At 41.5% G+C, this 144,179-nt stretch overlaps 1 protein-coding gene across 13 annotated transcripts; it reads right to left on the bottom strand.

Moving 5' to 3' along the window:
* Window positions 1-47,251: 47,251 nt before the first annotated feature.
* fli1 (Fli-1 proto-oncogene, ETS transcription factor) lies at window positions 47,252-118,447 on the bottom strand. Of its 13 annotated transcripts, none has more exons than XM_073029656.1 (11): window positions 117,696-118,099; window positions 117,130-117,168; window positions 116,576-116,659; window positions 110,374-110,579; window positions 108,477-108,631; window positions 107,832-108,035; window positions 96,652-96,720; window positions 66,170-66,232; window positions 62,807-62,866; window positions 61,416-61,463; window positions 47,252-49,212 (listed from the first exon to the last, which is right to left on the bottom strand). In XM_073029656.1, exons 3-11 carry the CDS (start codon window positions 116,612-116,614, stop codon window positions 48,683-48,685), a joined length of 1,374 nt encoding a protein of 457 aa, XP_072885757.1. In that variant the 5' UTR covers window positions 116,615-116,659; window positions 117,130-117,168; window positions 117,696-118,099; the 3' UTR covers window positions 47,252-48,682. The 13 variants fall into 13 exon arrangements, with proteins under 13 accessions (XP_072885757.1, XP_072885756.1, XP_072885759.1 ...); XM_073029655.1 differs by lacking the exon at window positions 117,696-118,099 and adding an exon at window positions 117,341-117,688; XM_073029658.1 differs by lacking the exon at window positions 117,130-117,168.
* Window positions 118,448-144,179: the final 25,732 nt, after the last annotated feature.

Raw genomic sequence — 144,179 nt, 5'->3', positions numbered from 1 at the left:
TATGATGGCCCACCATCCATCCACGTACCCCGGTAGGCACATTCCACCTCATCTGCGGAAAAGCTAAAGCTTCCCAGATTGGCTCATCAGTTACCCCAGAACCCACGGAACATGAGTGGAAGAAATTCCTCATTCCAGAGGTGAATCTAAGGAGAAGAATTTATAAGCCTTCCCCATCCTCTCCAAGCCAGCATTGTTACCAGCTGTGCATCTTCCAGTTTCTGTTGATCCTCAACCTCTCAGTTACAACTTTGTTCTCTCCATTTCCTCTCCTGTCTGGAATTTAAAAAGTACTTAATTTCCAACTTCTGTCAGTTTTCTGAGAAGGTCATTGGCCTGAAGCTCTAACTCTGGGTTTCTCTCCACCAACAGTGAGTACTTTCAACATTTTCTGATTTCATTTTAAATTTCTGGTGTCTACTGTACAGTATTTTTTTGCTTTTTAATCACTCAACCAACATCACTGAAACAGATTATCTGCTGATCACAATTCATTGCATATATGGTTCTCTGTCATACACCACAATGAAACAGTGGCCACACTTCTAAAGCACTTCGAAAGTAGCTGGAAAACATTTTCTTTAAGAAGCCCTGAAATTTTGTGAACTGTTTATTCCCTCAACTCCCTGAGAAAACACTTGAAACTCTAGCCTGAAGTCTCACCACTTCACAGGTTCAGTGAGACCACATGAATTCTGATATCCCTGATCTCACTTTCTCTAACTCCTCGAATTCTGGAGAGATTCTGTCTGATGATAAGACTCAAAACTAAGAGCTGCAGTCAAAGTATCATACATCAAGCTGAAAACCAAGCTGAAACAAAGTGGGGCAATGTTTATAAAATAATAGATTCAGTGTCTGGGATAAAAAAGGCTACATCGTGAGAAAACCAACTGAGTACAAACATTTCAAAATTACTTCCTGGGGTCTGAACTTAATGGAGAATTGTTTTATATATATAACAAGTTCTAAGCTTGCTTCAATAGCCAGTCACATTATCTAGAAGGTCATCAGTTTAAGAAACTCTTTACACCTAACCCATGTTCTGCATTTGTTCACCATTGAAAGTAAGCTTTCACTCAATTCAATATTTACTCAATCAGGTCACATAAATACATTTACCTTTTTATTTGTCATTTCCTTTCACTGCCTCTCTGAATTTCCTGGATCTGTAGCCTCATCTCCATTTGAGTGTTGGTACCTCTGCTCTATTGCTTTTATTTATTCGGGGATATGGGTATCATAGGCTGTGCCAATATTTAATTACCCAGCCCTATTGCCTTTGAAAATATGGTCATGATTATCTGTCTTCTTGAAGTGCACCAGGTATACCCATAGGGCTGTTAGGGAAGGACTCCAAGGAATTTGACCCAGGATGGGCAATGTGCACCCAAGGCAGAGTGGTACGTGGCTAGGAGGACAGCTTCCTGGTGGTGGTTTTCCCCATCCATTTGCAGTCCTTGCCCTTCCAGCTGGTGGAGTTGGTGGGTTTGGAAAGTGCTGCCTAAGAAGTCTTGGTGAGCTGCTGCCGTGTGTCATGTAGATGGTACAAACTGCTGCTACTGTGCAGTGAGTGAATGGTTGTTGATGGCATCAAGCAGGATGTTATGTCGTGTATAGTGTCAAGCTTCTTGAGTGTTGTTGAAGCTGGATTCATCCAGGCAGGTGGAGTGTATTCCATCACACTCTTGACTTGAGCCTTATAGATGGTGGACACACTTCTCCTTGTTCAACTCCTCAGCTCCCCCACCTCAATTTGAAAGTGAAATTGGAATTTGTTTATTATTGTCACATGTACCGAGGTTTTGTGTGTCATTCATACAGATCATTAATTACAACAGTGCATTGTGGCAGTACAAGGGAAAATAGTTACTTCTTTGCTCTCCAGATCTCACCTCAAGCTTCTAGTCCCAAACTTTACCTTCTCAAGTATCAAGGAATGAAGATCAATGTTCAAAATCTATCTATGAAGTCATTGGTAATGAAATACAACAGAAAATGGCTTAACATACACCCTCTCAAGCCCCCTTAGGATCTTATATGTTTCAATAATGTCACTCTTCATTCTTCTAAACTCCAAGAAGTACAGATCAAGACTGCCTGGCCTCATTTGATAGGGAAACTCTCGTGTCTGAGGTATTGACCTGGTGAATCACCTTTGGACTGCATCCGGTTCTACTGAATCCTTTTTAAGAAAGGGGCCTCAAGCTGTTATATTAAAAGTATATCGCTCATGGAATGCCTTGCTGCCTGTCAACCATGTGTCTTGTCCTGCCTTGGAGATTCTGCTGAATGTGTTTGCTGTGAGTTCAGAATCAGTGCTGGGATTCTGCCAGAGTGCTGAGTGAGGCCAGTAACAACATTGCAAAGTGATCTCAACCAGCCTAGAAGCCTGAAACATAGATTGCTTCATCTCACAACTCTGAGCCTGCCCGACCGATAAGTGCGAGGAAACTAGTGAAGTGGAAGGATTGTATGAACCAAGATCTTTCTGAGTGAGAAAGGAAGGGAGAAAGAGGTGATAAAAGATCAAAAACTTTGTTGATTTCTTCCTCCCAAAAATCCATCAAACTGGATTCTATTCTCATGTCATCAATGAGATTATGAATGTTCCATAAATCTGGGTAGAACTCTTTATTGAAAGAATGGGGCTGTTTAATTGGAAATGCAAGCCAAATTGGATATGTGACACTGAAACAGGAATGAAGCTCATGCATTCACAGTCCCCAGTAGAGTATTTCTTCAAACTACATTGAGAAAAGACAAGTATCAAATAAAAGGCCATGAATGATTGTGGCCAAGTAACTGGAATGTAGTAAAAGCCCAATCTATTTGCTGATGCTGTCCGTGGAAGGTTAGGCTTGATTGCTGTTAACTTTTAATTGCACAGTGCAATTATTTTAACCAGAAATGCTAGTGCCTCAGATTTACTTGATAACAGAATACAAACTTACGGGCTATTGCAAGGATAATTCATGAAATAAAATAAAAACAAATTATAGAGAAAACTCATTAGTCAACAGCTATAAATTTACTGAATCCCAGAATCAATATATATCACCAACATTCCGATGGGTTTACCAATATCATTTGCCAATTCTCTATTAGCAATCTGTTCAATGTGATTAATCACTTTTTGTTTGCTTTATCCAGAGTTGTAATATTGAATTTCAACTTCCCCGTATTGATTAGTCACAAAGGTGTTTTGGTCCTCTAATTTTTGCAGACAGTTTTCCATTTACAGAGAAATCTAGATCAATATACAATGAAAAATAGTCGTCCTCATTTGTTAGTGTGGTTTTCTGACATTTCAACAATGATTACACTTCAAATACTTGAAAGGCTTGGTGAAATCTTGAAGGTTAGGAAGATGCTGTATCAAAGAGTGGGAACAAGGGCAATAGGACCAATATGGATTGTTCCTTCAAAGAGGGACCTTACACCAAATGACCATGATCTGCTCTGAAAGGCCCTATCAATGGTGACCATGTCATTTTCAGCTTGTGTAATTTTACCCAACAAATGCTGGACACTTTTTCATTAGGATCGTGCTCCAAATCTTCAAACGCAACAGATGTTTGTATTCCTATCCTAATCAATATCAGATTTTCCCCAGCAAATTGAATAGCTCTCTTGTAAAGTGAGCCCAAACAGCCAGCGTAATCAAATACCTCACCCATCCTGGACATTCGTTTCTTTCCCCTTCTCATCAGGCCTGAAAGCATGAACCACCAAGCTCAAGGATAGCTTCTATACAGCTGATATAAGATTATTGAATGGTTTCCTCACAAGATATAATTGACCCTTGACCTCACTATCAACCTCATTATGATCTTGCCCTGTAATGTCTACCTGCACAGCACTTTCTCCACAGCTATCATTCTGTTAATGATTTACCTTGCACTACCTCAATACACTGCATAATGATTTGATACGTATGAACAGCATGCAAGACAGGTTTTCACTGGATCTCGGTACACGTGACAATAATAAACCAATTCCAGTTCCAATAACTGTATTTCCGGAATACTCTCACTTAGAATTCCTTCTTCAGCTTCGGCAACAGCTTGGCAAGTGGTGAGCACATTTCACTGTTAGTCTCTTGGCTGCCCACAGCACAGAACGAGGCAGCAGAGCCACTGGGCTTCAGGCTGGGAATAGAACAAACAATGTCAGAAATAAGACGTACATTTCACCTGCATATTTTAGACCCTTATGATAAATCACAGCTTAAGAAGCAGATCTGAAGTGTTGCCACTGTTCTAAAGCAGAAAACAGGAAAATTGTGAACAGCATGCACCAAGAAAACAGAATGAGATTAATGACAATGCCCCCTGCTTTAGGCCATAGTTAAATTAAGAATATAAACTATACAAATTCAAACCTGCTCCTCTTTTTAATAAGATTATGACTGACTTGATCTTTGCCCTCCGTTCCACATTCTTGTCTGACCACCTTAATTCCACTGCAGTACACAAATCGTTCTCCGTTACCATTGACAACATCAATCCTGTGATGCTACTTCAGAGTCTTGTGTTTTTAAAACAAATCAGCTCTTGCTGTTCCAAACTCCTAAGAGTGCAGGCTGAATCTATTTAACCTTTCCTTAAATGACAAACTTTTTTCTCAACAGTTAGTTGAATGAACTATTTCTGTGCTGCCTCCCAGGCAAGTTTATCCTTTTTTAAATCTGGAAAACAATACTGTATTCGATATTGCAGCAAAGCCATGTACAGTTGTGGGAGGATTCTCCATTTTCTCCTCCAACTCTCTTGTGATAGAAGCCAACATTCTCACCCTCTGTGTTACTGAGCAATAACAGCCTGATCTCTCCTAAATGCAGTTGTTCATCTTGCAGTGTTTAAATATTGATTTGTTTTCTTGTTCTTCTGATCAAAGTGAATAACCTGAAATTTCCCCACACTTTGTAGCTCTATACAGTTCTTGCATCCTACTCATAACTTACTTTTCTGTCTATTTTTGAACTGACAGCACACATGAATGCCGTGCACACAATCGTTTCTTTCCCTTTAATCTATTCTCTCACACATTCCCACTAACACCATCCTGATTCTCCCCGCTGCCGCCTACCTTAGGACAATTTGCAGCAAGCATTTAACCTGCTAACCCTCACATCTTCCGGGATGTGGAAAGAAGCCAGATCCCCAGAAGAAACCCGTACTATCACAGAGGAAACACGCAAACCCCACACTTGTGCCAGCTGGCCCTGATGAGTTCACCCCTCTTCTTGAGTCTAACTGGGATGGGTCATAGGTTTTTACGCCGTTGAACCATCTCCTGATCATTCACATCATGTACCCTGAACTTCCTTGCTGGAGAAGTTCAAGAAGTGGCATTCAAGACTGTTGCTCGCGGGATTTTCCGCGAAGATTCTGACGTTTCATGTCCTAAACTCCATATCGTGGAGCTGAAATTGCCTGAGTGTAGTTTCTTTTAAAGTTGTGTAGCTGCAACACACGAGTTATCACTTAGGCTTCACAGAGCAGTGCCTGCAGAGCAGGTTCTGCTGCATGACCATTAAATTTCACACACTGGTGAGAAGATGCACGAGTATCAGCCAAGACACTGAGAGAATTTTCCTTCTCCTCCATCCCTCCTGTTTTAACGACTCTCAATGGCTGTAATTTCTAGTAGTCAGTTAACCAACCAGCAGAGAAGAAGATTGGACCAACGTGACCAATAGCAGAAAATTCTGCTGTTTCTCATGGATATGTGGAGCCAAAATAAGTCATTGCCTTTATTATAAAATAATCAAAAGTGGGTGTAAATTTGTTTGCCAAGTGAGTGAAGGCCTTGTGATACCCCATCAGATAGCCAGCTCAGGAATCAGGGGCTCCCAGGGGTGTCACACAAGTACCAGATGATCCACTCTAGTTGCCTATTTTTTATGCCATTATCTCAATATCACTCTTAATACAGTGGGGATACTTGGACAACCTGATGCACATCACAGTTAGGAGGTGGTATTCATCGTGATGCTTTGCTGCGGTGTTCCTAGCCCTTGAGGAACATAATGTTCAAAGTTTAAAGTTCAAAATAAATGTGTTCTCAAAGTACGGGAGCAAAGGATGTTGGGAATAGCAAGGGTAGAGTGCCGTAGGAGGAATGTGGGACAAGTGGCAGAGAAGGAGTGCCAGGGGCAGTGGTTGGCGTGGGTGCAGACCCACACAGCCCTGAGACACCAGGCAAGGTCATTTGATACCAAACAAATGGTTTATTAATCATTACAGTACGTCTGTCTGGTGCTTCCTGCTCCCACCACTCTCCCTTCCATTTTTTCCAACCCTGATTCCCTCTCCCTGCCCCATTCCCACTGTCAGTCCACAATAGAGACCCATATCATAATCAAGTTTATCATCACTCACGTATGTCATGAAATTTGTTCTTTTTTTTGCAACAGCAGTACGGTGCAATGCATGAAACTACTACAGTACTGTGCACCCTAGCTATTTACACTGCATATGCCTCAGACAATTGCAAGGTACTGTATATGTCACCATAGACAACCCTGAGATTCATTTACAGTGGGCATTCATAGTAACTATAAAGAAACACATTAAAATCAATGAATGACCACACACATGGTAGACAAACAACCATTATGCAAAAGACAACAAACTGTGCAAATACAAAAAGAAAAATAACCATAATAATAAATAAATAAGCAATAATTATTGAGAAGGTGAAGAGTCCTTGAAAGTAATCCCATAGGTTATGGGAACAGTTCAGTGTTTGGGCAAGTGAAGTTGAATGAAGTTATCCCACTGGTTCAAGTGCCTGATGGTTGAGGGGGAAGAACTGTTCCTGAACATGGTGATGTGGGTCCTGAGGCTCCTGTTCCTCCTTCCTAAAGGAAACAGCAAGAAGAGAGTGTGGCCTGTATGGTGGATGTCCTGATGATGGGTATCTGTTTTCCTGCAACAGCGCTCCATGTAGATGTGCTTAACGCTGGGGAAGGCTTTACGCATGATGGACTAGACTGTAGCAGCCACAGAAATGAAAACCAAACCATCAAATCTAGACATCTGAGGCAAAAACCAACAATGCTGGAAACACTCAGAACATCAGTCAGCATCTATGAAAAGAGATTAGGTTTCCTGTCTATGACCCTTTGACAGAACTTTGTCAAAACCATTGCATTGGTTTATCTAAAGGAAATGAAAGCTCAGAAACCTATTAGTGAGCCATGAGGAGTGTTGTACAGACAGACCAATGGATATAAGTACATAGTCCCTTGATAGTGGTGACACAGGTAGATGAAGTAGTGAAGAAGGTGTATGGCATTCTTACATTCGTTGGATGGGGCATTGAATGCAAAAGTGGGGACATTATGTTACAATTGTGCAAGATGTTGGTGAGACCACACCTGGAATACTGTGTGCAGTTCTGATCATAATAGTACTAGAAGGATGTGATTTAGTTAGAGATTATGCAGAAAAGATTCAAATGATTCTAGCAGGACTGCAGGGCTTAAGTTATAAGAAGAGACTGAATAGGCTCAGAGCATTTTCCCTGAAATGCAGGAGGTCTAAGGGTGATTGTCACAGTCTTTTTCTAAGGGTAATGAAGACTAGAATTAGAGGACATATGTTTAATATGAGGGAGGAAAGATTTAAATGGGTTCTGAGAGGCAAATATTTCACACAGGGAATGGTGGTATATGGAACAAGATGCCAGAGGGACTGGCAGAGCCAGTTTAAAACATACTTGGACAGTACTTGAATAGACAATGTTCAGAACAGGGGTTCCCAACGTTCTTTTATGCCATGGACCAATGGCATCAAGCAAAGAGTCCGTGAACCTCAAGATGGGGATTTCCTAAGGGCCAAATGAGATTGGCTTAGCAAATCACCTTGATCAGCATGGATGAGTTGAGCCAAAGCATGCTTTATCCATGCTACATAACTCTACAGCTCACATATTCAAAATTTATATACCCTCACCAAGAATTTTATAAATGAGGTTAAAATAAGTGTATCAAAATGCCGACAGCAAGTATTTTCCCCTCTTATGTTCACTATTCTCATCAGAATTAGATTAATATCACCAGCATATATCATGAAACTTGTGGCAGCAGTACAATGCAATACATAATAATAGAAAAGAAACTGAATTACAGTATATATATATATATTAAATAGTTCAATTAAATAAGTAGTACAAAAATATAAAAGTAGTGAGGTAGTGTTCATGGGATCAATACCCATTCAGAAATCTGATGGCAGAGGGGAAGAAGCTGTTCCTGAATCATTGAGTGTGTGCCTTCCGGCTTCTGAGCCTCCTTCCTGATAGTGGCAATGAGAACAAGGCATGACCTGGACGGTGGGTGTCCTGAATGATGGATGCCACCTTTTTGAGGCATTGCTCCTCGAAGCTGTCCTGGATACTGTGGAACCTAGTGTCCATGATGGAGCTGACCAGGTTTGCAACTCTCTGCAGTTATTTTGATCCTACGCAGTAGCCCACCACACCCATACCAACTGATGATGCAGCCAGTTAGAATCCTACAACTGTAGAAGTTTGAGTGTCTTTGGTGACGTACCAAATCTCTTCAAACTTCTAACTAAACGTAGCCACTGTCGTGCTTTCTTTGTAGCTGCATCGATATGTTGGGTCCAGGATAGATGCTCAGAGATATTGAGACCCAGAACTTGAAATTGTTCATTCTTTCCACTTCTGATCCAATCTAGTATCTTTCCTGTAATACCAAGGGTCTTTATCTTGTTTAGCAGTCTCATGTGTGGCACCTTATCCAAGGCCTTCTGAAAATCCAAGTAAGCAACATCCTCTGACTCTCCTTTATCTATCCTGTCTGTTATTTCCTCAAAGAGTTCCCATAGATTTGTCAGGCAAGATTTCCCCTTAAGGAAACCATGCTGACTTCAACCTATGTTATCATGTGCCCTCAAGTGCCCCTTAATAATGAATTCAAGAATCTTCCCAACTACTGAAGTCAGGCTAACTGGTCTATAATTAACTGTCTTTTGCTTCCCTCACTTCTGAAAGAGTGAAGTGACATTGGCAATTTTTCAGTCCTCCAGAACCATTCTAGAATCTTTAAAAATCACTGCTAATGCCTCCACAATCTCTTCGGCTACCTCTTTTAGAACATTAGGGTGTAGACCATCTGGTCCAGGAGACTTAGCTACGTTCAGACCTTTCAGTTTCCCAAGCACCTTCACAAACAAGAGAAAATCTGCAGATGTTGGAAATCAAAGCAACACATACAAAATGCTGGAGGAACTCAACAGGCCAGGCAGCATCTATGCAAAAGAGTACAGTTGACATTTCAGGCCGAGACCCTTCACCAGGACTGGAGAAAAAAAGATGAGGAGTCGGAGTTAGAAGGTGGGGGGAGGGGGGGTAGGTAACAGGGTAAAATGAAGAAATACCCTAATGGCAAAATAGTACAACCATGGCTGACAGGGAAGTCAAAGCTAATGTAAAAACAAAAGAGAGGGCATACAACAAAGCAAAATTTAGTGGAAAGATAGAGGATTGGGAAGTTTTCAAAAACCTACAGAGAGCAACTAAAGGAATTAATAGAAGGGAAAAAATGAAATATGAAAGCAAGCTAGCAAATAATATCAAAGTGGATAGTAAAAGCTAGAAAATGAGGCTGGAGAAATAATAACGGGGACAAGGAGATGGCAGATGAACTAAATGAGTATTTTGCATCGGTCTTCACTGTGGAGGACACTAGCAGTGTGTCAGATTGAAGGGTGTGAGGGAAGAGAAGTGGGTGCAGTTATTATTACAAGGGAGAAGGGGCTCAAAAAGCTGACAGACCTAAGGGTAGATAAGTCACCTGGATCAGATGAACTGCACCCTAGGGTTCTGAAAGAGGTAGCATTAGAGATTGTGGTGGCATTAGCAATGATCTTTCAAAAGTCATTAGAGTCTGGCATGGTGCCAGAGGACTGGAAAATTGCAAATGCCACTCCACTCTTTAAGAAAGGAGGAAGGCAGCAGAAAGGAAACTATAGACCAGTTAGCCTGACCTCAGTAGTTGGGAAGATGTTAGAGTCAATTGGTAAGGATGAGGTGATGGAATATCTGTTGACACAGGTGGAGGAGGGGAGGAACAAACACAAGATGATAGGTGAAACTGGGAGGGGAAAGGGTGATGTTGATTGGTCAAAGAGGTACAGGTTTGGAGAAGGGGGAATCTGATAGTAGAAGACAGAAGGCAATGGAAGAAAGAAAAAGGGGGAGGAGCACTAGAGAGAGGCAATGGGCAGGCAAAGAGATAAGGTGAGAGAGGGAAAAGGCGATGGGGAATAGAGAAGAGAAGGGCATTACTGGAAGTTTGAGAAATCAATGTTCATGCCATCAGGTTGGAGCCTACCCAGGTGGAATATAAATTGTTGCCCCTCCAACTTGAGTGTGGCCTCATTGAGACAGTACAGGAGGCCATGGATGGACATGTCAGAATGAGAATAGGAAGCGGAATTAAAATGAGTGGCCACTGGGAGATCCCAATTTTTCTGGTGGGAGCTTCTCCTTAGTGATATCAACCACATTCATTTTTCCCCCAACACCCTCAAATTTCTGGCATATTGCTGGTGTCTTCCACAGTGAAGACCAACACAGTGTCAACTTCAAGTGGTCCAATATCCACTTTTGTCTCTCTTTTACACTTTACAGATCTGAAAAAACTTTTGGTGTCCTCTTTTATATTATTGGTAGTTTACCTTCATGCTTTATATTTTCTCACCTTATTGCATTTTAGTTGCCTTTTGTTGCTTTTTTAAAACTTTGCACTCCTCTACTTTTCCATTACAGTTTATTATATTATATGCCCTCTCATTTGCTTTTATGCTGTCTTTGGCTTCCCTTGTTGCTGCACTCTCCCTTTAGAATACTTCTTTGGGATGAACTTATCCTGCGCCTTCTGAATTCCTCCTAGAAACTCCAGCAAGAATTCTACATCTTCCAATCCTATGTCACCTCTTCCTAAGCATTTGATTTCATTTTTACCAAATCAGCCACCCCACCCCCTCTGCCTACCTGCCTGTCTTTTTGATACAAGGTGTGTCCTTAGATATTAAGCTCCCAGCTACGATGTTCTTTCAGTACTCAGACCATGCAATATTTGCTCTATTTTGAAAATTAAAGCTGATCTCTGTCTCTACCAGTGAAACTCCAAACAGAAATGAGATAAAATATTAAATCAGCAAAGAGGAGCATTCACTGCAAATGCAATTGGCCCAATCAAGAACTGTGGTTAGTAAAGTTGATACAGGATAGAGTATGGTGGATGTTGGGGAAAGATGAACCTGCCAGGAATGTTTTTGCCCATGGGAGTGGTTTTGTGAGTCACAGGTCTTCATCCTATTAGTTACATTACTTGCCACCATCGATCTGGCTACTGTGTCTCCCCACAGATTCATTCATTCTTTTAATCTTGATGAGTTACAAGAGACAGTAAGGGCTCAAATCTGGAGCAAAGAACAATTAACTGAGCAGTATTGGGTATGCGGGTTGAGCAGTATCTGTGGGGGAGAAAGATTTGTTCACGGTTCAAGTCAAAACCCTGCATCAGGACTGAAATCTACATTTCTCCAGGAGATTGTTTGTTGCCTTGAATGCTGATGTTGTTAGGAAGCTAAACTGTATTCCCCCAACAGAAAACATAGATCAAATCACACCCTTGGAAGTCTAACTGCCTGGCATCTAAAAACGTGTGCTTTTTATTACTCATTGCTTTCAGGCAGTAGCCACCTGTGAATTGCAATTTATTACCCAATTCACATCTAATTCCACTGTAACTTTATCCAACTTTAAAGGGGCCATTTTATTGTTTTCTGTTCCGCAGAAAGAAATTTCTCGTGGAAGCCCGTGGGATTAACAGGATTTCATCACCATCAGGAAATCTGATTATTCACTACTGAATTCTTAATGTACTTCTGTAGTGAGAAAATTGGAGAAAGCAAATTCATGCAGGGGTTCTCATAGTGAGATACAGCAAGGAAACAGCACTTTCTATGCCGACTATCAAGCACACTTCAAGTTCCATTTAATGAACACAGAGATATTCACTGCCTATTACTTTGCAGAAGATCATGTTTGCATATGGGGCCAAAATCAGGGGCCATAATCAGTATGACTGCTACCCTCCCCACCATGGTGCAGTATGTGATTGGGATTCTCAGCAATGACAACTGATATCATGGTGTAGATCTTCCAGTCTAACTGAACCACATCATGTTATCTTCAAAATCTAAACATTCTCAATAGACTATCTTCCCCTCTACTCCAAAGAAAACAAGACCAATGAGCATTCCTCATCAGTTTGAAAATGTTATATTCATTGAAGTTAGAGGCTATTATTATTATGTAATTATTGAGCAACATCTGATTCGGGGCAAGAGAAGCTCAGCGTGTAACCCTATGACATCATTACATGGAAAGCAAATAAAACCCCAGATGCTGAAATCTCAAGCAATATGGAAAGTTAACTTTTCAGGTCAACGACTCTTCCGTACTGAGATGCAATGAAAAAAACAACTGGGCCATCCAGTTGCAAAATCCTGGGTTTAGGAGTTTGGAGTTGAGTTTGCTTGGAAAGTTTGAAATGAATTGATTGGACTTTATTTCTTACATCCTTCACATACATGAGGAGTAAAGCTTCTCCTGGATGGTAGAAGCTGGAATGGATTGTGATTGGAGTGACTTTGGCCCCCAATGATTCTTTGGGCCCTTTTTACACACCTGTCTTTCTAAATGTCCTGAATCACGGGAAGTTCACAACTACAGATGCACTGAGCTGTCCGCACCACTCTCTGCAGAGTCCTGCGATTGAGGGAAGTACAGTTTCCATACCAGGCAGTGATGCAGCCAGTCAGGATGCTCTCAATTGTGCCCCTGTAGAAAGTTCTCAGGATTTGGGGGCCCATACCAAACTTCCTCAACCATCAGAGGTGAAAGAGGTGCTGTTGTGCCTTTTTCACCACACAGCTGATGTGTACAGACCACGTGAGGTCCTCAGTGATGTGGATGTCGAGAAACTTGAAGCTGTTTACCCTCTCATCCCCAGATCCATTGACGTCAATAGGGGTTAGCCCATCTCCATTCCTCCTGTAATCCACAACCAGCTCCTTTGTTTTTGTGACATTGAGGGAGAGGTTGTTTCCTTGACACCACTGTGACAGAGAGATGACTTCTTCCCTGTAGGCCACCTTGTTATTGTTTGAGATAAGGCCAATCAATGTAGTGCTGTTGGCAAATTTTATTAGCAGATTAGAGCTGTGGGTGGCGATACAGTCCTGGGTATACAGGGAATAAAGGAGGGGACTCAGTACACAGCCCTGAGGGGCTCCTCTATTGAGAGTCAGAGGGTTGGAGGTGAGGGAGCCCACTCTTACAACCTGCTGGCAATCTGACAGGAAGTCCAGGATCCAGCTGCACAAGGCAGGGTCAAGGCCGAGGTCTCTGAGCTTCTTGTCGAGCCTGGATGGAACTATGGTGTTGAATGCTGAACTGTAGTCCAAGAATAGCATTCTCACATAAGTGGAGCTATAGTCAATGTATAGGAGTCTGGTTATCCAGTGTTTTTGTTTTCAAGGGGATCTAGAGATTATTATAGGGCCAGGGAGATGATATTCACAGTGGACCTGTTCTGGTGGTAGGTGAATTGCAGTGAGTCGAGATTGTCTGGAAAGCTGGAGTTGATGAGTGTCATGACCACCTTCTTGAAGCACTTCATGATAGTGGATGTCAGAGCCATTGGGTAGTGGTCATTGAGGCACGTTACCATATTTTTCTTCGGTTCTGGGATGGCAGTGGTCTTTGTAAAGGAGGCTCTAGGTTACTCTGCCAGTGAGAATAATTTCTCTTTGGTTCAGAATCAGAATTCAATCAGAGTTATTACGATGAATTTTGTCATTTTTTGGCTGCAACACAGTGCAAACACATAAAAATTATTATTAATTATGAAACATATCAACAGTGCTAAAACAGGAATATTAGAGTAATGTGCTTGGGTTCATGGGCCATTCAGAAATCTGATGGTGGAAGGGAAGAAGCGGTTCCTAAATCCTAAAATGTGGATCTTCAAGCTCCTGTATTTCCTCCCCGGAGAACCTAAAGCATAGCAAGGATCCTTGGTGATGTGTGCTGCCTTCTTGAGGCACTGCCTCTCAAAGATGTTCTTGATAGTGGGGAGGGCTGTGCTCATGAAGAAGCTAGCTGAGCCTGTAACACTCTGGAGATTTTTGCAATCCTGTGCATTAGAGCTTCCGTATCAGGATGTGAAGCAATCGATCAGAATGTTCTCCAATATATATCTATAAAAAATTGCAAACAGCTTCGTGACATACCAAATCTCTTCAAACTTTTAACAAAGTAGATCTGCTGGCTTGCTTTCTTCATGTTAGGCCCAAAGCAAAACGTCCAAGATGAAATCCACAAGCAGATCCTTGGTCTTGCTAACACTGCGTACAAGGTTGTTATTACGATACCATGCAACCAGCCAATCTCTCTCTCTCATGTATGCTTCATCACCATCTGAGATTTTACCAAGAACAGTGATATCTCCTGCAAATTTGCAGATAGCAATTGAGCTGTGCTGTGCTGCACAACTGTGAATGCAGAGGGATTGCAGCAGTGGGCTAAACTGGCATTCTTGCGGTGTGCCTACTTTGATTGTTAGCGAGAAGGAAATGTCATTGTTGATCCACATTGACTGTGCTCTCCCAATAAGGAATTCAAATGTCCAGTTGCAGAGGGTGAAACAGAAGCCCATGTTTTGAAGCTGGTTAATTCATACTGAGGAGATGGAGGTTACACATTCAATTCCCTTAATCGCCATATTTGAAATAAAATATTTCTTTATCTGCTTTCAAGAAAATAGTGAATTTATATTGTTTATCCTTGTTATTTAAGCTTTTACATTGTATCATCTTAATTAACCTGCATTTTACCCTCCACTTGCAATGCATCCTTTTTGAAAACTGACATCCAGGAGTGAAAGCTGTGCACAAAATAGGGTCTAATGAATGCTTTACGCAATAAGAAATAACTTCTATTTCATCTCTTGTCCAGAAAGAGAAAGAGGATATCATTCATTACCAATTTCAAATGTATTTAGTAACCTTTCATTGGCTGCTTATACTCCTCTATGGGGGTCCATAAACCGCCTTACTTCTTCACAGTTCCTAGCTTCTGACTATTTAGAGAAAGGTCTGATCTCCCTTCCTTGGATTTAAAAAAAATCACATTTTATTCACACTGAATGCCATCCAATGCAAACATGTCTATTCCCCAAATCTAAATCTATCAATCTCTCTGTGGATCATATAAATCCCATCTGCAGAATTTATTCTGCCAACTAACTCATAGATATAAATATTAGACAAATAGTCTCCAGTTTCTTTTTAGAGTTATGTTATAGAAAGTAGCCATTAGTTTACTAAATCCAGGCTGTCTCTGTAAAACAATGCAACCAGTCCCATTCTGCTCCTTTGAAGCCATGGGATCCAAGTCATTAGGTCCTGGGGAGTTATTGGCCTTCACTTCCATTCATTTCTCCTGTCTTCTAATGAATTTCTTACCCTTTCATAAGTCATATCTATTTCCAAGAGCTCTTAATCTTGTTGGCAATTGTTCATGTGGAACATTTTTATCTGCAAGTCCATATAAATGTCATCCATAAATATTGACATAGCTACCATATTAGTTATCTCCTCAAACTTACAACTAAATTCATTGGACATCACTTGCCCTTTATTAATAGCTCTCTTACAAGAGTTGAATATAGTCCAAGAACTCAGTCAGTTTGTCCACTTAACAGATTCTAATATGTGTCCCTACTGATCTGGGTCGAACAAGGCAAGGTCATGTACTATGAATTGTAGGGCCCTAGAGAGTATTAAGCAACAAAGGTACCTTGTATCATAAAATACCTGATGTTTGCAGCACACATGGATGGGGTGTTGGATAATGGCTCCATTAGCCAGGACGGATCGTATAAGAACATGAAGGTCTTGTTACAACTTGATACAACAGTGGTTGGTCCACAGGTGATTTAATTTCTGCACTTCTAGTCATCATACTACAGAAAGAGAGAGATTGCAAGTTGCAGAGGATGTTGCCTGTGACGGATTGTTTCACATTAGACAAGCCGGTTTTGTTTTCCACGAAGCAGAAAACAGTGAGGGCATCCTGTTAGAGTCTTGCAAAATTAGAAAAGGCAGAGATGGGGTAGATAATAAGAAACACATGCATGTTAGAGGTGCTGAAAGCCAGAGAGAATAGATTTAAGGTAAGGAAGGAGAGGGTTGAGAAGACCTGAGCAACAATTTTTTCACCCACAGGGTGTTTTCAATCTGGAATGCACTGAGAAGATGCTGGAGGCAGGTTCTCTCACTTCTAGCTAAGAACTTGAATTGAAATGCCACGGGGAAAAGGCTGCAAATCACAAACCAGTAAATGGGATTATTATAGATTAGGACTTGATGGAACTATGGTTTTACCCATTGATGCTAACCTACTATGTCCATATTATGTTTCATCCATCCAAAATTAGTCTCAGCTGAATTTAAAGCCAGGATTTTTGACTTCTCCTAATCTTCTCAAAAAATACTATCAAATTCAGTTGTGTTATGGTCTTTCTGAGCAGACCCTACTTCCATTAGATTATTGACTTATGTATCTATCACTGAATCTAAAGGAGGATAAAGATTGCTGTACATTTTACTCAACAAAATAAGGGTCATATATTATACTTATACAGTTAAAGTTTGCTTAGCAAGAGTATGTTGTAAAATGCAATATCTATTTCAATACAGTGTAGAAATCTCACGCCAAAGACTATTCCAACTAGAATGTGCTGAACGCTGTATTGCTTCCTATTGGGATTTTTTATGTGCAACATATGATAAGTGTTAAGCACTGCAGCTCTATGTATCTGTGAGGCTTGTGCCGGTAGGAGTATAGAGTTCTGAGGGCAATTCAATGCTTCCTCTGATGTCATGTGACCTGGCTCTGCCCTCAGATCTCACAGAATATGTGCCAGCTGTGGAGACGTAGAGGTGTCTACCATCAGGATCTGATTAATCTACAAATAAAACAACCTCAGGGAAAAAGAATGCTGAAATATGAAGAGAGACTCAGTCAGGATAACTAAAAGAGCTATGCTCCGCATTCTTAAATTAACAGAAAACTAAACTTAAAATTAATACACAATGCACTCACAGGAGTGGCAGCTTTCACTGAGGGAGGTGGCGGTGGATGGGGAGGGGTAAAGAGGCATCTGTGAAAAGTGAGGGTGGAAGAAACCATTTACAGGGAATGGCAACTGGAGCTTAAGAAACAATGGTGCCTAACGGCAACTCCTTTGCTTGCATCTCTGGAAACAGCTCTATTTCTATATATAGTATATTATATATATTATATTATATTATATATTATATATATTATATTATATAATATATTATATATATTATATTTTATATATATATTATATAATAATATCTCTATTTTCCCCTTTCAGGGTTCTTTTGAAGACCCTGGCCTGGAGTTACATGCTGACTTCGGTTCTTTGCGGGAATGGGACTCGCTCTCGGGGTCTCACAACTGGCCGTTACTCAGTGTACTAAGGATGCAGCCTAGAAGATCAGTGCACCTTTGGAGTTTCGGGATTTCGTGGCTCTGGAAGTGGGCAGACTGGAGGTCGGTGCCTCTGTAGGAAACTGGTGTGTCATGGGAGATGGAAGATCAAAAGCAGCAAGCTGGCTGCTGGCTGTATGCCCAAAGACCCAAGTTCTTTGGGCACAGAGCTCAGAAAAAGCGACGCAACGGACTTTTAACATCGTAAATCAGAGAGTTGTTAGTTATGTCTCCCTTCTCACTGTGAAACGGAGACACCTCTTGTTCTCTCATTCGGGAGAGAGAGAGCCCATGGTATGTCAAATACCGGGTGAACGAGTAGTCTTTGGGGTACCACAAGTCTGTGTCCTTATTGATGCTTTGCTGCATGCTTGAGAGCTCGGTGGGATTGCCGGTGCTTTTTTTGCTGGTTGGGGAGGGGGATCATTGCTTTCCTGCTACTTATGCGCGGGAGGGGGGAGTTGAGGGAGGCTTTGGAGTTCTAACATTTAACTGTCATTCATTCTTTGGGGCACTCCTCTGTTTTTGTGGCAGTTTGCAAAGAAAAAGAGTTTCAGGATGTATATTGTACACATTTCTCTGACACTAAATGTACCTTTGAAGCCTTTGAACTGACTTTGTGGTGAAGAGGAGTTCCAGAATGGTCCAATTATCTTGTATGTTTGCGCCGAGTTTGTGTGCATGCATCAGTGTTGTAAATGTCTCTTATGTTCATTTATGAATGTGTGTGTGTATGTGTGTGTGTGTGTGTGTGTGTGTGTGTGTGTGTGTGTGTGTGTGTGTGTGTGTGGTACATTTGTGCATGTATTGGTCTATGCATAAAAATCCATGGATGTACTCTGTGTGCCTATATCTTTGTATGTCTATCTATGTCAATAGGTGTAGGAAATTGCTCTCACCATGGTATGCACCAAAATATTTTTATTGATGTATTTTCTTGTGGTATCTTTGTATATAGGTCTTTTTGAGAATGTTTGTGTGTGTTTGTGCCTGGGTGCATGAACTTGTGAAATCACGTATGCATCTTTGTGAAGTAAATGGAGTTGAGGAAAGAGGCATGAAAGTGGCTGGAGGCAGGCAGTTTCTGAGGGAGGAGATGCTTCCTGACTTAACAAGGATCTCCAGCATTTCCTGTCTTTATCTCAGATATTCAAGATCATCAATTTCCGATTTTCAATATGCATCTTTCCATGTTTGTATACCTGTGTGTTCCTTTTGTGTTTGTTTGTGCGTGTGTTATCACTGTGTGTATAAACAAGGTCACCTGGCTGAATTTGTTCCTGTGTTGGACGACTTCTTCAACCTCACTCACTTCCCAAATCAAAAGATGCAGCTATGGCCCAAAGCTACACTTGTCGCTTTGTTAGATACAAGGATGTTTCAGCCCTGTACAGGCCTCTTTCCTCCACTCTTTTTCATCATATTGAGGACTGCATTGATGCTGTTTCCTGCACTCATTTAGAACTCAAAAATTTTAGTACCTTTGCTGCCATTTTCCACTCTGCTTCAGCTGGTCCACATATGATTCACTCCTTCCTCTTCTTAACATCTTTATTTCCTCTTCAGTAGACAGGTTGCCCATAAGCCTATGACTTCCTTCAGCTATCTACCCTACACCTCTACTCCCTCTCCTCCCTATCAGAATTCTGTTCCATTCCCCAAGTTTGTCTACCTTCATTGTATCTGCCATTTTCTAGTTCAGTGTCTTTAATGTCTCTTTATATTTTTCTGAACAGTGGTGTTCCCACTTCCCTAGGTGACAGGCTTCTCAGCTGAAACTCCGCTATTTCCTACTCTTTTGCTCTTACTCCTCTCTTCACAGGCAGAAGGCTTCAGCTGCCACCCCATTCTCTGGACTACCACCACGTCCCCACCTCCACCAACAGACATACCTTGTCCTTAAAAAGGGACAGTTCTCCCTGTGACTCCCTGCTCAACTCTTCCATCACCAACAAACTCTCTCCCTCTTTAGGTATTTTTCTTTGAACTACATCATTTGCATGAAAAGTGCTCTATGAATAAATTATTATCATTAAATTATTATATGATTAACACTTGTCCTGTTACCCCTTTCTTACCCACCATCCAGGGACACTAGACACACTTTTCCAGATGAAGCAGTAATTCACTTGCATTCTTTTCAACTTCAGTGCTCATAGTGTGACCTTGTGTGCATTGGAGAAGCCAAGTATAGATTGGGTGGCAATGTTACACAGAAACTTTATTCAGTCCTCAGTGCCGCTCGTGAGATTCCTGTCATCCCTCATTTTAATTCTCCTTTCTGCTTCCACCCTCATTTCTCATAAGACCAGAAGACAAAGGAGTAGAGTTAGGCCATTTGCTCCAACATGTCTGCTCTGTAATAAGATCATGGTTGATTTATTTTTCCTCTCAACCCCATTCTCTTGTTGTCTCCATGTGACCTTTGATGCCCTTACTAATCAAGAAACTATTAACCTGCACTTTAAATATACCCACTGACTTGGCCTCCTCAGCTGTCTGTGGCAATAATTTCCCCAGATTCACCACACTCTTGCCCAAAAGGCTCCTCCTCATCACCCTTCCAAAGGGACGTCCTTCTATTTTGAGGCGTGCCCTCTGGTCCAGGACTCCCCCACTAGTGAAAACTTCCTCTCCATGTCCATCCTATCTGAGCCTTTCAATATTCAATAGGTTTCAATGAGATCCCTCCTCATTCTTCTAAATTCCTGTGAGTACAGTTCAGAGCCATAAAACACTCCGTTTTTTGGTCTCCAAAATAACTGAAGGAACAGCACATTGTCTTCTGTCTGGGTACATTTCAGCTCTTGAGACTTAATATTGATTTTAATCATTTCAAGTAACTACTCTTTTAATTCTCTCCACAAATGTGTCTGTACCTTTCTGTTTCAATTTATCTCTTTGCCTTTCCTGTCCCTAGCTGGCAGCTTTAAAGTAATTGCGACCATGGCAATTTTTGTCTGTACCCTGTCACAAACCTTCCTTCTGTTGTCTTCAACCTTTCCATTCTCAGCAATTTAACACATTTGTTTCCTCACTTTTCCACGTCAGCTTTGTGATCTTGGCATTGTCGACAATTCTTACCTTCAATTTATTACCTTCATTAAGTACCCTTGAAAAGAAGGTGATGAACCACCTATTTCAGTTACCCTAGTCCTTCTAATGAAGGTGCTCTCACAGGCCAAGAAATAATGAAGGGAATAATGAAAATTGCCAAAGCTGGATGATGTGCAAATTGGAGCAGAATCTGCAGGTGGTGATGTTCAAATGCATTTGCTGCCCTTGTCCTTCTTGGTGCAAGAGGACATGGCTTCGGAGGTGCTGTGCGAGGAACTGCAGTGTGTTATGTAGATGTCCCACGCTGCAGCCACTCTGTCCCTATGGTGGAGGGTATGAACATTAAAGCTGAATGACCGGGTACCAATCAAACAAGTTGCTTTGCCCTGGATTATGTCAATTTTGAGAGTTCTTGGAGCTGCACTCATCCACTCATCCATCACATTCCTGATTTGTACCTTGTAGATAGTAGAAAGTCCATTTTTGTGTAGGTCTCTGACCTGGTGTCATAGCTGTGATAATTATATGGTTAGCCCTGTTGAGTTTCTAGCCAAAGGTCAACCGCCCCGCCACCCCTCCAGAATGTCAGTGGCGGGGCATTTGGTGATAATAATGCCAGACATTGTCAAACGGAAGTGGACAGATAGTTTTTGGAGGTAGCATTTCAGTAGTGCAAAGGTTATTTGAAAATGATCAGCCAAATCAGGAAAATTCTCCATGTCTTGCTGTATGCAAACATGGCTTACTTCAACAACTGAAAAGTTGCAAATGGAATTGAATTTCCCCTTATAATGGACGGAAGATTATGAATGAAGACACAAGATAGTTGGGCCCAGACCACTGGTCAGTGGAACTCCAGCAGTGATGTCATGGAGCGGGTGTTGTGGATCTCAGATACCCATTACCATCTTCCTTTGTGCAAGGTAGTACTTCAGCAGATGGAGTCTTTTCTGATCGATCAAAGTCAAAATGGAGTTTATTGTCATATACATAAATACATCTATGCACAGGTGTAATGAAAATCTTGCAGCAGCACCAGTTGAGCATCAGAGATAAAAAGTTTGCAAGAAAAAACATAAAATTAAGTGTAAGTTATACAAAATAATGAAAGAAAGAACACATTTAGAACAACAAATAGCAAAGTCCATTGTCTTGCAAAGTGGTCAAACTGAGGTTGTGATTAGGGTCATGCAGGTTGGTTCAAGAACCAAATGGCTCCAGAATGTGTGTGTTGCTCAAAATTTCCAGCATCTGCAGGAGCTCTTGTGCCAATGAGCTGAAATAGTTTGATACTCCGTGATTTCAGTTTGAGTACTGTCACACTCAGTCAAATGCTGCCTTTGTGCGAAAGACAGTCACTCTCACCTCATCGGAAGTTTGCAGTGCAGCTCCTTGGTCCGATGCTGTCATAAGCTCTGGAGCTCAGAGTTCCTGGTCTTTGCTCCTGGGCATCAGTGCTCTGATGACTGTCAGCAATCTCTGTCAACAATAACTTCTACCTCTTTGCTGATGATAGGTATTGGTCTGATTGGGGGATAGTCAGCCAGATGCCTCACAGGTGCAACATCTCAGATGCAACACTGCTGTCTATATGGAGTTTGCATGATCTCCCTGTGACACAATACATGTCCCCTGGGCTCTCTGATTACCTCCCACATCCTAAAGATGTACAGATTTATTGGTAACTTGACCATTATAAATGCCCCTCATCTGTAGTGATAGAATCTAATGTGTGAGGGGAGGGGGGAGATGTTAATGGGAACATGGGGAGAATAAAATGGGATCAGTTTGGCAGTTGATTTGGAGGTGGTGGGCCAAAGGACCAGCCTCTGTGCAGTTTGACGTTATGACTATTGTCAGATAGTCACCAGTGTCGCAAGTCTATGGGAACACCTTGGCAAGGTCTGGAATTATACTATAAGGATGTTGACGCCATGTTGCATGTTCTGCACCCAATGCCCCTGGTTGTTCAGTTTATGTGGAGTGAAATGAGTTGGCTGGGGAATGGCTTCTGCAGGGATGTCAGAAAGAAACCAGATCATCCATTCGGGACATCTGACCGAACACATTGGAAATGCTTCTCCTTCTTCTTCAGCACTCATGTGTTGGGCCACACCAGCACTGAGAATGGGGATACCCTCAGTACCTCCCCTTCTGTTAGCTGTTTAATTCTGCACCACCGCCCACTGCTAGAGATGGTGGAACTGCCAAGTATTTCTGCATTTTTTTTTATCAACTGCATTCTGAGCACTTCTGACATTTTCAGTTTTTGCCACAGGATGGCAATGTGGGTCTTTGTTAAACTCCTTTACCGAAGTTTCAGATCAAGAAACTACGACACCAAGGAATATCATTCAGTCTGACATACTTGTGCCAGTGTGGGGTTTCTTTACTGAAAACATTTACTCCAGTTAACTTAATGCTATTTTTCTTTCGATTTGTAGCATCGTTTATCTTATTCTTTTTTTCCAATACAAATCTAATACCTTTCCAAACGGTGCTATAGCTGTCCTTGATCTCAGATCTCCCGATGTAAAAGCTTTCCCTTCACCAACCTGCAGTGAGTTGGATTATTCCTGCTGCATTTCTTCAATAAAGGAACAATATTAGCCCTCTTGGCATTTCACCTGTAGCTAGCAAAGATGCAACTGCATCCGATAAGGCCCCGGGTGTCTCTTTATTTGCTTCCCGTTGCAGCTGGGATAGATCCATAAGACTGTAAGATATATGTAGGAGCAGAATTAGGCTATTGGCCCATCGAGGCTGCTCTGCTATTTCATCACGGCTGATCCATTATTCCTCTCAGCCCCAATCACCTGCATTCCCACCCCCGTATTCTTTCACGTCTTCACCAATCTAGAATCTATCAACCTCTGCCTTAAACATTTGTAAAGACATGGCCTCCACAGCTGCCTGTGGCAACAAATTCCACAGATTCACCACTCTCTGGCTGAAGAAATTCCTCCTCATCTCCATTCTAAAAGGTCACCTCTCTGTTCTGAGGCTGTGTACTTTGGTCCTAGACACTCTCATCATATGAAACATCCACTCCACATCCACTCCATCAAGACTCTTCACCACTCGATAGGTTTCAATGAGGTCACCCCTCATTCTTATGATTTTTACTGAATACAGGCCCAGTCCCATCAAGAGCTCTTCATAATACAAGCCATTCAATCCTGGAATCATTTTTGATGTTTCCCTCTCCAGTTTCAACACATCTTTTCTAAGATAAAGGGCACAAAACTGCTCACAATACTCCAAGTGAGGCCTCACCAGTGCTTTATAAAGTCTCAACATTACATCCTTGCTTTTATATTCTGGCCCTCTTGAAATGAATGCTAACATTGCATTTGCCTTTCTCACCACGGACTCAACCTGCAAATTAACCTTTAGGAAATCCAGAACAAGGACTCCCAAGTCCCATTGCATCTCAGATTCTTGAATTTTCTCTCCATTTAGTAAACAGTCTACCTTTTTAGTCCTTCTACAAAGTGCATGACCATACACTCCCTGACACTGTATTCTATCTGCCACTTCTTTGCCCATTCTCTGAATCTGTCTAAGTCCTTCTGTAGTCTCTTTACTTCCTCAAAACTACTTGCCCCTCCACCTATCTTTGTATCATCCACAAACTTTACAACAAAGCCAAAAATTCCATCATCCAAGTCCTTGACATATAATGTAAAAGAAACTGGTCCCAACAAAGAGCCCTGTGGAACACCACTAGTCACCAGCAGCCAACCAGAAAAGGTTCTCTTTATTCCCACTCTTTGCATCCTGTCAATCACCCACTACTTTATCCGTGCTAGAATCTTTCCAGTAATGCTATGGGCTCTTAACTTGTTAAGCAGCCTCATGTGTGGCACCTTGTCAAATGCCTTTTGAAAATCCAAGTACACAGCATCCACTGATTCTCCTTTGTCTATCCTGCTTGTTATTTCTTCAGAGAATTCCAAAAGATTTGTCATGCAAAATTTTCCCTTGAGGAAACCATGCTAATTATGGCCTATTTTATCAGATGCCTCTGAATATCCCAAAACCATATCCTTAAAAATTGATTCCAACATCTTCCCAACCACTGAGGTCAGACCAAATGGCCTATAATTTCCTTTCTTCTGCCTCTCTCCCTTCTGGAAGAGTGAAGTGACATTTGCAATTTTCCATTCTTCCAGAACCGTTTCAGAATCTAGTGATTTTTGAAAGGTCATTACTAATGTCTCCACAATCTCTTCAGCTGCCTCTTTCAGAACCCTGGGGTGTACATCATCTGACCCTGGTGACTTATCTACCTTCAGTCCTTTCAGATTCTCAAGAACTTTCTCCTTAGTAATGGCAACTTGACATACTTCTGACCAATGACACTCTGGAACTTCCACCATACTGCTAGTGTCTTCCACAGTGAAGATTAATGCAAAGTACTTATTCAACTTAACCACCATTTCATTGTCCCCCATAACTACCTCTCCAGCATTGTTTTCCAACAGTCTGATATCGACTCTCATCTCTTTTTCACATTTTATGTATCTGAAGAAACTTTTGGTATCCTCTTTAATATTGCTGGCTAGCTTACTTTCATATTCCATCTTTTTCTCCTTAATAACTTTTTAGTTGCCTTCTGTTGACTTTTAGAAGTTTCCTAATCATCTAACTTCCCACCAATTTTTGCTCTATTATATGCCCTTTCCTTAGCTTTTATGTTGGCTTTGACTTCTCTTGTTAGCCATGGCTGTATCATTCTGCCTTTAAAATACTTCTTCCTTTTAGGGATGCATATATCCGGTGCTTTGCAAATTGCTTCCCGAAATTCCAGCCATTGCTGCTCTGCCGTCATCCCTGCCAGTGTTCTTTTCCAATCAATTTTGGCCAATTCCTCTCTCATGCCTCTGTAATTCCCTTTACTCCACTGTAATACTGATACATCTGACTTTAGCTTCTCCTTCTCAAATTTTAGGGTGAATTTGATCATATCCTGATCACTTCCCCTAAGGGTACTTTTACCTTAAGTTCTCTAATCAATTGCACAAAACTCAGTCCAAAAAAGCTGGTCCCAAGTGGGCTTAACTGTGAGCTTCTCTAAAAAGCCACCTTTTAGGCATTCTAGAAATTCCCCCTCGTGGGATCCAGCACCAACCTGATTTTCCCAATCCACCTGCATATTGAAATCCCCCATGACTATTGTGACGTTGTCTTTTTGGCATGGATGTTATTTCTCCCATTGTAATTTGTAGACCACATCCTTACTACTGTTTGAAGGTCTGTGTACAACTCCCATGGCGGTCTTTTTACCCATGCACTTCCTTGGCTGTATCCACAACGATTCAACAGCATGTCACCGCTTTCTAATGATTTGATTTCATTTTTTAACAACAGAGCCATGCCACTCCCTCTGCCTACCTGCCTGTCTTTTTGATACAACGTGAATCCTTGAATGTTAAGCTCACAACTATAATCTTCTTTCAGCCATGATTCGGTGATGCCAATCTGTAACTGTGCTACAAGATCATCTACCTCACTTCGTATACAGTGTGCATTCAAATATAACACCTTCAATCCCATATTCACCCTTTTCAATTTTGTCTGCCTTTTATGTTGTAACTCATCCTGTTGACTGCAATTTTGCCCTCTCGTCTCCTTGCTCAGAGTGACATTACAGATTGCCTTTGCTTGTAAACCAACCACCTCATTCTCAGCCCTATCACTCTGGTTCCCATCCCCCTGCCAAATGAACTTAAATCCTCCCAAACAGCACTAGCAAAGCTGCTCGCAAGGATATTGGACCCCCTCAGGTTTAGGCGCCACCCGTCCCTTTTATACAAGTCATACCTTCCCCAGAAGTGATTCCAATGATCCATAAATCTAAACCCCTGCCCGCAACACCAGTTCCTCAGCCATGCATTCATCTGCCAAATCATCCTATTCTTACCCTCACTGGCACACGGCTCAGGCAGCAACCCAAAGGTTACTATCCTGGAGGTCCTGTTTTTCAGCTTTCTCCCTAGATCGCTAAAATCTTTCTTCAGGACCTCCTCACCTTGTCTACATATGTCATTGGTGCCAACATGCACCAAGACTTCTGGCTGCTCACCCTCATCCTTGAGAACGCCATGGACCTGATCTGAGACATCCCTGACCCTGGCACCAGGGAGGCAACATACCATCTGGGTGTTTCTGTCGCACTCACAGAACCTCGTCTCTGTTCCTCTGACTATGGAATCGCCTCTCACCATTACAGTCCTCTTCACCTCTCTGCTCTTCTGAACCACGGCACCAGACTCAGTGCCAGAGACCCGGTCGCTGTGGCTCCCCTCTTGTAGGTCACCCTCCCCCCTAACAGTACCTAAAGTTGTATGCTTTTATTGAAGGGAATTGCCACAGGTGTACTCCGGACTACTTGTGCATTTCACTCCTTCTCCTGACCGTCACCCAGTTACCTGTCTCCTGCAATCTTGGGGTTACTCCCTCCCTGTAGCTCCTGTCTATCACCTCCTCATTTGCCCGTAAGAGTCAAAAGTCATAAAGCTGCAGCTCCAGTTCCTTAATATGTTCTCTCAGTGCACCTGGTGCAGATGTGTTTATTTTCAGGACACTGGATACCTCCCATACTGCCCGCATTCCACACAGAGTGCAAAACACTGCCCCTGGAGCCATTCTCACTGCACTGCTAATTTGTTTAAAGTTTGCTGGTTGGTGTGAGCAGGGATATTGGTCCTCTTGCAATTTAGGTACAACTTGGCTTCAGGTACAGATCCCATCTACTCCTGAAGCAATCCCAATGTTCCAAGTATCTAAAGCCCTCCTTCCTGCACCAGTATTTTAGCCACACATTCATCCTTTCTATCCCCCAGTTTATACCTTCACTGGCATGTAGCATAGTGAATAATGATGAGTTATGCCAATTCTTCTCATTATATTGATTGTCCTAGTTAAAATTCCAAAGACGCAAGTTAGTTACTATTGATGGTAATTACTAGCTTTTAAGCTAACATTCCAATTATTAGTGTATATGCCGCTAAGCTTGATTATCACTGGGTAACACCATGAATGAAGCTACATATTTAAGTTAAATGAAAAACATAAATGTAGTGGAATGGGTGTGATAAAAGAAGAGAAAAAGTAACCTTGTGTGCTTACTGGAACATTTTTGTTTCATGAAAGTTGGTTCAATTGATCGAGCGGCAGACAATTTCTTTATGATCAGAAAGTTTGTGCAAAACTTGGGACTCGGTCAATAGCAGGAAAGAGCTTGGTCATTGAGTGGAATGTTCTCTCAGAGCTGCTGTACTCAGTGCAGTGGCCCGTTCCCCCCTCCTCTGCCTCAGTAACCACCCTTCACATCTTTAAGTTTATCTCGGGATGCAAAATATGTGTGTCCGATGGGTCACTCTGTACAAGCCCTCAGAGAATGGGGCCAAAAGTGTAGCTACTGATGTCCTGATCTCCACCTTCATATGCGTCTGCATCAGGCTGTGATTGGAAACAAAGTATGTGGGCACCAATATGCTGACGTTCTACTTGTCCCTGGTGTTGCAAAGAATACACCTGATCCCGTTGCCATGCAACTTCCCTGTCCTTTGTGAAAAGCTTCTACCAAGCAAACACCTTTGAGCACAAGTCCATCAGGCAGTGGTCAACACAGAATGGCCTGCAGACACTGTGGGACCTATGGATAAGATGGGATGTTGTCCTCAGCGGACTGTCCAACCCATCTGGAAGACTGCCTCATCACCAGAGCTCACCACAATCGCTTGGCTGGTGGTGAGACGGGACTTTCCTGTGCAGATGACATATCATCCCAATGCTGCGCTCAGGGCGTCTGAGTTGGAGAGAGATGGTCACCCATCTCTTTGCAGACTGTGCATTTGTAAGAGCATGTGGCGAAGGATGCAAGGGTCCTTGGCTCAGTTCATCTCCAGCAGCTGCCAAACAGAGGACTCTGATCTATGGGTACACACATCATGTCAGACATCAAGCGCTGCTGGAAGATCATCAACTAAGGTTGAAAATTGGATTAGACATTGGCTCCGCAGGAGAAGCCAGAGAGTGGCAGTAGATGGTGTCTCTCTGACTGGAGGCCTGTGACAGGTGGGAGCCGCAGGAATCGGTGCTGGGTCCAATGTTGTTTGTCATCTATATCAATGATGTGGTGATAATGTGGTTAACTGTTCAGCAAATTTATGGATGACATCAAGGTAGGGGGTGCAGTGGACAATGAGAAAGAGTATCAAAACTTGCAGTGGGATCTGAACCAGCTGGAAAATGGGCGGGAAAATGGCAGATGGAATTTAATGCAGACAAGTGTGAGGTTTTGCACTTTAGGAAGACCAACCAGGATGGGTCTTACACAGTGAACGGTAGGGCACTGAAGCGTGTGGTAGAACAAAGGGATCTGGGAATGCGGGTCTATAAGTCTTTGAAAGTGGTGTCAAAGGTAGATAGGGTTATAAAGAGAGCTTTTAGCACATTGGCCTTCATAAATCAAAGTACTGAGTCTGGGAGGCGGGATGTTATGTTGAAGTTGTATAAGATGTTGATGAGGCCTAATTTGGAGTATTGTGTGCAGTTTTGGTCACCTACCTACAGGAAAAATGTAAGCAAGGTTGAAAGAGTACAGAGAAAATTCGCATGGATATTGCCGGGTCTGGAGGACCTGAGTTATAAGGAAAGATTGAATAGGTTAGGACGTTATTCCCAGAACATAGAAGATTGAGGGGAGATTTGATAGAGGTATTCAAAATTATGAGGGGTATAAAAAGTGTAAGTGCAAGCAGGCTTTTTCCACTGAGGTTGGGTTGGACTACAGCTAGAGGTCATGGGTTAAGGGTGAAAAGTGAAATGTTTAAGGGGATCATGAGGGGAAACTTCTTCCCTCAGTGGGTGGTGAAAATGTGGAACGAGCTGCCAGCACGAGTGGTGGATGTGGGGTCGATTTCAATGTTGAAGAGAAGCTTTGGATAGGTACAGGAAGGGAGTGGTGTGGAGGGCTATGATCCAAATACAGGTTGATGGGAGTAGACAATTTAAATGGTTCAGCATGGACTAGATGGGTCAAAGGGCCTGTTTCTACGCTGCAGTTTTCTATGGCTCTATAATTCAGTGAACGGCTCCCTTTTGGTCTGTCTGAAACCTATTGACCAGTTGGTCTTCTGGCCCAGCAAGATGTCCATAAGGGGACACTGCTGAATGGCACACTCCAGGCCTCAGGAGTACCTGCTGAGGGATGCATTGACGCTCAGAGCAGCCAGTGCCAAGGATCTATGCTGTAGGACCACAGTCTGGTCTCGTGCTGTTACTACACATGGAAGGGCTGAGCTGGGTGGGAAGGCCACTCAAACAATGAAAGTTTGCACCACCCCAGGGGGCCACATGACTGGCAACTGTGCTATGGATTTAAAACATACTGTAATTAACACTACTGAATGTATTGACCATGAATGTATAAGCTTTGTGCTGTTACTTCTTTTGTACAGTATATATTGTCTCTATGAACAATGATAAGAATGGTTTGTTGGACCGCTATTGCAGCGTGAACTATACAGTGATCAACTGCAGTGCATTCTGCTGAACAGATCTCATGCTCCACATCCATAGAAGTGATGTGCCAGAAAAGGGAATGAGGTCTTGCAGGAATTAGGAAAGCGATTAGAAAGGAAGATATTAAAGGAGATAACATTCGGATTATACCAGCCCCATGTGCCCGAGGTAAGAGGATGGTTAAAGGTAATGTGTAGGTGAAGTGCTGGTATAGTTGGGAGGTTGTTAGATTCTGAAACTGGCTCTGAGAGAGGTGAGACTAGATGGACCTCACCTCGCCAGGGCCGGGGACACGCCTGATGTGATGGTTCACTGGTGGCAGGAGATTCCAGCAGATTTGGCAAGGGGACGGGTGTGAGAAGACAACAGTGAAAAGAAAAGAAGGTGAGAAAACTGAGAGGTAAGTATAACCACTACAAGGTATGGAACATTTTTAGACCAGGTTGAACTGAGAGAGAATGGAAGAAGCTCTAGGATATGTTTACAGTAGACTTACATAAATTCAGGAAGCCTATTGAACAGGGGTGGTAATTGCAAATGCAAGAAATTACTGTAAGTGTGATTACTATGTTATGGGATTTGGGTAAAACAAACAGTAGGATAGATTCTGAATATTCTTGGGAATCAGAAAAAAATTGAGAGGGTAAAAATTGAGAGTGGCAAAAGAGAATAAGAAGATTATTGAAGCTGTGGATCAGATGGGAGACCAAGAAAAAGCAATTGTTAAGAGTTAAGAAACAACAGGGAAGTGATTCCACTACCAGGACTGGTCTATTGGTCACTAACTAATGGGAAGGATATTGAGGAGCAGGTTTACAGGGAAATCATTAAGAAGTGACTTCAGGCAGCCAAATACAGAGCGGGATAACATGAGGACAAAGGGCTGTAATCACATATTTAATGCAGCCTTTACTAAACTGAAAAGAAGTGTAAGCGCTCCCTTGAAACTCATTCCCCCTTTGTGCTGATGTGTGCTTTCCACTGAAGAACTTGGAAACACATTCTTATACCAGGGCCAAACAACCTGGAGAACCAAATAACTGTAATTCATAGATGAACGGCAAAGCCTCACTGACTAGCAGATTCAACAATAGTCCCTCTAATACGTCCCTTATATATTCCATCCACAGAGAAACAGTGTTACCATCCCCAATGGACCTCAATTCACATGAAAATACAGCCTCCAGCACCCCACAACTGTCTCTTGATGGAGTTCAGTGCCACCACCCAGATCCCTAGGAAACAGGACAGTCCCAGGTTTATTGGTTATTGGGATTGGCTTATTATTGTCACATGTACTGTGGTCGTGAAAAGTTTGTCTACCTTACTGTTCACACAGATCAATTCAGTGCTCAGGTAAAATAAGAACAGAGTGCAAAATAAAAAGCAACAGCTACAGAGAAAGTGTACAATAAGGAGCAAGATCATTACAGTGTTGATTGTGAGGTCAAGTTCAGTTCAAGTTTAAGTGTCATTCAACTATACATGAATTTTATACCCATGAATACAGTCAAACAAAAGAGTGTTACTTCAGGGCCAAGATGCAAAATACAGTACCAACAGTCATACACAGCATAAGACGCATTTAACACATATAAGATAGCAAGCACATATAAGATAACATGCACATATAAGATGTCAGTAAAATACAGCTACATAAAAATATAGTCCATGACCCTGAGTCCATGAATGATGCAGCATGCAACATGGCTAACACAAAACGGCTTATCATCTGCCGAGTGACCACTGGGGGGCAGCACTGACTTCAGCTTGGATGCCCCACCACACTGCTCACTGCACTCCAGTGGAGCACACCTGCTCCAGCGCCTCTCTCCTGGGCCACTGTAAACGGGCGACACTCTGGCTTGAGGCCTAGTCCTTGCTACGATGGAGGTCCCGCAGCTCTCCTGACATCCGCCAATAAATCAGTGAATTGGACTTACAGCATTTCAAATTGCCAACGTCCAACAGGGTCTTGCGATCACAAGAAAAGCGACTAAGGTGATCACTCGCTGTCATACTAGACTGCGCACCGCCTTCACACACCGACTCCTCCGGCGCCTCTCTGACGCAGTCAGCAGCACGATCTGCTCCTTCAGCTTCTCTGTCAACAAGCAACCCGCTGATGGAGTAGACCTGCAGTACTTTAAGTTGTTAATGTAGGGTCTTGTGATTGTAAAAAAAAATTTTAAAAAGACAGTAACACCTTTGGTTAGCCCCATAGAAGCCACTGCGAACAAACGTGCTGCCATCTTATGGAAGTTCTTTACTCTTTATAACCAGTATAGTACTTAAAGTTCATGCCAGTATGGTCAAGTGTCCATTTTATTGTATTAGGGAACCATTCAAATGTTTTATTACTGCAGGGATAGAAGCAAGCTCTCCTTGAGCCTAGTGGTCGGTGCTTTCAGGCTTTTGTATCTTCTGCCCAATGGAGAAGGGGAGAAAAGAGAATGTCTAGGATGAGTGGGTCTTTGATTAAACTGGGTGCTTTACCGAGGCAGCGAGAAGTACAGACCTCCACAGAGGGTAGCCTGGTTTCCGTGATATGTTGAGCTGCATCCACAACTCTCTGCAGCTTCTTGCGGCCAAGGGCAGAGCAGTTGCCATACCTAACAGGCTGTTATACGCCCTCAGCCAGTGGATTATAAATGGGCCCCGTGTTTGCAAATTAAGGCAAATGTAGTTGACTGCAATAGTTGTGAAGTAGACTCTACTAGAGTGTATGGGTGTGGGGTGTGTCAACTGTTAATACAGAGATGCAAACACGAGGAAATCTGCAGATGCTGGAAATTCAAACAACAACACACGCAAAATGCTGGTGGAACGCAGCAGGCCTGGCAGCATCTATAAGGAGAAGCACTGTCGACGTTTTGAGCCGAGACCCTTCGTCAGGACTAACTGAAAAAAGAGATAGTAAGAGATTTGAAAGTGGGAGGGGGAGGGTGAGATCCGAAATGATAGGAGAAGACAGGAGGGGGAGGGATGAAGCTAAGAGCTGGGAAGGTGATTGGCAAAAGGGATACAAGGCTGGAGAAGGGGGAGTATCATAGGACGGAAGGCCTTGGAAGAAAGAAAGGGGGAGGGGAGCACCAGAGGAAGATGGAGAACAGGCAAGGAGTGATTGTGAGAGGGAGAGAGAGAAAAAAAAATTAAAAATTAGGGATGGTGTAAGAAAGGGAGGGGGAATTAATGGAAGTTAGAGAAATCAATGTTCATGCCATCAGGTTGGAGGCTACCCACATGCCATGCAACTCCCTTGTCCATTCATTCCCCCCCCCCCCCATCCCTTCCCACCGATCTCCCTCCTGGCACTTATCCTTGTAAACGGAACAAGTCTACACCTGCCCTTACACTTCCTCCCTCACCACCATTCAGGGCCCCAGACAGTCCTTCCAGGTGAGGCGACACTTCACCTGTGAGTCGGCTGGTGTGGTATACTGCGTCCGGTGCTCCTGGTGTGGCCTTTTATATATTGGTGAGACCCGACGCAGACTGGGAGCCCATTTCGCTGAACACCTACGCTCGGTCTGCCAGAGAAAGCAGGATCTCCCAGTGGCCACACATTTTAATTCCACGTCCCATTCCCATTCTGATATGTCTATCCATGGCCTCCTCTACCGTCAAAATGAATCCAAACTCAGGTTGGAGGAACAACACCTTATATTCCATCTGGGTAGCCTCCAACCTGACGACATGAATATTGATTTCTCTAACTTCTGTTAATACCCCTCTTCCCCTTCTTACCCCATCGCTAATTTTTAATTTTTTTCTCCCTCTTTCCCTCTCACAATCACTCCTTGCCTGTTCTCCAGCTTCCTCTGGTGCTCCCCTCCCCCTTTCTCTCTTCCAAGGCCTTCCGTCCTATGATACTCCCCCTTCTCCAGCCTTGTATCCCTTTCGCCAATCACCTTCCCAGCTCTTAGCTTCACCCCTCCCCCTCCTGTCTTCTCCTATCATTTCGGGTCTCTTACTATCTCTTTTCTCCGTTAGTCCTGACGAAGGGTCTCAACCCAAAACGTCGACTGTGCTTCTTCCTATAGTTGCTGCCTGGCCTGCTGCGTTCCACCAGCATTTTGTGTGTGTTGTTAATACAGAGATAACGGTTTCTTAGACAGACATGGTTTAAGAAACAGATAAGAGTACTTTAAATTTCACAGCAGTATGGTTGGGTCACTAATACTGCAGATTTAGTTTATTTGCTCTTACTGATTCAGAAACATTCTCGCTGGTGGGTTATACTGGCTTACATTCATCTCCACTTGATCAAAATCTTGGAGTTACAAGTCAATGTAAGCATTTGTTGTCTGAAAAACCATTCAGCACAAACATCGGAATGAGCATGTTTTACCATTTTCCTACATTTTCAAAGACCTCAAAAAGTCTTCAGTATCTTTCACCCTCAGGAACTTAAGTATCAAAGACAAACACTTCATTGCTCATCCTTTATTCACCTTCAAAAGCTGATGACAGGTTGCCTTCTCAGCCTTTGCTGTGTTATCCCCCCCCCCCCCCCCCCCCGCACCATAAGTAGGAGTTCTAGGATATTGAGTCAGTAATTCTGAAAGATTTTAGTCAGGAGGATGTATGTGCTTTTTGTGGCTCTGTGGTTGTTATTCCTCTCAGTAGCAGGTTACAGATTTGGGAATCACTGCTGGAGAAGCCTTGGTCAATTGCTATAGTTCACCTTGTAGATCCTGACTAGACAGTGCCACTCTTTGAAGTGTAGATGGGCTGCCAAACAAGCGGATTGTGTTTTCCTGTGGACTGCCGATAGGCGTTATAGTCTTACATTCACTCATCAATGAAATCAAACAGCTCACCAGTACAGATTTCAATTTTACTTTAACCATGTACTTCACAGCTCCACGTCAAAAAGGTGTGGGAAGTATATGTAAGAATGCCAGTGAAATAACAATACTGAGATCAGATTACGTCAACCTAATGCTGTAGCATAGATTGCGGATAACACTGGCATTTAGTATACTTGAAAGGAAGGCCAATTGAGAGCTGTGACCAAGATAAAACCCAAGGTAAGCCGATGTGACCTCTATGGCATGCATTCACACAGGTAATGTACTTTGTAACGCTTTGCCCGAATAATGAACTAGGTGCCATTTTGAGAGGAAAAAAGTAGCAAAAATAGGAAAAGTGCTGGCAAGAGTAAAACGTTTATACTCTCAGACTCAAGTGTTAAGTATGATTCTGGGGTGCCCTAGAAAATATTCCTCTTTTCTCAATGGCTGTGTTATGTACAGTAACAAAGTAATATGGTGTCATATGTTTCTATGGAAAATAAGCATTGAAAAATATTTAATTAACAACTAGAACTTGTAAAGACATTGTAATGGTCCTGTTCAGCTCAGAACCAAAGAACTCAGCCCTTTCTCTTTGATGTATTTATTCAGGCACCATCACAGTCCTGTCCCTTGGATATGATTTTATCAAAAAGTCTTTATTTACAAACTTGCAGTAGGCTTTTTACCATACCAACCAGCCCCAAACCAAGCTTTATTCCTAGTTTTCACTGTAATGCTCTGTTGCCAGAAAGTGAAGAACTTTATGGAGAGAGGTGTTAGAACATTAAAACGTTGATATGGGGATTAAGTGCGGCAAGAGACCTTTGCAGTTTTTTTGAGATGGAATTGTATCAATATTTAAAATAGAATTCAAACTTTGGGAAAAATTGGGGCATTTTGATTAATTGTGGATTGCTTTTACACAGGACCCCATTGGTGAGAAGGGATGGACAATCCCCTTCTGTAAACATTAGCCAGACTTTGTGCATGAGGTAAGATAGTGAGATAAGATAGCAAGCCATTTTATTTAACACTTTATGGAGGAGGGATAAAGATCAAGATAAGCTTTATCATATTACTGTAACACTCACGCAGTCGGCTGGTGTATGTCTAGGGGAAAATTCGTCCTCCCATCAAACCACGCCTCCCGTATACCTGGATGCTGTGAAATGCACACTAGTACAAACTCGTACACACAATATCAAACCGCACACCATGTACGTTTACAGAATACACTTTATAAATCTTTCTAGAACTAAGTGATTAATAGCAATACAATATATATGAAAAAGAAAGGAAAGAAAAGACGCCAGAACTTATCAGGGTTCAGTCAATTAGTGCACAATCGTTGGAGCTCAACCATTGAAGTCTTCGGTCCACTATTCGATCTTCTCCGACCTCCACGACCCACGCGCCTGGGACCACCCTCAGTGATCAACCAGAGCGCCTCCAGCACCGTCCACCTTCCTCGCAATCTCCTCCCCAACTCCCCAAAAACCTGCGAAACCACAGCTCACAGGCTCACAAGAAAGAATAACATCTATCCCAATTGGTTAACAAATGAATACAGTTCTCATTATCAGTAATCATAACCCAAACAAGCTGTGAGAGAAAGCAGTCTCTCACCAGTTACCATAACAAAGAAGCATCCCTACTTTTACTTAACAAAGAAGCCATTTTCATTAACATACGCAGTAACATTAGAAACCCTTTACATTACATTGAAGCATGCGAACATACAGTAAAATGTGTTGTTTGTGCCAAAGGCTAATACAGTCCAAGATGTATTGGGGGCAGCCTATGAGTGTTGCTACACTTCTGGCGCTAACATAGCATGTCCACAACTCACTAATCCTAACTCGTACGTTTTTGGAATGTGGAAGGAAACTGGAACACCTGGGAGAAACCTATCCAGTCAAGGGGAGAAATTACAAACTCCTTCCAGACAGCAATGGGAATTGAATCCCGATCTTACAGCTGGCACTGTAAAAGATTACTCTAAGCACTACACTACCTTGCGACCCGTCAACCATAACTCATACATCTTTCTTTCTTTTTGCAATATTTTTATTAAATTTCATATACACAAATACAGAATTCATAAGGATACTTATTATAAATCAAAATAAGATAGCACAAAATGCACTATATATAAATCACACTGATACAATCACAGTATCCTATATTCGTGATCAATCAAGTAAAATAAATTGAATTATGAAATACAATAATATGGTTAATTATATTATTAAAAAATCTACACCCACTACCAAGACAAAGGTGGTTAGTAAAAAAAAACAAGAGAAAAAAAGAGTACTTTACCATATAGTGTTTCATAATAGCCCAGATCAATATTTTAATAACAATAACAATTCAAAGATTTTTAAAGTAGTTCAGAAAGGGTCCCCATAACGTTTGAAAATCTTGGTTAGAATCAGAAATTGAACAACGAATCTCTAAATTTAAACATGACATAACATCACATAACCATTGTGCATGTGTGGGGGAGGGGGCAACCTCCTTCCACTTAAGCAAGATCACCCTTCTAGCCATTAGAAAAATAAAAGCCAGTACCCGCAAATGAGAAGGCTCCAAAATTATAACTCTTTCCTCAACAATACTAAATAAGGCAGTCAAAGTATTGGGCTTAAAACTAACTTTAAAAAGTACAGAAAACATTTGGAATACATCTTTCCAATATTTTTCAAGGCTCGGACACGACCAAAACATAAATTAATGAAGCCTCTCCATTATTACATCTGTCACAGTAGGGAGGTATATCTGCAAAAAAACGAGCGAGCTTGGCTTTAGACATATGAGCCCTATGTACCACTTTAAATTGTAGGAGGGAATGACGAGCACACAATGATGAAGAATTAACCATTTTGAAAAATAACCCTCCAGCTCTCATCAGATAATGAAGTCTGTAAATCCTTTTCCCAATCTTTTTAAATTTTATTTAAAGGAGCCATTCTCAATCCCGACAAAAGACCATAAATATGAGATATTGAGCCATTATCAAAAGGTTTCAAATTAAAAATTACATCTATTATGTTCTTACCCGGGACGGTAGGAAATATATGTAGTTTAGATCTTAAAGACTCTCTAATCTGTAGATATTGAAAAAAGTGGGTATTTGATAGGTTATATTTCACTGAAAGCTGCTCAAAAGATGAAAGAGTCCCTCCAACAAACAGATCCTCAAATCGTTTAATGCCTAATCTATCCCATTCTCTAAAAAACAAATCGGTCGTAGATGGTTTTTAAAAAATTACGAAAAATAGGACTGTAATGAGAAAATCTCAATAAACCGAAATGTTTTCTAAACTGTAGCTAGATCCTCAAAGTGTGTTCAACCACCAAACTGTCAGTTAATTTATTTAAAGATAAAGGAAGAGAGGATCCAAGAAGAGAAATAATAGAAAATTTTGTAACAGAATTGGCTTCCAAAAAGACCCATATTGGACAATCCTCACGATTAATATAATATAGCCAGAACGTAAGATTTCGTATGTTAATTGCCCAATAATATAACCTAAAATTGGGTAAAGCAAGGCCACCATTCTTTTTGCTTTTTTGAAGGTGGGCTTTATTTAATCGGGGTTTTCTGTTCTTCCATATGTAGGAAGAAAGAATTGAATCTAAAGAATCAAAAAAAAGACTTAGGAATAAAAACAGGTACAACTTGAAAAAGATATATAAATTTAGGTAAAATATTCATTTTAATAGAACTGATTCAACCAATCAATGATAAAGAGAGAAGCGACCAATTAGAAAGTGTCTTTTTCACATAATTCATTAAGGTTAGAAAATGTTCTTTGAATAGATCGTTATAATTCTTAGTGATTGTTACAGCCAAATATGTAAATTGTTTACTTACAATTTTTAAAGTAAGGTTAATATCGGTTGGTATCAAGTTATTTAAAGGAAACAATTCATTCTTATGCAAGTTCAGTTTATATCCTGATAACTGACTAAAATTGACAGAGGTATTTAAAATCAAAAGAGGCATAGACAGAGTAGAGAACCAGTCCCCTTTGCCCAGGACAGCAATGGATTAAACCAAAGGACTCATTTTAATGAGAGTGGAGCAACATTTGGAGATGCCAGATGTGCTTTTTTTTATAAACACACATCGTGGCGAGTGCAAGGAACGGTGGTAGAGGTAGTTACATTAGGGACAATTAAGAGACTCTTAGATAGGCACGTGGAAGACAGAATTGGAGGGTTATGTAGGAGGGAAAGGTTAGATTGATTGTGGAGTAGGTTAAAAGGGTGGCATGATATCATGGGTAGAAGGGCCTGTACTGTGTTGTAATATTCTATGTGCATATAGATATACAATATTTACTTATAAGAGAAAATCTGCAGATGCTGGAAATACAAGCAACACACACAAAATGCTAGAGGAACTCAGCAGGCCAGGCAGCACCTTTGAAAAAGAGTACAGCAGACGTTTCAGGACGAGACCCTTCAGCAGGACTGCCCAAAACATCAACCATGCTCTTTTCCATAGATACTACCTGGCCTGCTGAGTTCCTCCAGCATTTTGTGTGTGTTGCTTGCAGATTTATCTTCCTTAGCATTTATTTAGTCAGAGGTCAATAGCAAGGAAAATGATCCACAAAGCAAGGCCCCTCTCACCACCCTCGCCATCCTCCTCCACCTAAAGTTAAAATTACTCCCTGGGAATGGGAGCTCCTGTTATTTTTCTTTCCATGATCCAGAGTAGTAAGGCAAACAGCAACACCCAGCTGTTGATTCAGTTGAAATCAATCAACTCAACTCAACGCGAGGGAGCATTCAACAGATTTGTTTTAAAATCGTTCCTTGAAATGCATCTGCTTTGTGCGCACATTGCAAGAATGTCTGACTCTACTCAGGGGACAAGATGACTGCAGGCTGGTGCATGAAGCTGCTTGTTATTTCCACTGTGAGATGCCTGCTGGGGATTGGCGCTGGCTGCTGCTCTGAGGAAAGGCTGCCTTTAATCCGTAGTCCACACTGAGCAGTACTGTTACCATTGAAATGAAAACAGACAGGAGAAGCCATAAGTAGCATGGCTGCCCTGAAACAACTATACTCCCACTTTGAACGTAATTGCAGAAACATCAAAGGTTCCTTTTCTAAAAGGGTCTAGTCATTCAAAGGTTGTCTCTTAAACTGTTCACTATTTCACCTTGATTTTTCAAAATATGCTTACCATATTTTTGCAACCTGGATTTTTGCTTTGTTCAACCTTAAAGTGATTTTTCTCGCTAGTTGGATAGATTTTGCTTTCATTTGCCTCCAAGTAATGGGCATTTTCAGTCATTTGTCTGAAAGACATCCAGAGCTGTCATCTGCTGTAAAGGTCTCTGAGCTGTCTGCAAAATCTAGGAATGTAACATTAATCCTTACCCTGGCTTCAAAGGAAGGTGTAAATAGTCAATAGCCTAGACTCAGATGTTACTGCTGAACCCATGCGGATTACCAACACAAGGCTCTGGTTAGGTTCAAATCATTTGTTCAGTTTGGATAATCCTGGTAAATGGTTTACAATAGTAAAACGGTCCAGAGCAAGTGAGTTCAAATCCCACCAAGGGAGTTGTAAAATTTGGATGATAAAATCCACGTCTTTGATTACTTACTCCAGGTGAAATCCATTATCCTTACGTGATTTGCTCTGGGCTATACGTAACTCTAAATTACTCTCTGACAAGGTCTGACAAGTTACTCAGTGGACAATGAACTTCACATTACTAACAAAGTCCATATTCTCTGAATAGATAAAAACAGGATTAATACACTAATGTCATTTGATTGTAGGTCACTTAGTTGTAGCTCTCAAATGTCAGAAGGCCTAAGAACAATAGTGATCATAACATGACTGAATTCACCATGGTATTTGAAAGGAAGAAATACAAAATAGCTACCAGACTTCAAGTTCTGAAGTAAGTTGACTTCCAAATGAGATTATTCTCAGGAAATCTGCTTATGGATTAAAAAAAAAGAATGCAATGCGGTAGTTTGTAGCCCTAAGTGGCAAGACTGCTCCTTGCCATAAGTAACAGTCTGGATGACTAAAATGGTAAGGGTCAAATAAAGCTTAATCACAAATACAAAAGTGAAAACCAGCATGGATCCTGTCAACTGGGAGAAATACAAAGGACCACAAAATCAACACAGAAATAATTTACAAATAGTCAGTGTTCAGGGTGAATGTTGTGGTTAGAGATCAGATTCAGCATCTAGCACTCAAGCAGATGTCTTGCCCGCCCGGGGACAGTACCAGTTGCTCTGTGAGTCACATCCTGACAGCCCTATCTCAAGATGACAGTCATCAAAAAAAGTGCAAAGCTGTCGTCAATAAATTATTTGACGCCTTTGTACTTGATTAGGTACAAAAATATCTTTGGCGTGACAAATGACAATTAGTGCAGAAGCGAGCCATGAGATGGTCAGTAACAGAGGGCTGGAACCACAAAAGTTGGGATGTTTATTCATCAGCACTCATTAAGAAATGCGAGCTTTGCAAAGTTGAGATAGTTGACTCCTTCATGGAGAGTGCAAGGTGTCTATCATGCTCTTGTAACCAGAGAAATTAAGCAACTGATGTCAGAGAATTTTCTGGGTCAATAACGATTCCCAGTATTCTCAGCAATACGCACAACACGCTGGAGGAACTCAGCAGGTCGGGCAGCATCCGTGGAAACAAACAGTCAATGTTTTGGGCCGAGACCCTTCGTCAGGACCCAGTATTCTCAGGATGTTTAGGGAAATGGGCAATGATAACAGGGTAAAGGTAAGATCTCTGGCTGCTGCAGACAGTGATTACCAGGCATTAGTGCAGCAGAAAAGTAATTTTCCATATCATTCCAGTTGTAGATGGTGGCAAAATCTTGATGCATTCTCATGGAGTGTGGATCCCAGGTAGTTGAAATTAGACTCTGATGACAGGGCAATGATAAAGCATGAGATCTGGCCTGCAAAGCACTATCAAAATAGTGGTAATTCTTTACCAGGCTCCTGGTAACACCATCGGTGAGATTATAATAGTACTTTGCATCTGAAGCAAGAGACCAGAACCAGATGAGAAATTGTATGATGCATGAACCATCTGTCTGTCTGAGATGGTACACAAAGCAGTGCTAAGAATGAACATATTATCCAAGCTTTTTGGATGTTTGATTTCTTTTAACAGGACAGGGAGCTGCAGTTAAATTATTGGACTGGTAATCCAGAAATCTGGATTAATTTTCTGGAGAGATTGGATGAAATCCCACCACAGCAGCTGTGCAATTTAAATTCTGTTATGAAACTGGATTTTGGAAATAAACAATTTATCTTAGTCATATTAATCACAAATCCCATCAAACTGTCAGAAAAACATATCTGATTCATGAATGTTCTTCAGAGGAAGAAATATGGTCTATATGTGACTCCAGACTCACACCCATGAGCATCTGTACCGTTGACATTATGTTCAAATGGAATAACACTGGATAGATATTAACCTCAGCAATATGTTTGAGCTCCCTGCAAGGTTGACCATGCAAAAACCTCCTCATTAACATCGTGGACCGGGGTTCAAATCAGGAAAGTTATTGCACAATCTGGTCCGGACAATCATATTCACAGAATCGGACGTCAAAGGCAACATGACAAGGTCACTCATTACAATCCCCAGGTACATTCTGACCACCACTATAGCAGAAAGGGAAAGCCTGAGAGCCCTGATCATGCAAAAAGGAGCCTTCCCCTGATTACCACCTACCTTCCTTCCTCAGCTGATGAATCGGTGCTACTCAATGATGAGCAATACTTGGAAGAAGTAGCAAAGGCACAGACATATTTTATAGAGCGATTTGTTATCCATCAGCAAATGTACCTTGCTAGCTTCAACAGTGGCAAATCTGGCCGAGTCCTGAGGCACATACCCGACAGGTGGGTCTGTGGCACATAGTGAGTGAACCAACACAAGGGAGAATCCTATTTGACTTAGACCTCCAATCTACTTGTGCAAGGTACATCTGTCCATGATGGCTTTGATAGAAGTGGCTACAGCACAATCTGTCCATGTAAAGACAAAGCTCTCTCTTCTCACCAAAACACCCTCTAACAATGCTGAATGAAACAGTCTCTAATACCTCTAGACTGGGTATGCATGAGGCCTTCAGGATATCAACAGCAGCAGAAATGTACACCACTGCATCCTCATTGCTTTGCATATCCCTCATTCCACCAATACTATTGAACCAAAGCATCACCCTGGTCAAAAAGATATATTGGGAGGTGCACTAAGTACAAGTAAAATTACATTACAAACTCCAGTAAAGGACTACATACTAAATAGCATGAAGCTCCGCTGTCCTAGCACATCTAGTCATGAATGGTGGCAGACAATTAAAGCCCTAACAGGAAGGAGAAAGCTTCAAGAACCCCTTCTCTCTTCAGTGATTTTGGATCCTAACAGGCAACTGCTAACAACAAGGCTGAAACACTTGCAACGATGATGATCAAATGTGTCAGATAATTCATTTTGGCTTCCCTCTGACATTCCTCCTATCACTGAAGCTATTCTTTGACTGATTCAATTCAGTCTACGTGACACCATTAAACATTAGAGCATTTGAGTATTTCTTCATTTTACCCCATTACCTCCCTCCCCTCACCTCTGCATCAGTCTTCACTGTGGAAGGCACTAGCAGTGTTGTAGTGTGTGATGGAAGAGAAGTGAGTGCAGTTACTATTACAAGGGAGAAGGTGCTCAGAAAGCTGAAAGACTCTGAAGGTACATAAGTCACCCAGACCAGATGAACTGCACTTTAGGGTTCTGAAAAAAACAGCGGCATGAACCATGATCTTTCAAAAATCATTGGACTCTGGCACGGTGCCAGGGGATTGGAAAATTTCAAATGTCACTCCACTCTTTAAGAAAGAAGGAAGGCAATTATAGACCAGATAGACTGACCTCAGTGGTTAGGAAGATGTTCGAGTCAATTGGTAAGGATGAGATGAAGGAATACTTGGTGACACAGGACAAGATAGGACAAAGTCAGCATGGTTTCCTTGATGGAAAATCCTGCCTGATGAACCTGTTGGAATTCTTTGAGGAGATTACAAGTAGGATAGATAAAGGGGATGCAGTGGATGTTGTATATTTGGACTTTCAGAAGACCTTTGACAAGGTGCTGCACGTGACACTGCATGCCAAGTTAAGAGCCCATGCTATTGCAGGAAAGTTACTAACATGGTTAGAGCATTGACAGATTGGTAGGAGGCAGTGAGTGGGAATAAAAGGATACTTTACTGGTTGGCTGCCAGTGACTAGTGGTGTTCCGCAGGGGTTGGTGTTTGGACCACTTCTTTTTATGCTGTGTATCAATGATTTAGATGATGGAATAGTTGGCTTTGTTGCCAAGTTTGCAGATGATACGAAGATTGGTAGAGGGGTAGGTAGTGTTGAGGAAACAGGTAGGATGCAGAAGGACTTAGACAGATTAGGAGAATGGGCAAGAAAGTGGCAAATAAAATATAATGTTGGAAAATGCATGGTCATGCTCTTTGGTAGTAGAAATAAATGTGCAGACTATTTTCTAAATGGGGAGAAAATCCAAAAATCTGAGATGTAAAGGGACTTGGGAGTCCTTGTGTAGAACATCCTAAAGATTAACTTGCAGGTTGAGTTGGTGGTGAGGAAGGCAAATGCCATGTTAGCATTCATCTCAAGAGGTCTAGAATACAAGAGCAGGGATTAGGCTTTATAAGGCAATGGTGAGGCCTCATCTTGAGTATTGTGAAGAGTTTTGGGCTCCTCATCTTAGAAGAGATATGCTGGCATTGGAGAGGGTCCAGAGGAGGTCCACAAGGATGATTCCAGGAATGAAAGAGTTCTCATACGAGGAATGTTTGATAGCTCTGGGTCTGTACTCGCTGCAATTTAGAAGGATGAGGGGGGATCTCATTGAAACCTTTTGAATGTTGAAAGGCCTAGACAGAGTAGATGTGGAAAGGATGTTTCCCTTAGTGGGAGAGTCAAGGACAAGAGGGCACAGCCTCAGGATAGAGGGGCATGCATTCAAAACACAGATGCAGAAAATTTCTTTAGCCAGAATTTGTGGAAGTTATTACCACAGGCAGCTGTGGAGGCCAGGTTGTTGGGTGTATTTAAGGCAGAGATTGATAGGTTCTTGATTGGATACGGCATCAAAGGTTACAGCTAGAAGGCCAGGAAATGGGTTTGAGGAGAAGGAAAGAAGAAGGATCAGCCATGATGAAATGGTGGAACAGACTTGATGGGCCAAATGGCCTGATTCTGCTCCTATGTCTTATGGTCTTATGGAAACTTGAGGGGGGAGGGATGAAGTAAAGAGCTGGAAAGTTGATTGGTGGAAGAGATACAGGGCTGGAGAAGGAGGAGTCTGATAGGAGAGGACAAAAGGCCATGGAAGAAAGAAAAGGAGGAGGAGCCCCTGAGGGAGGCAATGGTGAGAGAGGGAAAAGGGGACAGCGAATGGTGAAGGGGGAGGTGGGCATTACCAGAAGTACAAGAAATTGGTGATCATGCTATCAGGTTGGAGGCTACTCAGAAGGAATATAAGGTGTTGTTCCTCCAGCCTGAGTGTGGCCTCATCTGGAGGAGGCCACGGATAGACATATCGGAATGGCAATTCCCTAACAATCTCCCTTTGAAAATCAATGGCATTACCATCACCAAAATGCCCTCCATCACTTGAACGTCATTAGAGAATCAATTGGACCAGCCACATAAACACAACAGCAACAAGAGCAGGTCAAAATTTGTCAACTCTGTGGTGGATGATACATCTCCTGGTGTCCCAAGGTGTTTCAATTACCCATAAGGCATGTGAGGTGTGCGATGGACACAAGTCCCAAGTTATCACAACTGATATTCTGGACCATGGCACGAAGCAATCTTGTTCACAGTGTTAGCCCAAACCCTTAGGAAGAATTGCTGCTGCAATGTAAAATGGCTTCCTCACAACAAACCTGCAAGCAATTGATCATCCCTCACCCAGTACAGCTTCACTGCTCACCCCTGACCTAGTTTCCTGTGTGTGGTATTCACAAGATGATGATCACAGGGAATTCACCGATGCAGTGTTTCACATGGATTGGTGTCATGTCTCTGCAAGGTCTTCTACTGGATGGATGCCTGTTGCATTACTCTGCACGTTTGCTGGAAATTCGTAAGCATTTTGCAGTTAAGTTTGTATACATGTGTTATGCAATTGAAATCCTGGGGCTACCAATGTAATACAAGAAACAAATCACCAAAATGACTGCACCTTCTCATCTGTGCACAGTAATTACAACCTATGCTATGTCTCAGCAATTGAAAGATTTATAAAAACAGTGAAGAATTTAAGTCTACTGATCATTCCTTTTTAATGCAAATAATTGACATAACTTTCCCAGCTTTTGTAGCAAGGGAGCGATGCTTTCAAATACACTCAGTGGCCACTCTGTTATGTACAGGAGTGTACCTAATAAAGTGCCCACAGGAGTTGAACCCGGTGTGGTCTTCTGCTCCTCTAGCCCATCCACTTCAAGTTTTGACATGTTGTATGTTCAGAGTTGCTCCTCTGCACCTACTGTTGTAACACGTGGTTATTTGAGTTACTGTTGCCTTCCTATCAGCTTGAACATCTGGCCATTTTCCTCTGACCTCTCTCATTAACTAGGTGATTTTGCCCACAGAACTGCCACTCACTGGATTTTTTTTTTGGTTTGTTTTTGCACCATTCTCTGTAAACTCTAGAGACTGTTGTGCGTGAAAATCCCAGGAGATCAGCAGTTTCTGAGATACTCAAACCACCCCATCTGACACCAATAATCATTCCACAGTCAAAGTCACTTACATCACATTTCTTCCCTATTCTGATGTTAGGTCTGAACAACAACTGAACCTCTTGACCATGTCTGCATGCTTTTATACATTGAGTTCCTGCCACATGATTGGGTGATTAGATATTTGCATTAACGAGCAAGTGTACAGGTGTACCTAGTAAAGTGTTCTTGCTCTGATCTCCACTGACGTTGACTGTACCATTTATCACTACCAAGATAACAGTAGGCTAGGTATGGGAACAGTGCCTAAAAATGAAAAAAGAGGTAGAAGATAGAAAAGCAACTGAAGGAAAATGTCCCATTTCATCCATGTAACAGGGATAATCATCACGTTTAACAGAGATTTTCTAAAAAAGTTACATCAGTAACACATGCTGTACGTGATAGGGATTTGTTAAGGCACTCCCTGATGCCATTGTTTATTGAATAATTTGCATAGTGTATGAAACTGTCATACATGCTGCTGCATCAATAGTACACAGTTCTCTTCACATTGAAATACATGTGTGTAATAACAACCATCTGTCTAAGGCAATGGTTCGTGGCACTTGATCTTACATCAAAACTTGCTGTTGTGTAAGTGTTTGGCTTAATACAATATGCTGCAAAGGATTATTTGCAAAGGTATATAATTAAGAACTAATTGCATATATAATAGGCGATGCCCCATTTTAATGGGAAGATAGTGTCAGTGATTATTTAAAATGCTACATAAAGAGTTCAACAGCACTAAGAACTAAGGAATATATTGCTTCCAGCTATTCACAAGTTATAGAAAATAGCTATATCAGTGCTTCTGTCATTAGCAACACCTTATAAGAATAAACTTCTTTCAACAATTTCTATCCTATGTGTCCCTTTACTCAGTAAAAAGGCAGAGCCCATATGTACAGATATAAAAATCTACTGGCTACAAAACGATTACATTTCATCAAAATGAACTTGATAGTAAAACTGCATCTGTGACCGAGGTCAACTCGTGTAATACTGTAACATAAAGGAATTGTCATCATCTGCATAATTTATACAGTAATTTGCTTTATATGAGGATGCATGGTTGATCCAATATTGAATTCTTACAAACGCACAGCGTTTGTGTATCCTGTGTAATCTAATTTGCTTTCATATTCCTAAGGACAAAACAGAACTCTCTGTAGCAATATTCTTCCCTTGTTGGAATTGTCCTGCATGTCTGAGGTCCCCACAAATGCATCACTTACTATTCATTCCACTGAAAAAGTGTCTCCATTCAACAGAAGTCGTTACTAGAACAAAGCTTCATCAGTGAAATGAAGAGCTGTGGAATATCCAGATCCAACAGTCCCTGCAACTGGCAAGTATATAAGCTGATCATCCAACAAGGAATATGTTGGCAGATCCTTGGTTATTAAAGACTGCGGTTTCATTCTAGGACTGGTAAATAATCCAGCGTTGTTAATTGATTGAAGAAACATCTCTGACTTGTCAACTGTTGGCTAGAAACTTTTATTTGGTGCAAATGTCCAAGGTTGTTCTTGTATCTTGCAGGATGATTTATTGTTGACCAGAATGGTTTAATGCTCACAAACATGTAAAAGTTTCACAAGTTTCAATGTCCACTTTCAGACAACATATTAATAATTGGAGACTTTTTGAGATAGCAACAAGCCCTTCACTAGACAATGATGCAGGAATAGATGGAAATCCAGTTTAGCAACAGGCCTGGCATCCATTAATGTTCCACAGCCGTAAAGTTCCTGAGTCCCTAAAGTTCCAAATTTGGACATGGATCTACGTAGGTTGCAAAGCAGAAAAACCAGGGGCCGTTGTTAGTAATAGCTGCCCAAATGAGAGGGAACATGCGTGTTAGGATGACGGGGTACGTTTGGATTTGGGTAAATGCCTGCTGTAGGAGAACTCCAGTATGGTGAGGTTGGTCCAAAAAAGCTAGAGGATGTGACTGGCATAGAGGTTGGGTGAGGAGATACAAAGTTCATCTTCTGCTGATGCGCGTGATAAGAAGGCATGTAGGTAAGATCAGAGGGATACTTATACATAGAGGACTCCGTTGGATGTGGCTGGAGAGCTTGTGCAATGCCATGAAAGTCAAATTTGTATGCATAGCGTTTTCCATGAACCTTGGTCATGATGTTTTTGTCATAATAGTAACGCAGAGCTCTGCTCAGCTTGTCGTAGTTCATGTTGGGTTTGCTTTTCCGCTCTCCCCACCGTCGAGCCACTTCATCCGGATCTGTCATTTTAAACTCACCATTGGTTCCTTCCCAGGTGATGCAGCTGGCATTAGAGCTGTCAGACAGCAGCTCCAGGAGAAACTGCCAAAGCTGGATTTGCCCACTTCCTAGAAAAAAATCAGACAAAAAATGTGCAGTAAATACACAACTGCAATCATACACAAGAAGCCATAGAACTACAAATCAGTTCTATTCTGAATAAACAACTATAATGCAAAGGGAAATTAAAACTTTCCAATGACTTTCTCAGTAGCAACACTGTTCAGAGTGAATTTAAGTTTGCTATTTCTCTGTTGTGAAAGCCCAAGGAACAATTTCAGAGATCTGCTTTGATAGCTTCTGCTCTCAGCAATCCCATAGCCACATTTTTTGCCATGGCAAAAGACCATAAGACAAAGGAGCAGAAGTCGGCCATTCGGCCCATCGAGTCTGCTCCGCCATTTCATCATGAGCTGATCCAATCTCCCCTTTAGTCCCATTCCCCCGCCTTCTCACCATAACCTTTGATGCCCTGACTACTCAGATACCTATCAACCTCTGCCTTAAATACACCCAATGATTTGGCCTCCACTGCCGCTCGTGGCAACAAATTCCATAGATTCACCACCCTCTGGCTAAAAAATTTTTTTCGCATCTCTGTTCTGAATGGGCGCCCTGCAATCCTCAAGTCATGTCCTCTCGTACTAGACTCCCCCACCATGGGAAACAACTTTGCCACATCCACTCTGTCCATGCCTTTCAACATTCGAATTGTTTCTATGAAGTCCCCCCTCATTCTTCTAAACTCCAAGGAGTACAGTCCAAGAACGGTCAAAAGTTCCCCATATGTTAACCCTCTCATTCCTGGAATTATTCCAGTGAATCTTCTCTGAACCCTTTCCAATGTCAGCACATCCTTTCTTAAATAAGGAGCCCAAAACTGCACACAGTATTCCAAGTGAGGTCTTACCAGTGCCTTATAGAGCCTCAACATCACATCCCTGCTCCTATACTTTATTCCTCTAGAAATGAATACCAACATTGCATTCGCCTTCTTCATCTGATTTATTTTGTACTAGCATTCTGTTTATCAAACATTTATTAAAAATAGATGGAATTTTTAATGAATTCTCACATTTTCTGGAAGAACTGTAGTGTTACAAAGGGAAGGTGACAAGTTGGATAACAATTGGTCAGCAAAAGAAAACAATGTGCACTGTGAATTTCTATGAGTGGAGAGGTGTATGTAATCAGGCTTAACAGGGGTCTTGCTTTTTCATCAACATTAATATTTCAAACCAGGAGATCTGCTTAATAAATCTGTGCACAAATAAAAATTGGAAGCTTAGTAGATAATGCAGGAAAGTTTGGGCTATAAGAAGATATCAATGACATAAAAACAGAAAATGATGGAACTTTTCAGCAGGTCAAGCAGCATATGAGGAGAAAGAAGCAGTAAAGTTTTTTCAGCTCAATAATGTTCCATCAGAAGATAATCAGTGGAATTATCAAGTGGGCATAAATGTGGCAAATGCATTTCTGTCCAGAAACACACAACATATTACATTTATGGAGGGAAAATGAGACAAGGAAATACTTGAAAAATGGAGGAATAATAATAAGAGAGACCAAGGGTTCCTTTGAGTGCATGTGCACAAATCTCTGCAGGACTTGTTGGAATCATGGAAGAGGTCAGAATATGAATGGGCTAGAGAATGAATGTGATAGGCAACTGGAAACTCCAGGTCACACTTATAAATTGAATTGAAAGAGTGTGCAGTCTGACAATCTTCATCTGCTTTGCAGTTGCCTGTCACTTTAATTCTCCATCACCCTCAACTGTGGCCTGGCCTGTCTGTCTTTTTTCTGCACTTCCACATTTCCAACAAATCCAAATATAAACTCAAGGAACAGCATGTAATCTTATGACTGAGCACAGGAAATAGCAAATACTTCAACAGTTTTGGAGAGCAACTGTTTCCATAAGACCATAAGACGTAATTAAGTCATTCGGCCCATCGGATCTGCTCTGCCACGTCATTGTGGCTGATTTAGTTTCTCTTTCATTCCCATTCTGCAGCCTTCTCCCCATAACCTCTGACACCCTACTAATCAAGAACCCATCAACTGCCGCTTTAAATATACCCAATGACTTGGCCTCCACAGCCGTCTATAACAATGAATTTCACAGATTCGCCACCCTCTAGCTAAAGAAGTTCCTCCTCATATTTATTCTCCTATTCTGAGGCTGTGTCTTCTGGTCCTAGACTTTCCCACTATGGGAAACGTCCTCCCCATGTCCACTCTATCTAGGCCTTTCAATAGGGCTCAATGAGATTCCACTTCCTCCCCCATTCTTCTAAACTCCAATGAGAACATGCCCAGGGCCATCCAATGCTCCTCATACATTAACCTTTTATTTCTGGGATCATTTTCATGAACCTTCTCTGGATCCCCTCTAATGTCAGCACATCCTTTCTTAGATAAGGAGCCCAAAAGTTGCTTACAATAGTCCAAGCACAGTCTGGCCAGTGCTTTATATAGCCTCAGCTTACATCCTTGCTTTTATATTCCACTCTTCTCAAAATAAATGCTAACTTGCTTTTGTCTTCCTTACCACTGACTTAACCTGCAGGTTAACTTCAGGGAGTCCTGCACGAGGACTCCCAATTCCATTTGCACTTTTAATTTCTGAATTTGTTTCAGATCTTTTTACATAAGAACTGACTACTCTTGGTAAACAGGTAACATTAAATCTGTTTATCTGTCCTTGCATATTCTGCCTTATCTACTGAGTATTTCTGGCATTTTGTAAGTTATTTCAAACTTCCAACATCTGCAGTGTGTTACATCTACAGTTCCTGCAATGTTTATTTTCTCTTATTCCTCCATTCCCATCACTCCCATTCTTCTATTTACAACTCTTTCAAGTATGATTTGGTAATTATTTATCTATGATTATTACTATGGTTTTTTTTGGATTTGTACAATTTGTTGTCTTTTGCAAATTAGTTGGTTGCCCATCAATGTGTGTAGTTGTTCATTGATTCTACTGTGTTTCTTTCTATTTATTGTGAATGCCCACAAGAAAATGGATCTCAGGGTTGTATATGGTGACATATGTGTACTTTGATAATAAATTTACTTTGAACTTTGATCTTTGATCTTTTGAAGCTTGGAACTGATCAGCTGTGATTTACAAGCCTTCACCATCGTCATTCAGCCGACACCACAGTCACTGACATCGTTTAGTCTCTCTTGATCTCCACCGTATTACAGGAGACACTCCCTCTGATCTCTCACTATGACCCCCTACCTGCAACAAAAACGGCTTCTCACCTCCCCCCACACACACAGTTATGTTTAACGATTATTGACCCCAAACATTGATTGCATTTCTTCCTCTCCGTATTGCTATCTAAGAGGGTGTTCCAGGTTTTAGAAGCAATAGTGATTAAAGAACAGCAATACATATCCATGTTAAAGGGGATCTACAGATAATGGTGTTCCCATATGTCCGTATACCTTGTGTTTGGTGGTACAGCTCATGGATTTTGATCTGTCATCATCTTTGAGCTTCCTGGCTGCTTTTGGAGATGTACTCATCAGTCAAGTGGGGAATATTCCTGTGCACTCCTTTGCTGCCATGCAAATCGTAGAAGGGTTTTGGGGTAAGCTACAGTAGCAATGTGGATGATCTAATTCAATTTGTCTATGGTGTCACCTGGGATACTGGTAACTGCTGGGGTTCAACAATGTTCAAATTTCAAAGTAAGTTTATTATCAAAGTACAAATACATCACTATATGCTACCCTGAGATTCATTTTTTGTGAGCATACTCCTTAATAGAATAATAATCACAATAGAATCAATGAAAGACCGCACCAACTTGGGATTTCAACCAGTGTGCAAAAGAAAACAAACTGTGCAAATACAAAAAAGCAAGAAATAAATAGATAGATAGAGAGATAGATAAATAAATAAATAAATAAATAGGCAATAAATATCAAGAATGTGAGATGAAGAGTCCTTGAAAGTGAGTTCATAGGTTGTGGGAACATTTCAATGATGGGACAAGTGAAATAGAGTGAAGTTATCACCTTTGGTTCAAGAGCCTGCTGGTAATGCTATTTAATGTAAGAGATATTTGATTACACTCTCAGCTTTCTCTTGAAGGAGATTATTCCTCTTGGCACTTCGATAGTACATATTTTACTTGCTCTTATCAGCCCATGCCTGAATGTTATCCAAGTCTTGTTGCATTAAACATGGGCTGACACATTCGATAAGTAGTTGCAAATGGGACATTGTGCAATCTTGCATGTGCATCCCCACTTCTGACAAAGCAGTTGTAGATAAATGGGCCAAAGAATCGGCCTTGTGGAATCTCTGCATTGATTCCCCGAGGCTGGGATTTTTGGTATACTTGAGCTACCTCACACATTGTTCAGTAAGTCCTGACGAACTTGGCTAGAGTAATAAACTGCACATTTCTCAAGACCACAATTTCTGTGGATTGGTAATAGTATCTCCACCTCACTGATGATCAACACTAGTGCACCTCAGGGGTGTGTGCTTAGCCCACTGCTCTACTCTCCCTATACCCATGACTGTGTGGCTAAGCATGGCTCAAATGCCATCTAAAAATTTGCTGATGATACAACCATCATTGGTAAAATCTCAGATGGTGATGAGAGGGCATACAGGAGCGAGATATATCAGCTAGCTGGGTGGTGTCGCAGCAACAATCTTGCACTCAACATCAGTGAGACCAAAGTACTGATTGTGGACTTCAGAAAGGGTAAGATGAGGGAACACAAACTAATTCTCATAGAGGGATCAAAAATGGAGAGAGTGAGCAATTTCAAGTTCCTGGGTGTCAGTATCTCTGAGGATCTAACCTGGTCCCAACATATCGATGCAGCTATAAAGAAGGCAAGACTGCGGCTATATTTTATCAGGAGTTTGAGGAGATTGGGTTTGTCACCTAAAATACTCAAAAACTTCTATAGATGTACCATGGAGAGCATTCTGACTAAAATGTTCTTCTACACTATTATAGTTGCTGGTATGCCTTCTTTGTGATTGCATCAACCTGGTGATTCGAACCCAACAAGTGCCACAGCATGTTCACAGTGTCCCTCCAGCATCTCCAAAGGGATCCTTGGGTTCTCCATCAGGAAACACCAGAAATGACCTGATGAGGCTAACCAGGAAATCTAGGAGCTAATTAACCGCAAGCACCTGGCATTCTTCGATTGTAAAATCCACCATGCATCAAGAGAAATGTACCTGAGGCCAAGAGCTAAAGAACAGCGGTAGAAAAAAAAAGACCAGAGGAGGTTCAACAACTTGGTGCTAACCGTGACGTGGACAGATCCTTCATATTGTATTTACCAGCTAAACATGCACACTCTGGGGCTGAGGAGGGGGAAAAAGGATCAGACTCACTGGGCAAAATAGCTCAGTTCTGCTTCTTGTCTTATGGTCTTATGATCTCCTCAGAGTAAACAGTATATTAACACATTGTACATCATCATGACACACTTCATACCAGAATATGACACCACACAATAACAAGAAGCTATACAGTAATAGTTTTCACCACACTGTAATCCCAATGCAGGGTCTTGACCCAAAGCATCAACAATTCCTTTCCCTCCAAAGATGCTGCTCGACTCACTGAGTTCTTACAGTAGACTTTTTTTTGCTCCAGATTCCCATATCGGCAGCCTCTTGTGTACCACATTAAAAGGAATCAGATATAAACAGATGTGATCACATTAAAATACTATGTCCAAACTGTGATCAACAAAAATTACTGAAATTTCAAACCACTCCCTAAAACTTGCACCACAAAATACTCTACCACAAAATAACAACATAAAATTGAATACAATAAACTTCTGTTGCACAATAATCAAGAGGATTACAGTAAAATATTCTACTACATGAGTGATAAATGACATCATTCTAATAAATTGTAGCACATAAAATAATCTGCACTAATGAATCATAGAAAATTTATGACAGAGACAGAGGGAATTTGTCTCCTAGTGCTGGAGAAACTCTTCACCTTTGAGCACTAGATAGACCAAGTAAGTACTTTAACTGTTACACTACATCATTCAACAATATTGTAGCACGTTAATAAACCATGCTACACTGTAATAAGAGTATCTACTGGGAAACTCTCAAGTTAAGAACCATGTTGACGTCCCGCATTTCACTGAAGTATTGTCATGGTCTGAGTTTAATTGTACAGTGATAATCTACAGACCAAAATATTGCATTACTGTGAGATATCTGTTCCACATAATTATACCACCTACTCACTAAAAGATGAGTTCATATGGTGCAGCATTAAAATTCTAAGATTGTGATCAGTTTCAGCCAAGTTTGAGACTATCATAGTGTAATAGACTGAACAATTAACTTTGACAGTAAAGCTGTGCCACAACGTGACAAACTGACACCAAAGCACCACATCAGAGAGTAATAAACTGCACTGCTTTGCATCATGATCCTTTTCCACAGGACAATAACCTGAATCATACCAAAATACTGCAGGGCCTGTGGGAGCCTATACAATGAATATCTGACCACAGAGTTATGACCTACACTACACTACAATGTCGCCACACCATAATAAACTGAGTGGAGACATCGCTTAATTTGCTGGTGGCCATTTTTTTTGTCTGCTACAAGAATTAGAGAAACCCAAAATGTTTTCTGCTGTGTCAGGACCCTGTTGAAGATGACATGTTCATCATGTGCTTCACACTAAGATTTTGTCTAACCCGGGAAAAGCCAAAAAATAAATAAACAGCTTCCCAAGCTGAAAACACAGTAAATCCTTGTGACACGTTGTGATCAATCGAACTGCACCACCCTGGAATGAAGTGAACATTAAAATAAAACTCTGCACTCTTCAGTGCTACTACTGGACCACAGTAAATCATTGCCAATGCTGTAATGAACTGCACAGTCAAATAATGTACCACCCAGTGAAAAATTCTGTGCCACCCAATCATAAACTAAACCCCAACAAAATAATGTCCAACACTTTGTTAAATTGCCACACATTAAAATGTTGAAAGCAAACCCATAACTGAACCAATAAAAATATGCACCACCACGTGGTTAATGTGATTAAAAAAGAACCACTGTGCAATAAACTGACCTGGACTAAAATGTTCTTCTGTACTATTATAAACATCATAGTAAAATTATTTTCCATAATGCAATAAACTTTAGCTATCTAAAATACTCTGAACCATCATAATCATAAAAACACAAAAATTCCCCACCCTGCTGTGATAAACTAAACCATACCAATATGTTCTGCCACACTGTAATAAACTTCACTGGGCTAAAAAGCTGTACTATGCTATATAAAACAAAAGAAAACACCACATCACTGTGTTATGCTGTATTACACTGACTCAGTAAAATACTACACCACACTATAGTAAAATCAGGAACCTTGGTACAGATAGAGCAGCAGGTCTAAAGAATGTCCACCTGAGGGTCCTCATTGAAATGAGACAGGTGCTGCGTGAGCCCTTTGCTCGTATCTTTAACAGCTCCCTGGAGACTGGAAAGGTTCTCTTCAACAGCAAGGGGGCTAATGCCATCACAATCTTCGAAAAAGGAGAAAACACAGAAATATAGAAACATAGGAAACCTACAGCACAATACAGGCCCTTTGGCCCACAAAGTTGTGCGGAAAATGTCCCAACCTTAGAAATTACCTAGGGTTACCCATAGCCCTCTATTTTTCAAAGCTCCATGTACCTGTCCAAAGTCTCTTAAGAGACCCTATTGTATCCGCCTCCACCACCGTTGCCGGCAGCCCATTCCACACACTCACCACTCTCTGAGTAAAAAACTTACCCCTGACATCTCCTCTGTACCTACTCCCCAGCACCTTAAACCTGTGTCCTCTTGTGGCAACCATTTAAGACCTGGGAAAAAGCCTCTGACTATCCACACGATCAATGCCTCTCATCATCTTATACACCTTTATCAGGTCATCCCTCAGCCTCCGTTGCTCCAAGGAGAAAAGGCCAAGTTCACTCAAACTAATCTCATAAAACATGCTCCTCATTCCAGGCAACATCCTTGTAAATCTCCTCTGCACCCTTTCTATGGCTTCCACATCCTTCCGGTAGTGAGGCGACCAAAATTGAGCACAGTATTCCAAGTGGGGTCTGCCCAGGGTCCTATATAGCTGCAACATTTCCTCTCGGCTCCTAAATTCAATTCCACGATTGATGAAGGCTAATACACCGTACGCCTTCTTAACCACAGAGACAACCTGCGCAGCTGCTTTGAGCATCCTATGGACTTGGACCCCAAGATCCCTCTGATCCTCCACACTGCCAAGAGTCTTACCATTAATACTATATTCTGCCATCATATTTGACCTACCAAAATGAACCACTTCACACTTACAGTATCTGGGTTGAACTCCATCTGCCACTTCTCAGCCCAGTTTTGCATCCTATCAATGTCCCACTGTAACCTCCGACAGCCGTCTACACTTTCCACAACACCTCCAACCTTTGTGTCATCAACAAATTTACTAACCCATCCCTCCACTTCCTCATCCAGGTCATTTATAAAAATCGTGAGGAGTAAGGGTCCCAGAACAGATCCCTGAGGCACTCCACTGGTCACTGCCCTCCATGCAGAATATGACCCATCTACAACCACTCTTTGCTTTCTGTGGGCAAGACAGTTCTGGATCCACAAAGCAATGTCTCCTTGGATCCCATGTCACCTTACTTTCTCAATAAGCCTTGCATGGGGTACCTTATCAAATGCCTTGATGAAATCCATATACATTACATTTGCAGCTCTACCTTCATCAACATCCTTAAAAAATTCAATCAGGATCCGGGTAACTATTGGTCCATTAATAGGGAAGCTGCTTATGGGAATCATCTGGGATCCAAGATATCACTGGTAAGACTAATAAGAACATATATGGACACTCAATATGACTTCATGAAAGGAGGTCCTGCCTTAAAAATGCGTCAATGGCTTTTGAACGAATCCCCAAGAGACTGGATGAGGGAATATGTCAACCCATGGACTTTCAAAGTTACTTCGCCAGAGTATTACCAAAGAGAAAAAAAAACTAACAATTTTCTCTGTTGGATAAAGCACTCTTTTAAAGCGTATTGATAGAAAATGAGAAATAAAATTGTAATTGTCATTAAGAGGCCAGTTTCCTGCATTGTTGGGCCATTGTTTATTAGTAATTTCAATACTGATCTTAATATGTGCACAGGCAGCATGATCGAACAATAAGATGGATTGTCGACTTCGCAATCTACTAAGTCATGGCCTTACACCTCACTGTTTGCCTGCAATGTTTTTTCTCTGTAACTGCAACACTTCATTCTGCATTCTGTTATTGCTATTTGCTTGTGAGACTCAATGTGATGAAATGATACAGATAGGTGGCATGCACAATAAAACTTTTCATTGTACCTTGGTACAAGTGACAATAACAAACTAAGTTTAACAAATTTAATCATTGTGAACATTAAGATCGTGGGCAGTGCTCTACTGTTTTAATCGGATCTTTATACTTAGAGACCAAGAATGACAAAATATGCTTAAAGGCAGCATCATGAACAAGAACAGGTTCAATGTTGAGTGTGTCCTTCGGTGAAAAGTACTAAACCGGGTGGAATAAGAAAGAGGTCGATCAGCCTTACTGTGCCGAGCCATTATTCTGTTTTACCAGAATTTGAAAGAAAAGAATGTCTATGATAATGTTCTGCCATGGTTTGAAAACTACCTCCAGCTTTGGTTACTCTACAGTGAGGCTTTGAAAGGGGTACTGAGGAGGACTTAAAGGGTTTCAACCATCTCAATCACAGACTCAAAATGTTAAGATTCAACTTTTTACATCAGCAGCAAGTTAATTACATTGTGACAGAGATCCATGAATTGCTTGTTTGAATGGGTGGTAATCATGTTGAGAACATTTTATAATCCAATGGGTAAGCTCGCAACAGGGAGTTACAATCTAAGTTTCCAAATAGCTCAGAGCGAGATTAGGTTTTGGATTGATAGAACAATCCTTCATGCAAATACTGAGCCTGCTTCTGGGTGGGAAGTTGGTTATCTTATCCTAAGGGAAAGTACTGTAGGATTTGCAGGATCAGAGTGGAATTTTCTATGTTTTAACCCTCTAATTGACATATTTGCTTTTCAGGGTTTTTTTTACTTCTTCTGGAAGATCTCATGAATCTATTTCAATGACGGAGTATACCTATTGTAAATCCCAAGGAACTGCAAGGAACAGGTTGGATGGAATAGAATTATTAGCTGTCCAAAGTTGTATAAATGTTTTTGCATGTACAACTGCAATGCATTAAAATGGACAAAGTAAAACCAAAATACTGCACTACTGTGATAAATTGCAAAAAAAACTACTGCACTAACAGTGATTATCTGTATCGCCCTGAGTGTTGAGCAAAAAAATGCAACATACTATTATAAACTGCGTCCATTAACATACACTTAAATACTGTACACATTTTTACAAATTAATTCACAATAAGTATAGCAAATTGCAAGTAACAATGACCAGCAATATGCTAAAATATCCTATTGCATTATAATTAACTGCAGCATATAAATATGCACCACACTAATATAAGATATACCATACCCTGATAAATTGTACCACATTAAAACACTGAGTCATAATGCAATCAATTGCAGTACATGCGATGACTACCACATTGCAATAAATCTCATAATATTTTCATGTCACACTATAATAACCCACACTCACACTAAAACACAGTTTCATACTATGTTAATCTGAACTTTTTCCAAATAAGTGTATCAATGTACATTTCACTGACACACAATATTACTTGACAGCACAGAGAATACCAAACCACCGTGTAATTAATCTGCATTAAAATACTGCAAGATGCTATAAAACTAGGATTCTAAAATACTGCACTACACTTATCAATCTGTACCATGCATAAACAGTCATGTATCTTTACATACTGCATTTATTATCAACAAAAACATTCTACGATTTTGCACATGTAATAATTAGCAAACAAAACCTGACCCCAGAAATTTGGTCACAGAAGATATCCTTAACAAGAGAAAAAAAGAAGTAGAGATGTAGCAATTTTTGAGTTAGGCCTGCTGAACACAATCAGAGCAGAGAAGTTCAGAAAAGCAGTTTTAATTTATGGAAAGGTTAAAATATTTGGAACAGTGGGGTTAAGGATGGATTTAATGAAGGAGTTTAAAATTACAAAGGTTTTTGATTAAGCTGTTGGGAACAAAAAAAGTTAGGAAAAAAAGAGGACACCATCAAGATAATCAGCAAAAGAACCAAGTGGAGGAATTCAGTTTTTCAGCCAGCGAGCTGCTTTAACCTAGAAAGTAGGCTCTGAGGCATGAAGGGGTAAGATCTACCGGTAGTTGTAATGTTCAAAAGAAAATAGTTTATATATTCAAAAAGGTAAAAAAAATTGAAGAGTTAAAGGAAGGAACATAGTAGTGGAACAAATTAAGTACTTCTTTCAAAAATCCGACATGGACATTGTGAGCCATACTGTCTCTCCTGTTCTACAGCATTCTACTTCAGACTCTACACAGTAAAGTACAGTATATACATCATCACAATAACATGTACAACACATATATTGCACTGAAGAAAACTGCTATATTCTGCTCTGTGCCACATTACAAAGCTGCAAGGACTGGACAGATTCTGACACAATCACGGGAGCACATATACGGTCAGTTTTCAAAGCAGTTTTCAATCTAATGTTATTAAAAGTTGATGAAATATTCCATAAATATTCCCTATACAGAGGAACGGGAAAAGACTGGTAATCATTATTCCTTTGTCTCTTTCCATTGTGATTGAGATTTTTGCTGACTATTTTGACATAAATAGCAAATAGCCAATGTATGTATTGAAAAACAAGAACATTCTTCTAGTAACACACATAAAATGCTGGTGGAACGCAGCAGGCCAGGTAGCATCTATAGGAAGAAACACTGTCGACGTTTCGGGCCGAGACCCTTCGTCGAAACGTCGACAGTGTTTCTCCCTGTAGATGCTGCCTAGCCTGCTGTGTTCCACCAGCATTTTGTGTGTGTTGCTTGAATTTCCAGCATCTGCAGATTTCCTCATGTTAACATTCTTCTAGTACTGAAATTACAATGTGATTTTATTACACATCCATTATTGACCTCAGTGCAAGCAGTAAGTATAGCTTACATTCATACAGTGTTCTGTGCATTTCAATAGTTAATTCACCATCTTACCTGGATTGGCTAACCGGCTGCTGGTGGGTCCTAGAATTTGATAAGGATCTGAAATACAGAAGCACTCTCCTCAGTATTCACCAGAATGGAAAACTAAATAAAAATGGATTTAAATTAAAAGAAAGTTCACTTCAAGTGCTGGAATTCTATAATAAGCAATCACCTAAGTAGAAAGATGTTACAACTTTCAAAATTGTCTACTTCAGACCTGCCTGCAATTATTCCTGTCTTCTGCTGCTTCCCTTTCAGGCACTGCCTCAGAAGGTCCCTGGTATTTGTTCATTACTGACCCCAGTTGGGGAAAGGTTGCACAATATTCCGGCACCAATGGAACTGACTGGAATACTGGCAGATCCTCTCTATGTCATCCTCATTATGTCAGGTAACTTGTGACCAGTCAAATGTTAATTAAGTCTTTTGGCTGGATAAAAGCACAGCTTTTGTTATTGATCAGTAACTTTTTTTTAAAACTTACAACATTATGTTTTCATTGAGGTAATTAATCATACTTCTTTAAAAATAAGCGAAATGTGAAATATGACCATTTGAGAGAGAAGTTATAAATGACTAAGGTCGCCACTTAAATGCAGTCCTCGGCAACCAATTTCACAGCTTCATCAGCTCTGCCACAGTCTCAGGTCTAACTGGGGTTGCTACTAATCCTTAGAATCACAGTGACACTGCAGTCATGGGCGCAAGGAAACTATTGCCGTAAGTAATCAGGAAAATCCGAGATACTGTATTAATCAATCTCTCCACAGTCAGGAAGCTGCAGCACCATTAGTAAGACTGCAATCAGAATCAGATTTAATATCACTGATACATGTTGTGAAATTCACACAAAATGCTGGTGGAACACAGCAGGCCAGGCAGCATCTATAGGGAGAAGCACTGTTGACGTTTCGGTCCTGACGAAGGATCTCGGCCCGAAACGTTGACAGTTCTCCTCCCTATAGATGCTGCCTCTCCTGCTGTGTTCCACCAGCATTTTGTGTGTGTTGATTGAATTTTAGCATCTGCAGATTTCCTCATGTCGTGAAATTTGTTGTTTTGCAACAGCAGTACAGTACACTTATTTGATCATTAAAGATGCCTATTGCAGAGGTTAAATCAGCTCGTGTTCCTGGGACTGACTGCTACCAGTAACTGTGCTTTGAAAAATCACTGGTCAGAATATAGATTAGCTACTGCATCTGCCCATTATTTCAACCACTTGGGCAGGATACCCTTCAAAATGAACCAAGAGAAAGTTGTTAAGAGAATAATAATAATTGAAAAAACAAAACGAATCATTTTCATTCTCCTGCATCTCATTTGCCTATCTTCCATTGCCAGATCTATACCATTATCTATAAAGGCATGACATTCGCTCTTTTCCTCTGTACTGTTACCTGGTTGGGGTCGTGGCTGTTCTGTACTTTTATTCACACTCTGCGTTGCTCCAGGGGAAGCTGAAAAAATAGATTCATAAACTTTATACCACTGTAAAGACAGGACTGGGATAACATCCTTGTGATAATTGGGTCACTGATGGCCCTACACATGTTTAGAGACACAGAACAAACCTGCAGTCATACTCACTCACTCACTCAGAGAGTGAATCAAATGCTGCAAGATTGATTGAATTAGAAGGAGACAGGATTCCCTCAAAAATCAGCCTGGTTCTATAATAGGAAAGCCAATGACTTGACTTTCTGTGACTAACTCTGTCGTCCAACCAATATCTGAATAAAGACAGAGTATAGTGAAAATACTCAGCATGATAGGATATATCTATGGAAAGAGAACTAATTTAGGCTAATGTCCATTTGTTAGAACTTTCTGATGTGCCCGAAACATTTACTCTGTCTCTCTTCCCACAGATGGCGATTGATCTGCTGAGTGTTTACACCATCTGCACATTTTGCCCTTCAGCCTCTGACTGTACTTCCTGTGTGCAGATCTATTTCACTTTGTAATCTGCTTGAACCACCATTTTTGGAACTGGGTTGGAGTCTTGATGACTTAGCAACTACCGTATCACACAAAGGGGATGCACTGACTCAGCTGACAGCAGCAGGAACACTTTCATTGGCCCTTTGCATGCATGAAGCTGAACTCATCAAGTGTGGATTGGATCCTGTCTTATTATAACACCTCCATAATTGCCAAATGTTTTTAAAACTTTCTCATTTATCATTCATTGTATGAAAATGGCAATGGTGAACAAACAGCACTACAAAATACTATCACTTAAATTATGAGGATTACAAACACATTTTTTTAATTTTTAAAATGCACTAGTAATTTATGATTCTATGAGTATGATTTTGGAATGCCGATTTTCAGCAATATCATTTTAACATAATGTGTCAGAGTATTTAAAATATAATAGGGTCTTACAGCACAGACGTAGACCCTTCTGCCCACTGAGCCACACTAACCATAAGACCATAAAAGACCATAAGATATAGGAGCAGAAGTAGGCCATTTGGCCCATCGAGTCTGCTCCGCCATTCAATCATGGCTCATCCAATTCTTCCAGTCATCCCCACTCCCCTGCCTTCTCCCCATTGAAGCCCTGGCTAATCAAGAACCTATCTATCTTTGCCTTATATACACACAATGACTTGGCCTCCACAGATTTGCCACCCTCTGACTAATGTAATTTCTTCGCATCTCTGTTCTAAATGGACATCCTTCAATCCTGAAGTCGTGCCCTCTTGTCCTAGAATCCCCTACCATGGGAAATCACTTTGCCATATCTAATCTGTTCAGGCTTTTTAACATTTGGGATGTTTCTATGAGATCCCCCCCCTCATTCTCCTGAACTCCAGGGAATACAGCCCAAGAGCTGCCAGACGTTCCTCATACAGTAACCCTTTCATTCCTGGAATCATTCTCGTAAATCTTCTCTGAACCCTCTCCAATGTCAGTATCTCCTTTCTAAAATAAGGAGCCCAAAACTGCACACAATACTCCAAGTCTGGTCTCACGAGTGCCTTATAGAACCTCAACATCACATCCCTGCTCTTATATTCTATACCTCTAGAAATGAATGCCAACATTGCACAACCGACTCAACCTGGAGGTTAACCTTTAGGGTATCTTGCACAAGGACTCCCAAGTCCCTTTGCATCTCTACATTTTGAATTCTCTCCCCATCTAAATAATAGTCTGCCCGTTCATTTCTTCCACCAAAGTGCATGACCATACACTTTCCAACATTGTATTTTATTTGCCACTTCTTTGCCCATTCCCCTAAACTATCTAAGTCTCTCTGCAGGCTCCCTGTTCCCTCAACACTACCCGCTCCTCCACCTATCTTTGTACCATCGACAAATTTAGCCACAAATCCATTAATCCCATCATCCAAATCATTGACATACATCATAAAAAGTAACGGTCCCAACACCGACTCCTGTGGAACTCCACTGGTAACCAGTAGTCAGCCAGAATAGGATCCCTTTATTTCCACTCTCTGCTTTCTGCCAATCAGCCAATGCTCCACCCATGCTAGTAACTTCTCTGTAATTCCATGGGCTCTTATCTTGCTAAGCAGCCACCTGTGCGGCACCTTGTCAAAGGCCTTCTGAAAGTGCAAGTACACCACGTCCACTGCATCTCCTTTGTCTACCCTGCTTGTAATTTCCTCAAAAAATTGAAGTAGGTTAGTCAGGCAAGATTTTCCTTACAGGAAACCATGCTGGCCTATACTGTCATGTGCCTCCAGGTACTCTGTAATCTCATCCCTAACAATCAATTCCAACAACTTTCCAACCACTAGAGTGATCCACCCTCATACTCAGGTTAGTTGGATGGGCATTGGAATTCCTCTGACCTGTCTTCTCCCCTCTGAACCGTCCACTCCAACCAGCACAGTGCCAATGCATCGATCTTGCAGCGTACCAGCAGGGCACACCTGTCAAGTTTGCTTTGCCTTCGCTCACTTCTTCTTTGTCTGCAGTGATAGTCCACCCCAATTTACTCCAAAAACAGTGTTATTAATAATGGTTTTAGTCAAATTCCTATGTTTTTGAACTACCAGTAATCTGTTGCACGTCTTCAGTGGTGCCATCTTAAAGATTGAGTTGGGAGAAGTTTGGATAAGTACATGGATGGTTGGGGTTTGGAGACCTATGGTCCAGGTGCAGATCAAGTAGACTAGGCAGGTTAACAGTTTGGCACAGACTAGATGGGTCAGAATGCTCTATGACTCTGTAATCATACTCCCATCCATGTCTAGTTTTCTCAACAAACTTCCTCTTGGTGTACATCATTATGAGATGTTGACCGGGGAGAAACTTCTTTGAATCTTCACTGCGGGATCAGCCAAGTACAGTAACTGCCACAGGTATGAATTGCCACCTACGCAATGTCCCAACAATCATGTTGCCAGGTAACACAGTGCAGAAAATGTTCTATTTTGATCTTATATCCTAACTGTGCTAACATCAATGCACTACAGCATCTACCAGTACAAGCTGTTCTTGCACAGGATCTCAGATCCAACACTCTGTCTTCCTGAAGTCTTCTTTTAGACTGTAAAACTCCAGATTGCATCACCTTACCAATCCTCACTGAGAACCATGTTTGAGCCTTCTTACCTGACACACAGTCTGAGTACACATTGCTAATGATCATATCTCTGTTCCAAAAACATGCATTCAGAAAGTCACTCATCAGCTCTGTTCCATTTTGCTAATGGTTTGTTCTTTATCACATCTCCTTTATTGATTTTCATACGGTTTTGAAAGATGTTTGAAGGTACCTACCTTTTGTCACATTGTTCATATTATTACCCCAACCGGATCTCCTGACAGTATCATACAATGGATCTAAAAGAAGTAAGAGACTGAGTTGAACATGTGAACCAGCAAGTTATGAAACCAGAATAAAGTCTGTTCTTAGTGTACCTAATATTTGAAGTTTTCAGCCTCAGCAATACCGAACAGGCCTTGCTGTCGGAGGCAGGACAAACAACAGCAGCAGGCCAGCTTCACAATCTGGTGAGCCACAAGATCATTAAAATGTTTCCTGTGATCCTGGGCCATTTTAGGATTGTGGGACCTTGCTCTATATAGGGTTGGCGAAATTTCTCCCCTACAACTTCATAGAACATAGCACAGGAATAGGCCCTTCGGCCCACAATATCGGGGCCGATCATGCCGCCAAACAAAACGAAAACACACTGTGACATTTTCAGCATGAATCAGAATCATAATTAGAGTTATTATCACTGACCTATGCCACCAAGTGTGTTGTTTTGCAGTGGCAGTACAGTGCAAAACTTAAAATACACTATAAATTACAATAAAAAATGTGTAAACCATTTAATACAAAGATAGGTGGAGGGGCCAGTAGTGCAGAGGAAACAGAGAGTCTGCAGAGAGACTTGGAGAATGGGCAAAGAAGTGGCAAATGAAATACAATGCTGGAAAGTGGATGGTCATGCACTTTGGTAGAAGAAATAAACGGGCAGACTATTATTTAATTGGGGGGAGAATTCAAAGTTCTGAGATGCAACAGGACTTGGGAGTCCTCCTGCAGGATACCCTTAAGGTTAACCTCCAGGTTGAGTCGGTGGTGAAGAAGGTGACTGCAATGTTGGCATTCATTTCTAGAGGAATAGAGTATAGGAGCAGGGATGTGATGTTGAGGGTCTATAAGGCACTGGTAAGACCTCACTTGGGATACTGTGTGCAGTTTTGGGCTCCTTATTTAAGAAAGGATGTGCTGACATTGGAGAGGGTTCAGAGAAGGTTCACTAGAATGATTCTGGGAATGAGAGGGTTAATATATGAGGAATATTTGACCGCTCTTGGACTGTACTCCTTGGAGTTTAGAAGAATGAGGGGGGACCTCATAGAAACATTTTGAATGTTGAAAGGCATGGACAGAGTTGATGCGGCGAAGTTGTTTCCCATGGTGGGGGAGTCTAGTATGAGAGGGCATGACTTAAGGATTGAGGGGCGCCCATTCAGAACTGAGATGCAAAGAAATTTTTTTAGCCAGAGGGTGGTGAATCTGTGGAATTTGTTGCCATGGGCGGCAGTGGAGGTCAAGTCATTGGGTGTATTTAAGGCAGAGATTGATAGATATCTGAGTAGTCAGGGCATCAAAGGTTATGGTGAGAAGGCGGGGGAATGGGACTAAATGGGAGAATGGATCAGCTCATGATGAAATGGCGAAGCAGTCTCGATGGGCCGAATGGCTGCCTTCTGCTCCTTTGTCTTATGGTCTTAATATATAGTGCAAAAAAAAGCAACAATAGGGAGGTAGTGTTCATGGGTTCATTGTCCATTCAGAAACCTAATGGTGGAGGGGAAGAAGCCATTCCCGAATTGTTGAGTGCATCTCTTCAGGCTCTTGCACCTCCTCCTTGATGGTAGTAATGAGAAGAGGGCATCTCATGGATAGTGAAGTCCCTTAAGGTTGGATAATGCCTTTTTGAGGCATTCCCTTTTGAAAATGTCCTCAGTGATGGGGAAGCTAGTGCCCATGATGGAGCTGGCTGAGTTTACAATTCTGTGTTTGATTGATTAGATTAATACAACCTTTGTTTTTAATTGTGCCATTCACTAGGGAAACTACAGCAGCAACACCGGGGATCCTTCCTCACTAATACACTGACAGTTTTTTCCTGGCATCAGTGCAACAGGCTGGTGTGAGTCAGACTTGCGTAGATGTTAATGGAATGGCTTTGTTCGTTTATCTGTGAGCAATTAATCTGGTATAACAACAGCTTGCATGAATCTGAGCAGTAATCAATCTGGTGCAATACCATGATATATGTAAATGTTTGGCTTAAGCATAATCAAATAGATTAGCCTGACACTGGGTGGGATAAAAGCAGGCAGTATGATTTAACACAGTTATATTATATTACACAATGGTCTCATTTCACACTGTTTTATTAACACGAGAAAGTAATGAGCAGAAGCAGGAGTGGGCCATATTGATCTCAGACTGGCTGTCCATCTCTGACCTCTGCCCTCAAGCTGAATGTTCTGCCTGGTCTGAATACCCCTTAATTCCAAAAAAAAATCATCATTTTCAGCCTTGAATGATCTCTGTGACTGAATAACCTCAGACCTCTCAGGTAGATATTGACGCCCTTCTCATAAATTTTGCCACATTTCAGTGCCAAGTGGTCAATTGCTTGTAGAATTAATCCAGTGTCTACAGTGCAAAAGAAAAAGGTTATGCAAAAAAGTATCATGCCGTCAACAATGCCACATTAAATTTTGTAAGTGTTTCATTTCTATTTCTTCACATCTTCACTGTAAACAATAAAACATTGTTATTGTCCCTTTTAACTCGATCAGTTTTGTTAACAATCAGCAATTTTCAGCATTAACACTGTCTTTGCTGCTTAAATTTGTATCTCAATGAAAAGGTAATAGAAACTAATTAGTAAATATTACTAATAATGTTCAATGCTAAGGGATTGCCATGCAGTGCACGTTATTTTAGATGTAAAATTTAACATTTAACCTAATTATTTACCTCTCTCAATTTCTCAGCTAATCCAATGCCTTAACTCTTTTCTGAATTAAAATCAAGTTTATTTGACATATGTCATGAAATTCATTGTTTTGTGGCAGCAGTACAGCGTAAATCATAAAAAAATTACTATAAATTCCAATCCAATGTGATTTCCATTATTCCCTGTTTTTCAATCCCAATGGCTACAGAACTGCCCTGTTGGTCCCATCACTCACTGACCTCCTACTTACTTGCCCTGTTGGCTCAAGTCCTGCATTTTCAGTTGGCCTAAACTCAGTTGTGAGGTTGCATTCAAAGGATCCATTCAGTAATTAATGGCGACTTTGCAGGAAAGCGGTCCAATACTCAGACACTCTTGACACAAGTTTTCTCCACAACCACATTAATCTTGCACAAATGCTTAAATCCAGTTTTCCAAAGCCACCTCGTTCTAAGGCCAGGCTGAGGAACAATGAGACTTCAGTGACAGCTCCACATAGCACTCTCTGGTTGCGCAGACAGAAGGTAAGGCTTGGGGTGCAGTCTCACCTCCTGGAAATTTCTGCAGTACTCTTAAGAGTTTTTAAATGCCATTGATTAAAATCATTACTCAATGATTTAAAAATTTTTAAATGCAAATACAAAAACAATTATGTAACATAAGTTGAAAAATAGATATCTGAATTTACCTTGTTTCTCCTCATCTTCAGGTGAGAAGCCTCACTCAAATGAGTGGGCACCAAGACCACAACTAGCCTGAATGCACGTGGAATCTGATAGAGGAGCAGATTGACAGATGGACTACTATCAGTCCATCGGATCCTCCTGGACTTGGAGCAGAGCTGTGCAAGCCTGCTACTTAACTGTGAGTGGCTGGATACTTGACAATTCAAGTCAAGTCAAGTCAAGTGACTTTTATTGTCATTTCGACCATAACTGCTGGTACAGTGCATAGTAAAAATGAGACAACGTTTTCCAGGACCATGGTTTACATGACACAATACAAAAACTAGACTGAACTACGTAAAAAAACAACACAGAGAAAGCTATACTAGACTACAGACCTACACAGGACTGCATAAAGTGCACAAAAACAGTGCCGGCATTACAATAAATAATAAACAGGACAGTAGGGCAAGGTGTCAGTCCAGGCTTCGGGTATTGAGGAGTCTGATAGCTTGGGGGAAGAAACTGATACATAGTCTGGTCGTGAGAGCCCGAATGCTTCGGAGCCTTTTCCCAGATGGCAGGAGAGAGAAGAGTTTGTATGAAGGGTGCATGGGGTCCTTCATAATGCTGTTTGCTTTGCAGATGCAGCGTGTAGTGTAAATGTCCGTGATGGTGGGAAGAGAGACCCCGATGATCTTCTCAGCTGACCTCACTATTCGCTGCAGGGTCTTGCGATCCGAGATGGTGCAATTTCCGAACCAGGCAGTGATGCAGCTGCTCAGGATGCTCTCAATACAACCCCTGTAGAATGTGATGAGGATGGGGGTGGAAGATGGACTTTCCTCAGCCTTCGCAGAAAGTAGAGATGCTGCTGGGCTTTCTTTGCTATGGAGCTGGTGTTAAGGGACCAGGTGAGATTCTCCACCAGGTGAACACCAAGAAATTTGGTGCTCTTAACAATCTCTACCAAGGAGCCGTCGATGTTCAATGGGGAGTGGTTGCTCCGTGCCCTCCTGAAGTCAACAACCATCTCTTTTGTTTTGTTCACATTAAGAGACAGGTTGTTGGCTCTACACCAGTTCGTTAGCTGCTGCACCTCCTCTCTGTAAGCTGACTCGTTGTTCTTGCTGAGACCCACCACGGTCGTGTCATCGGTGAACTTGATGATGTGGTTCGAGCTGTGTGTTGCAGCACAGTCGTGGGTCAGCAGAATGAACAGCAGTGGACTGAGCACACAACCCTGGGGAGCCCCCGTGCTCAGTGTGATGGTGTTGGAGATGCTGCTCCTGATCCGGACTGACTGAGATCTCCCAGTCAGGAAGTCTAGGATCCAGTTGCAGAGGGAGGTGTTCAGGCCCAGTAGGCTCAGCTTTCCAATCAGTTTCTGAGGGAACTGATAGTCCAATATCAACAGTGGGTGATGTGTCTTTTCCCAAGGGAGAAGTACATGGAAAGGCATTGAGTTCAGTTCCTATATAGCAACTAGAACTGTTGTCTGCTCAGGAGAAATCGCAACCTTTGGCAAAAGATATGTGCATGCAACAAAATGTAGTCCTTGTTAATTTTATTATTTGAACATTAAGAACATAAGAAAGAAACTGGACGTGGAATAGGCCATTCAGTCATTTGAGCTTGCTCTGCCATTCAACAAGATGGTAGCTGCTCTTCCACTTGTATACATTAATTCTCTTAATGTCCCAAAATCTAACCATCTGTGTTCTGAATGAATACATTTTCCACAACCTTCTGGGATAGGGAAAGGTTCACGAAGTCTCTGAAGAGATTTCTCCTGAGCTCGGACATGAACAGCCTACCGCTCATAATGAAACTATGTCCCCAGTCCTAGACACCACATTCAGATGACACATTGTCCCTGCAATCAGCTTCTCAAAGCCTTTCAACTTTTGTAACTGTCAAGAGGTATTCTTTCTTTGCTTTAACTCTAACAAGTACCATTGCAATCTACACAACTCTCATATAGAATTAGTCCAGTAAACCTTTGCTGCACTCCCACAATATCAACTCCATCCTTGCTCAGGTAAGGAGAGTAAACCTGTGCACAATACTGCAGGCACAGTCGCATCAGAGCCCACCGCAAGTGCAATAAGGCTTCTTTACTTCGTAATCAAATCCAAATGTTATGAAGGCGAACATGCCATCTGACGTCCTAAAAACTTGCTGCACCTGCGCATTGGCCTTCAGTAACCTGTGCAAGCACACCTTCAACATTGAACTTCAACACCAACCTCTGTCACTGAGCAAATACACTACTTTTCTGTTCTGGTTACTGAGGTGAATGACCTCACCCTTTCTCTGTCGCGTTCTCATCCAACTTGTCCACAAGGGACTGAAGCTGCTTTAAATCTTTCTCTGTACTCACTATACCTCTTAATTTCCTCATAGATTTATAGAGTATTACAGCAGAGAAAAAGGCCCTTTGGCTCATCTAGTCTATGCCCACCTGATCTTCTGCCTAGTCTCATCTACCTTCAGCTAGACCAGATTACTCCAAACCTCTCCTATCGATGTTATACCTAAACTGCTCTGAAATAATACAATTGAATCAGCATCTACCATTTCTGCTGGCACCACCCTCTAGTGAAGAAGTTTCCCTTGGTTTTGTAATCAAACTTGGACATATGTGAAAAGTTCCCAGCTTCTCACATCATCCCACTTTCCCCACCCACACACCTTCCCACACACCTTCCCGCTCACCTGGTCTCACTTATCATCTGCCAGCTTGTACTTATTTCTCTCTCTCCCACCTTACTTATTCTGGCTTCTGCCCCCTTCCTTTCCAGTCCTGATGAAGGATCTTGGCCCGAAACGTCAACTGTTTATTTCCTGCCAGAGATGTTGCCTGACCTGTTGACTTCCTCCAGCATTTTGTGTCTGGTGGTCAGTGGCTACTGTTTTGATGTACACAAATTAGAAATAGCAGAAGCCTGGTGCTTAGTCATGCAATGGTTAAATGACTAGGTTGGGAATCAAGTTTCAGGATCATGTATTCAGAAAATTGAATCTTAACACGCCACAACAGTTGGGGGATTTAAATTCAAGTAGCAAATGCAATCTGAACTTCAAGAAAAATAAGTCACAGTGAGGACAGCATCATTTTAAAATTCCAACTTTTTCTCCAACCTCCTTCATAGAATCCGCTTTACTTACTAAGTCAGGCTTGTATTTGCCCCTAGACTCCAGATCTATGCTACATTTTGCCAGATTGACTATTAAGTTAATTCAGGGCTGATTCTGGTGACCTGCAATATGCGTTGCTGATCTTTAGATTGTCAGCAAAGTACAGAAGACTGGCTGCTGACAGCTGACATTCAGATGCTATTGCTGTTCCTCCGCCTTGTGTAAGTTAAACTGTTATCTTAGTTGCCCAGATTTCCCAAAAGACATTGGCCAACAATATCTACTGACAGAAAGTAGCCCTGATCTGTTGAATGAAAAGTAACATAAAAGCTTATAAACACTTAAAGTAGAATGTGATGGTGCTGAAGTGTCTATTTGTTGCGATCTGGAATACATTTCCTGAGGAAGAAAGTGGAAGCAGATTCAGGAGTCACTTTGAAAGGGAATCAGGATTGTAACAGGAAAGGGAAACTTTGCAAGGTTTTGCAGAAAGACAAGGGGAGTTTGGTTAGTTAGATAACTCTTTTAAGAGCTGGCATGGTTACAATAGACCAAATGGCCTCTTCTGCATTGTATGAGTCCTGGAACTTGGCACCGAACCACCAGCCAGTAAGGTAATATGACACATTACTCTACCTTCACTTTTTGCACACACTGCACTTATTGTTCGGCCAGCATTTGAAATGACTGCAGAACTATTCGCAAATGTTGTAGCATTTTTCCAAAAATAAAAGTTTAAGGGTATCTGTACAACTGAAAGTCTGGAATGCATTGTAGCTCTCCAAAGCAAACTGTGGCATTTCAAAATATGATTTAAATGTGGAAAACTAAAATTGAGTAGAGAAAGAGTGATATTTAAACTTGATGGTTTAAAGTTGTCTGAGAATTTTAGATGCTGGCCAAGAAAAGGTAAGATCATGAGTTTAAGCAATTACTTAGTAGCCAGACTGCAAGAAATAATACACAAACAGGACTTAGGAATTGGGCCAGGAGTTAATCGTTTCACTGTAAACATGCTGAGAGTGTACAGTGTTACGATTTCACAATTACTGGATTTGAAAACAAACCATCAACTGGCTGGAGAAACATTTTAAAAACTCCTTTGCACATTTCTCCCCAAAGTTAGGTTGTGTTCTGCTTACTTTTGTCTAAAGAGAATTAGATAATTTATTATAAATAAAAAGGGATTATTTGGAAATCCAGGTGCTGCCAGATTAATACACTTCCCCAAGCTCCACTGCACAAGAGCTTAAATATATGTATTTTAATATAAAGAGACAATTTCCAATAAATGATTTAACGCTACTCAGCAAGATTCAACAATTGAAAACAGTTATCTAAGCTATTTCATTCAACCACATGTTTCCACTATCAAGTAGATCTAGGATGGAAAAAGGAAAGTAATAAATCATTAATATACTATGACTTGTTTTATTAGTTACCAACATTAAAATGAATGGAATGTCATGAGATATTTAACAGAATATTCTTCATTCAGACTGTAATCATTTTGGGAAGTGCTCTGGGGAAGTCATCTGTCCCAGTCCCCCAAACTGGGCTGATTCGCCATCTCCTGTGGTTTCTGGGATCCCCAAAGAGTTGTGTTTCCTGAGCCGTAGTCTCCTGCACAGTGCTCCCTTTGTTTCACTCTCTCTCCCCACCTCCCCCAACCCCCATCGCAGTTTTCACATGGTGCAGGTTTGTTGATGTGTGTTCAAACCAACAAAACATGAAATAGGCAGAGCTATCTGGAGCTCCCACTGCACTTCATCTTAGCACCCATGGAGCAGGCACTTCTGTTACACCCACCTTTCAGGCATTAAACTAAATTACAGTGTCTTTGTAAAAGAAATTAATTCAGTTTGTAGATGCAAGGCTGTAGAAAATGAAAAAGTGAAACTTACTCTAGTTATGTGTCAGGTCATTACAGATCTCAATTTCATAATCATAAGACATAGGAGCCAAATCAAACCATTCAGTCTGCTCTGCCATTCAATCATGGCTAATTTATTATTGTATGACAATGTAATTGGTGGAAACATACATAATTCACAGCCACCGGCATTGAGTTGGGCTTCACTTTAAGAGGCTGGTCTGATGCGAAGACATAGTTACATAAAGTACTTTTACCGTGTTTTGTGTTCTGTGTTTGGACCACAATAAATGAGTTGCTATGGTTTTTCTTAAACATAACACCATTTCTATTTGTGAAAACCTACATTATCACTGCCAACCCTATTCTCCTGTCTTCTCCCAATAACCTTTGAAAACCTTGCTAAATAAGAAACTATCAACCTCTACTTTAAATATACTCAATGACTTGGCCTCCATAGCTGTCAGTGGAAATGAATTCCACAGATTCACCACCCTTGTGTATGATCAGCCATGATCACAGTGAATGGCGGTGCTGGCTAGAAGGGCCGAATGGCCTACTCCTGCACCTACTGTCTATTGTCTATTGACATCCTTCTATTTTGAAGATGTGCCCTCTGGTCCTAGACCCTCTCACTATAGCAAATATCCTCTCTGCTCCATTTAGGCCTTGCAATATTCGATAGGTTTCACTGAGATGGCCCCTCTTTCTTCTAAACTCCAGCAACTACAGGACCAGACCCATCAAATGCTTCTCATATGTAAACCCTTTCATTCCCATATTGACAGACAAGGGTTTGAATAGTTAAATGAGTATGCTATGACACGAATGAAGCAGGTATGGATTAATAACATTATTAATTCAAATCATGATAAATTGAAAATTTGAAATTAGTTTAAGAAACTGAATATAAATAACATTCATCAGTAAAAGTGATGCTTGAAACCTTGGGTTTGACATGAAAATTTAAATAATTCACTAATGGCTTTGTAAAAAGAAATTTATTATTTTTTAAGGTCCCATCTATATGTGACTTCAATCTAACACCAACTTGGTGAACTTTTTTCATTGTCCCATGAAGTGATCTTACAGCCCTCTCATTTCAAGATAAAAGCCGCAAGAATAGTTGCTGACACCCAAAAACTGCCAACCCTTCTGGTAATGCCCACATCCACAGTAAAATAAAAGTGGCGCATCAAAGACGCAGACTTCAAGCCAATGGTCTCCTTCATTTCAGCCACCCTTACTGGGAAGTGAAAGTCAAGATATTATTGTCAAGCATTTGATACTATTCAAGTTCAGTCAGTATCTTTGACTAAAAAATATTAAAATGAGACTGATAGGTCTGGTATCAGCTACAACTTGAAATTCCCAGTAATTCTGTACTCTGTGTAGCAGTTACTGTTCTGAAAAAGGTTAAAGTTTTACTCCAGGGATTTATTTTAAACATATTAATGCAGAAGGAAGTATCCAGTGTCTCAGGACTTTAAAAACACTCTGTTAAATCAGAAGACCATGCAAACATTTCTTTTTAAATCCAGCTGTGCTTCCAACATAAATTATGCTCCGTGTATTTTTAGCTCCTATGGTGTAATATTCCTGCACTCAGAAGCCAAGGCTTGATGTTTCATAATCATCTCTTATGTAAAGACTGTCAGAAATCGACCTTAGAATCCCCAAGTTGCATTGCCGTATTTTGTAATAGTTTGTCCCTGGAGCCTGTTGCTAACAACAAAATTCGGGAATGTACCTGTGGCTGTGATGATTTGGTTGTCAGCATTTGAGCAGCATACTAGCATAATAGACAACAGAGGGTGAGACAATTGCATAATAATTAGCATAGGGTTTTACAGCGCCAGTGATCTGGGTTCAATTCCCACTGTTGGCTGTAAGGAGTTTATACGTTCTCCCTGTGACTGGGTGTATTTCCTCTGGATGCTCCTGTTCCCTCCCACAGTCCAAAGATATATTGGTAAGTTGTGGGCATGCTATGTTGGTGCCAGAAGCATGGCGATGCTTGCGGGCTGCCCTCAGCACATCCGCAGACTGTGCTGATTGTAGAAGCAAATGGCACAATTCACTGCATGTTTCGATGTTCCAACGTACGCGTGACAAAAAATGCTAATCTTTGTACTGGGGTTGGTGGAATTCCCATTTAGCCTGAAGCAACCCCAGATTCACTAAGTCTACTTGCAGGTTTAAACTCAAACCTTGCATTGGATGACTAGTCATATGCTGTTACAGAAAAATGGTGGTGGGGGCTGAGGTGAAGGAAGCAGAGATCGAGATTGTTGTATTCCAAGCTCTCCAATTCATGTTACAGAAAAATGCAATATATGGAATTGTACTTTTAACAAAAGGAAATACAAAAGAAACAAATAATCTGCTGGAAGAATTCTGTGGGGCAAGTTGGATCATTGGGGCATGCATCTCCCCAACAGATGCTGCTCCACCAATGAGTTTCTCCAGAAGATCATTTGCACTCCAGGTTTCAGCACCTGCAGTCTCTTGATTCTCTGGAGAAAAAATATATTCAAATTGAATTGAGTCTCCAGTCTGCGAACCTGACACTGGAGAAGGTATTGAGCCCAGGAATGGGTAGAGATTCAATGAGAGGATGGCGGGAGCAATAAGCTTCAGTTGTGAGAAAGACCAGAGCAGAGACTAGATCAAAGGTGACGAAGGGGATATTTGATATGAAGTCCGAAATTTGGGAAAGTGAATTATGGAAAACCTTTGGTGATGCTTCCCAATAACTTACACATCAGAAAGACCAAGGAATGTGACAAATATTGAAGGAAGCAAAATGTACTGAAAAAAAAGAGAACAATAACAGTCTGTTTGGAGAATATAAAGTGATAGTTATAAGGTGTGAGGTGCCAGCTGCACTTGGGTAACAGCTCTCAGATCTCTCCATTGAGTATTTCTCCACATCAATAACATAGAATCCAGAAGTTGTGAGTTTAAATCCTACTTGAGGAACTTCAATCAAAGCCAGTGGTCAAAATGGCAAATTTCATTTGGGATATTAAAACAGGATCTGCTCTCCTTCGGAAGGATAAATGGTTTCTCCTTTTGCAGATGCTGCTTGAGTTCTTCCAGCACTTACTGTTTTTATTTCAGATTTCAGCACCTTATGTTTTACTAGTTTGCAAACCAGGGTAGGACAGGGTAGGCCACTGTGAAGTGCAGTAGAACAGAGGGATCTGGGAATACAGATCCATAATTCCTTGCAAGTGATGTCACAGGTAGATAGGGTCGTAAAGAGAGCTTTTGGTGCATTGGCCTTCGTAAATCAAAATACTGAATACAGGAGTTGGGATGTTATGTTGAAGTTGTATAAGACATTGCTGAGGACTAACTTGGAGTATGGTGAGAGTTTCTGGTCACCAAACCTACAGGAAATATATCAATAAGATTGAAAGGGTACAAAGAAAAATTACAAGAATGCTGCCAGGACTTTAGGACCTGAGTTATAGAGTAAAGTTGAATAGGTTAGGTTTATTCCCAAGGTTGGTTCCTCAGGTTGTTATAGCCAGGGTTGGTAATGTGGACAAGCTCCCATGACTGATTAAATGCTCCAATGACATGCACCTCAAATAGCCTCTGACAACCAAGTCCAGCTTCTGGCCTTCACGTGCAACTTAGCTACTAAGCCCGGCGGAACCATTTCTACTGACAGGAGCCTTAAAACCAGTTGTTTCGGGCAGATGGGGCTCGTCAGCTGTGGTTGGCAGCTCATCGAGGAGAAGGACAACTCCAATCACAAACCTCCCACGCATGGGGAAATCTTGGAGAGTAAACCCCAAGGGAAGAATCCAGAGCTGGAGTCCCTAAGGCAGTCCTATGTTGAGTCAACATTGACTGGTAACTCCCGCGACACTGTTGGTGCCAAACTATCGGTCTCCGCTGTTCCTTTGGATTCATCAGATGCATGGAGAGGGAGAGCCTGCTACATTGGCAACATCTCGTACTGCCCAGGCCTGCATATCCAGACAACTAGGCTGCAATATCCATGGTGACCCTGACTGGCAGAGGCCTCATATTCCCTGGAGCACAGGAGAATGAGGGGAGATTTGATCGAGGTATACAAAATGATGAGAGGTATAGATTGGGTAAATGCACCCACCTTTTTCCCCACTGAGGTTGGGTGAGACTACAACCAGAGGTCATGGGTTAAGGGTGAAAGGTGAAATGCTTAAGGGGAACATGAGGGGAAACCTCTTCACTCAGAGGGTGGTGAGAGTGTGGAACGAGCTGCCAGTGGAAGCGATGGAAGTGGGTTCAATTCCAACACTGAAGAGATATTTGGATAGGTGCATGGATGGGAGGGGTATGAGGGCTAATGTCCAGGTGCAGGTTGATGACAGTAGGCAGATTAATGGTTCAGCACGGACTCGGTAGGCCAAAGGCCCAGTTTCTGTGCTGTGATGTTCTTTGACTCTACAAATCCTTACTCTTTTATTCTTGAAAGCACATCATCCTGGTTGGTTTGTCCTAAATACTCACAATGGAATTGAAGAGTTGGGCTAGAGAACCACACCAGGGGCTTTAACATTGTATGTTTGACTGAAGTAACTGGAGGGAGGGTCAGAGATCGATGGGGTATGAACGCCGAGTGTATCATTACAACTACTTTAGGCAGCTTCAGAGTATGTAGAGCCCCAGACAGGTTGAACTTTCTCCCACACCCTGATGCTACTGTTAACCCCCATCTGCCAGCCCGCCCCTTTAACTCAATACATATCAAGTCTACAGCAAACAGGGCACTTGATACAGCCCAGAAGAGATGTTTCCACACTTTTCTGTACTAATCTAACAAAATCAGTAGCTGTTGCCAACCCTTCCTGTCTATTTAAGACTGGGTGGGCATTACCAGAACAAGAGGAGAGGATAATCGCTACTGTTTGTTAGGAGTGCAATCATTAAAGAGTGGCGTGTGGACCGCTGGCCACGGACCCATTGTTACTCAGCTCTCGCTACTCTGGGACTTACAGAGCAGGGAGCTGCAAGCACACACTCCTGTTAATTAAGGAGACAATGGGGATTTTACCCCACTTTGTCAATAATGAGTCAAGCAGATTGGTCTGCTTTTACATGACACACCACCTGTCCCACAGCCAGCCTCTTACTGGAGCCTGATGAGCTATTTGTTCAGCCTTCTCTTAAACAAATAGTACACCATGGGTTTAAAGAAAATCCAGTCAAGCATCAAACGGCGGGCTTTGTCTGGGTAATGCATCTTTTATTTTAAGATTCAGGTAGAGGCGAAGAGCTGCTGAATAGCAGCGAGTGGAGTGTGTATTGTGGCACAGACACAATAAACGCACCTGCGGAGAGCGGAGGGCCCATCGCGCCGGGAGGGGGGGAGGAGAGGTGGCGGGGCATTCATTCCGCGATGCTGCCTGCTTCCCCTTTGCACTTCCCTCGCGCCGAGAAGGAAGTCCCGATTCAGACTGGTTTATTGTCATAGACGCTCATGTCCAATTAAATTCCTTGCCTTCCTGAAGGTCTATTCAGTCCATCGAGTCCCTGCCAGCTCGCAAACATTCTCATTGCGCTAGAAATGTATATTTTCCCACGTGCTACCCCTACCCCCTCCATTCTCCTTCCTACACCAGGGTAAAATGTGGCAACGATAAACCTACTGACCAGCAGATCTTTCGGATGTGGGGCAAAACAGGAGTACCAGGAGGAAACCACAAGGTGGCAGGAAGAATGCAGAAGCACTAACAGGATGGTTAGAACTGAACCCAGGTACTGGAGCTGAGGCAATATCTCAACCTGCGGCACAAGTTGTTCCACCAATTACCACACACAGCTCACAGGGTGAAACTATTATTGTCGGCCCTTCAAATCCAGGTATGGGTTATTTGCATTTCTAGCAGAAATCCCAGCCTACATCTTTACTCGCTCTGCTCCCTTCAATATCAAATGATCACTGAGCGCTACAAATAAACCTTCTCATCAATAATTCACCCTGATGTCCAGTCCCTCTGTTTGTGGGTTCCTGGTGCTGTGTTACCTACAACTTTCCTTTTTGAAAGCTATTATCTAATGTTTTTACCATTTTCATGTTACATTACAAATCAAATTAAATGATTTAAAATCCTTCTCCCTCGTCCTTCCTTACAGCTACACTCAGTGCCCACTTCATTAGGTACACCTGCTCATTAATGCAAAGATCTAGTCAGCCAATCACGTGGCAGCAACTCAATGCATAAAAGCACGCAGACATGGTCAAGAGGCTCAGTTGTTGTTCAAACCAATCATAATGGGGAAGAAATGTGATCTAAGTGACTTTGACCGTTGGTGCCAGACAGGGTGGTTTGAGTATCTCAGAAACTGCTGATCTCCTGGGATTTTCATGCACAACAGTCTCTAGAGTTTACAGAGAATGGTGAGAAAAACAAAACAAAACAACATCCAATAAGCGGCAGCTCTATGGGCGAAGTCACCTTGTTAATGAGAGAGGTCAAAGGAGAATAGCCAGACTGGTTCAAGCTGACAGTAAGGCAACTGTAGTTCAAAAAATCACATGTTACAACAGTTGTGTGCAGAAGAGCATCTATGAATGGCCAGCAGGTTGAACGTTGAAGTGATGGGCTACAGCAGCAGAAGACTACTCACCTAAACTCAGTGGCCATTTTATTAGCTACAGGATGAGTGGCCATTTTAGTAGGTACAGAATGCCACTGAGTGAAATTTCTCTGGTTACTATCTGTACTCCAACTGCAAACAGTTGATTTTTTTTTAATCAAAACCCTTAATGACTTTGGAAATCATTATTGTATCTACTCTTAACCAGTTTTCTAATTGGACCAAATTATATTTATGCAGTCTTTTCACAGAACTGTAGCCCTTTATCTTTGGATAGTTTATCTACTAAATCTCTCCCAAATCCTTCCAAAGATCTTGATATTCCTTCTAAAGTGTGGTGGTCAAAGCTGGACTGTACCTACATGAAGGTATTGTTATCTTTGGCTCTGCTGGGACTCAACACTTTCCTTTTGCAACTGGATCTTTGACCTCCTGACCAACAGTAGCATAGCAGTTAGCACAACGCTATTAAAGCACAAGGTGTTCTGGAGTTCAGCATTCAATCCTGTAAGGAGTCTCTGTACGTCCTCCCCATGGAATGCATGGGTTTTCCTTTCACAGAAAGGTGCACCAGGTCGCTTCATTGGTCTTTGCAAATTGTCCCATGATTAGGGGTAACCAGGTTTGTTGGGGGTTTCTAGGCTGGAAGAGCCTACTCCGTGCTGTAACACTACATACCTGTAAATAAATTTTTATAATTAAAAAAATTACAATTTATTTAAAATTAAAATTTAAATAAACACACTACAATCAATAAGGCCAGGCAGCAACACCTCTTCCACGTTTATCTTCAATACTGGTGCTCCACAGGACTGTGTGCATCCTCAGTTCTTACTCTACTCCTCTTACACTCACAACTGGCATGACCAGATTCTGCTCCAATTCCATTTACTAGTTTGCAGATGACACCACCACAGTGGGCTGAATTGCAAATATTGATGAGTCAAAGTACAGGAAGGAGATGGAACGCCTGGGGTCATAACAATAACGTTTCACTCAATATCAGCAAGACAAAAGAACTGCTCATCTACCTCAGGAAGGGGGTCCTGTTTACATCAATGGCATTGAAGCAAGGAGGGCTCAGAGCTTCACGTTCCTCGGTTGGAACATCACCAATAGCTTGCCCTGGTGCAGTCACATTGATGTTATGGCCAAGAAAACTTACCAGTTCCTCTACTTCCTCAAAAGGCCGCAGAAATTGGGCATGTTCCCTTTGACCATCGCCGATGTTCAGAGATACACCATAGAAAGCATCCTATCCAGATAAATCATGGCTTGGTATGGCAACTGTTCTGCATGAGACTCCAAGAAACCGCAGAGTTATGGGCACAGCTCAGCACATCACAGAAACTAGCCTCTCTTCCATGAGCTGTCCACACTCTTCACTGACCTTGCAAAAGCAACCAACATAATCAAAGGCCTCACCTCAGATATTCTCTCTTTTACACCTTCACATTGAGCAAAAGACACAAAAGCCTGAAAGCACATACACACGGCTCAAGGGAAGCTTCTAGCCTGTTGCTATAAGATTATTGAATGACCCCCTCGTATGTTAATGGACCCTTGACCTCAAAATCTACCTTGTTTGGTCTTGCACTTCATTGTCCGCCTGCACAGCACTTTCTCTGTAACTGTAACAAGTTATTCTGTTGCTTATTGTTGTTTTTGCTTGTATTACCTCATTGGAATGCTGTAATCAAATGATTTATATGGATAGCATTCAAAACAAGGTTTTACACTATACCTCAGTACATGAAGGCTGAGGAAAGTCCATCTCCCACCTCCCCATCCTCATCACATTCTGCAGGGGTTGTATTGAGAGCATCCTGAGCAGCTGCATCACTGCCTGGTTCGGGAATTGCACCATCTCGGATCGCAAGACCCTGCAGCGGATAGTGAGGTCAGCTGAGAAGATCATCGGGGTCTCTCTTCCCGCCATTACGGACATTTACACTACACGCTGCATCCGCAAAGCAAACAGCATTATGAAGGACCCCATGCACCCCTCATACAAACTCTTCTCCCTCCTGCCATCTGGGAAAAGGCTCTGAAGCATTCGGGCTCTCACGACTAGACTATGTAACAGTTTCTTCCCCCAAGCTATCAGACTCCTCAATACCCAAAGCCTGGACTGACACCTTGCCCTACTGTCCTGTTTATTATTTATTGTAATGCCAGCACTGTTTTTGTGCACTTTATGCAGTCCTGGGTAGGTCTGTAGTCTAGTATAGCTTTCTCTGTGTTTTTTTAATTACGTAGTTCAGTCAAGTTTTTTGTACTGTGTCATGTAACACCATGGTCCTGAAAAACGTTGTCTCATTTTTACTATGCACTGTACCAGCGGTTATGGTCGAAATGACAATAAAAGTTGACTTGACTTGACTTGACGAGGCAATAATCAACCAATTTACCAATTTATCAAGTTATTATTCCAGGAACTGCATTTTTGGCATTTTCAAATATCTGTGTATGTTCACTTATTAATTGTTCTACTGCTCAGTTTTTCATTATATTAAAATTAAAGGGAAAATAGGTGAGTGTTTTCTTTCATACAAGTGAGACCATCTTGTAATCCATTTGACTGTTCTCTCATGACCAGGACTGGACAATGCTACAAATTTACCTCTATTATGTGAGGCTCTGATAAAGTATGTGAGAATATATTCCAATATGGATAAGGTATTGCTTCTAACTCAGGTGGAATACAGAACTCCTGTAAAGCAGCCACAGTGTTTGTCTTCCACCACAGATATTTATCTTTCCACACTTATGCCTTAGTGCTATTTATTTTGGGATAAAAGCCATACAATAAGGCCTAATCCATGATCCCATCCCCACAGCCTTGCAAGTCATTTATTAATCCATAAGGACTTTCCCAATCCCCAATAGCCATCCTATGACTCTTGGAAATATACGTGGTGATCTGCTCATTTCTGTTGCTGCAGCAAGCAACACAAGCTGCATTTGACAGATGAGCACGATGATGCATGAATGCCTTGTTCCTTTAACTGTGCAAGGCTTCGGTGGCAGCATCTCACAGTAAATCAGAGGACTTGCTGTTTGATGTGGAACAGAAATTCCAATTCTGTAATATCTTAGCATGGAGATCCTGCATTTTTTCAGGATCGTTATTTTACAAATAGAAGAGGATAAAAATACTTCTGTTAAATGTTATCTGAGAATGAGACATTCAGGAAAGTAAGGAGAACTACAGAGAAGATAATACATTTGTTATTATGAAGTTGCCTTCCTGAATGGATGGAATGATTGTGGAACAGGGGACAGCACAGTAATGTAGTGTGGCACTACATTACTGGCACATCGCTTTACAGTAGCCAGGGGTTCAAATCCTGCTGCTGTCTATAAGGAGTTTGTACATTCTCCCCATGACTATAGGTTTCCTCTGGGTGCTCCAGTGTCCTCCCACATTCCAAAGACATATGGTTAGGGTTAATGAGTTGCCAGCATTCCATGTTGACACTAGAAGCATGGCAACACTTGGAGACTGTCCCCAGCACAATCTTTGCTGATTTGATTTGACGTGAAATCATACATTTCACTGTGTGTTTCCAAGTATCTGTGACAAATGAGATGGATCTCTTTACCTTCTCTGAGCAACAGTTAGGAGAGAAGCTGGGGATCATAAATAAGATGTGTGGATCAGTGGAGCACAATATTATTCTGGGCAAAGTATTAATTCCTGATGTTAATAAATCAAAACATATTATAGTGCTTGATGTGGCACGGGTTAAAAACACTCAGACATTTGCTCCTGTTTATCAAATACAGGCCCTCCCCTAGCAACAAACAGTTTTACAGATTCATAAGTCAGAATCTACAGAACAATCTCTCATTATGGTAACCATACCTCTGTAGTACTGTATAGATACAAGGGATTGCATATACAAAAATCCAGAGCAACAAATATTAATGAATGATATCAACAGCATGGAAGACTGATTTGAAAGAACAAGTGCTAAATGTAGAGGGAGGGCTGAAAGTTGTTCTGCCATTCGTAGCAATGATATCGGTGCTTATGCCAGATTTTTGAATTTAATAATTTTATGGGATTTGTTTATATGTAATGTGTGCCCATAAATCAGGCTTTCTTAGCCCAGAGATGGTCATAAAACACTGTGAGTATTAGTCAGGATGGGACACTTGACTGGGTGGTGGGAACTGAGAATTCAGCAAAGCACTTTGAAGAGAGCAAATGTTATTTTAGTTTCAAAATTCATGTGTTAAGCATAAAATGGCCAATGAGCTTGGCAGCAAGGGAGCGTTTTTTTTTACAAAAATCAACAATTGCTGCAACTGGGTCATGTAATGAGGGAGTTACTGTGGCCTGAAAAAAAGAGGAAGAATAGGACAGTGAGATAACAGCTCCAAAAAAAAGAGAGTTAGCCAAGAGGCCCCAGTTCTGCTGTTAGTCTTTTATTAGAATTAGCAAGTCACCAGAAGATAGACAAATTTGCCTACACTGAAATAAATTTAGCTATGAATAAATAGGAGCATGACAGAACAGTGTAATGCTATTATATTTCACCCAGTAGCCCAGTAGGTAATATCCTTAATACATCCATTTATCCTTTAATTGTATTTGTTTACCATATGTTAATATAATGCATGAGTGTTTACATGTATACCTTAATTAGTGTATCAGCATAGATATTAACTATGCATTGATTCTGTCACCAAAGCCCAAATTCAATTTTAAATCTAAAATATTCTACAAGGTGAAAAATAATGGAATGGATAGTTAGAAGTCCCTGTGGTGATAGAGAGCACCACAATTTTAGTCAGGGGCACATCAAGGATTTCATTTTGCCTTCGTCTGAAGCATTAAGAGATAATCATGTGACAAAGTGGCATGGAAGCAAGCCTTTCAGGCCACTGAGTCCATGCTGACTTTCTGTGTGAACAGTTCCATTCCCCGTTCTTTTCTCATCAACCAATTTCTTTTCCCTTTCACATGCCTTTCCAGCTCATATTTGAATGGTACAATTAGACCTGTCTCTACTACGACCACCGGAAATGCAATTCAGGGCATTAAAATATATTCCTCAGGCCACTTTTGGTCCTTTTGCCAATCACCTTCATTCTACATTTCTCACTCTCAACTCTTCCACTGATGGAAATAGTCTCTATCCATCTACTCTTCATAAATAGCTCTACCAAATCTGCTTGCAAATCTTTCTGCTTGAATGCGAACATCCCCACATTCTCCAATCTATCTACACAACAGAAGCCCTTCAGCCCTGGAATTATTTTGTTAAGTTTGTAATGGCCCCTCTCTAAAGCCCTTCTGTCTTTTCTGAAGCTTGGTATCCTGATCTGAACTTAATACTCCAGGTGTGGTTGGCATGTGTTATAAATGTGTGTCTCAGTTTTTGCTTTCAAATCAGTTATTCTCTTTATAAAGCTCAAAATCCCATTGGTTCTTAACTGCCCTCTTAACTTCTCCTGCTATTTTCAATTAATTATACACATACAGCACCCAAATCTTTCTGTTCGTATACCACATTTAGAATTGTGTGTTCTTGTTTACATGGCCTCATTCTTCACATCAAAATGTGATGTTATATATTTCTCAACATTAAATTTCATGTAACATCTCTCAGCCCCTTCCACTAACCTTTCTATATCCACTTGAAGTCCATTCAAATCCTCACAGTTTACTACTCCCACAAGTTTTGTGTCATCTGCAAGTTTGGAAATTGTGACCTGTACACCCAAATCCAAATTATCAGTATATATTAGGAAAAAGCAGTAATCCCATTGCTGATGCCTGGAAGCTTCACTCTAATCTGAAGAACAATCTTTCTCCACTGCACGTTTTCCTTTTACTCAGGTTATTTTTTAAACATACTGCTCTTATTCCATGGGTTTCAACTTTGATAATAAGAATATTATGTCGTCACTTATCAAAAATCTTTTCAAATTCCATGTATACCACATCAACTACATTTCCCTCATCAACCTTCTCTGTTATTTCTTTATTAAACTGTTTCCTATCAAATACAATTTGGTTAAAGAGAATGCTGGAATACTCAGCAGATCAGGTAGCATCTATGGAGAGAGAAAAACTGAGTTCATGGTATAAGTTGATGATGTTACATTACAATTGACCAATTCTAACACAGAGAGAAAAAAAGGCTGATAATCTGAAATGGTTGAATACACTATTGAATCTAAAGGGTGCAATCTACTGCTACTTTGCCTCATTTATCTTGCTCATTTTCAATGGTTTCTATTTCCTTTGTTTGTGATAAGATGCTGACCAAAACTTGCTTCAGGAAGCACATTTCTTTACTCAGTGAATGCCTCTAATTTTATCCATATGGATTCCAACTGAAATTCCATCATTCAGGCAACACACACGAAGTGCTGGAGCAACTCAGCAGGTTCCTCCAGCATTTTGTGTGAGTTGCTGGGAGTTCCAGCATCTGCAGATTTTCTCTTGTTTGTGATTCCATCCTTCAGGATTTGAATACACCTGATGTAACAGGCATGTTCAAACTCCCTAGCATTTTCATCCTCCTTCTAGCTGTGACAATAATCTCTATCAAGGTCACAGCTCAGGATTAGTTGTTTTATAGAACATAGAAGAACATAGAACATAGAATAGTACAGCACAGTACAGGCCCTTCAGCCACCAATGTTGTGCCGACCCTTAAACCCTGCCCCCCCATATAACCCCCCACCTTACATTCCTCCATGTACCTGCCTAGTAGTCTCTTAAACTTCACTAGTGTATCTGCCTCCACCACTGACTCAGGCAGTGCATTCCACACACCAACCACTCTCTGAGTGAAAAACCTGCCTCTAATATCCCCCTTGAACTTCCCTCCCCTTACCTTAAAGCCATGTCCTCTTGTACTGAGCAGTGGTGCCCTGGGGAAGAGGCACTGGCTGTCCACTCTGTCTATTCCTCTTAATGTCTTGTACACCTCTATCATGTCTCCTCTCATCCTCCTTCTCTCCAGAGAGCAAAGCCCTAGCTCCCTTATTGTTTTTTTAGATTCTGTTTTGGGAACAGAAAGGGGAATTAGGGGTCAGGTTAGGGTTTAGGGACAGGGCTGTGGAAGACTTAGAAGACAGGCTGGAGTCTAAGCCTTCACTCCGCATTCGAAGCCCAACGGCTTGGATGTCAGGACGGAAGACCAGTGACGACGAGCGCCAATAGCCTCACTCAGGGCAGTGAATCATCGGCAGGTTCTAAGATCAGAGTTCCACATGGGAAGGAGGCATGTGCGACAGTGACCTGATGGCTGGAGCCCGGGGTCTCTGTGAGTTCACTGGGGAAGTTGAAGGCCTGATGTCTGCATATCCATGAGTCTACCGGAGGCTGGAGAGAGCCTGTTCCTGCGGTGCACGGGTGGGAGGAAGGAACAGGGCTTGCTTTGCTGTTGCTGCTCTGCCGTGTGGTATGTTCTGCTTCGTTGTGTTCACTGTTGTCTTACCGAGCAAGGTGGGCATGTTATGTTGGTGCCACATTATGTGGCAACACTTGTGGGCTGACCCCAGCACACCTGGGTGTGTCAGTTAACTCAAACGACGCTTTTCGCAGTATGTTTCAATGTACATATGATAAATAAATCTGAATCTGAACCTCAATCTTAGAAGTGGTTCTGTTTCAGTATCAAATTAACATTACCTGGGGCAGAGAGAGCAACAACCTCTGTCACTGGAAATTCTCAATCCTTCTGCTGCACATGTGAAAATAGTCACAGGGAGATATGCTGGGAACTGACATTGTGTATAGGATGTCCTATTCCAGTGATATTGGGAAATTCTGCTCCAATTAACTTTTGAACCGGGAGTAAGATTCACATACAATCGTCCGTCTATTGGCAATCTTCACATGTGATCTCATAGGAGGGAATTTTCTAGCTTTGATAAAAACATGCTGTCTCGATCTACCACCAGAACAATGATATGTTTCAATGGGAAGCTGATTTCAAAAAGGAAGATTGTGGCCAGAAATGTATTTTTATTCAGTTCTCTTCAATGTGTTTTTAGTCAGTGCTGCCATTTTTCAATTCCACTTTGGCTTCATTCAGCTGCACTTTGAATCATTTCATTTATACGAAGCTTTTAACAGCCTCAGAGCACCTCAAAGTATTTTATATACAATAAGTAGTTTTTACAGCCAGCTGGTGTTGCACTGTAGCAAAAGGAGAAGCCTATTCACATATGTATAATAAGATTCCACAAACAGGAATGTGATCAACTGTTTCAGTCTCTACAGGACATCCTCCTTTTCATTCAAACCATTCCCTGGGATCCTTTTTACTAACTGTGTGGATATAATTTTAATATCTCTTCCAAAGACAGCATTTACAACTTTGCAGCCCTCGATCCATATTACAATTAAGTCGGTTAGAGGTAAAACATGCACTAAATGCTAGCGGAACTCAACAGTTCAGGCAGCATCTATAAAAGGGAATAAAAAATTGATGAAGGGTCTTGGCCCATAATGTCAAATGCTAATTCACCTCCACAGATGCTGCCTAACCTCCTTCAGCACTTTGTGTGCATTGCTCAAGGTTCCAGAATCTTGAGAATCTCTTGTGCCTTGTGTCTAGGTGAGTTACATGGATGGTAACTTACAATCTTCTGAAATAATGATAGAGATACTACCACTGAGACACAGCTGATATATCTAATGCAAAACCCCAAGATTACAAGCAACTCATAACCCAAGTGCGGAAGAGAATTTTCCCTCATTTTGTTATGCAAAAAATCACTATTGCACAGTGCATCTGTAGCTCAATAGATTGACTAACATTAATTTTGATTCCATATGTAGAAAAAACTCACATTAAACTATTTAATGAACCAAGTTATTTACCATTACATGAGCAAACTTCTATCCATTAACTTTTTTCAAACATTCTTGAAATAGCTCCCACCATTCACTTTAAGCTATTCTGCTGCCCCTAAAGTCACAGAGAAGTACAACTCAGAAATGGGCCCCTTGGCCCATCTAGTCCATGCTGAAACCATTTAACCTGTCTCCTCCCATCGTCCTGCACCAGAACCATAGCCCTCCATATCCTTACTATCCATGTACCTATCCAAACTTTGCTTAAACATTGAAACCGAGCTCACGTTCAACACTTGCACTGGCAGCTCATTTCACACCCTCAGGACCCTCTGAGTGAAAAAATTTTCCCTCATGTTCCCCTTAAAGTTCTCACCTTTTACCCTTAACCCACGACCTCTAGTTGTAGTCTCAGTGGAAAAGCCTGCTTGTACTTACCCTATCTATATCCCTCATAATTTTGTATACCTCTATCAAATCTCCTCTCAATCTTCCTCATTCTAAAGAATACAATCCTACTCTACTCAATCTTTCCTTAGAACTCAAGTCCTCCAGAGTCAGCAAAATCCTTGTAAATTTTCTCATGTATTCTTTCAACCTTGTTTACATCTTTCCTGTAGGTAGGTGACCAAACCTGTACACAATACTCCAAATTAGGCCCCACCAATGTCTTATACAACTTCAACATGACATCCCATCTTCTAAACGCAATACATTGATTTATGAAGGCCAATGTGCCAAAAGCTCTTTTTATAACCCTCTCTACCTGTGATGCCACTTACAATGAATTATGGACCTATATTCCCAGATCCCTTTGTTCTACTGCACTTCTCAGTGCCCTACCATTCACTGCATAACATGTTCAATGTTGCAACTCTTTACCAAGTTCGATTCGCTTAAGCAATTCTTTGATTCACTTCTTAGCCTTCACATTCCATCATGGCTTTATACTTCTTTTCTCCAGATCTGCTGCCTGACAGCAGTCTAAACTTCTCTCGATCTGTTTTTTTTCTCACCACACCATTGGAGGCTGTGCCTTCATCTGCCATAACCCAGCTTCTGGAGTTCTCGATCCAGTCTTCTCCCCCCTCTACTTCAATGAAGTCAATGGAACCAAACTAACTCTTTCTGACATGGGAATCCACGGGCCAAAGTTACTGCTATTATTTAGAATCATTATTAAAAGTGACCTGAGTATAGGGGTCGTGTTTACTTTATGCCACATGAATTATCTCACTCCTCTCATCTCTCACTTCTGAATCAATCAGTGTCCAACATGCGACTTATATTTAAGTTAGAGATTAAGGGTTGTTTGCCTATTCTACCAAACAGCTTTGTTGAATGCTACCAGCTGCTGAGGTTCTAAACATCTATATTCAGCCCTTTCTTCTGCATACTCCACATCTATCCCATCGAATTCTGCTATTATTTTTTTTAAAACTCCTTCAGGAGTTGCTCTAGCAAGAAGCATAGCTTGAGAGTAATCAGAAGTGAGCAATATAAATTGTATGAGGGGTGATTGATATGCTCATGGCCCAAGGTAGAAGGAGTCAATTTTAGAAAACCTAGCACATTTATTTTTCAACATAGTCCCTTCTTACATTTACACACTTAGTCCAGCGATCGTGGAGCATACGGATCTTGGACCTCCAGAAAGTGTCCACAGCAGGGGTGATTGATAAGATTGCGGCCTAAGGTAGAAGGAGATGAGTTATACAGCTCTCATTACATGCACATGCAGGTCAACTCTTTGAGTGATTATGCAGAAAGTTTGAAGTTAATAACTCATCTCTTTCTACCTTAGGCCACAAACTTATCAATCACCCGAGGAGTTATTAACTTCAAATGGAGCGGGATTCGGAAGAGAATGTGGATGAAGCTGCTCTTAGTGCTGGTGGAAATACTGTTAGTGATGTAAGCCAGCAGCCTGAGGAAGGACCCCGTCGGCCAGCATTGACAAAATACCCTTCGCAACAGTTTGGCAACCAGCAAAGGAGTTTTATTCGTGGCTGGTTTGACCTGTACTCCTGGCTGGAGTATTCTATCACGAAAGATACTACATTATGCTTCGCGTGCAGGCATTTCCTGTGTGGAGGACACGGGTTCCATTCTGAGTCTACCTTCACTGTCACTGGTTACTGCAACTGGCAGAAAACTACAATAGCTTTCAAAACCCACCATGTAAGTGCAGCTCATAAGTTTGCTATGGAGGCATGGGCCAAATTCAGATTGAGAAAACAAGACAGTTCAAGATTGGGAAATATAGTTGATAAAGGACATGCAAAGATTGTCCAAGAAAATCGTGAATACATGAGAGCAGTGGTTGAGTCTCTACGCTATACTGTGTGCCAAGGCATTGCCCAGCGAGGACGCTGGGAGGATGATGGATTTGGCAATAGGGGAAACTTTGTTGAGTTGCTCAGTGTAATTGGGCAGTTTGATAAGACTGTAGCTAAAAAAAATAAAGGACAATCCTGGAAATGCAAAAAACACCCATCACAATATCCAAAATGAAATTATGGGTATTATGGCAGATGTGGTCAGACATCTAGTAAGTGCAGAAATCAAGGAGGCTGGACATTTTGCCATCATAGTGGATGAAAGTAAAGACTTGAGTAAAAAGGTGCAAATATCAATGATGCTGTGGTACAGGGGTCCCCCGTTTATCGAACGTTCGCTTTACGACACCTTGCTGTTACGAAAGACCTACATTAGTTACCTGTTTTCGTAAACATAAGGTGTTTTCACTGTTACAGAAAAAGGCAGCGCACGCCCCGAGCAGCCAAGCTCCTCCCCCGGAACTGCATTCTAGCCGGCATTGCTTAAACACGTGCCTGTGAGCATCTGTGCTTTATGTCGATTTATTTTGTGCATCCGTTAGCAAGATGAGTTCTAAGGCATCGGAAAAGCCTAAACGAGCGTGTAAGGATGTTACACTTGGTGTAAAACTAGACATAATTAAGCATTTCGATCGTGGTGAACAAAGTAAAGACATAGTGAGTTTGGCTAAGGAGGCTGGGTTTGTGGAAGTTGACAAAGATGATATTGAAGAGGTCCCATAACCAAGAACTGAGAGATGAAGAGCTGATGAAGAGGAAAGGATAACAATTGAAGCCGAACACAATAGTGAACGGCCCGAAAGTGAAGTTGTCCAGGAACTGAACGTGATGCAATTGCATGAGATTTTTGCTGCGATTGACAACGCTGCAATGATTGCAGAAAAGTACGATTTTAATTTTGAAAGGGTACGTAGGTTTAGGGCATATTTGCAGGATGGTTTGAGTGCTCACAAAGAACTGTATGACAGAAAAATGCACGAGGCTAAGCAGTCAAGCATACTGTCATTTTTCAAGCCTTCCACAGCAGCCACAGCAGACGATGAACCTCGACCTTCGACATTGAGGCAGGCAGACATAGAAGAAGGTGACCTGCCTGCCCTGATGGAAACAAACGATAATGAGATGACACCCCAGTCTCCCAGCACACTAGCCTTTGACGACTCAGCCTAACACACCATCAGTGTGCTTGATGTCTTCCTGATTCTGGTAAGTGAAACTACACTGTACATACATTATTTCCACTTTATATAAGCTGTGTATTGGTATGTGTTACTTGGTTTGATTTGGCAGCTTCATAGCTTAAAGGTTACTGGAGAGAGTGCTTCTGCCAAGAGCGCTTGCGCCGAGTGCTTTTGCCGCGAGTGCTGCCGGGAGCGCTTGTGCCGAGTGTTTCAGCCGCCAGTGCTGCCGGGAGTGCACGCGTGAGATTTTCGCTGCGGTGGACGGTGCTGCAATAATTGCAGAAAAGTATTCCTACTTTATAAAGGCTGTGTAGTTATCATATCATTCCTGCTTTTATTATATGTTCTGTTATTTTAGGTTTTATGTGTTATTTGGCATGATTTGGTAGGTTATTTTTTGGGTCTGCGAACGCTCACAAATTTTTCCCATATAAATAAATGGTAACTGCTTCTTCACCTTACGACATTCCGGTTTACGAACCGTTTCATAGGAACACTCTACCTTTGGATAGCGGGGGAAACCTGTATTTGAATAATGAAACAGTGCTTGAAGAACTCTTGCACTTCACTCCAGCAGAAGCGTTGGACGCAGAGTCGCTTCTTAAAAGCATTGAACAGACACTCGCCCAGTGTGTTATTGATAATAATGCGTGTATAGGTCAGTGTTATGATGGGGCGGCAGTGAAGTCTGGGTACAAGAGAGGTTCAGGAAAGAGGTCCCGCAGGCATTATATATACACTGCCATGCTCACAGACTTAACCTTGTTTTAGTGGATGTTGTGAGCAATGTACAATAAGCGGGTGAGTTTTTTGAAACTGTGCAGCTGCTTTACAACTTCTTTTCAAACTCTGTTGCCCACGATCTTTTCATGAAGGAACAGAGAGAACTGGAATCAACTGCACACCCCGTGGAGTTGAAGAAATTGTCAGGTACACGCTAGGCATGGCAGTATACAGCTTTGTGGGCTATAAGGGAATTACTCCCTGCCATTCTAGTTACACTACAGGATATTATGGGTCAACCAATGCACGGAGGAAAACAGAGGCTGGAGCTGTAAATGGACCGATTGACAAGCAGTTTGCTTTACTTCTCACTCTGTTTGAGGAGTCACCAAGTTCATGTCAGCCCAGCTACTCTCTCCCAGTTTGGAGCTTTCATCCACTGTGGATTTGGCTCGATCTGTTATTGATGCATTCTCAGCAAAACGGGGAAAGGAATCATGGAGTGAAATTCAGGCAAGAGCGAGGGACCTGTGCGTCAAGGCCGGTATACAGAGCAGACCACGCGAAAGGAGACAGGCCCAGCCACCCCGCCGCCTACATGAATTTGTTGTTGAGGCCCAAACCGAATGCACACCTGTCACATCCTCTGATGACCTTCGCAAGCACTGTTTCTATCCAGTTATAGACAGATTTCTGACTAAAATGTAAAGACGGTTCTCAATTGAGACTGGGGGTGTTCTGACTGGAATCTCAGCATTGAGTCCCGAACACGAGCTCTTCCTGGACAAGAATTGTCTTTGGCCAATGGCCCAATACTATGGAATGACTGAAGTGAACCTGACTACAGAGCTACATCAGATTCGGCATCTGCTGGAAACAAAACAAAAGCAAGGACAGACAGTGAATGGCACAGTGGAATTTCCAGCTCTAATGAGACCCTACCGCGGTGCATTTATAGATTTATACAAACTAATCTGCATATCACTGACTCTGCCTGTGACACCTGCCTCATGCGAACGGAGGCCTCAGACGCCTCAAAAGCTACCTAAGGAATAGCAGCGGCGATGCTCAGAACTTCAACTTGGGCCTCTTGGCCATAAACAGCCAGAGGACCAAGGCACTCGACATCCAGAAAATCATTGATGCTTTTGCCACCAATCACAACAACAGACGGATTGTGCTTCTCTGAAAACATCAATGGTGAGTGCAGTTGATTTTTAAAAATTTGGGCCTAGACTAATGTCGATTATGATTATTATTTTGTGGTGGATACCCCATAGTCCTTATGTTTCCTGAAAATCCTAAAATATTACATTTACTGCTATTAAGCCTACTGGTTTTGCTTACACTTCCAAGCGGTGATTCTAGCAACACACACAAAATGCTGGTGGAACGCAGCAGGCCAGACAGCATATATAGGAAGAAGCACTGTTGATGTTTCGGGCTAAGACCCTTCATCAGGACTAACTGAAAGAAAAGATAGTAAGAGATTTGAAAGTGGGAGGGGGAGGGGGAAATGCAAAATGATAGGAGAAGACAGGAGAGAGAGGGTTGAAGCCAAGAGCTCGAAAGTTGATTGGCGTTCCAAGGAAGGATATATGGCTGCAGTAACGGGTCTGGGTCAAAATGTGATTGAAAAGTTGAAGGGCCAAAGAAATTATAGATGGGGAGCAGTGAGAGAGGGTTTCACTGAACTCCCGTTGAAGAGAAGATTTAAACTTCTTTAGTGTAGGCATCACTGGCAGAGGCTTCGCAGTAGTGAATTTAAAAACACAAACACGAGGAAATCTGCAGATGCTGGAAATTCAAGCAACACACACATAATACCGGTGATTCTGTTGATTTTTGTTTTAAATTCAGTAGCCAAATTAATTGAGATATTGCATGGTTAGAGTACGATTTGTCCAACTCCTGGTAAAGCCTTGCATCTGTTGTTTGCCTTATTTGTATCTTTTGGCATTGTCTGTCTATGTAATGCGAATAGCAGTGGACATTGTGGGTTAGTGTTGTGTTTTTCAGTTGAAAAGCACGCATTTGACGCTGATTGCAGGATTGGTGCGTGATTCGTGTTGTGCGCTGTGGGTCAGATGCTCTGTCGGTTTGTTTGTTTATGCTCCGTGTAGCCCGGGTTGTCTCCAATGCTGTTGACACTGTCACAGTTCACTTCTATATTAGATCTATCAATTGCTGTTGCTTGTGAATCAACAGAGGCATTTATAGTAGGCACATAATGCTTGAAACTGACTTTTGAATGCCACGGGTCTGGCCTTGAGAATACATACTACCACACAGTACATCCCTCAGCACCATCACTGGATAATTCAGCCCCACTGTAGCACCAGCAAGAAAAAATATCTGGCACAGCCAGTGAGAGAGATTATGTTGACAGAAAGAGTGTAATAAAAAAATTAGAACTTACCTTCTTTGGCTGGGAGACGTGTTGACTGGTCAGAATGAGATGATGTGGAGTAGCTTAATGGAGAACTACCTGCAGAAGAAAATAGCTCGTTAATTGGAGGCTTGACTGTATAGTTCACTACCATGTCATTCAATGAGCTCCCAGGGACATACTGGTGCATGCCAACTACTGATAAGTCTTATATCCCAGCCTTACAGACGCTCTGAATATTACACCTTCACAACTCACAGCAAATCCTGTAATAATGAATGATGAGATTGCAACAAAAGCAATAGCTGATCTGAGTCAGAAAAGGCCAGTGCAGAAAAAGTCAGTGCTTCAACAGGTGACAAAGTATAATTGTAAAATGGTTTAATTACATTTCTCAAAAGTTCAAAAATGCTCAAATTAAAATTACATACTCTATGTAATCAAATATTCCATGCTTTGGCCAGACTTCTGATAAATAAATTGAAGCACCCTTAAGTTTCTTTGTTTTATCCCAACCAACCCACTTCCCTCTTGTAAGTTATGGTCCACCAAATTCCCAACCAAAATCTTTTTGAATGCTATGAGTGCTTCCTGTTTTACCAGCTTTTTAGGCAGAGAGTTTATACCTGTGGGACATAAGACAGAAGAGATAGGAGCAGGAGTAAGCTGTACAGCCTTGAAGGTGCTCTATAATTGGTCCCCACTGCACACTCCAGACAATTTCTCATAATCATCAAATTCCCTATAGACCAGGGGTTCCCAACCTCTCCCTCGATTAATGGTAAAGCTCCATAGCATAAAAAAGGTTGTGAACCCCTGCTATAGACCAATAAATCCATCAAAAATTCAGTTACGTATATTCGACAATGCAGCCTCCTCAGCTCTCTGGGGTGGAGAATTTCAAAGGCTTCCTCCTCCTTGCTGGCTTCCTTGCAGAAAACTAACTAAAACTGGGCAATCACTTTTTTTGGAGTCCCTGTGTTCAGTCCACAGATGAATCATTATGCTTCAGGTGATCTATCACTTTCATTCACCATTCCACTCCAACTCTTATCTTCCTCTCTATGGTCTCTGGCATTGTTACAATGAAGCCCAACACAAGCCTGAGGAGCAACATTTTATCCTCTGTTTAAATATGTTGCAGCTTTCAGGACTCAGTACTGAATTCTCCAACTTAAAGTAACACAAGGGCTTTGGTCCAAAATGTTGACTCTATTTCTTTCCATAGATGCCGCCTGATCTGTGAGTTCCTCCTGTATTTTGTGTGTGTTACTCTGGATTTCCAGCATCTACAAGATCTCGTGCTTTTCACTCTTTCATTCTGGATTTAAACTTCCCAGAATTGGCCATTTCTGTCTGTCAGCATTTAGGGTCAATCTTCCTTTTATTTTCTGCTCCCTACGCAAGTAGTTTGGCCTGTTCTGCCTTACAACATATAACACCAATAAAGAAGATAATCTGATCCTAACTGCTGCTTTACTGGCACATTGTCCACTGGTCTTATGCCATCAAAGATATTCCCTTTGTTCTACCCACCCCTCCCCACCTTCTCAGCTACTAGGAACTGACCTGTTTTCTCTCTTTCCAAGTTTCAGTGAGAGGACGCAGACCTTAAGCATTAACAGCTTCTCTTACTACGGATGCTCCTGAATTGCTATGTAAGTGGGCCTAGGATTTTCTGATTTTATTTATTGCACACTTCTAGCATCTGTGGCTTTTTAAGTCTCTTGAATGAGCACATGTCCTTCTAAAACCATATCCCCGTGTCTAGATTTCTCCACAAGGGGAAACAACATCTCAAAATCCATTTTGGTAACTTCTCTTAGAAACTTTCATGTTATAATGAAATAATTTCTCACATCTATCCTCCATTGTAAGGCAAGGCTATCAGCCTTTCCTTACATTTCAACACCTTTATTCCAAGGGTCACCCCAGTAATCTTCTCTGAACTGCTACCCATACATGTATCTTTAAGTAAGATAAATAGATACTTTATGATCCCAAAGGAAATTACAGTGTCACAGTAGCATTACAAGTGTATAAATATTAGAAGAGAAGTAGAAGGAATTAAAAAAAGTTACCACAGTCTAACAGGAGGGGGTCATCACTCCCCCGGCTATAGGTTGACTCTTTATAGAGCCTAATGGCTGAGGGTAAGAATGACCTCGTATAGCGCTCTTTGGAGCAGCGTAGTTGTTTTAGTCTATCACTAAAAGCCCTCCACTGTTCAGCCAAGATGGTATGCAGAGGGTGAGAAACATTGTCCAGAATTGCCAGGATTTTCCGGAGGGTCCTTTGTTCTACCACAGCCTCCAGTGTGTCCAGTTTGACTCCTATAACAGAGACAGCCTTTCTAATCAGTTTATTGAGCCTGTTGGCATCACCCGTGTTGATGTCATTGCCCCAGCACTCCACCGCATAGAAAACTGTACTGGCAACGACAGACTGGTAGAACATGTGAAGGAGAGGCCTGCCTACTCCAAAGGACCTCAGTCTCCTCAGGAAGTAGAGGTGACTCTGGCCCTTCTTGTACACAGCCTCTGTGTTGGTGTTCCACTCAAGTTTGTCACCCAGGTACTTGTGGGTCCTCACCACATCTACACCCTCACCATTAATAGTAACGGAGAAATGCAGGCTTAGTCATCCTAAAGTCCATCACCGTCTCCTTTGTCTGACTGATGTTGAGCTGCAGATGATTCAGCTTGCACCATTTAACAAGGTCCTCCACTAGGGACCTGTATTCATCTTCCTGTCCTCCCTTTATACACCCAACTATTGCTGAGTCATCAGAGAATTTCTGCAAATGACATGAGTCAGTGTTGTATCTAAAGTCAGAGGTACATGGGGTAATTGGGAAGGGAGTCAAAACAGTCCCCTGTGGGGCCCCAGTGCTGCTTATAGCCATGTCTGACACACAGCTGTGAAGCTGCCAGTCAGGTAGACAACTATCCAGAATACAATGGAAGTGTCAATCTGCACTGAATGGAACTTTTCCCCCATCAATGGGGACTGTATGGGTCTGAAGGCACTTGAGAAATTACAAAACATGACCGTCACAGTGCTGCCCTGCGTATCCAGGTGGGAGTAGGCTCTGTTCAGCAGGTGGGTGACAGCATCATTGACTATGATGTGCTCCTGGTAGGCAAACTGCAGGGGATTGAAGGCTGATATGACCAGGGGTCAGAGGTGAGCCAGGACCAGCCTCTCAGGGGCTTCATGACTCTAAGGTGTGCTTTCATCCATGTCCTGTAAGTTAGAACAAGGCTTCTGTACATTTATGTTCAATACCTTTCGCAATAAAGTGCAGCTTCTGTTTGTTTTCCTAACTACTTGTGGTGCCCGCATGCTAACCTCCTGCATTTCTTATTCAAGGACAGTGGGATCCCTTTTCACAACAACATTCTGCAATCTCTCTCCATTGAAATAATATTCTGCTTTTCTATACTTCTTGCAAAAAAGGATATCCTCACATTTCTCTCCATTTATACTCGGTGCTTAGGGTGAAGTGGTGACATACACTCCCCCTCTAATTCTTCTGTCAATTACCTTCAGTCTATGTACCCCATTATTGAGCTCTGCTGATTGAAATAAGACCATGAGACTACAAGACATAGGAGTAGGAATAGGCCACTCAGCCCATCGAGTACACTCTGCCATTCCATCATGGCTGATATACTATCCCTCTCAACCTCATTCTCCTGCCTTCTCCCTGTAACCTTTGACACCCTTACTAATCAAGAATCTATCAACCTCCAGTTTATATATACTCGATGACTTGGCCTCCATAGCCACCCATAGCAATGAATACCACAGATTCACCACACTATTGCTGAGTCATCTTGATTCTGAATGAATCAGAGGATTCAAATGCTCACAAGTTCATGAGGCAACTCATCGTTCATATCTGGTACTCCAGCATTAGATTAGCTTCTTCAACAGGTACATCTTCCCTGTGCTATTGTCAGGCTAAGACCCTTGGCCTGACAATAGTACAGGCCAAGTGTCTGCTCCTGAAACAATGATGTTCTTGTCAGTGGATTTCCTGTACTCGGTCAGTGAGCAAATTATCAAGAGGCCAATGGAACAGTATCTCTGTTGGCGGCTAAAATGGGCATCATCAGGAATCTTTGCTTCTTCAGATGAACTGAAGCAGTGGCAGCATTGACCCATCATATCAGATTCCTGCACACCATCATTAAAGGTTCAGCACTTCACTGGAGCCAAACTCATGTCAGACTATACATCTGTGGCAATGAGAAGCAAAGCTGAAGTTATTTGCAAACATCACCCTTCCCAACTACCTTCACTGTGATCTTTGAGATTAGTAGTCATACACATTGAGGTTCCTTTCTTTTCCTCCAAATTTCTGAATACACACCTATTTATTGTGCACACATTGTCTTAATTCATTTAACTTTCTCAAACGCATTACTTTACACTTCCCCAGTCTGGCTTCCGTTCATCATTTTTCTGGCTCATCTGCCAGTCTAGTGAAGGCTCCTGACAATTTTACCCTTCCTTCCTCATTTGTCAGTAATTCTCTCAGTCACTCAATCTGTAGATATTAGTTGCTTAAATAAAGCCTTGAGAAATGATTATGTTATGCCCTGGTTTGCATCTTTACTGTTATGCTGCAGGTGTTTCATTTAGCATTTCTGTAGGAGCTGTCTGTTCTGCTTTCAGTCTGTTTGGATTATTGTTGAAGAGAAGGGATGATGTGGAATGTGTGCCATCCAATTAGTGGGAGGTTTTCTTGGTGAAGAACACTAAGGCTGGCTTGGGACTTTGATTCGAGAGGAGATGAAAAGAGAAGACGTTGGGGAGAGCCGGTCGTAGCGTACGATCCGGTGGGAGACCCATTTGTTCGAGATGGATTGCGAGCGAAGTTCGGAAGGTGGTGTGAGCTTTCACGTGACTGAGGGCCCGGTGCGCGAGTGACAAAGAAGTTCAAGATGAGCTCCGATGTGCACATTTGACTGTTTAGTTAGAATGGGCCCTTTTCTTTTTGTTATTCTTTACTAACCCTTTAGTTAAGATTCATAAATATAATTCCTTTAATCGTATGCAGTGTTCTGCCTGTTATTTCATGGCACCAATTTGTAACAAGGTAGCAAATGACACAGCACCCACAGAAACCGAGGTTTGGGGTGGGATCAAGCGAGCCTCAATCTCACGGGGTTGATCTCACGAATAAAATATACAAACAGAATTTAGCCACTAATAATTGGTCTAGGATGTATTTCATATCATTTCCTTCATCTGGATTCTGGACAACGTAACCAAAGATGCTGTGCTTTCTCACTTATGACATCTATCTCAATGCCAGAGTTAAATGAAATGCTTATTTAAATGTTATTTTTTTCTATAATTTTCTGAGGCAGCAAATCTTATCCATTCTATGCTACAACATATTTTTAAAAACTAAGCAACCTGATATTAACCTGTTCTAGAGTGGCTGAGGGCAGATCTGTGGCAGTGAGGTAAAAGTCACAAGAAGTCATACTGGTCCTGACCTGGCAAATGTACACTGCTTTAAAGGCTTAGAATGCTTCACTCAGTAACTCAATGTTAAGAATGGATTTTCCATTTGCTGTAACATACTGAGATTTGTTTTTAGGCTAGATTCCCAGAAGGGTGGTGAAATGAGTCTGGATCATGAAGCTAAATTATGTACTGTTGTTTGTCCAAGCTAACAGTCAGACTTGTCCAGAAGAAGAGTCAAAGAGTCATGTAGTTATACAGCATGGAAAAGAGGCCCTTTGGTCCTAATCATCCATGCTGCCTAACTGAGCAAGTACCATTTGCCTGTATTTCCAAATGAGGATGAATTACACACCGTTAAGGCAATATTGATTCAAAATATAGGAAAAGAGTAACAAAATCTAGGCAGAAAAGATGTTCTGTTTATGTTTTTCTATTGGTTCCTTGTCCATCATTCAGGATGCACAGTAGTTTGAACATTTTAGAGCACAGCAAGAGCCATCTTCTACAAATGACGTTGACATTAGTTCAATTGTCTTTTTTAAATCACAGTGAGAGATTTTTGTTAACCAAGACATTACAAGAGTTAGGCAAGTGGAGCTATGCAGGGTTAAATTGAAAACTAACCATCTTCAACAGGTTAGGGGGCGAAATCAGATACTCTTATTCCTGCATTGCATATTTTCAGTCTAGATTTTTGTGCATATGACAATAAACTTGACTTTAAAAAATATACCTTTTACCTTTACACATTATTTGTGATTCATCTCACATAAAACAATTGGATTACTGGTCCCACATATACATTTTTCCAGATTATTCAGCTCAATTGCAAATAAGCAGAACAAAGTCAAGAACAACAAATTACCCAGAATGGGATAAGCTATAAAGGAAAGACTTAGTCCATGAGGTGCGTCATTTGAGCAGATTTATAAGGAAAGGTAACAGATTAAATGTGCCTATAGAGTGGTTAAAACAAAATTGAGAATAGGTGACAAACAGATCAGAGCTGGAGACAGGAAGAATGAAGAGTGCAACTTGTGGTTACATGTGGGTGAGATTAGACGTGTCGTAGCCGTCAGCCATGTGTTGACCACATGAGTTGTGTTTTTTTTCTCTTATTGCATTGCCTCAATATGGTGAATAATAGTTATAAATGGAAGGCTTGATGGAAAAACTGAGCTTTTGGTTTTGATTTTTTTTTAAATTTTTAATGTGTTTATAAAATTGTAAAAATTAGGTTTAAGTATCTAATGGGGGCTCTCGGGAATTGCTCTGGCAGTGATATACTGAAGTACTTTTTAAAAATCTGAATGCAATCATGTAAATAATTTTCACTATAAAGTAACAGAAAGGAAATGTAAAATAAATGATGAGTAGTAAAACTGGAAAATAATCCCTTGAATAATTAAGTTGCTGGTCTTTATAAGTAACAAAATAAAATTCAATCAATAATTTTATAGTCATGTGAACATGACAGCACTAAAAGATGACATTATGCCCATTGTGACCTTAATATCTCCAACACTCACTCTCCTGATTTCTCCCATAGACCTGTAAGCTTTTCATTTTCAAAAAAATGCTTTGATTATGGTCTTGTTTGCTGAGTAACAATTTGCTAGCAACTTCATAGTCCTGGAAAAAGTACTCATCTCTTTGCCGCCAGAACAAAAACAAGACATGCCTGGCAAATGTATGCCTTGCTATATATTCTAATTTTCTAAATGTTTTAAATATGAATAATGTATGAAATATCCTCCATCTTGCATTAAGAAACACAAATTATGATTAAGTGAGGAAACTACAGAATGTGGTTTAGTATTGTACCTGTGAGATTTGGAAAATGGCCCCAAAACAGTATGTGAGTCATCAATGACAAAGCCATTTGGCATGACAGAGGCAGAATAATTAAAGAGCTGTAATGTGGGACAAAGATAGTTTCAAGTGAAAATATAGTTCATTGCAGATTTGTGGGCCGTTGAGGCCACAAATCTCTTTGAGTTGGATCTCTGTGCTAGAGAGGGTTCATCGATTATCTCCAGTAAATTTAATTTAAAAGCTTCAAACTTTGTTCTGCGAATATTTACTCAGTTAACGACAGGAAAATAAGAGATAAATAAATAGGCAGGAAATGAGTGGAAATAACTGGCCAGAGGTTGAAATGAATAAACTGAGAGGAGGCATAAGACACATTCTCTGGAATTAGTAAGGAAGGATTGAACAACATTTCGAGATCATTGGTTCACATAAGAATGGGCAGCAAGAACTACTGTATAGAGACACTCAGGCTTGCTCTGAAACAGTGTAATGGATGCTGGTGCAAACGTAGAAAGAACTGGGTAGATCGAGAGGTGAGAGAAAAGGGACAGATGGGGAGCCTATGGCATGAACATTGAAACATCAATTTGTATGTTTCATGAACACTACCTCACTTTTTTATATTATTTCTGTTTTTGCACTTTTTAATTTAACCATTATATATATTTAATGTAATTGATTTACTTATTTTTTCTATATTTGACATGTATTGCACTGTACTGCTAAGTTAACAAATTTCACCAAGTATCCCGATTCTATTAAATCTGATTCTGATTTTCTCTAGTAAATCTACATGGGGCGGGTCATTTATAATGATAAAAGTGTAAAATCAAAATATTGTGATTGCTGGCAATCAAATCAAATACAAAATATTGAAGGTATGCTGTAGTTCAGGCAGTATTCATGGATTTCCAGTTGGTGAGCTTTTCAGATGTAACTAACTTTGGGATAATCACAGATATAGAATTCCAAGAGCACAGATATCCTGGAAGGTTTTAAGGTTACGGAAAATTACAGATGTAGGGAGTGTCTATTCGACAAATATTTCATTTCGATTCAGTCATAATTTATGAATACTGAACCTCACCTATGAGAATGATATTCAGACGTTTTTAAGCGATGATACACTGGCAACAATACAACAAATAATCACCCTAAAATATACACAACTGAAGGCACGAAACAAAACAGCAGATGACACGCAGCCGACATGAGTCAAATGTCACCGGGATTTTTACTATAGTGATAGGAAAGCCCGCGTGGGAAATCTTTCGGGTCACTTCACAGAGAATCCAAACGAGACCCTGTACTGCAGATCTCTGCCTATTCGCCTCTCCTTGCTCTGGTTCGGCTATCTGCCCCTTATACCTTCGCTCAGATTTCAGTGGGAACTCACTATAATCTACCCTCAATGTGCCTTCGTTCTTTGCTTTGTCTGAGTTCATATGTTGCTCTCTCTAACCCTCTCGTCCTTCCTCCGTTACCCGCCCCCCCCCGCCCCGCCCCAGTTTTTCGCATTCTACAAACTAAGGCGTTTTTGCAAACTTGTGCGGCAGAGCGGGGCTGAAAGAGGGCCAGCAATCGCTGAACGGGTTTACTTGGGCTCCGGGGAAACGAAGTGCCGGTTCAGCTGCGTAAAAATGTACGGTCAGTCCAAGTAAATCAAACCGCCAGCTTTGAAAGTAGTCGTTGAACAAAGTTAGTCACATTAAACTGTGTGTCACCTTGGTGTTTGGCTTGAGACATTGGTGGAACTTTACGGATCTAATTCTGACATTACAATACTGATGAATCCGACGATTAAATATTTTATTTTCTTTCTAATTAATGAAAAAATGCTTAGTTCTTAATTTCTATGATGGAAATTTCAAAGGGCTGCATTCTAAATGCAGCTAGTTAGGAGAAAATATTACTGAAATGCAATTAATGAACTCCTTATAGGTGTATGTGGGTCCTCTCCCAACCCTGTATGTTTGGCATTGTGTGTTCCGGGTGATTGAAGGGAAACAATCGTTTAATTTTGATTTTCTACTCAAGATTCCTCCCGAAAATTGAATATAAAACATTGAGCGGGAAATTGCATGTTGTAGAGTTCTGTTTTTTTTTCTGTTTACTTTTTCGTTAACTCCAGGACTGTCCAATACACTCACGTTAAACTTCGAGCAAGATTTGCACCACGATATATTTTTGCTGTCTAGCCCATGTTCTAAAGCTCTGCGGGGGGTTTCACTGCCTTTATCACGGTGCCCAAAGGAACAGTGATCGTGATACAGCTTAGAATTTAAGGAAGTAGATGCGGCTCATTTTTTTTCGGTTCACATACACAGACAGTTCCAGGGGGTGGGATATGGCCGTCCGACCAAACCTCATGAGCCCCAAAGACGTGACTTTGTTTGTTTTGAGGTATGACCACAATAGGGCGTGGCTCTTCGAGCGCCCGCTGAGAGGTTCCTATCTCGCATTCGTTTAAAGCCAAAGCCACTGTCCTCAAATCCGAGCGTTTGGATTTCCGCAGGTATGAACAGACTCATAATTACACACACAGGGTTGTTCTAGATATCTGAAGTACAGAACTAATAATGTAACACGGCCTCAAACCTCTTAGCAACTAATGAGCACGGGAAGTTCATTCTAAAACTGATTTCCCTGACGTGTGACAACCCCCAGAGAGTACCGCCAACTCACGCCCTTCTCAATATCAATCATGTTTATGTAAAGGTAAGTCTAACTTTTAAGCACATAATAAAGGTTGTCACGTCCTTTGGAGTATCAATTTTTTTTTATGATGAGCAGAGCTGCTTTTAATCAATTATCAACCCTTTAAAACCTGTTCCATTTGCACTGAATTCAATCTCCTATTCCAGCTTCAACAGACGTTGGAGAAATCCATAGAAATTCACCCGAAAGAAAGCAAACCCCGTTTACAAACAACGTGATTTAAGGCAGACCAGAATATCTCTCGTTCGCTCAAATAAAACCAGCCAGTTCACACTGTCCAAATTTCTCGGCCTTGGGACGTTCACGTTTGTCGGCAAAGGGGTAGGTGGGAAAGGGATATGTTATTGTTTTGTTCACTGATAAACATTCTTACATTTCTGTGGAGTTTTTCATCCCATACTGACAACATATACATATTTAATACAATATATCTCAAAGTCTTCTGGAGCCAAAGCTCCTTTCACAATAAGAGTTAGAAGAATTAAACAGACAGAGAGAAGGGGGATTACAATGGCAAACGAAACCAGATCAAGACGTGTTCTCAAGACATTTCAAACTTATAATTTTCAGTAATAACTATATTCAGTTGAAATATGTTGTCAGCAATATGATGTATTCAGCTCTGAGAATTTTGCAAAATCTTAATCCGAGTTTTCTTGCGTAACACAGTAAGAGAAGAACCTAACGGTCCAGCTTTTGATAAAATACATTGCTCTCAGGCCAAGCAACCTGCAAATCCGTCCCAGCTCCCACACACACGCCCTCTTTCCACGCTTCACGACAGTTAACCCCATCGTCACTCAAATGATGATTTTGAGTCTGTCGTATCAGGAACCGGAAGGTGCAAGATTCTTTCAAGGACAGGAGACATGGATGAAAGGGAAGGACAGTGTGGGGTTAGGCGGTGGGGGTGGGGGGAGCAATCAGTGTCTGGGAAAATTGACCATGCATCTCTTTGAAAGCTGCAAATATTTCAATACATTTGAATTTCAAGGCCCGCGGATATATATTATGTTTTGCTGTAAATACACACACACATGTTTTACAGCAAAACATTGGTGATCTTTTCGTTGTTCCCGCAGCTGCAGAAGTGGAAACACCTTGATCACATTTTCTTTCTCTAATTCGATCAGAGGCAGCAAAGTGACTCACTTCCGCGTTCCACCGCTGATAAAAGCAGAGATACTACTTACTTTCCCTAAGGTAATTGAGATGTGAGAGCAGGACCTCGGCGTTGTAGAGAGAGGTCAGGCGGAGAAAGTCCTCCTTGTTCATTTTGCACAGTTCCTTGCCGTCCGTGTTGTGAAAGAGGCTCGTATCAACCTCCAGCAGCCCGTACTCCTTGATGGCCCAATCCAGCCACTGCCTGACATGCTCCGGACTCCAAAGAGTGGGATCTGCAGAATGCCAGCCAGTTAAATAACTTACTCCATACCCTCACAACCCGCACCGACTCCATAATGCTCATTCCCCAATTCGCACGATGTTTCACTTCAAGGGGCAGTACTATTCAATGTGTAGTAAATGATGGGTTTATCTCCCACCCAGTCGGCTCAGTGATTGATTTACTCAATCCAGATGTATCCAACCCACTCGGCTAATTTCTGGTATTAGCAATTCAGTGCATAATTGAATCAAATTTAGTCAATTTCTGCGTTGTGGTGGGGCCGTTTCCCTGGCATTTCTCCTCACGACATTAACATCGGCAGCCTGTGGCCACCGAGTTTGTATGCAGAGATCTCCAAGTGTCAGAGGAAACCAAAGATCACAGGCTGGGTCTAAAAGACAACTCTTACACCTTCATTTCCACCCTCGGGCCTGTTTTCGAGACTAATTACCTGCCGGAACGATCACTCTCCTCTCGTTGGTAGTAATGTTGGGCGGAGGGAGGCCATCCTTCTCGTCTATGTAACTGCTGTAAGTCATGGAATTGGTGTCAGTGCCGCTGACCAGCTTATTGCACTTCGCAATGCTGCAGTCCACAGGTGAATCCCTGTCAACGTAAGTAAGCAGAGGAGTCATTGCGAGAATGGAAGGACAAAGAGATATAGGCACAGCGACGGAACTGTCACTACCTGTTAGCTTTGCTTACATTTTTTCCGACTCCAGAACCATAAGAAAACGTAAACAGCGGTTGCCAAGAACACCGTGCTGTGAATCATTTTAGTTAGACCTCATATGGTAGAGAGACCGACGAGAGATTATTATATTGGTTCGATAAATAAAATTTCAATCGCGTCTCCTAAAAGAATCATAGACATTCCCTTGTGCGCAAGGTGCAACCAAATGCCTTTGTGAATCTGTTTGTAATTTACCAGGTTATAGCGCCATGGACTTCTACTTTTCCTGGTCTTCTATTTTGCAAATGTTGAGTTTGTCCCGGGGGTAAAAACAATATAGCCATGTACTTCAGCGTTTGTAAGAGGGATCGGAAAATGATAGCAAAGAAAGAAACAATGGTAAGAAAAAATGTAATCCACAGATATCCTTTTTGCAGCGATGTGAGCACAATGACCCAAGTTGGCGCATTGATCGAATGAGATTTTACACCAAGAGCCGGTTTACTCTCTCAACTGGACATAAAAAGCCCCACCAGTTCATGCAAAGTATGAGGGAGGAATGGGAGAGGTGGGGCAGATAGTGTCACCAATATCCCCGATCAGTTTCAAAATGAATGATTTCACTGCTTCTCATTACAACAACTGCACTCAGATGTACTCAGCTAGCTGCGGAGTGTGTGTGTGATGGGGGGTCGGGGGACTGGCAGGGATCTGCTCTTTCTTATAGTGCAGTAGAGGGGGAAGAATATTAAGTAAGAAGGTACCAAAGAGAGTGAGTTCAAATCCCACCCTGGTAAATCGAGAATGTGAATTCAACAAATGTAAAATAAAGTGCATCAGTAAAATTGAGAGTATGATACATAATGCTCCTTCTTCCCTCGCCCTTCTCTGCCTCTAAATAAATTGGCCTATTTATCGTTTCTCTGAGGGAAGGGAACTGGTTGAATCCCTCTGCTTTGGCCTATTCGCAATTTCACACGTGAAGTTATCCAGCAATCCTCTAATGCGGAAGGTCCGCCCTCATTTTGTCCGAACAAGTGGAAATGGTCCTTCGCCGATCGGATGCCATAGGTACGGACTGGGACCTTGTACTCCTCCAGCAGTCACTCCGCCTTGGCCCGCGCCTCAAGGCCTGTTACTTTGGCTAGTAGATGTTTCATTTGTATGTTTGGGATTATTATTGGTCCTCACCACTGACCAAGAGATTATACCTCCCTTTGGGCAGATGGTGAGCGAGAGGATCATGGAACAGCTGAGCACCCTCCAGCAAACCATACCGGAGTCGAAGGCCCGCAGGTAGCGAGATGCTTTGCTGAGAAGCTTAGGGGATCGAGGTGTATTCACACAACGCATCGTGGTCTTGTAGGTTGCTATGAATATTCCTCAAGTGTTCATACCGCAAAGATAATTCTTGCTATTAGTGCACTTTATAGCAAATACAGCGGACCTGTTTATATAGGGACATTCTCTTTGTGTTTCCAGTTCTACCGAAAGCGAGGAAAATATGTTATAACTCCTGCTTAGGTCAACTGAATATATTAATATAAATCAACTGAATATATTAGGCTGTCTGGAAATTCTTCGAGAGCACCACATTAGAAGCATTTACAGTATGTCTGGCTGAATGCAAATTAGGATGTGCATTCCCAGAAGGAGCCGGCTGACCCGGTGTTACCTGGAGCCGTTAATGTTGTCATATTCTCTCTTAATATTTGCCCTGACAGGTTGATTGATCCAATCTTGTTGAGGCAATGGGTTAATTTTGTGCGTTTGTCCATAGTCGGCGGCAGCTGAAGCCGTCATATCCGTTTTGGGAAGCTGTGCAGCGACGTACGTGGTGTCAAACAGAGACTGGTCGTCGCTCACAACGGACAGGGCCTCCTGGAAACAGAACAAACACGGGACACCGAATGAGAGAGTTCGAAAGAGGCAGCAGAAACAACTTCTCAAACTGGACCCTTCAAACGGAGAGAGAAAAAAAAACAGACAAACGCAAATACAGCGCCCCCTTCTCCAGACCAACACTATGTTCTGATCGATAGACGTCGGGCTAATTACTCAAAGTAACTCCAAACTTAGTCAACCATTATGCCATTTCATAGGGTACGCCTACCTTCACATTGTAAATGTGTTACACTTTTTTTCTATTTCCGTCCCTGTGTGTGTTAATGCGTGTGTTCATGTGCAATGGCCTATAATTTGCAAATCTCAGCACTAGCCCAATAGCTGTTAGCTGAGTACTTTGGGAATCTACGTTACTCAATTTAAAACTGAAAGATATATAAATATTTAATATTGAGTGTTTGACCTGTAGCTGGATTAGTGCTCCAGCAATCTTTCGACCAACTTCGAAAGAACACGGATATCTCTGGGAATGATTAAGATCGCATATGCATGCGGTGCAAAGTCGGGACGTAGGTGTTGGCTGGACAAACCTGCAAGAACGTTCTGAAATGGATCGAAGTGGCTAAAGGTGCCCTTACTTAAAGCAGCTTGATCCTGCTGTAGGATTCAGTGCAGCCTTTGCCTCTCTACATCGCGGCACATTGACAGTCAAGGGCAAACCTCAGTGACACACCGTTCATCAGCCGCTTTGCTTTTCTATTGGTGCAGCCCAAACCCAAATTGCACTAAAGTGGGCGAATGGAGCAGGAGTAGAGGAGGCAGGAAGGAGAAGCGGCTGATCCTGATCCAAGCCAAAGCAAGTTGCAGAGAAAGAAAGATTCATGACAAATGACGAACGTGCTGACAAATGCCGGGCAATAACACTAAGGCATTCCTTTGGGGAGTGCAGGGAGAGAAAGGCAAAGTTTTTCATCTTTAGTGCATTAAGGGAAAAGGAAATCTGCCAGGAAACATGGGTGTAAAGAACGGAAGTGTATGTTTAGTTGATAAGGTCGGGGAAATTGATGAGAACCCCGGTGTTCAGTTATGAGTCAATCAAACCTTTGAACAACTTAACATATTCGTTTAATGCGATCGCTCCTTCTGACCAGGCGAGCTCTTCACTTTGTAAATATCGTATTTCTTTAACTAACTTCACTATGTATTCTGTAGGACCCTCTCCGATACGGAGGCAGCTCACAATTACAGATGGAACATCTGAGACAAATAAATTCTGTCTGTAAGCTGCAGATGGCGGGACGCGCTACTCTGAAACAGGCAGCGAGATATCGCCCGTAAGCAGACCGGAAAAACATGCGATCAGTCTCGCTATTATGCATTCAAACAAATTCTAAACACACGAAGTGCATCCGTCAATGCTTGCTGCTTAGTGTTTGGCGCACGCTGGATATTTCTGGGGGTGCTGAGGGGCCCATCAATTTGCGGAATGGGTCGCGGGTGCAGTGCCATGTAACATTGCGCATTTCGTGATAGTCCCGGCGATCCGTGGACAGGTTCTTACCACCTTGCATTGAGCGCCCGATCACCCCAGTCCTCGAAACGCCCACCCATCTCGTTTAATCCCGAGTTAGTAATGGCCAGGTTTACAAGCAACACCCACGTTGGGAACATGCTTATCCAAGTGAATAAAGAGAAGCAAAGTCTACTCAGTGCGGAAAGGCTGACACTCACCGGGACTCCCTCAACACGCCTCTTTATCACAGGCGCCCTACTGACTGAAACCGAGTCTCCCACTCCGGCATCAATGCTTAAAAGGAAAAGGAAATTTAACAGGACGTGGAAAAATGAGGAAATCGGATTACCGTTTTGGGCTGGAAACTTGCTCAAACCGCAGCCCCAAGGAAAAGGTGGCAATGAGATGTATATGACGGGTAATCTCTGAAGCACATCCCACCCCTCCCATCTACTCTTACCGTAATCGTGCCGTCCATTTCACCCGATTTCTTCCCTTTTCCCCAAATCGGAACAATATCCCAAACATGACACAGTCAGGAGGTAATTACAACCGCAATTTCTTGTCGGACAGGCGAGGTAACCGGATGAAAGATTGGCAATTTTGGGAAGTGAAGTCAGCCGCTTGAGAGGAAGCCGCTGAACCAATGATGGGGGTTCATTACACATGTTTTCAAAGCAGGATATTTTGTCCGTCAAGATAAGGAAAGAGTAACAATAACGATGTCTCATTTTCCGTGGGTCAAATGCGCTTTCCTGTTGGGAAGCGCCCCGCAGCCTAACCGCGTTCAACCCCTGCTCCACGACATACACTCGTATACACACAAGCAGCCTCTTAATCCTCAAACGAACTTTCAGCGTTTTTATGGCACAACTCACATCGCTAGAGGATTTTTTTGCAACACGTTTCCTGCTGTTTCTGATGATCTAGCGGGAATTTCCACATTAGAAAATAACAGCCACGAGCGGCCCAGCACAAGCACCATCGGCAAAAAGTTGTCAAAGAAGTACATAAAACCTATACAAGAGTCGATCTATCTATCACTTTTCCAGCAAACGCGGCAGGCGGCTGTTACACCGGCAATTTTTTTTACAAAGTATACTTTTCGGAACATTTACTAAAATTGTATAATTTAGAATGAAGAATTTACCTGGTGAAATTTTATATATTCAGATATATCTATGTGAAAACTCCCGTTAGACCTTGTGCTCCTGTTATTTGAACGCGTCCTCAAGTCTCCAGTCTCCTAATTCAATTTTTTCCTCTCTCCCACTCTTCACTAAATTGGCGAGTTAAAAACCTACAGTACCCTCCCCCTCTGAAATTATCCTCATCAATCCAGACAGCATTTCAGTGCAGCTGCAGCTCCAAGCGTGTGGAGACCGCCGGGGAGTCGCGGTGCGCTCATTGATGGGGTGAATATTCGATGCAGTGATAATAGCAAAGTTTCGATTCTATATTTACACCGAAGGCATTCTTTACGCGGACAATGGAACTTGGTTCCGTATCTAAGACCTAATTAAACCTTCAGTGTAATGCGAAAGAGCATTAAATTCGGGTGGGTACCCGTGCGTTTGCATTCTTTGCGCGTCAATACAGTAATATAAGAACGTTATTTACGAACACTAAGAATAATATGATTGTGATTATGTTTTATTGCTCGTCTTTACACGTGAGAGTTTGCTATTCAGAAGACTTATAACAGGCAGGGAGTCTGTCTCCAGCTAACAGCAGAACAGCCGCTTCCAAGACCAGGCTTTCTCCAGAGAACCAAAGTTGTGGTCACTGTGGGGATCATTTCTCACAGGATGGTCCCAACCTGACCGCAGCCCCACCACCTACATGCCTAGCAGAGGTTTCAATCCTTCCCCATTCCTCCGCCTCATCAACACACGCGCACTTCATCCTGTTGTACAGAAAAGTATTTCTTGTTTGCGCGCGCACACTTCGGAAGACTTGAACGTTTGAGTGTTGGCCCACTTGGTCATGTGAGAGAGTCGGGGTTCCTCAGTCACTAAGGAAACAGGGCAGGGCAAATCATCATCAAGATCTGTTTACAATTTGAAATGGGACAAACAAATTCAGATTCCTTCTGGTATGACATTTCAAGAAGCATAGGAAAGCATGTGTTAAAGTTTTGTAACCAAAAAGAATATTGCACCGCGCAGTTTATGAGGCCTGTCTAGAATTGACAAAATATGCAATTTTGATGGGACATTGGGCAGTTCGGAAAACAAAACACGAGGAACCAGATTAACCAGATTAACATTCCTATTTTTTAAGAATAAGGACAAGTTCCCACAATTACAAGAGATGTAAGAAGATGGTGAAAGTGGAGAGAAAAATCTGCTACTCCAAATACACAAGCAAACTGTCTGGGCCGTTGCTCGGGGGCATAATTAATTTGAGATTTATTTTTATTGGAGAACTCTTAGTCTCCGCTGACCTTAGGAAAACAAGTCTGCAACCAGGACCTGGATGCGCTTGAATGAAACATAATATAACTGCAAAGTATTTCTTGCTTTCCTGCTTTAGGGTTTTGTCTCGACGTGCTTAAAAAAATTAATGCACAGTTATCTTTAGAAAGTAATAACTGTCCGATTGTAATTAGACCAGGGTCTCGCAGTTCGGAGCATTGTAATGAGAGGACCGACTATCTCATGGTAACCCCATGGAGTGGCTTTCCTCCGAATACTGAGTTTTACACTCGCTCTCTCTGTCCCTCCCTCCCTCCCCCCCCCCCCCGCTCTCTCTCTCTCTCTCTCTCTCTCTCTCTCTCTCTCTCTCTCTCTCTCTCTCTCTCTCTCTCTCTCTCTCTCTCTCTCTCTCTCTCTCTCTCTCTCTCTCTCTCTCTCGCTCTCTCTCGCTCTCTCTCGCTCTCTCTCGCTCTCTCTCGCTCTCTCTCTCCCGATAAGCTTTGGTTGAACCCTGGCTCGCAGTAAGAGCAGGGAACAGACTGAGAATTGTTCCGCTTTCGCAGAACTCTCCCCCTTAGTTAGAGACTGTCTGTAAAACAGCCTTTGTATCATAACACAAACGTTATGACTGGATGAAAAAATGTGCTATTTCAAGGGCGTTTGGTACAAACTCGAAGTCCGCATACTGCCGTAAAATATTAGAAGCACAAATGTTTTCTGAAGGTGTTCTTCGAATAGTTTGAGGCGCATTTCAATCCCTGTGATATTGGTTCCCCTTTGATTAAGTGTTAGTGCCTACAGTGTCTGAAATAAATGGATCCAGACCGTTACGCACCTGCAAATGACTGATTTCCACATTGTAAAAACACGACAGAAAGGTTAGAAACACGCAGCGATCGCAAAATGAGCGGAATATTTACTTTGTGTTAGATATAATTAAAAACTTAAGTTTAAAAGATCTTTGAATTACATAGATGCGCTCATACAGTGAACGGATTGTACCGACGTAACGGATTAAACTTGGGTGCTACAAATGGGTTTTCAATTTTTATTTTTAATTATGTATTTAACGGTTTTCCTTTTTAAAATGGGGGAATTTCTGTTTTAAGGAGCCTATCAATTCGTCGAATGAGATTTGAATACATTTAGAGGGACTGGGACTCAGAGCATTTCTCTGCAGGAAAAGGGATAACTGTGAAGCAAAGAACATTTTAGCTGAGAGCTAGACAGTAGTTTTCTATAAACAAGTAGCTGAACCTTTGGTTTTATGCCTAGAAAAACCGAAAACTCAGGTGACAGAACACGGCTATATCTTTATCCCAGTTCTAATCTGATGTAAAACTCCATTTCAAGAGCAGTTCTGGAATCATTGCTCACATTGATGCAATCTCGACATGAACGCGAAACTTAAAACTGTCGTGGTTATTTATTTACTGGACTAACTTGGTTTCACTCACGCTGAGACTAGGCCCGTGATAAATAAAACCGAGTTTGTACATGGGAAAGAACAATTGTGATAGATGCTTTTTAGCTTGGAATCCATGTTCGTGTTTAAGATTAATCTTTTGCTGGTGTGGTGTCATTAAAATTTGGGATTGTCATTAAACTTTTTTAAAACGTGTCGAGCTGTTGCCAGGAGCCTCGCAGATTGCGAGGAAATATTTTTCACTGCATAGATTTTTAGGAATGGCACTAGAGTCAGAGTGATATTTTGAAATGAAGGAGCGACAGGCCGGCAGTAATGTCTCCGTGCTGAAGACAAACGGCACAGGGTTTGAGGAAGGAACGACTTTCGTTCATATTTAACTAAACGGCAGATCAGGGGTTGTTCCCTACTGCTAGTCTGAATTGGAAGCCACTTGGGTGCACGTGGTTTAACTGGAAACCCAAGGTTAAGCAAATTAAAATTAGGAATTGATTTTAGCCGAGACGTTAAATGCTGGCTGAACGAGGACTAATTCGATATTGTTTTTCGAGCAGGCGTCAAATTCTCCTCTGTTCTTCCTAACAATAAATACCTTTTTTTTTCTGTCGGACATGTTCCATGAGTTTAACATCAGGCCACTGCCTGGCCTGGTTGCTTACTACGGCCTCAATCTTACCTTTACGTAAGACGAGGTGTCTGGGACAGTCTGAAACATTTTCCTCCAAGCTGCCCCGAGTCGTGTTCCGTTTGCTTCCACGTCCTGAAAGAAGTCCCACATTTGAGAGTGTGCACAGAAGTTGGGTTTAGCCAGTGCCCCTTTCACCCAGATCTCTCTAGATTTCCTGTCGGAGGTTTGGAGGTGTCCAACCGCACACCGCGGGCATAAAATGCACCGAAACTCATTCAAATAGAAAACTACTTTATCTTAATCCGCAGCAGACACACAAGCACTCCTGCAAATGATGCTGCTCCCGAACTGTCCAGCGCTGTTCCATCGGCCGTTTATCTAACTATCATCTGTCCGGATCTACTCACTGCCTATTTCCTTCTTTCTATTTTCCAGCCATTATGTCTATCACTTTTTCTCAGGTTTCCCCATTCCTAGTTTATGTGCAACAGAGTAACATCTATTCATCTCATTGCCATGTTTTCACTCATTTTTCCGGGCCTCTTGGCTTCTCTTTTCTTTCCTACCTCTTATTCTTTTCATTTTTGTTTCTTTTTTTTTACCTTCACATACTCCGTGAGCTCCCTGTCTGCAGTCCCCGGCTTCTTTTCGATTGATTTGTTGCGTTCGGTTCAGCCGGAGGAAGGAAATCAGATCAATTAATATGTTACTTATTCTCACATTTTTCAGCGACCCCTTCACTCGGGATTCCTCTGTTGTCATGCCTTTGTCTGTCGCATTTGGTTATGTTAATGGTTAAAAACTCGCACTCACCTTTAAAGTTGGTTAAAAGACCTGTAGCGCTTTGTGGCTCCGGTACCTTGCCCAAGAGACAAGCGGATTAGCTGTCCATTGCTAGTCTAATATTGAATGTGTAAGTCTTAAGAAAGTCCATACTGTGGTGGAGCCCGTGTGCCTCAAAAAACCAGACAGCTCGAGTTTAAAAAACCTCAGGGAATTATTGTGACCGGTGCGTAATGGTGATACCGTTTTTCTATGTTTCTTAACTTAGTTCGCTAATTTCTTCTTTCAGTTCTAATTAATTAATGTGAAATTGAAATGCCACTCTGCCGAGGTAAGTTTTGAGGCCGCCCCGCGGATAACTGGAATAACTACCACAATCACTCACCCACCGAGCTTCTCACAAGGCATTCAGCGAGCTGACTTCTCTCCGCTTTTAACAAGTTAAACCAAGTCGAGACGCTGAGTGGAGCTCCAGGCCTGTCCGTAACCTAATTCAAACTCGAAAATTTTAATATATAAAAACGGGATTCCAAGAAACTTTTTACAAGACTCCAAACCCAACTCTAGCATCACAACAAATAAAACGCCAGGTATTTTGTAAACAGTCATTTACAGAACATACGCCCTCTTTTCTAATTGTTCCTTAAATACCCCTCCTCCCCTCCCCCAGGATCATCCAGACTCAAACATATTGAAACATTTTTCTCTGAACAGTAACATATAAAGAGTCGGGGTGAAAGGGGCCAGACGGGTCGCTTTGTCTGTATTCAGGTCTATCGTGCAATTACATTCTAACGGAACTCGGGAAGGTATTTAAATTCCAGCCAAGTTAACCAGTTCGTGCCTTTGCAGGAAGTTCAAATTATCGTTGAGAGGAAAGGTCCCGCTCACTCAGTCAGAAATCACACCGTGTTAACGAATTGTGCGTTGGAATCGTTTTATTTACCTTTAGATTGCTGCTGACGTTTCGGCTCGTTCAAGGAACAGCGCCCATTAGTTACACACCTCTTCGCAGGCTAAGGGGTGGATGAATGAAGGAGTGGGGTCTGGCGTAGAGCCGAACTCGGGATCCAATGAAAATAAGCAACACCAGGTCTGGACAATTTTTAAACCTGACATTCATGCGTCGATAAAGAAAATGAGGGGATTTTGTTTTAAATGCGAGGGACCACCTTTGCAACCAGGCGTTTCGCTCAATCAACGAGAGTTTATTGGACCTCATTCTGCGTCATCTTCACACTCTCATTGGCAGTCGTTTATTGACACTAAACTGTAAACTCGTTTGAGTTCACTTAGGGATAGCTATGAAATTATTTTGCTTGAGCTATAGCATTTGGGCCTTGAGGGCTCAGACACATTGCATCTCACTTGAAAAAGACAAGTTGCATGTAGTAACATGACAAACTTTATTGGTACGTGAGGACAGAGTGAGAGAGTTTATCTTATCTAGAAAGCTACTACAGATGGCAGAAGGATGCCATTCAGCCAGGCGTACTTGTGCTAACTCTTTTAAGGAGCCGTCCAACTTAGACCCACAGCCCAGATATTTTTCCTGATAGTTAAGTTTTTTTTCAAACACACTCTTATCGTGTGAAAGTTCCGTTAGAATTTGATTGGGCTATCCATTCAGATGGGGTGTTTTGATCTTTGTGTCCCTCCGTGTGAAATAGCTCCTCATCTGTTCTGGATACTTTGTGAGTTAGTTCAGAGCTAATTTTTTTTTTATTTGCCCAATGGAGTTTCCTTCAAAACGGTATCAATCTTAATGCCATCTATGAACTTACTGATCATTCCTCCTACGTCCATATCTGTATCATTTCAATACAGTGTATTACAAATACGAAGGGTCCCTGTAGAACACCACAAATTACAGGCATCCAATCACAAAAATAGCTCTCTACCATCACCGTCTGTCTCTTACTGCCAAGCCAGTTTAGAGAATGGAGCTTTACCCCTGATCCCATGGGCCCTAAGCTTCAGGACCAGTCTTCCATATGGGACATTGTTAAAGGCTTTACTGAAGTCAGTATAAGCCACGTATTGCTCTCATCAACATAGTTTACTCTCTTCAAAATGTTCGGTCTGATTGGTCTCCAAGGATCTACCTTTGACTAAGTTATCTGTGTGCCATAAATATCTGATGAATAAAACAAATGTACCTAATTAGATTGATAGTTACAGGAAAAGGTTAATATGGATATAGGAAAAGAGTTACTAAATATAATCAGAGCCATTTGAAAACAGGGAATGATCTGACCAAAAGCATGAACTCTGCTTCCCTCTCCATAGATACTGACTAGCCAGCTGAGTATTTCCAGCATTTTCAGTTTTTTCAAAATTATGAGTTGTTAATCTATATAATCTTTGCCAATGCCTTCCTAATTTCCATCTTCCCTGAAAAGCTCCAGGCTTGATACAGGAACAGGGAGCTGCAGGAGCTGTGCTGCTCACATTCAGTGCTTAATTGTTGGCAAAAGGCTTCTAGCTGGATACTGGAAGTGGGAAAAATAACCACCATCTGATTCCATTAGCCATGTTTCATTCCCCCCCACACACACACATTCACTCACATTGCTGCTCCCCTGAATCCCCAGCAACTGCTCAGACCACCTCCCTCCAAAGGCTCCAGATGTGTTTCCTGGGGTCCTTGCCAATGCTCTGCCTCTCCAGCTTGTGCTCCACGCTCCTTGAATCAGGGTGTGGCCTTTTCCCACCCTGCCAGCTGCCCACACTTTAAATTAGTGTGATTAAGCTGGTATGCTGGAAATATTGCCTGGAGAAAGTACCCTGATATTTCTTTGGTTATCCTTCCACTAGATCAGCGAGGACCTTGTGGAAAAGTGGTGGTTGTATCTTTCCTGATTGCGTCCATATCTCAGAAGTATACAGGAAGCAGGGATTGATAGACCATGAGCTTTATGCTGGGTATGAAGTTGACTAATTTGAGACTATGGTGAACTCCATCATCTTCGTCTATATTTGCTGTGATGATGTGGAGAATGGAGCTTTATTTTTGAAGGTTTGTGTATTGCAGTTGGAATAGCTTGGGGAGGAGCTTTCACTTTGTAGACTTTTGGAGAGGCCCATTCTCTGGTACAGTTAATAATGATTTGAAATTCAGTTTCTGAATATGAGATTATGCAAACCTTAGCTGCAATTTGCAACTTGATCAGTCAGTTTTTTTTGTTTTGAGTTTGAAAAGTTTCCCCTTTTCCCATACGTAGAGATTGGTGCAGCTAGTAAAGATGCTGCTTCACAGCTCCTGGCGACTTGATTTCAAACCAGTCTGTGTGTATTTGCCTATCTCCTTTTGACATTTGTATATCTTCTGGGTTCTCCAGTTTCCTCATATGCCCCAAAGACATGTCAGTTTATAGGTGCATTGACACTGTAAGTTGTCACTCTCTGTAGTTTAGAGATAAAATCAGTTGGAAGAATAGGTTGTAGTTAATATTAATGGGGATGGTGTTTGCATTGTATGAGGGCTTGATAGCCCAATGTAGCCCCCTTCTCTGTCATAAGGAGAACTGGAAATAGTGAGATTCAGGTGCTTACAAAAGAATAGGAAAGATCTCTTAAAGTGTTTTTCAAGTCTTGCTTGAAACCAGTCTGAGATGACGTTTCAGCTGTTGTGAACTTACTGAATACAATTATTCATGGCAAGGAAGAGAATTTCTAATAGCCAAACTTGAGAGGAACTTTCTAAACCCTTCAGTTAATGGAGTCAAATGATTTTGTGAGTTCAAATGAAGCTATGTATAGAGATTTTTGCTCCTCCTTCTAATTCTCTTGGAGTTATTAGATGTACTTTAAATTTGGTATGTGTTGTTGTGGATAATGTAGAAGGTTGTTGGGGTATCAACAGGATGCAGAGCTGAACTGAAATGTGGCAGATAGAGTTCAATCCAAAAAAGTGTGAAGTGATACATTTTGGATGGTTGAACATTATGGTAGAGCACAAAGTTAATGGCAGGGGTCTTGGCAGTATTGAGAAATAGAAGGCTCTTGGGATCCAAGTCCATAGATGCCACAAAGTTGCCATGCAAGTTGAAAGGATGGATAAGAAAGCTTATGGTGTGTTGGCCTTCATTAGTTGGGAGACAGAGTTCAAGAGCCACGAGGTAATGTTGCAGCTGTATGAAACTCCAATTAGACTTAGAGTATTATGTTCAGGTTTGGTCATCTCATTCTAGGAAGGATGTGGAAACTTTAGAGAGAGTGCAGGGCCTCTTTACCAGTACGCTGCCTGAATTAAAGAAAATATTTTATGAGGAAAGGCTGAAAAAGCTAGGGCTTTTCTCTTTGGAGAAAAGGAGGAAGAGAAGAAACATGATAGAGTTTTATAAGATGATAAGAGGCATAGATAGAGTGGACAGCCAGCACCTTTTTCCCAGGGTGGCAATGGCTAATATGAGAGGATATACACTCAGTGGCCACTTTATTAGGTACAGGAGGTATTTAATGGTCTTCTGCTGCTAGAAAACACCCACTTCATGGAGAGTTACAGTTGCCTTCCCATCAGCTTGAACCAGTCTGGACATTCTCCTCTGACCTCTCTCATTAACAAGTTATTTTTGCTCACAGACCTGCAGCTCACTGGATGTTTTATTGTTTGTTTGTTTTATGCAGTATTCTTTTGAGAGACTGTGGTGCATAAAGATTCAAGGAAATCAAAAAATTTCTGAGATACTCAATCCACCCTGTCTGGCACCAACAATCATTCCATGTTCAAAGTCAATTGGATCACATTTCTTCCCTACCCTGATGCTTGATCTGAATGAAAACTGAACCTCTTGACCATGTCTGCTTGCTTTTATGCATTGAGATGCTGCCACATGATTGGCTGATTAGATATTTGCATTAACAAGCAGATGTATAGGTGTACCTAATAAAGTGGCAACCAAGTGTACTTTTAAGATGATTGCTGGAAAGTATTGGAGGATATCAGAGGTAGCTCTTTTACACAGAGAGTAGTAAGTGCACAGAACACACTGCCAGGAGTGGTGGTAAAGTGCATTTAAGAGATTCTTAGGCATATGGATGAAAAGAAAATTGAGGGCTATGTGGAAGGGAAGTGTTAGATTGACCTAAGAGTAGGTTAAACATTAGCATAACATTATTGGCCTAAGGGCCTGTACTGTGCTATACTGTTCTCTGTTCTGTTCCTCTGATAGACAGTCTACACTGTAATTGAAAGAACAGCTCTTCAGCCATAGGGTGGCAGGATGAAGAAGGTTGAAAAGGAGGTTCTTTGGGACCATATTCCCTGTGACAGACAACAGGGACTCCTGAAAGTTTCTAGTCCCACTAGTTTCTACATTCAGATTTATCTCTGTTCTGGAAGATGGCTGTGATTTTTTTATGTCTTCTTCTCAGAATTGGAAGACAAGGCTATAAATTTCTTCCTGAAATTTCTGATGAGAAATTTAACAAGATTATAAGGTCTTGTCATTGGATTTCAGCCTTGGATTGTGGCATCTTCAACCTATTGGTAAACTGGATGGTGATGATGTTAGACAAACTAGGATGGAGTCAGGGATATTTTCTTCAAAGACAGATTCATGGTTGAGGAGTTCTTTGATGTGCTCCTTACAGTGGTTGCTGACTGAAATGATAAATTCTCTGTTCTTGACTTCTGTAGGGTGAGCCTTTGGGTGCTTTGTGTTGGTAGTCTGAAGAATCTAGACATGTCATAGTTATCAATCATTGCTGGACTTGCTGCATTGTTCTCATGCCTATCTGTTTTTGGACACACTTAGTGACTCAGTATCAAGGGTAGTCATTCTCACCTCAACAATGGAGGTCAGTTGATTGGTGCAAGTTTGAGATCTAGAGCCTGAGATCCTCACAAAATCCAAACCAGTTGTTGGTGAGCAGGTACTTGGCAGTAAGTGCAGTTTGATTATCCTATTAAACAGCAACTTCCATGGCTTTTGTTTCTGATTGAAAATGGATTGATGGCTGGTAATTAGCCAGATTAGAGTTGTCTAACTTTTCATAAATGGTATGCACCTAGGCAAATCTGCATACTGTTGGCTATAGCTTATGTTCCAGCTATACAGCATATACAGCAATACCTTGGCAGATGTCTGCAATGTTATTAGCCAGAATGCTCCCTGGTTACATAAACACTGCTTCACCCAGGGCTGTTGGCCAACTCTTGATATCACAATGAAATGAATTGAATTGGGTGAACACTGGCTTCGGTAATGGTTGGAATCTCAGAAAGAGATATTGAACTGGGGTGTAGAATTGTTATTTTCATTGTATTTTTATATAATCATCTATATATATAGAAACATCTTTCTTTACAGTAGCAGCTGTCATACCACTTCATACTGGCTATTTTATACATCAATTGTTATCAATGACCACGATTTCTTTTTCTATTGTCTTTTCTTTATCTTGGCTCCACTTTCTTGTTCATTTTCTACTCTTGTAACTTTTAATAAAGCAGCCAGAAGCAGCAAGTTTAATGCCTCATTCCTTACTTCCGAAGATCCTTTTGATTGTAAAAGTATCAGGGTCAAACAGAACCAAGATGGATCAACTACGTGACACTTCAGGATGAACAAGGAAAACATATGCTGGATTCTGCCATCATTAAAGATGAAGGTAGTTTTTGGATGCTCCTCCTCCATTTAGCTGGTTAATTGTCCACCACCATTCTTGACTGTAAGCGGCAAGACTGCAGAGGTTTAATCTGATCCATTGGTTGTGAAATCTCTTAATTTCTCTATCAAGAGAAAGTACTGGAAGCACACAGCAGATTAGGCAGCATCCGCGGAATGAGAAACAAAATTAATATCTCAGTTCATGGTCCTTCTTTGAAACTGTAAAAAAGAGAGTAAGCTAGCTTTACTCTATGGAGAGTGAGAGTGTGAGTGGTTAGGATAAAGGCAATATTTCTGAAAAGACAAAGCTATGATTGCTATGGGTTCAGGCTGTTAACAAGGTTATCGAACAGATGTGTCAATGGGGATAGTGTGTGAGAGAGAGAGAGAGAGAGAGAGATGAGAGAGAGAGGGAGTAAAATACTGAAGGAAGGAACTTAAAAGTTATTAAATGAGTGCATTTAGAGGGTGAGAACACAAACAAAGGAATGCAGACTTTGCAAAATGCAAATGTAAGATATGCACAGCAGGTCAGACTTTGCTCGTGGAGGAAGAAAAATTGAGCCAATATCACAGATGGACCACCTCCCTCATTTGCCTATTACCACTCACCTGGATTGACCTATCACCTACCAGATCTCACTCAACCTCTTCCCCTCCTTCTTTCATTCCAGATGACGGGTCTTGACCCAAAATATTGACGGTCTATTTTCCTCCAATGATATTGCCTGACCAACAAGTTCCTCCAGAACTTAGTGTGTTGTTCCAGATCGCAGCATCTATATCTTAAGCCTCCAGTGTACAGTTGGTCGGAAGAAGAGCAAGTCATTTTGTGATTCACATTGAAACACTGCTTGGATCCCTGGATATGGAACAGGGGGAGGCCAAATGGCAGGTATTGCATCTCATATAGTTGCTGGGTAAATACCGTCAGAAGAGTTGATCAATATGGGAGGGTGGACCAGGAGTTACAAAAGGAACTGGCCTCATATCACAGTTTATGTTAGTTTGTTCAGATTTTCTACCTGCCTCATTTGCCCATCTCCCAATGACCTCATTTGTAGCTTATCTCCATGGCAACACTGCTCTCACTTTATCAGACATATTTCCTTTATCCTACTCATTCCTCTCTACCATCTCAATAACTCTGAACCAACTTGCTTCCTCTCTTCCTCCGTTTTGATGAAGGGAGTCTCAGCCTAAAATATTGAATCAATTTCTCTTTCAATCAAGATTATAAAACTTTTTCTAAGTGTAAAAGAATTAAGATGGCAGCTAAGGAAGGAACAGGCCTCTCAGTGACCAAAGGCTTGATGTGTGTGTGGAGCCATGGGATACGAGCAATGTCCTAAATAAACTCTTCTCATTGGTATTCACCAAGGAGGACGTGGAGGTTAAAGAGTTAAAGGACAGTTAAAGTACACTGTCATTCTGAAGCAAAACTGTGTTAGGAAGGAGGATGTGCTAGAAATATTGATGCACATTAGTGTGAATAAATCCCCAGGGCTTGATGGGATCCATTCCAGGATGCTGAGGAAAGCGAGGAAGAAGATTACTGGGGTTTTGACAGAGTTGTTTGCACCTTTATTAGCCATGGGTGAGATACCAGAAAATTGGAGGATAGCTAATGTTGTTCACAAAGGCAAGTAGGGATAAGCCTGGAAAGTAAAGGCTGATTAGCAATTTCTTTTAAATAGTAAAAAGATGCTGGTGAATATTTTGGAGGACAGCATTTATGTTCACTTGGAAAGGTGGGGACTGATAAGGAGAATCAGTGTGTTTTAGTGTAGGAGAAATCATGTCAAACATTTAATTGATATTTTCGAGGAGGTCGTTGGAGATTTGGGAGATGTGGAGTTAGGCATTAATTCAAGCAAGAATCAGTCTTCAGTTCTTAATGTATATTGCAAGCAGACATTAAAAGGGCGGCTTTGGAAACAAACAGTATTGTCTACAGAGCACAGACTGCTGGCCCACAGCAGGAGCTGGCTGTTGAAGAGATAGGTTTGTAAAGTGATGTGATTATGACACAATCTCATATGCATCAACATGGGGGTATCTTAATTGGCCCACTTCAAACCAGGCAACACTGGTTAAGTTATTTTGCACCATGTTGACTGAGTTCAAGGAAAATTCAAGACCAAACTGATTCTGTCACTTACCATATCATTAGAGGGTTAAAGGCATATTTACTCTATAAATCATTGGGATATTTGTGACATCAGAGAGCACACAGACTTAAAGTTCTCTGTCTTCAGGAGCTTTCAGACAGAGGCAGAGTGGATGTTCCAGAGGACATCTGATATGCTGGCCTTCATCGCTGTACGAGCTGAGGAGCCAGGCTGCTGTGATATAAGGTGTGATGAGGTCATACTTATGACTCTATGACTTGGAGTATTGTATACAGTCTTGGTCAGCCTGTTACGGGAAAGATATTGAACTAGAAAGAGTGTAGTAAAGATCTACCAGGACGTTGTCTGAACGTGGGGGCCCGAGTTACAAGAAGAGGTTGCGTAGACGAGGACTTTATTTTCTGGAACATAGGGGATTGAAGGCTGACCTGATTGAGGTATATAACATCATGAGGGGCACGGACAGAGTGAAAACACATAGTCTTTTTCCCAGTGAGGAGTGTAGTGGTAATTAATAGTTTTATTCCTATGCCATTCAGTAAGCCACTCCCACATGGGAGGAGTTCCCATATTATACAAGCAGTGTTATCAATACAGTTCAGTTGAATAACCTGCATGCTGGCCTCCTGGTGTGCTCTGCACTCTCCCTCATTTACGAACACAACAAGGAGGTGCTCAAGACAAGAGGACATGGGGTTAAGATCAGAGATGAGCAATTAAAAAGTGGCATCAAAGGAGCCTGTGTACTTGGAATGAGCTGCCAGAAATAGTGGTTGAGCCGAACACATTGGCAACATTTAAAAACCATCTAGCTAAGTATGAGGATAAGGAAGGCTTAGAGGTCTAGGGGCTAAATGTGGACAGAGACCAGCTTGCTTGGCAACACAATTAGCATGAAAGAGTTGGCCAAATGGTCTGTTTCCATGCTGTATTTCTCTAATTACTTCATCCCAGCAAAGGTATTGATGAAGACAGCAAAGTAGATGTGTTTTACATGGACCTCTTTGAAGCTTTTCTCAAGGCCATGCATGGTAGACAGATCCAGAAGGGTAAACATAGAAACATAGAAAACCTACAGCACAATACGGGCCCTTCGGCCCACAAGGTTGTGCCGAACATGTCCCTACCCTAGAAATTACTAGGCTTACCTATAGCCCTCTATTTTTCTAAGCTCCATGTACCTATCTAAAAGTCTCTTATCTGCCTCCACCACCATTGCCGGCAGCCCATTCCACGCACTCACCACTGAGTAAAAAAATTACCCCTGACATCTCCTCTGCACCTACTCCCCAGCACCTTAAACCTGTGTCTTCTTGTGGCAACCATTTCAGCTCAGGGAAAAAGTCTGACTATCCACACGATCAATGCCTCTCATCATCTTATCATCTCTATCAGGACACCTCTCATCCTCCGTCGCTCCAAGGAGAAAAGGCCGAGTTCACTCAACCTATCCTCATAAGGCATGCTCCCCAATCCAGGCAACATCCTTGTAAATCTCCTCTGCACCCTTTCTATGGCTTCCACACCCTTCCTGTAGTGAGGCGACCAAAATTGAGCACACTATTCCAAGTGGGGTCTGACCAGGGTCCTATATAGCTGCAACATTACTTCTCGGCTCCTAAATTCAATTCCTTGATTGATGAAGGCCGATACACCGTATGCCTTCTTAACCACTGAGTCAACCTGTGCAGCTGCTTTGAGCGTCCTATGGACTCGGACCCCAAGATCCCTCTGATCCTCCACACTGCCAAGAGTCTTACCATTAATACTATATTCTGCCATCATATTTGACCTACCAAAATGAACCACTTCACACTTATCTGGGTTGAACTCCATCTGCCACTTCTCAGCCTAGATTTGCATCCTATCAATGTCCAGCTGTAACCTCTGACAGCCCTCCACACTATCCACAACATAGACTTGAGTCATGCTGGCAAAATGGATCCAAAATTGGCTTGGTGATAGGAGGTAGGGGGTAGAGCTGAATGGCTGTTTTTCTACCTGGAAGACTATAACAAGTGCCATACCATAGAGATCCGTGATGGGAGCCTTGTTGTTTGTAATATGTATCAGTGACTTGGACAAGAATGTAGGTGGTCTTATAAGTAAGTCTCTAGATGACATGAAATTGCAGGACACAGATTAGTTGGAAATTTGGGCAGAGGACTAGCAGATGAAATTTAATCCTGATATTTAATCTGCTCTAATGCCATGCACAAGTTTGCAGATAATACCACTATAGTGGGCTGTATCTCAATTACTGATGAGTGAGAGTACAGGAAGGAAACAGAGAACTAAGTAACATGGCATCGACACAACAACCTTTCCCTGAATTTCAGCAAAACCAAACAGCTCTTTGTTGACTCCAGAAGGGGGGACATGCACATGCTCCTGTTTTCATTGAGGTTGAGGGGGTTGAGAGCTTCAAGTTGCTAGGTGTCAGGCTATTGTGATGTTCCTAGATTATCACCAATATCCTGTTCCAGTCCAAACACATTGATGCCAATGTCAAGAAAGCTCACAAATGGCTCTGATTCCTCAAGAAAGGAAATAAATTTGGCATGTCATGAACAAATCTTACTAATTTTTGTATATATACTGTCAGTGATAATAAACCTAATCCTGATTCTGATTCAGGTAGGATGTTTTCCTATGGTGCATTGATTATAATTGGTAAAAGTCAATGGGGACATGCCAAATTTATGGCCACCTGAGGAATCCACGTATTGGTGAGCTTTCTTGGCTGTGGCATCAATGTGGTTGGATCAACATGCCTATTGATGACATTCACTTCCAGGAACTTGAAGCTCAACCCTCTCAATCCCAATACCGTTGACGGAGACAAGAACAAGAGCATTGTCTGCCTTTGAGAAGATTAAACTGTAGTCAATAAACGACAGTCTGACATAAGTGTATGGCAACTGCTCTGCACCTGACTGTAAGAAGCTGCAGAGAGCTCTGGACACAGCTCAGCACATTAAAGAAACCAACCTCCGCTCTGTCCATACTTCTCATTGCCTCCATAAAGCAGCCAGAATAATCAAAGACCTCACCCACCCCAGATATTTTCTCTTCTCCCTCTTCCATCAGCAGAAGATACAAAAACCTGAAAGCATGTACCACCAGAAGGACATCTTCTACTCAGCTGTTATAAAACTATTAAATGGTTCCCTAGTACAATAAGATGGACTCTTGACTTCAAAATCCACGTTGTTCTGCACCACAGTTTCTTTGTAGCTTTTACGCTACATTGGTATTGTTTGACCTTGTTCTAGCTCGATGCACTGTGCAATGATTTGATCTGTATGAGCAGTATGCAAGACAAGCTTTTCACTGTATCTTGGTACGAGTGACAATAATAAACCAATTCCAATTCACGTCTGAGATAACAAGCTTTAAGGAGCCAACTTCTGGTATGATATATAGAGTAAATGGCAGGGATGTCAGGATTATTGGTGTACGGAAGGAACTTGGGGTGCAAGTCTAGCTCAGTAGAAGTGGAAACAGTTTTTTATTCTCTGCTAGATTATGTATTGCATTGAACTGCTGCTAAGTTAACAAATTCCACGTCACATGCCGGTGATAATAAACCTGATTCTGAATAGTGTAGTTAAGAGGGCTTGCATTCATAAGCCGAGACACTGAGTATAAGAGTTGGGAGCTGTCTTAAACTTTGGTTAGACCACACTTGGATTACAGATGTGATTCAGTAAAGGGAGTGCAGAAGAGAATCTTCAGATGCTACCCTGAATGGAGGGCTGTACTTTTTTTCAGAAAGATTTCATAGGCTGTGTTCATTCTCATTGGGGCATAGGAGGTAGATGGGTGATCACTTAGAGGTTTATATAGAGGGCATTGGTAAGTTAGGCAGTCAAAGTCTTTGTCCAGGACCAGGGGATCTAGAAGTAGATGGAACAGGTTTAAGATGAGACAGAAGATATTTAGAGGAGATCTGAGGGTTTTTCACACATGATGATGGTGGTTATCTGGAAGGAACTACTATAGGTGATGATGGAAGCAGATACTGCTGCAAGATTCAAAAATGCATTTGAACATGTACATCAATAGGAAAGCAACAGAAAAGTAGGGGCCTAATGCTAACTAGGATCAGTGTAAATCAGCACTGACAAGGTGGGCTGAAGGGCTTGCTTCAGTGCTGTATGATTCTATGATTTTGTTTCCTGAGCTTTGTACTTCTACCATTTTCTAGTTTTATTTCAGATTGCAATTATCTGCATATTTTTGGTGATGCTGGAGAATGCATATGCTGGAATTTGGAGCACTGGAGCAACAACCAATCTGTTGGAGAAATTTAGCAGAGCATCTTAAGAAAATTGTCAAAAGAAAATTGTCAATGTTTCCAGTCGCAATGTTGAATCTTGATACAGGATTTAGTTACATAGCGGTGACAGTTCCTTTCCTCCTACAGATGTTGCTTGACCTGCAGAGTTCCTCCAGCAAACCATTTACCGATGACTTTACCAATGATTTTAATTTTCATGTTTTTATTACTATTTAATGAAATATGTTACTTGTACCTCATTGGGGTAGAAGTATGGGCAAAAATCCTTCTTGAAGTAAGAATAGTGTGGTGTATCTATATTTATTGTATATTTTACCATCAGAGTATCTGTGTGCATGGGCAGAGTCTGGCCTTACTGAAGAGGAAAATTTCTTCTTCAGCCCATCACTCCTACTGGGACATAAGCCACCGACAACAGCTCGCCAAAGTCCTCTGACCTGGAGCAGTGTTTCAAGCTATCTTCAGATGTAGCGCATCTTCTTGGTGTATTGTTCCTCTTTCAGAGGTGAGATCCTTTGAGCTTTGTAGCTCTGGGTTTTTACAGGATGGGGTTGCTAGCCCCATGCCCAACCGTTCCCCTTTCAGAGCTGGACTTGGGACCATTCATGGCTGAATTAGAAAACCTCTAGCTTAACTGTATTCAATGACTTCACCTGCACAGCATACAGAAGTCTCATGATTCACAACTTTGTGAAAAAGAAATACCTCTTCTTCTCCATCTGAAATAGCTGACTTCATATTCTGCATCTGTGCTCCTAAGTGCTATGTACCCTGACTAGTGGAATCATTCTTTTTGTAGCCATCCTGTCAACTACTTTCAGAATTATGAATGCTTCAATAATTGTGAAAATTTCCTCTTATTCTCATACACTTCAATGAATATAGGCCCAAATATTCAACTTTCTTTCATATATCAATCGCTTCATCAAGTTAAGCACCAAATGAATATTGGTTCCAATGCACCTGGCCCATAAATACTGAAACAAACTATATGTAGTACTCCTGTAAAGTTGCATCAAAACCTCCCTACTTTTATCTACAATACCTCTTGCAAAAGACTTCAACAGTCCAAATTGTTTTGTGCACCTGCATGTTAACATTTTGTGTTTTCTTATTAGGACTTCCAAATCCTTTGTATTGTAATATTATTAGTCTCCCTTGCATTAAATAATCCATACTTTACTCTTTCTTCCATAGTGGATAATCTCAAAATGTCCCAATTTATACGTTGTCTCCCAACTTCTTACCCACTCAGTTAACCTATCTATGCAGGCCCCACATATCCTCCTTACAATATATTAACTCATCTATCATCAATTCAGTTGATCCCTTCAAACTTGTCATTAATTTATAGATTAATAAGCACTGATCCCAAAAACATGTCTCTAATTACTGATAGCTGATCTGTGAATGCTATATTTACACTAACTCTGTCTACTCCTAGTTTGCTCCTCACCTCCCATTCCAATAAACTTATAACTGTGCACTCTTTAGAGTAAGCTTTCATCTGGCATCTTATTGAATGTCTCCTGGAAATCCAAATACACTATATCTACTGGTTCCCTTTTATCTGCATTGTTTGCCCCATCCTCAAAGAACTCGGAAAAATCTGGCAAGAATGATGGCTCTTTCATAAATCTCTATTGATGCTACTTTGATGAACTGACAATTTTCTGAATCTCCTGTTTTTACCTCCTTTGCAATGGATTCTGGTGTTTTCTCATTGTCAGATGTTAAGTGAACTGTCTTATCGATTTCTGCTTTCTCTCTTCTTCCTCCTTTCATGGATAGCACATTAAAATTAATATTTTTTCTAAACCACTATAGAAGGTAATTTTGGAAGATTAAACCAACTCATCCATTATCTGTGCGATGACTTTATTTAGCTCCTAGGATGCAAGCCATCAGATCCAGGAGATGATCAACCTTTAGTCCCATTAGTTTGCTAGGTACTTTTTCTCTAGTGATAGAGTTTGTTTTAGTTCCTTCATTCTTAAAGCCCCTTGATATTCTATTGGTACAGGCATAGTTTAGTGTCTTCTGGAATGAAAACTGATGTGAAGTAATAATTTAGAAATTTCTGCCATTTCTCAGTTACGCACTATTAATTTACTAATCCTGTACTTCAAGGGACCAACATTTATTTTAGTTACTCTCCCCTTTATATATATCTGCCTTGCAAATAAACCACTCTGTCATTTGATGTACTGTATGTATATACAGTATCTATGCCTTCGTGCTTTTGTGAAGACATCAAAAGCTGAGCAAGAGAGCTGAGGGTTGACCTTTGTCATTTGATGGCTTACAGCTGAACTGATATCTAACCTTGGCTGCGTGCAAATCAAAAAACACAAGAGATTCTGCAGATGCTGGAAATCCAGAGTAACTCACATAAAATGCTGGGGCACTTCAGCAGGTCATACAGCATGCACGGAAAGGAATAAAATGTTAACGTTTCGTGCTGAGACCCTTCATCGGGAAAATTAATCAATTTTGGTCCTGATGAAGTCTCGGCCCAAAATATTGGCTGTTTACTCTTTTCCACAGATGATGCTGCCTGACCTGCTGAGTTTCTCCAGAATTTTGTGTATTACCCATGTGAATTAATCCCTTTTAAATCATAAAACCAGTGTGACCATCTGATACCTCTTAAATCGGCAGGGTACCTTGAATTTATGCACCAAAGGGAGATCAACCCTCTAGCTGGACCTCTGTGCATCTGACAAGTTTTGCCATTATTGCATGCATCATTGATTAAAAAAAGAGATCTCTTTGAGCACACGTTATTATTTAAATTATGTATCTTAGGAAGTGTGGAAATCTCAGGATATCCAATACAATATTGTTTATGGAGAGGAGGTAAATTTTGATGAATATTTCAACAGTTGAAATGTTCTCATTAACAAGTTGCGAAAGACACCCAGAGCAAAAATGCAAAAAAAATTGTCACAGACAACATCAGAATGCCTTAACACATCTGTCAGCATTTGAAAAGTGATTAACATATTAAATTACAGAGGCAACCCACACAAAATCAGTCTATTTGCCCCTGTTAGTCCCCATCAGCTTGTTTTGCTCCAATATACCCTCCTCTTATCTTAGTAACTTACTTAAACCCATCACCCCAGCTGCGGACATAGGTCGGCAAGAGCAGCTTGCTACAGTGCTCTGACCTGGGTCAGTCTTTCAAGTTGTCCCCGGATGTAACCCACTGAAGATTCTTCTTCTTCCAGGATGAGGTCTTTGGAGCTTCTTGTTGGTGTTTCTGTAGCTCTTTGTTTTTACATGCTAGCCCCCATGCCCAACCCTCCTCCTTTCGCGCCCAGGCTTGGGACTGTCCATGGCGGAGTTCTCCTCTCATCATTCTTCATCAAAATTTGCTGGTGTAACCTCTCTTCCTTTTCCCTGTTATGTGGAGAACTGTTTCCTATCACACTTTATTCTACATTGTTCCTGTTTTACCTTGTAGTTGATCTATCTTGCTCTACCTCAATGCACTTTGTAATGAATTGATCTGTGTGAATAGTATGCAAGATAATCTTTTCACTGTATTTCTGTACATTTAACAACAATAAACCATTTCCAATCCATTTCTGCTAGGGACACTTTAACCTATTCTCTTCTTTCTGCCTCAAAGCCAGCAAACTATCCATTCTACTAGCAATAGCCTGAGATTATGTACTATTCATTAGTTCTTTGCAAACTTTCTTTAATGGAGCTAGCTAGCTTACAAAGAATTTTTGAAATTCTTGACAAATTACAAACATTGAATTATTCTTGGCTTCATCCTTCAAACCTCAGTATTAATTTCATTCAGTATGATTTTCTCTTTCAAAATCAATGCTGAATTTCTTTTATTACATTGTTTTTTGGTTTGTTACCGTTTATTCTCTCATTGTTGGAGATAACTTGTTTGTGACATTCACCATAACCAAAGTTTTCATAAGTCCCACTCCCAATCCTCAACTCTTGCTAAGACATCACTCTTTTTGGATTTGTGAAAATCTCAAGTTTGTATAAAATTATTTATTATCATCAGAGACTATCTAATAACACCAAATTTACACTAAATTGAGTGGAAAAGCAAATTGTGCAGAGGGTGCAGAGAGATATAGATAGATTAAGTGAGTGGTCAAGGATCAGGCTGATGGACTACACCATTGGTAAATGCAAACACATCCACTTTGATAGAAAAGATAGAATATCATCTTATTATTTAATTGATGAAAGATTGTATGATGCTGTTGTGTAGAGGAACTTAGGAGTATTTGTGGATGAATCACAAAAGGTTGGTTTGCAGGTGCAGCAGGTTATCAAGGCAAATGGGATGTTGGCCTTCATTACAGGAGGGATTGAATTTAAGAGCAGGGAGCCTATGCTGCAACTGTATAGGGTACTGGTGAGACCGCACCTGCAGTACTGCAAGCATTTCTGGTTTCCATTCTTGAGGAAAGATATAATGGATTTAGATGTGGTACAAAGTGTTAGGGATCATTATTTGCAGGATGAACAGTGTTGGATAACATAATTATGGATTAACTAAAATGAGAACCAGTCTTCAGGAAATCAAACCTGTATACAATTTAGCTTCCAACTGATACTTTGTGGCTAGTGAAACCAATCATTGGGTGTGGGGCATTCTCTGTCCTATTGAAACTACATTGGGAAACACAATAATGAATGTTCCTGCTGTTAGAACACTGTTAAAGCTGTATTCCTGACATGTAATGCACAGTTCAGAACAGGTCTGTTTTGTCACTTAACCTTCTGGTTAGTTGTATATTCAACACAAAGGGGCCATATTTTGGATGTCTGGAGGCAGTGCAGAGGAGGTTCACCAGATTGATTCCAGGGATGAAGGGGTTAACCTATGAGGAGAGATTGAGTCGCCTGGGACTATACTCTCTGGAATACAGAAGAATAAGAGGGGATCTTATAGAAACATACAAAATTTTGAAAGGAATAGATAAGATAGAAGGAGGAAAGTTGTTTCCATTGGGAGGTGAGACTAGAACTAGGGGACATCGCCTCAAGATTCAGTGGAGAAGATTTAGGACGGAGATGAAGAAAAACTGTTTTCCCAGAGAGTGGTGAATCTGTGGAAGCAGGTGAGTCTCCTTCACTAAATATATTTAAGATACAGTTAAACAGATTTTTAAATAGTTGGGGAATTAAGGGTTATGGGGAAAAGGCAGGTAGATGGAGCTGAGTTTACGGACAGATCAGCCATGATCCTATTGAATGGCGGGCAGGCTCAATGGGCTGGATGGTCTACTCCTGCTCCTATTTCTTATGCTCTTTTGGAACAGATACCAGTATGGAATATCCAAAAGGACACTGCTAGTTGGGATGTGCTGCCAATGAATATATGTAATTCCATACATTAATCTGACTATATTCCTAATGGCAAAGCTTAGTAGGTGATTAAAGCAATTGAAACTATAGTTAAGCATTTTTTTAATTATCTTTGTGTTGAACATGTATAAAAACATTGTGAGAGTGAGATTTTTTGATTTCTCCTGGACTCCCTCACTCCTGGAGGTTTGCTGTGTGAATAAAGACTTATTATTTCCCAGTGACGGCTTCTGTATGACTTAGCTTTAGTCAGTCACAACAGAGTGAAGGTTCAACAGCTTGATTCTGGAGATGAGGGGATTTGCTTTTGGGAGAGAATGAGTTGTGTGAATCCTTTGTCAGAAGAATAAGAAGGGATCTTTCAGGAACATATAAGATTATGAAAATAAAATAGAGGCAGAAAAGTTCCTTCTGCTGGTGAGTGAAACTTGAACTAGGGGAATAGATTTAGGACAGAGTTGAAGAGAAACTACTTTTCACAGGGAGTCATGAATTTGTGGAATTCTCTACATATATTTAAGACAGTTAGTTTTTTTTTGCATAGCAGGGGAATTAAGGGTTCTGGAGAAAAGGCAGGTAGGTGGAGCTGAGATCAGTCATGATCTTAATAAATGGCAGAGCAGGCTTGATGAGCAGATGCCTGACTCCTGCTCCTGTTTCTTACGTCTTACGAAAACAGACATCTTGATGCCTGTAATAATGTGTGATATTAGAATACATCCAGTGCAAAAAATGGATTTTAATCAGGACTATATTTGAATTGGGGTCATAAATGAATATTAAGTATATTTGAATTGTGCTTGTTTAAGTTAGGAATATCCAGGAATCCTGAACAACCTTGAGTTGGTTTTCAAGCCCCTAAATTGAGGGTTATATCTATTGCAGTTATCTTAGGTTATAAAGTGTTTTTGGATGACAATAACCCTGAAATTCTGGGAATATTTAGATTGGTCGTACACAAAATCTTGTACCTATTTCAGTTAGTATTTATTAGGAAGATTTATTTATCAGGGTTAGAATTACCCTGGAATTCTGGCTGTATTTAGTATGGCATAGTGATAAAATTCTGAGCATACTTTAACTGTTATTACCTCATACCATGCCCTTATTTTGATCAATATTATCCTGCATTTCATGTATATTTGGGTTTGTAAACTGTAGGATCCTGGGTACATATGGATTGTAATTATTTTCGATTCCTATATGTATTTGGAAAGAGATTTTCCCTGAATCTTGGATATTTTGGAATTGATATTGACCAGGATTCCTTGGCATTTTCAAGTTAATATTTAACCAAAATCTGTGTAAAATATGAATTTATAATGCAATAGGATTCCATGATATACATTTAGACCAACATCACCACAGGATTTAGGGTATATTTTAATGGGAATTCTGGGAATATATAGATTAGGATCATTCTTAAAGTGATAGATACACCAGGGAAATAGGCCATTTGTTCCAGTGAGTACATGCCAACTATCAACCATCCACTTTACAGATCCCACATTAATCATCATTTTTGTTCATCTCCCACATTCCCATCAGCTCCTCTCCGATTTCATCACTCACCTGCATTCTCATGGCAATTTACAGTGACTAATCAGCCTACCAAACCACATATTTGTTAGACGTGGGAGGAAATTGGGGCACCCAGGGGAAAACTGCGGTGTCCAAACAGACTGCATCCAAGGTCAGGGTTGAATGCAAATCCATGGGCACCCAGAGGCAGCAGCTCTACCAGCTTTTCCACTGTGCAGCAGCTTGAATGTTGAGAATATTTGAATTAAGATTGCAGGTTCAATGTGAGTTTATTAGCTTTTAATTATAAGAACAGAAAATGCTCAGAAAATTCTGCAGAGAGAGGCAGAGTTCATCAAGTCACCAGACCTGCTGAATATTTCTAACTTGTTATGCTTTTGTTTCATATTTTTAGCATCTGCATTTTTGTGCCGACATTACCACTGAACCATGACCACATCAGAGAGAAATCTGACTGTGTTTGAAGGAGTTCTTCAAATGCTTCCATGTATGTGCTTTGTGTTTAAGGACTGGGAAGATTGAGGAGCCCCACCCCACCCAGTGCAGGTTAATGTTGGATTGGGATTACTCCCAAATGTGAGGCATGTCTGTAGCAGGGTTGCCTTTAAGATGTAGATCTGGATTGCACTCTGCATTTTGTTACAATATGTTGCTCTGTAGTGGCATCATGTGCGGTAGTAGGCTGAAAATCCAAACAAATATTCGGTTTCCGTGCGCCTCCCACGTTCGCCTGCGCCAATTGTAGTTTTCAGTCCATTCTCTTTCCAGCCTCCAGATCCTCGAATCAGCTTCCCTTGGTGCATGCCTATTCCATCCCACGTGTCCACATACACACACCATCACCACCACCAACATCAACAACATGTCCAACTGCCCGAGCTCATCAGGCTGTTCGTCCATGACCATGTTCGCCGTTGGCCTTAGCCAGCGGCCAGCCCAGGAAATAGGAGCTGGATACAGACACTGATGGTTCCCGGGCATCAATACACACAGCATCCACTCATGGCCTGAAGCAAATTCCCTAACAGCTATTGCTCGCCATCGATTTCACTTTATTCTCTGTGGTCCGCTGCATAAACTCTCATTCTTTTTATAGGTAAAAAGAAAGTGGCTGCGATTAAAGCAGCGGGTCGAGAAGCAGATCAGTGGAGAGCAGGGAGGCCCCGGATCCAATCAGACAATCAGAATAGTGGGAACCATGCGGAAACAAGCAGGCTGAGAGTGCAGGACCAAAATTGAAACTGGAGGAAACATTGTGGGAAGGGAGCGAATTAAGAGGAATTGTTAAATGTAGAATAGTAAAAAATTTGAAACGGGAACGTAGATTGAGAGACAGCGAGAAACTAAAATGCACACTTCTTTCCGATCGCTCCATATCTTCAGTTAGCGACAGGCATTTCTGGAAATATTTCTAACAATATTCTTAAGTGTAATAACTGTGGCTAACATATTTCCGTGTGCAGAGTCCCTTTAATCAACGCTGTTCTGATTTCACGTACCGTTGACAACCGGCAATGTAAACACGTCGCACAGAAAGTTTCGTCAACTTTTCCGCCGGGGATCCCTCCAGAACACCGCAATCAATTGTGTTACCTATTCCAGTAGAGTGGCGGAAGGTGGGTTACACTGCGGGAGGCGACTGCTACCCGGGGGAATTGCACGTGGTTGTAGTGCTGCTCTCTGGCGGCTGTGCGCTGTTAGAGTGGAGACAATCTCGCCTATTGCTGCCATACATCGAACTCCGCTGCTGGTCTCAAGCATTTCCACACCCTAGTTTGATGACTGAGTTATGCTCCATTTGATGCCAAGTAAGCAGGGTGAGATGGCCCTACCCCCCAAATGCTTCCCACATCAAGAACTCCGCTCCAAAGCTAAAATGCCAATTCCCTCTCAGGGTTTCTGGAAAATCGAACGTAAAATGCCAGACCCTACTATAAATCATCTCTCCCGCGCGGCTTCGAAAAAGCCACGCTAATTTAACTGTGGATACACTGGATGTATACGAAATAGGTTTAAACTGGGTTCAACAGACCAGATAACGTTTATGATGCTTCATTGTCAGGGATGATTTGCTTATGCAATCAAGAGAATCATTAAAAACGCACAAAGTAAAGCAAAGGGGGGAAAAGCGGTATGTTAGACTCTGTTTTGTTGGAAATCCGGAGTGGCAGCGTATATGCACCAACAAAAGCAGAACCTGACGAAAATATGCACCGTGGTTGTCCACTACGCGCGACTTAAATTCGGCAGGCCAGGCAACACCTGTGCAGTCAGAAAGCAGAGTCGATGTTCCACGTCGAAGACGCTTGTAAGTTTCGGGAAAGAAACGTTCTCTCTCTGCAGTTGCTCCCTGCCCTGCTGGGTGTTTCCAATACTTTCCGTTATTTTAAATTTCCGATTCCCAGCGCATACAGTGTTTTTTTTTTATTGTTGTACCAGACCAGTAAAACGGGCAATGGTCAAATGAACTAAATGTGACGATAAATTGGCAGATTGGAATGCCGAGGCAAATCTGAGTTGCCAATAAATGTACTCTCGGGAGCCCTAAACTAGGCCTGACCTCCAAAGAATCCACACGAAGAGGCTGTTAAAGCCTAGGTTAACTGCAAAAGAATCAACGTTGGTCTTCTAGGGTTACCCAAATCAGTTTTCAAAAAGGTGTAAGTCTCGGTCAGAACCGCAAATCTGTTGCATACCCATATGTGCTTTACACAATTTGGGTCCTCTGCTGGTCTGTCCCGGGGGTAAAATCTCTTTTAATGACAATTCAATTCATTTAGCGCCATTACTGGACTCTTTTGTCCTCTGGGGCTGTGCGCCAGTTAATGCCCTTTCCCCCCGGAAACTAACCGTGTGTGCGGTGGGACTTATCGGTACCGCGTAAATGAAAGGCGCTTCCAATTAATCGGGGCATTGTTTCTGCCCCGCGGTTGCATCTCCAGTGGCTGTAAGTCAAAGAGCGTAGTAGAAAGATCATTAACAAGAACGCGCACAGGGAATAGAAACTTAATGCTGACCCGAGGCGCTCTGTGAAACGGTTTCTTTGACAATGAATCGCCCTATTTATTCTAACCCAGCGGGTCCCCTTCCCGCAGTCATCTTTCCACCTTAAAGGATCCGTTTCATTTCGCTAAGAGGTCGCCAAGTTTCAGAGCTCCCGAGATAGATCTACAGTATATTAAACTATATACAAGCCGCTCATTCATTTGGAGAGAGCGATCCTGCCGTTCAGTTTCAGAAGACTGTTATGGTTTATTTGCGAATTAAACCACTACTGGTGCCCAAGAACGGAAAAGCCTACGAAAAGTGGTGGATACAGCCCAGTTCATCACAGGGAAAGCCCTCCCCACCATTGAGCGTATCTACAAAGCACGCTGCAACAAGAAATAAGCATCTATCATTAAGGACCCCCATCATCTAGGCCACACTCTCTTCTGGCTGTTTCTATCAGGAAGGAGATACAGGAGCCTTAGGTCCCACACCACCAGGTTCAGAAACAGTTATTGCCCCTCAACGGTTAGGCTCCTGAACCAGCATGGACAACTTCACTCAACACAACACTGAACTGACCATTGAACATAAGCTTTAGGCTCACTTTTAAATACTCTACAGCTCATGTTCTCAGTTCTATCAATCAGTCAATCTATTTATTTGTTTATTTTGTTCTTTATTTCTTTGTATTTGGACAATTTGTAAGTGAATTTTCATTGATTCTGTTGTATTTCTTTGTTCTACTGTGAATGCATGCAGAAAATGAATCTCAGGGTAGTATTTGGTGACATATACGTACTTTGAAAATAATATTTACTTTGAACTTTTGCCTTTGCCATCTTGAAGTAAAATTGAAGGAAGTAAAATTGAAAATAAAATGTATATGACAGAAGATCCTTGCACTGAGGAAAGCTTGTTCCTTTTATTTTCATTTAGGGGTGTGAGCTTACAACCATATAGATAAAAGTTATTCCACAGATCAATTTCGCTCTGTCTCCAGCATTTGTGATTTCATGAATCATACAGCATGGAAGCTGGCTCTTCGAGCCCCTGTGTGCACGCTGACTATGAAGTACCTATCTATATTCATCCCATTTACTAGCACTTGGTATATACATAGCCTTCTGTGCTTTGGCAATTCAAGTGTGAATGTTGTGATAATCTCTGCTTCCACCATCTAGTCAGACATGGGATTCGAGATTCCAACTACTTATATGTTAAAAAAAATCCTCTTCAGATACCAGCTCTCCCTTACTTTATGTCCACGTCCTCTGGTTTTATATACCTTCATTACACTGCAAACTTTCTTATGACCAACTCTTTCTTTATACCTCATAATTTTTACGGTTGATCAGGTTTCCACCCAGCCTCCTCCACTTCAAGAAAAACAAATTCAGCCAATCCATTCCCTTCTTATAAACAAAATGCTCTGTCAAAGTGTATCTCCTCTACACCCTCTCCAATGTCATCACTTCCTTCCAAAAATCTGTTGACCAGAAATGTATGCGGTATTCCTGCCATGGCCTAACTGATGTTTTCTAAAGCTGTGCCATAACTGCCTTGCTCTTATATTCTATGTACCAGCTAAAGAAGGCAAATAGCCCGCATCCCTTCATCAGCAACTCATTACCTGTACTGCCACCTTCTGACCTGTGCAAGCAGCTCCTTCAATGTTCCGAATGTGTGAGCATTCACTGCATATGTTGTATCCTTATTAGTCCTCCCAGAGTGCACCTCTTTGTATTTATTGAGGCTAAATTCCATCTGCCTGGGCTCTGCCCGTTTTATTATCTGTAACCTGAGACTGTCCTTACCATCAAAACACCACCAATTTTCATGTTACCTCCAAACGTTTGAACTATACCTCCTGTCTTTTTATCCAGGTCATTGATACACATGACAAACAACTGGGATCCAGCACTGATCCCTGTAATACCCTGTCAGGAACAGGCTTGCAATAACAAAAATTATCCCTCCACCACCAACCTGTGCTTCATAATACCAAGACAGTTCTAGATCCCATATGTTGCAATCTTTTGGACCAATTTCCCAGGGACCATGTAGACATCATCAAGCATACTGCCCTCAAAAGATTTTGTTACCACCTCTGCAAAAAGAAAATTGCTAACATTAATTAGATCAGATCTTCTAAGAAAGCCATGGGACTGTCTTTGAGTAGTCCATACTTTTCCAAGTGTAGATTAACCCTGTGCCCTGAAGTTTTTCCCAGTAGTGTCCCTACTATTGACATTAGGCTCAAGCCTATAATTGCTTGCTAATGTCTGCTACCTTTCTTGAACAAAATACCCCACTTGCTGCCCTTCAGTCATCTGGCACCTCACGTCACCAGTGAAGTTTTAAAAATCTCCATCAGGGACCCGGAAATCTCCTTCTTATCTCCCAGAGCAAGCTGGGATACACTTCATCAAGGCCAGGGTATTTATCTACTTTTAAGTCTGATAACATGTTTAACACCTACTTTTTAGTGATGATGTGTTCTCCCTCTGCCCCTTTGAATTCTGCATCTGTAGTGTCCTTCTCTTTAATATAAATGAGAAGTATTTATTACGAACTTCCCTATGTCCTCCAGCTTCACACACGGACTGCCAATTTAAACTCTTGTGTGTCCTTTTATTTCCCTGGTTAGCCCCTTATCCTTAACAAATATAAAAAGTATGAGTAACATTGTAAATTGCATTGGTGCCATGTTAAACTCAGTGGTGAAATCAATGGCTTCTGTCAGGTAACACAGCCATCAGTTCCTTCTGATCACTGGATGCTACAGTTACCTGTAACACTACAGATTATCCCTTTATGATTCTATACATCACCTCTATTGCTGCATTCTGCTGCCATTGCAAATATGTTCCATTCCACAAGAACACAATAAAATAGGAGCAGGAATAGGACACCTGGCCTTGCAAACTTGCTCCACTATTCAATATGATCAAGGCTGATCTGCCCCAGGCTTAACTCTTATCAGTTACCCGTAACTCTATATTCCCAGATATTTCAACAAAAAAAATCATCTACATCTTCTTTAATTACCTCCAGTGATCTTACCTCCACAAACATCACTCTCACACCCTGGTGTCAAGAATGCTAGGGATCCACCACCCTCTGTGAGAAGGAATTCTTATGCAACTCCTTATCTTGTAACTACTTTCCCTCCACTGAGACTCTCCCACATCTCAACATTGATCCTGTCATGTTATACATTTCAGAAAATTTGCCCTTCATTTTTCTAAACTCTAAAGAATACAGATCCAACGTCTTTAGGCTTTTGGCAGTAGGACAGCCCCCTCATTCCAGGAATTAGCCTAGTGAACTTTATCCAGGCAGTTTCCATTGCCAGTAATAAACACAAGAAATTCTGCAGACGCTGGAAAACCAGAGCAATACACATAGAATGCTTGAGGAAGTCCTTCTTCAGAACTCGGCCTCAAACATCAACTGTGTATTAATTTCCATAGATGCTGCCTGATCTGCTGAGTTGGGCCAGCATCTTGTGTGTTGCTTTCCATTGCCAGTGTATTGTTTCTTGAATAAGGGGACGAAAACTGTACACAGCACTCCAGGTGTGCTTTTACCAGTACCCTGCAGAAATATAACAATACTTCTCTACTTCTACACTTCAACCCCAGGCAACCTTTTCTCTTCCAAATCAATAGTAAACATAGTGATTAATTGAGGTCCAAAGGCTGATCCCACTAGTTACGTTTTGCAGCAGAAAAAGATAAATTCGTACCTACTCTCTATCTTCAGAGTGATCGCCAATCTTTAATTCATGGTACTATTCATGCTCAGGTGAATGTGCACAGTTTTTTCCCTCCCCAAGGTTGGGGGAATCATAGGTTTATGGTGAGAGGGGAGAGATTTAAGGGGCAACTTTTTCACCCAGTGGATGGGTAGTATTTGGAACAAGCTACCAG

Source organism: Hemitrygon akajei, chromosome 26 (assembly GCF_048418815.1).
Source record: "Hemitrygon akajei chromosome 26, sHemAka1.3, whole genome shotgun sequence".
In the NCBI taxonomy this organism is placed as follows: Eukaryota; Metazoa; Chordata; class Chondrichthyes; order Myliobatiformes; family Dasyatidae; genus Hemitrygon; species Hemitrygon akajei.
The sequence above is the reverse complement of the archived record's forward strand: the minus strand, read 5'-3'. Positions and strand labels throughout refer to the sequence as shown.

Excerpts from the sequence above, each read along its gene's own strand:
- fli1 (XM_073029651.1), bottom strand. The coding sequence starts at position 116,677 with ATGTGGGACTTCTTTCAGGACGTGGAAGCAAACGGAACACGACTCGGG. Across the intron at positions 108,036-108,476 it reads GAGAGTGATCGTTCCGGCAG|ATCCCACTCTTTGGAGTCCG; the intron begins GTAATTAGTCTC and ends GGCATTCTGCAG. Across the intron at positions 66,233-96,651 it reads ACGTCTCCCAGCCAAAGAAG|ATCCATTGTATGATACTGTC; the intron begins GTAAGTTCTAAT and ends TACTTCTTTTAG.